Source organism: Hypanus sabinus, chromosome 25 (assembly GCF_030144855.1).
Source record: "Hypanus sabinus isolate sHypSab1 chromosome 25, sHypSab1.hap1, whole genome shotgun sequence".
Taxonomy (NCBI): Eukaryota; Metazoa; Chordata; class Chondrichthyes; order Myliobatiformes; family Dasyatidae; genus Hypanus; species Hypanus sabinus.
In genome coordinates, this window is record NC_082730.1 from 39,761,721 (window position 1) to 39,905,899 (window position 144,179).

The 144,179-nt window shown below is 41.9% G+C and overlaps 4 long non-coding RNA genes across 9 annotated transcripts; 1 reads left to right on the top strand and 3 right to left on the bottom strand.

The window, feature by feature from the left end:
- Window positions 1-9,816: 9,816 nt before the first annotated feature.
- On the top strand, window positions 9,817-28,774 carry LOC132381193 (uncharacterized). Of its 4 annotated transcripts, none has more exons than XR_009507973.1 (4): window positions 9,817-9,909; window positions 21,544-21,650; window positions 21,736-27,349; window positions 27,669-28,774. It is a non-coding gene; the product is annotated as an uncharacterized LOC132381193 (long non-coding RNA). The 4 variants fall into 4 exon arrangements; XR_009507975.1 differs by lacking the exon at window positions 9,817-9,909 and having other exon boundaries at window positions 21,137-21,650; window positions 21,736-24,780; window positions 27,276-27,349; XR_009507972.1 differs by lacking the exon at window positions 9,817-9,909 and having other exon boundaries at window positions 21,137-21,650.
- Window positions 15,646-56,232, bottom strand: LOC132381194 (uncharacterized). The gene is made up of 3 exons (XR_009507976.1): window positions 56,119-56,232; window positions 20,063-20,233; window positions 15,646-16,201 (listed from the first exon to the last, which is right to left on the bottom strand). It is a non-coding gene; the product is annotated as an uncharacterized LOC132381194 (long non-coding RNA).
- Window positions 56,233-57,256: 1,024 nt separating this feature from the next.
- Window positions 57,257-73,496, bottom strand: LOC132381190 (uncharacterized). Of its 3 annotated transcripts, XR_009507970.1 has the most exons (4): window positions 73,445-73,496; window positions 70,120-70,277; window positions 60,068-60,175; window positions 57,257-59,533 (listed from the first exon to the last, which is right to left on the bottom strand). It is a non-coding gene; the product is annotated as an uncharacterized LOC132381190 (long non-coding RNA). The 3 variants fall into 3 exon arrangements; XR_009507969.1 differs by lacking the exons at window positions 70,120-70,277; window positions 73,445-73,496 and adding an exon at window positions 67,682-67,942; XR_009507968.1 differs by lacking the exons at window positions 70,120-70,277; window positions 73,445-73,496 and adding an exon at window positions 60,850-64,074.
- A 43,074-nt stretch (window positions 73,497-116,570) lies between these two features.
- LOC132381300 (uncharacterized) lies at window positions 116,571-118,121 on the bottom strand. The gene is made up of 3 exons (XR_009508000.1): window positions 117,684-118,121; window positions 117,145-117,200; window positions 116,571-116,906 (listed from the first exon to the last, which is right to left on the bottom strand). It is a non-coding gene; the product is annotated as an uncharacterized LOC132381300 (long non-coding RNA).
- Between the last annotated feature and the right edge of the window lie 26,058 nt (window positions 118,122-144,179).

Below are 144,179 nucleotides of genomic sequence, written 5' to 3' on the forward strand. Positions count from 1 at the left end.
GTACCTACTTCCAAGCACCCCAATACTGTGCCCTCTCATGTTAGCCATTTCAGCCCAGGGAAAAAGCCTCTGACTATTCTCATGATCAATGCCTCTCATCATCTTATACATCTCTATCAGGACACCTCTCATCCTCCACTGCACCAAGGAAAAAAGGCTGAGTTCACTAAACCTATTCTCATAAGGCATGCTCCCCAATCCAGGCAACATCATTGTAAATCTCCTCTGCACCCTTTCTGTAGTTCCCACATCCTTCCTGTAGTGAGATGACCAGAAATGAGCACAGTACTCCAAGTGGGGTCTGACCAGGGTCCTATATAGCTACAACATTACCTATTGGCTCTTAAACTCAATCCCACGATTGATGAAGGTCAATGCACTGTATGTCTTCTTAACCACAGAGTCAACCTGCACAGCAGCTTTGAGTGTTCAATGAACTCAGATCCCAAGATCCCTCTGATCCTCCACGCCAAGAGTCTTACCATTAATACAGTATTCTGTCATCATATTTGACCTACAAAAACGAATCACCTCACACTTATCTGGGTTGAAATCCATCTGCCACTTCTCAGCCCAGTTTTGCATCCTATCAATATCCCATTGTAAGATCTGACAGCCCTCCACACCATCCATAACACCACCAATCTTTGTGTCATCAGCAAATTTACTAAACCATCCCTCCACTTCTTCATCCAGGTCATTTATAAAACTCACAAAGAGTAGAGGTCCCAGAACAGATCCCCGAGGAACACCACTGGTCACCGACCTTCATGCAGACTATGACCCGTCTATAGCCACTCTTTGCCTTCAGTGAGCAAGCCAGTTCTGGATCCACAAACCAATGTTCCCTTGGATCCCATGCCTCCTTACTTTCTCAATAAGCCTACATGGGGTGCCTTGTCAAATGCCTTGCTGAAATCCATGCACACTACATCTACGGCTCATCAGTGGGTAGTCACATCTTCAAAATATTCAATCAGGCTCCTAAGTTACAACCTGCCTTTAACAAAGCCATGCTGACTATTCCTAATCATATTATGCCTCTCCAAATGTTCATAAATCCTGCCTCTTAGGATCTTCTCCATCAACTTACCAACCACTGAAGTAAGACTCACTGGTCTATAATTTCCTGGGCTATCTCCCTTTCTTGAATAAGGGAACAACATCCGCAGCCCTTCAATCCTCTGGAACCTCTCCCATCCTCATTGATGAAGCAAAGATCATTGCCAGAGGCACAGCAATCTCCTCCCTCACTTCCCACAATGGCCTGGGGTATATCTCCTCCTGTCCTGGTTACTTATCCAACTTAATGCTTTCTAAAAACTCCAACACATCCTCTTCCTTAATATCTACATGCTCAAGCTTTTCATCCCTACAATTGCCAAGATCCTTTTCCATAGTGAATACTAAAGTAAAGTACCCATTAAGTACCTCTGCTACCTCCTCCGGTTCCATACACATTTCTACTGCACACTAGATTGCTCCTATTCTTTCATGTCTTATCCTTTTGCTCTCCAAATACTTGTAGAATGTCTTGTGGTTCTCCTTAATCCTGTCCGCCAAGGCTTTCTCATGGCCCCTTTTGGCTCTCTGAATTTCTTTCTTAAGCTCCTTCCTGCTTGCCTTATAATCCTCGTGATTTCTAACATTACCTAGCTCTCTGAACCTTTTGTAAGATTTTCTTTTTTTCTTGACTAGATTTATTACACCCTTTGTACACAATGATTCCTGTACCCTTCCATAACTTCCCTGTAATATTGGAAAGTACCTATACAGAACTCTACACAAAAATTCCCTGAATATTTGCATCATTTCATCCATACTTTTCCCTGAGAACATCTGTTTCCAATTTAAGCTTCCAATTTCCTGCCTGATAGCCTCATAATTCCCCTTACTCCAATTAAACTCTTACCTAAATTGTGATCACTATCTCCAAAATGCTCTCCCCCTGGGAGGTCTGACATCTGACCAGGTTCATTTCCCAATACCAGATCAAGTACAGCCTCTTCTTTTATAGGCTTATCTACATATTCTATCAAGAAACCTTCTTGAATGCACCTAACAAACTCTACCCCATCTAAACCCCTTGCTCTAGGGAGATCCAATCGACAATTAAAATCTCCCACCATGACAACCCTGTTATTAATACACCTTTCCAGAATCTGCCTCCCTATCTGTCCTTGATATCCCTGTTACTATTGGGTGGTCTATAAAAAACACCCAGTACAGTTGTTGACCCCTTCCTGTTTCTAACTTTCACTCACAGAGACTCTGTAGACAATCCCTCCATGTCTTCCTCGTTTTCTGCAGCCATGACACTATCTCTGATCAACAGTGCCATGCCCCCACCTCTTTTGCCTCCCTCCCTGTCCTTTCTGAAACATATAAAGCCTGTACTCGAAGTAACTATTCCTGCCCCTGAGCCATCCAAGTCTCTGTAATGGCCAGAAATAGCTCATGTCTTCCAGTTGGGTTAAATCTTTGAATAGAGTATGGTGGATTAGTGACGTGGCTCATACTTGTCTCTTTTCCTTATTTAAAGCATTGACTGTAGCTAGCATAGACTCTAGAATCAAAGCTATTACCAGACCACAAGAACAACATCTCACTGAACGTCAGCAAACCCAAAGCGCTGATTATTGACTACTGCAGAAGGAAATCAGAGGTTCTTGAGCCAGCACTCATCAGTGGATTGGAGATGGAGAGGGGCAGTAACTTAAAATTCCTTGGCATTAGCATTTCAGAGAATCTGTCCTGGGATCAGCACGAAGAAGGCACAACAATGCCTCCACTTTCTTGGAAGTTTGCGTAGACTCAACATGTCATCAAAAACTCTGACGACCTTCTACAGATGCACAGTGGAGAGTTTACTGACCGGTATGGAAACGCTCGTGCCCATAACTGGAAAGGGCTACAAAAAGTAGTGGATATGGTCCAGTCCATCATAGAAAAAGCCCTCCCCACTATTGAGAACATCCACAAGGAGCGCTACCACAAGAAAGTAGAATCCATCATTAAGGACCCCCACCATCCAGGCCATGCTCTCTTCTCACTGCTACCATCTGGAAGAGGATACTGGAACTTAAGTCACATGCTATCAGGTTGAGTAACAGCAGATACTCTTCAACCAGCAGGTTCCCTAACCAAACTCATCTCAACACTGGAATTATTCCAAACCTATGGTTTCACTTTCAAGGACTCTACAACTCATGTTTTACTATTAATTCATTATGTATGTTCTGGGTAGATGGCCCTTGTCAGCCTGGGAATTCAATCCATCTAAGAGAGGGAAAACTCTGATTTCAAACCTTCGCTGCCTTGCGGCCTTACCTGCTCATGGGAAAGGCTTCGGGAGTAAACCCTGAGGACAAATCCAGAGCTGGAGTCCCGAAGGCGGTCCAATGTTGCCTTCAATCTCGCTCTGGCGACTCCTGCGATGTTACTGGTGCCAAGTTGTATCGGTCCTTGCCCTTACTTTGGACAACATCAGTAACATGGAGAGGTGAGACTTGCTGCATGGTCATCTGCTGGTTTTCCATACAAACTTGCCCAGGCCTGCGCCGTGGAGAAGATACTCCAGGCGCAGATCCATGGTCTTGCGAGACTAACGGATCCCATCATCATCATTATGTATGTATTTATTTAGTTAATTATTATTTATCTTCTTTTGCACATTAGTTGTCTGCCTATCTTTCTTTGTGTATAGTCTTTCATTGATTATTGCATTTCTCTGTATCTGTTGTGAATGCCCACCAGAAAATGTCCTTGGACAATAAATTTACTTTGATCATTGAACTTGGAATTACTTTCACTGACATATGTCACTGTCAGATATGTCAGTTTTCTGGATCAATGGAATCTCCTCTGGGGAAAGTATGAGCTGTACAAAAGGTTATACCCGAACCTAACAGGAAGCAGTATCTTTGCGGCAGGTTTGCTAGTGCTACTCGAGAGGGTGTAAATTAATTTAGCAGGGGAATGGGAACTGGAGTCATAGGACTGAGGATGAGGTTGTTGGTTTACAGAGGCAGTGGATCGTGAGACTGCTAGAAAGGAGACGTTGATGATAGGGCAAAATTGTAGTCAATGGAATGAGTTGCAATGTAAAAGGGAGACAAAGTCAAAAAGAGTAATAAGTACAGGACTGATGGTGTTATACTTGAATGCACACAATATACTGAATAAGATAGATGAACTTGTAGCACTGTTAAAGGATCTTCTTTCAGCCATGATTCAGAGATGGTCACAACGTCAGATACAAAAAGAGTACAAGAAAAGTGAGAGTAGATGGAAAATGATGCTGGAGAAATAATAATGAAAGACAAGGAAATGGCAGATGGACTAAATAAATATTTAGCATCAGTCCACTGTGGAAGACACAAGCAGTATGCTGGAAGATAGGGAGTGTCGGGGGCAGAAGTTCTTAGGAAACTGAAAGAGCTGAAGGTAGATAAGTCATCTGATCTTCACCTCAGGGTTCTGAAAGAGGTGGCTGAGGAGATTGTGCAGGAATTAATAATGATCTTTCAAGAATCAATTGATTCTGGAATGGTTCAGGAGGATTGGGAAAATGCAAGTGTCATGCCACTCTTCAAGAATTGAGAGAAGGAGAAGGAAGGAAATTATAGGCCAGTTAATCTGATCCCAGTGGTTGCTAAGATGTTGGAATCGATTGTTAAGGATGTGGTTTCGGGATACTTGGAGGCACATGATAAAATAGGCTGAAGTCATCATGGTTTCCCTAAGGGAAAATCTTGCCAGACAAATCTGTTGGAATTCTTTGAAGAAATAACAAGCAAGATAGACAAAGGTGAATCAGTGATATTGTGAAGTTAGATTTTCAGAAGGCCTTTGACAAGGTGCCACACATGAGGCTGCTTAACAAGTTAAGAGCCTATGGTACTATAGAAAAGATACTAGCATAGATAAAGCATTGGTTAATTGGCAGGAGGCAAAGAGTTGGAATAAAGGAAACCTTTTCTGGTTGCCTGCTAGTGACTAGTGGTGTTCCACAGGGATCTGTGTTGGGACTACTTTGTTTTGCATTGAATATCAATGATTTGGATGATGGAATTGATGGTTTTGTGGCCAAGTTTTCGGATGATACAAAGATAGGTGGAGGGGCAGGTAGTTTTGAGGAAGCAGTGAGGCTACAGAAGGATTTTGACAGATTAGGAGAATGGGCAAAGAAATAGCAGATGGAATACAGTGATGGGAAGTGTTTGGTCATGCACTTTGGTAGAAAAAATATTTCTAAATGGGGAGAAATTTCAAAAGATATGAGGCATACAGGGTCTTGGAAGACCTCATTGAGGATTCCCTAAAGGTTGAGTCCATGATGAGGAAGGCTAAAGCAATATTAGCTTTCATTTTGAGAGGACTAGATTTTAAAGCAAGGATGTAATTTTGAGACTGTAGAAGACACTGCTGAGGTCTCATTTGGAATATTATGAGTAGCTTTGGGTCCCTTTTCTAAGAAAGGATGTGATAGCATTGGAGAGGTTCAAAGGTTGTTCATGAAAATGATTCCAGAATTGAAAGGCACATCAAATAAGAAGTGTTTGGTGGCTGTGGGCCTGTACCCACAGGAATTCAGAAGAATGAAAGAGAATCTAATGAACCTTATTGAATGTTGAATAGCCCCAGTAGAGTTGATGTGGAGAGGATGTTTCCTATGTTGAGGGAGTCTAAAACCAGAGGACACAACCTCAGAGTAGACGGATGTCCGTTTAGAGCAGAGATGTGGGAGGAATTTCCTTAGCCAGAGAGTGATGAACCTATGGAATTTGTTACTACAGGTGGCTCTAAGCCTAACTCATTGGATATATTTAAGTCAGAGGTTGATAGATACTTGATAGTCAGGGCATGAAGGGATATGAGGAGAAGGCAGGAGAGGGCAATGGAGCAATGAATGGTGGAGCTGACTCAATAGCCTAATTCTGCTCCTATATTTTATGGTCTTACCATACATGTTGTGAAAGTTCTTAGGTGTGAATATCACTGAAAATTTCCACATGGATGCTATGGCCAAGAAAACACACAAACGCCTCTACTCCCTCGGATGGCTGCAGAAATTCAGCATGTCCTTGCTGAATCTCACCAGCTTTTACAGACGCACCATAGCTGGATGCCGGGCAGTTTGGTATTGCAAATGCTCTGCCGAAAACCACAAGAAATTGCAGAGATGTGAACACAGAAACCAGTCTCGCTTCTATTGACTCTGTCTACATACCCGTTGCCTCAGGAAAGTAGGCAACATAATTAAGGATCCTTTGCAAACTGGTCATTCCCTCTTCTCCCCCCTCGCCTATGGTAGAAGACACAATACATCTGGAACTCCTACCACCAAGGACAGCTTTCATCCTGCTGTTATAAGGCTTTTGTCATGCCCAAGCACCTTATTTGTTTCCCTGTTCTGCACTTCCCTGGAAAAAGCAACACCACGTTCTGCATTCTGTGATGTTTATTTTTTTGTACTACCTTGGTGCCTTCTGTGTGGTTTGTTCTGTCTGAATAACATGCAGTCAAAAGCTTTTCACTGTAAATGCAACCGTAGTGAACCATTAACTGAATGTGTGTATTTTGTGAAGTAACTGTTTTTCATGAATAGGATTCACCTGGGCACTTTTCCACATTTCCAGATAAATACCAGTTTTGTAAATATACTGGAACAATTTGTTGGAAGATGGGCCAAGGCGTGGAGGACAAGTCTTCAGTGCTATAGCTGGAAAGTTGCCTGGTCTATTGCTGTATCAATTTTTGATATCATACGGTGTAAATGAAGATGACTGAACACTGTGATGGTGCAGATTCCAGGTGGTAGCTGTGATGGGCCGTCTACTCAGCAGTTCTCTCTGAATGTGAATGCAAGCAGTTCAGCCTTACTATTGACACACACATGTTGAGTTCTCCATCACTGAGGTTGGGGGAGGAGTTTGTGGTTCTTGGCCTTTCCTTAGTTGTTGCATTACCTATTGTTATCCATGACTAGATATGGCAGGATTACAGAGTTTTCCTCTGATCCGTTATTAGAGGGAATGTGGAATTCTGTCTATTATATACTGTTTGTTCTGTTTGACAAACATTGGCAGCAGCGGAAGACAGGCAGAGCACCACCAAACAGGGAGAGTTCTTTCTCCTTGCGTGGGGATTTTTCTTATTTTCGAAACTATAACAGACTGATAGAGGCTAGCGGAGCAGCCATCATCGGAGTGGGGGCTAGAGTCGGAATGGGAACTCAGAGGCTTTGATGAGAAGAGGGCGCGGTCAAAGAAGCAGGTAAGAAGGGTAGGTTTTTTCCCCTCGATATTGCCGATTTGGTTTTGGTTGCGCATTGTACAGTGCAGACAGGATAGCAGACAAGGCAGCGGAATGCTCCTCCTGTAGGATGTGAGAATTCATGGAGCGTGATGGTCTTTCTGACGACTACGCTTGTGGGAAGTGTAGCCAACTCCAGCTCATGAAAGACCGCATTAAGGAGCTGGAGCTGGATTTGGATGAATTAAGGATCACCCAGGAAGCAGAGCAATTGATAGATAAGACCTTTGAGCAGGTGGTTACACCCAGAATGCAGAATTCAGGGAGTAGATGGGTGAACAGCAAGAGAGGTAAAGGAAGAACGAAATCTGTGCAGGGTACCCCTGTGGCCATTCCCCTCAGCTACAGATATACTCCTTTGGATACTGCTGAGGAGATGACCTATCTGGGCAAAGCAGCAGCAGCCAGACCAATGGCACTGTGGTTGACTCTGAGCCTCAGATGGGTAGTGTGAAGTCAGGTGGAGCAATAGTCAGAGGGGACTCAATATTTAGGGGGACAGATAGGAGATTTTGCAGCATCAAAAGAGGCACCACAATACTGTGTTGCCTCCTGGGTTTTAGGGTCCAGGATGTCTCTGAGTGTTGCAGAGTATTCTTGAAGGCGAGGGAGAGCAGCCAGAGGTCATGATACATAGTGGTACCAATGACATAGGCAGGAGAGGCATAGAGGTCCTGCACAGTAAGTTTAAGGAATTAGGAAGGAGACTGAAGAGCAGGGCCTCCAAGATGGTAATCTCCAGATTACTCTCGGTGCCGCGAGCTAGCGAAGGTCAGAACAGGAAGATACCACAGATGAATGAGTGGCTGAGGAGATGCTGCAGGGAGCAGGGTATCACATTCTTGGATCATTGGAACATTTCTAGGGAAGAGATGATCTGTTCAAGTGGGACAGGTTGCACCTGAACTGGAGGGGAAGCAATATACTGGGAGGGAGGTTTGCTAATGATGCTGGGGAGGGTTTAAACTAGGTTTTTGCAGGGGGGTGGGAACCAAAGTGAAGATGCAGAGGATGGGGTGGTTGGCACACAAGTAGAGACAGCTTGTAGGGAGTTTGTGAGGAAGGATAGGCAGATGATAAAACAAAACTGCACTCAGACAGATGGTTTGATATGTGTCTATTTTAATGCAATGAGTATCATAAACAAGGCAGATGAACTTAGAGTGTGGATCAATATGTGGAACTATGGTGTTGTGGCCATTACAGGGACTTGGATGTCTCAGGGGCAGGAATAGCTGCTGAATGTGCCAGGCTTTAGAAATGTCAAAAAGGACAGCAAGGGAGGCAAAAGAGGAAGGGGGTTTGGTATTGCTAATCAGGGATAGTATCACGGCTGCCGAAAAGGAGAAAGTCTACTGAGACTGTGTGGGTGGCGGTCAAAAACAGGAAGGGGCATTAACACTACTGGGTGTTTTTTAAAGCCCCCCCCCCCCAATAGTAACAGAGACATCGAAGAGCAACGAGGGAGGAATATTCTGGAACAATGCAATAATAACAGGGTTGTTATGATGGATGATTTTAACTTTCCTAATATTAACTGGCATCTCCTTAGAGCAATGGGTTTGGATGAGGTGGAGTTTGTTAGGTGTGTTCAGGAAGGTTTCCTGACACAAAATGTAAATAAACCAACTAGAGAAGAGGCTGTACTTGATCTGGTATTGGGAAGTTAACCTGGTCAGGTGTCAGATCTCTCAGTGGGAGAGTATTTTGGAGATAGTGATCACAACTCTTACCTCCTTCACCACAGAGCTGGAGAGGTATAGGAGCAGCCAATTTGGGAAAATATTTACTTGGGGTAGGGGGAAATATGATGCTGTTAGGCAGAAACTTGGGAGCATAAATTGGGAGCAGATGTCTCAGGGAAATGCATGGCAGGAATGTAGCAAATGTTCAGGGAACATTTGCTTGGCATTTTGTATAGGCATGTACCATTGAGGCAGGGAAAAGATGGTAGGTTAAAAGAACAATGGTGTACAAAGGATGGAGAAAATCTAGTTAAGGAGAAGAGAAAAGCTTATGAAAGCTTCAAGAAACAGAGCTCTTGAAAATTAAGAGGCTGCCAGGAAGAAGCTTAAGAATGAAATTAGGAGAGATCAAGGGGGCTATAATAAGTCCTTGGTGAGCAGGATTAAGGACAACTCCAAGGAATTCCAAGTATATGAAGAGCAAAGAGGATAAGACGTGAGAAAATAGGACCAATCAGGTGCATCGGTGGAAATGTTTACATAGAGTAAACAGGTAGCAGAGGTACTTAATGAATACTTTGCTTCAGTATTCACCAGTGAAAAGTACCTTGGCAATTGTGGAGGTGAGTTACAGTGGACTGAAATGCTTGAGTGTATAGTCATTAAGAAAGAGGATGTGCTGGAGCTTTTGAAAAACATTAAGCTAGATAAGTCACCAGGTTCAGACAAGATATATCCTGGGTTAATGTGGAAAGTGAGGGAGGAGATTGCTGAGCCTCTGGCAAAGATCATTACATCAGCAATAGGGACAGGGATTGGAGGGTTGCAAATGTTGTTCGCTTGTTCAAGAAATGGAGGAGAGATAACCCAGAAAATTATAGACCAGTGAGTCTTACCTCAGTGGTTGGTAAGTTGATGGACAAAATCCTTGTGAATAGGGTGGCGTGGTAATATTGCGGTTAGCATAACATTATCAAAGCACCAGCAAACAGGGTTCAATTCTCATAAGGTGCATTCTCCCCATGACCCCATGGCTTTCCTCCCCCTCTCCCAAGACTTTTAGATTAGTAGTTAATTGGTCATTTGGCTGTAATTGGACTGTGTGGGGTCATTGGTCCAGAAGAGCCTGTTACCGTGCTGTCTCTCTAAATAAAATAAAATACGTGATGTGACCCATGACTTCAGCCAAAAATGCTTACTGATGCAATTTACTCCAGTGATAGATTGTTTCAAAGCCATGAAATCCACTTTCGAGGCAGAGACTTTACATATTTTCTAATCTTATATCAATGCTGCTGATATATTCTCTTCAACAAATCCTTTAAAAGGTTGCTCCTTCATCTGAGATTATTTGGACTTTCCTCTTTTATACTTTCTGAGTGATATATAACAAACAAAATAACAATCTTTTCTCTTTGTAAAACCAAGAGTTAAACAGGGAGATGTCTCCCTATATTCCCAGCAATATTTCATCCCTTTAACTGCCAGGCATATCTGCTGTAAAAACATGTGTTTCTTTTTAAGTAATCTATTGGGTTTTACTTTGGTGATTTGTTTAACTACAGGAAGGAATGTAAGTTAATTAAATGGAACAGGATGTCAGAATGTCATGGGAAACTCTGTAGCAGGTCCAGAATGGTTGAATTCATGTAGTTTATGATCTCCTAGGTTATCAAGTGAACTAGAAATGTAAATTGAAAACGTAACTTATCATAATGCAATTCAAGCACAATATTCACTGTAGTCATTCAAATTGGAATTTGCTTGATCTCCTGATCAAGAGGCTAGTGTTTAAACCCCACCATGTTTGCTTGGGAGTCTAAATTCAGTTCATAAGTTATATAAATTCTTAAATTGAAATCAATTATGGATTTCAAAATATGGTAATAACCTTGAAAGATTTCAAGTAACACATGGGGGAAGTAAATCTCCTGCCTTTATCAGGTCTGACCAGTGTGTGACACCCGGCCCAGCAACACAACAGATTCCTAATAAGATGGGCTTTGTTTATCACATGTACGTGGAAGCCCACCGTGAAATGCGTTGTGTCAAATCAAATCAGCATGGATTGTGCTGAGCAGTCCACCAATGTCACCATGCTTCCAGCACCAACATAGCATGCTGGCAGCTTGTTAACCCCTAACCACACATACCTGGGGGCAAACAGTAGCACTCAGAGGGAACCCCTGTGATCACGGGGACAGCTCCTTATTTCAGCGGCAGGAATCGAACCCTGTGATCTTACAGCTGATGCGGCCAATGGTTCTTTATTGTCCCTTACAATTAAGAAGTTTCAAGATATTGAATATTTTCAACACAGAATGAGACACTTCAGCAATTAGCATAAAACCTATAACCTAATCCCATTTTCCAGTACTTAAATCCTAGTGCTGTGGCAGCCAGCTCTCAAATGCGTAACTAGGCACTGTGTAAAGGCTTCCTGCCATCACCTTTTCAGTAGTGATTTCACACCCCTATCATCGCCTCATATTTCTCTAATTCTTTGAACAATTACATTAATCTGATGCCCTCGGGCTAAGGAAATGAAGTCCTCCTTACTTATTTCACCGATGATCCTTACATTACACACTTCAATTAAATTTCTCCTCACCAAAACCAATCATCCTCTTTTTTTTCCTTAGCTAAACCAATCCAGCCCAGTCAACATTTTTGTTCACCTCTCCACAACTCTCTCCTCTGTGGTCACGTTTTTTCCTATAATGTGATGAGCTGAACCACATACAGTACACAAGGCAACACATTCTAAATACTGGAGGAATTCAGCAGGTCATGCAGCATCTATGGAAATGAAGAAGTAGGCATCGTTTTGGGCCAAGACTCTTCATTAGGACTGGAGAGGAAGGGGAAAGATGTCAGAGCAGAAAGGTGGGCTGAGGGTGCCCAAGGTGTGGCCAAGCAAACAAGGTACACACTTGGATCAACACGTGAGTTGTTGGAGGAAATCAGTGGGTCAAGTAGCACCCACAGACATAATGGATGGTCAGTGCTTTGGGTCAAGACCTTTCCACTGGACTCAGAGATAGAGAGGAGATAGCTAGTTTGAAAAGGCAGAGGGGAACGTGTGGAACAAGGGCTGACAGGGGATAGGTAGATCTGGTTGAGGAGCAGTGATGGGCACCGGGAAGAGGGAGAGTGAAAGTAGTGACAGGAGTTGAGAGATTACATGTGAAGTCAAACGATTAAAGATGGTAGAATCTGATAGGAAAGGATGGTGAAGCATAGAATCCAGTAAAGGAGAAGAGAGGGGCAGTGGAAGAGGTTTAGAACTCCATTAGAACACTGATCATAAAAGGAAACTGATCATGAAAGGACATTCTTCTGGAAAGTTCTTGAGTTTAGAATTTACATAGCTGCAATGGATTCTAAACTGAAGTCAGAAGACCACCAGTGGTGGAGTCAACATTATAGGCTCAGTCCACTTCATAGCCGAAGAGCAGTTAGGAATGAACTTCCCAGTGACGTCCATCTCCTGGATTCAGTCTTTATTAAATATGTGGTCATTTCAATTAAGAATCTTTCAGAGTGGATTGGTAACAGGTAGTGTAAGTAATTGTCCTCATCCATTTAATTGGACAACTGTCCATGGGTAGATCCAGGTCTTCGTGGTCTGAACCTGCCAAAGGGAATTGTCCTTAATGGTCCTTTCCTGTCTACATTTACCTGGTCTGGAGAGGTCACCTGCTCACTAGTGAAACCTGATTCTGATTATGTAGTTTCATGATCAGTTCCACTTTGTGAGTTGGAATAACCACATCAATAACCACAGGAACAGGTTTTCAAATATGTGGTATAGATGGGATAACAAGCACATTATATATAGCAATAGAGAAATCAAAACTGAGTGTTTTAATTGCATTTAAGCATGAACATGAGAAATAGAAGGGAATCTCACTTCATTGCAAGACCAAGACAACAGACATGGGCCACTTTGCCGCACAAGTATAGAGTATTGGACATCCTTGCAGAAAAGTATCTTGGTCATAAATTTTCAATATCCTGATCCAATTATTTTAAACTTCCAAGAATATTGATTATTGATGATGACAAGATTTCAGTTTGACTGTCAATAACATTGTTTGTTCACGGATAAATGAGAAAGATATGTAGCTAATGTTGCAAAAAAAGAAGCAAGGCCCAGTGGTTATAATCACAATACGTAAACCAAATTGTCATTTCTATATTCAGTAATTGTCATTCACATAATTACAGTGTTTAGATTTTCTCCAACAATAACACTTATTGTTCACAGGTTTTATGCCTGTTGGTGCTGTGAGAGTTGGTGAGATATCCCTTTTCTATTGGCAAACAATGTTGAATCCTGAGGCTTAATTTCTGTCAAGGATTTACTGGTAGGGTAGGGAGGAGAGATGCAGAGTAATATGAGAATGTGGAATATGACAGCCTTAGAAAAAATATCTAAAATTGAAAAGCTCCTTTAAGCTCATGTTTTGCTTCTCCCTGACTTGGGAATATTGAAGGAGATAGAAATGCAGAAATTTGACAGGGAACACATAATTTGGCAGGATGGTTGGGATACATCCCTGCATTTGTTTCATGCAAGTGATCCTCAATCCAGTCCCGAAAACCCTCCTATCCACCTCCACAGCAAAGAAACGAGAACATGCACAATCTTCCCTCCTCTCAGTTTCCCCCTGCTTATCAATCTTCAAAGTTCAAAGTAAATTCATTATCAAAGCACACATATGTCACCATATACAGCACTGGGATTAATTTTCTTGTGGGCATACTCAATAAATCCAATAACCATAGTAGCATCAATGAAAGACCACACACCAGTGTGCAAAAGACAACAAGCTGTGCAAATACAAAAAGAATGAAGTAAGAAATAATAATGATAATAAATGAATAAACAATAAATATTGAGAACATGCGATGAAGAGTCCTTGAATCTGAGTCCATTGTTTGTGGGTACAGTTCAGTGATGGGGTAGAGAAGTTGAATGAAATTCAAGACCCTAATGGTTGAGGGGTTCCTGAGCCTGGTGGTGGGAGTCCTGAGGCTCCTGTGCAGCAGTGAAAAGAGAACATGACCTGGGTGGTGGGGATCTCTGATGGTAGATGCTGCTTTTCTGGGACAATGCTTTTTGCGTGACTGGTTAAGATCTGAAAACAAGGTTGCAGCATTTCCTGAAACATTAAATAAGAGTAACATAAAATAGACAGAGAAGCTGACTTTACATCATTGAAAATTCTCAAATATCTATTCCAGTATCCATTTCTTCTCTCTCTTTCTTGTCTTTCTTTCTCTCCTGCACCCCTACCACGTGCTTCTCTCTGTCAGTCTTTTTTTTTCACCTTGCTCCCATCAACTCCAGATTTACTCAGGAACATGATGTTAGAAATACTACCTACCCAGTATGTTTGAAGATATTCTTAAACACTGTTTCCATTGCAGATAATCTCAAACCTGTTTTGAAGAAAGGTACTTTTTGTTGTTAAACCACCTACTGTTCACAAGCACTCCTACGCAAGTGACATGAACTGTCCAGAATGTGAACAAGATGATGTGTTTTAATAGGTGTGTAATTTGCAGAGAGTGTTCAGCAACTGTAATTTACATATATAACATTAAATGGGGTAACATCATTTTGATAACAGCCTCTTCTTCTTCAGTGGGAGGCTCATGGTCCCTCTTCCTCATAAGAAATGGGCACTTGAGGGTTGACATTGAGATACACAGCTGGATTATGCAAACATTTCTGAATTACAATGCCTGTGTAGGAGAGATTGTTTACAAATTTTATGACAATTGCAAGAAGGAATTAATCAAATATAATATCAAAAATAAATCCTTATAGTACTAGTTTGCAATCATGAGAACTTCTGTTAAGATCAGCGTGAGAAGAATGGATCTCTTCCACAAACTATCATAGGTTAATAGTTCACTTTACATCTGAAATGAACAGCCTTCTTTTAAGCCGTGATAAAATGTGCTCAGAGATGTGGAGAAAGATATGGAATGTCACAGATCAGCCATGATGTCATGCCGCAAAGTTTAAATAACTCGCTGACCTCTGCTCCTGGATTCTGAAGTTTTTATGATCCTTTTTTCCATTAATCTCAGCAAACTGTGAAGCTCTGAGAATGGGTCATAAAGGATTGAAATTAATCCTAGGAATTTTCCAGGTTAAAGCCTCTGTTCAAAGTTCAAAGTATATTTATTGTAATTGGTGGAAATGGACATAACTCACGATCACTGACATTGAACTGGGGTTCACTTTAAGAGGCTGTTCCGACGTGATGATATAGTACATGAAGTTCTGTTACCGTGCTTTTGAGTTCAGTGTTTGCACAACAATAAATGGGTTATCACAGCTTTTCTTAAACATAAAAATGCCTCATGCCATTTTATTAGTGAAAATCTACACTGGTGACCCCAATGCTGTAATTGCAGAGTTATTGAACAGGTCAGCCAATGCTGTCACTTTGAAACCGTCGGAGCATTGGGAGCAGACACCATTGCTTGGTTTGTACAAGTCGAGGTCGTATTTGCGCTGCAAGAAATCACAGCGGACCGCACAAAATTCATCCATGTGGTAGCGTTTCTCAGCAGTTCCACAGCATTGGGAGTGGTGACTCTACCAGAACATCCGGCTAAACATGATAAATACAGATCACTGAACACTCATTTTACAGACCTCTGGACTTTCGGAGTCTGAGTTTCTCTCCTTGCCTGGCCTTGGGGATGCTAAGCCTTCAGAGCTAATGGACCACATGCTGTTGTTCCTGGGAAATCACCGTCCTTGCTTTATTCTTAAAGAGCTTTCCATGCAACAAGTGCCTGATCAAGTCTGCATAGCACTCACTAATGCACCCATCAAGGACTATAGGGAGCTTTCTAAAATGGCTGATAGTCTACACTCAGCCATGCAGAGGTGCATCATTCCTCTTCCTTTCCCTGCCTCAATAAGCCCAGTCAGCAAGGCCTCCATCATAAGGACTCCTGCGAATGTGAAACGGACATAGCTGGGTCTGAGCTTTCACCATGCTTGCTTTGGTAGGAGCGTGAGGAAATGCTTACCACCTTGAAGCTTGAGCAGTGCCAGTGCATCAGAGGTCTGTGGGTTCCAGTTGTCAGGGATGTCATTACAGACACCCTTTCAGGGTGACATTTCCTGTGTGATACAGGCGCTCAAGTGAGTGTGCTGCCAGCATCATCTATTGAAGAGAAAGCAAAAAGTGATGTATTCTCGCTGCAGGATCCAGACTTAGGGCACACAACAGGTAACACTCTGCTTCAGAGGCTGACATTACACATGGGATTCCGTCCTGGCTAAAGTAGTTAAACCTCTACTTGGTGCAGATTTCCTATTAGTCTATCTGAAGAACTGCTGGCCTGTGAATGTCAAGGACTTTGGGTCATTGCCCTGCTCTCCTAATAAGTTCCCCACAACAACTCCATCAAGCACGTGCACCACTGAATGCTCAACTGCTGGGGGAGCCCCTAATCTTCACCAAGCCCACACTCTCCACTAAAGTCATAAAACATGGGGCTGAGCAGCCTCGCAGTCCATGGCTGCACCTGTAGACTGGACCCAGAAAAGCAGGCAACTGCAGAAGTTGTGTTTGCCAAGATGGAAAGTCTTGGGATTGTACTCAGGTCGAATAGCCCTGCGCTTTGCCCCCCCATGTGGTCCCCAAGTCCGATGGTATTTGTCACCTGTATGAAAATTACTGATGCTTTACTAAGGTCACAACCCCCGATCATTACCAGGTCCCACGTATCCAAAACTTTTCAGTACATTTAGTCAGAAAGTTAATTTTTTCCAAGATTGATCTAGTTAGAGACTACTAGATGCCTGTGTGCTCAGAGGACATTCCTAAAACAGCTGTGATAACCCCACTTGATCTCTCCGAGTTGCTGCACAAGCCATTTGGGCTGAAAAATGCAGCTCAGACTTTCCAATGGCTGATGGACTCTGTCTTAAAGGAATTAGATTTTCTTTTTGTTTACCTGGATAACGTACTTGACACCAATGTATCCAAATCTGAAAACGTATCCATTCCCCACACACTTCTCGTGTGCTTAAGCCAACATAGTTGATTACTAACCCTGCTAAATGCCAGTTTGGGTTGTCAACCGTTGATTTTCTTGGCCTTTGCATCTCCACAGTAAGTGTGAAATCCTTCCCATCAAAGGTAACTGCTATTATGGATTTCCCACTGCCCCGCACTGCTAAAATACTACAGGAGTTTCTAGGTATGGTAAACTTCTATCTCCGCATCATTCTGTGAGCTGCTGAACTTGTGTATTTGATGTTACCAAAAGAGCTCTTTCCAAAGTAATCCTACAGGTACACTGGCAGCCATTACCACTGACATTTCAGACTATGCTGTGGGTTCTGTGCACCAACAGTTGATCGGAGGTGTGTGGCAACCACTCACCTTCTTCAGCCAGCAGCTCCAACCCCCAAAAGGAAGCACTGCACTTTGACCGTGAGCTTCTCAGTCTCTATCTGGCTATCCGCCATTTTCATTTTCTCCTAGATATTCGCCATTTCACAGCAATGGCGAAAATGTCAGACCCTTGGTCTGCACAGCAGCAGTGCCACCTGGACTACATATCAGAGTTCGTAACTGATATACAATATATCAGGGGGAAAATAACGCTGTGGCTGATTGCCTCTCACGGCCAGCCATTAAGGCCAAACTCATAGGGGTTGACTATGGCAGCCGACCAAGCTACTCACCCAGAGGTTCATGCTCACTGAACAGCAATAACGGGCCTGCGGTTTGATCGGGGAAGCGGGGTTTTTTTCTTCTGTGCGATGTCTCTACCGGTCACCCCCGCCCCGTAGTGCCCGCAAACTGGAGACAGGCTGTTTTTAACTCCATGCATGACCTCTCACATCCAGGCCGGAAAGCCTCTTGGAAATTGTTTGCACTAAAGTCTGTGTGGCACTTAGAAAGGACCGTATGATTGGAGTGTAGCTTGTTTGGAGTGCCAATGGGAGAAGAATTAAGGGCCACGTCCAGACCTTTTGCAGCCCCTGAGCGAAAGTTTGACCATGTCAGTGTGGATCTTGTTGGTCCTCTTCCTCCCTCCTGCAGCTTCACACACGTCCTTATTATGGTGGACCGTGTCACCAGGTGGCTACAGGTCATCCCTCTAGCATCGACGATGGCCGCTGACGTGGCTGGGAGGTTCATCAGCACCAGGGTTGCTTGGTTTGCCACCCCATCTGATAAGTCCTCCGATTGCCATCCTCAATTCATATCAGACTTAGGCTACATCACACCAAGGTGCATCACCCACAATCCAATGGTTCCACTGGGCCTGAAAGGCTGCTCTGAGGGGCTTCTCTGACGGATGAGTGTCGACATGATCATCTCCCATGGGTCCTGCTGGGGCTCAGGATAGCTCCAAAAGAAGGCCTTATCTGCTGAGTTCATATACAGACAGCCATTACAAGTGCCAAGTGATTTTATTCCCAATGACACAACCACCTAGTCAGCCGCTCAACACTGTTCCACCCTCCTCAGTAAATTCAAATCCTTTGCACCTATTCCTATCTTCCATCATGGTGTACAGGGTTCCTATCTTCCATCATGGTGTACAGGGTTGGCCTACGTTCCTCTTCGTTTGTCTTTGTATGCAGTGATGCACATCAACCTCCCCCTCAGCCCCCTTACAAAGGCCTTTTTTGCTGAATTTTGGAATGAAAAGAGCAAGATTTCAGTAGATTGCCTTAAGCCGGCCCACCAACCCTTGGAGGATTGTGCTACCATGGCCCTGCTGTCACAACATGACCATGAGCATGCCAACACATCTCTGGATAAGCCAGTTGCACCTACTGTTCCTCCACCCATGGAACACAGGACCTGAGCCAGGTGACTCGTCCGAGCTCCAGACAGGCTTACGATGTGGGTTTTAGCGAATACTGGAGGGGTGTCCTGTGGAGGCTAATGTAATCGGTGGAAGCGTACATAATTCTCAATCACCAACGCTAAGTTGGGTTTCACTTTAAGAGGCTGGTCTGACATGATGATGTAATTACATGAAATACTGTTATGGCACTTTTGTGTTTAGTACTTGGATTACAATAAATGAGTCATTACTGGTTTTCTTAAACATAAAGCACCTCATGCCATTTTATTTGGGAAAACCTTCATTTATTATCAAAATATGTATACATTATACAGCCATGAGCTTGGTCTCTTTACTGGCAGCCACAAAACAAAGAAATCAAGTAGAACCGATTAAAAGAAGACTGTTAAACACCCAATGTGCAGACAAAAAACACATGGTGCAAACAATAAAAGTAAGCAAATAACATTCAAAACTGAAGTTCATGAAAGTGAGTCCACAGCCACAAAGTCGGTTGTCCCCACAGCCGATCAAGGAGTCTGTCAGTTGCAGACCACGGCCTCAGTTCGGCTCAGAGACGAGTAAAGCACATGGAGTAGCAAGCTGAACACTGGCCTGTCACTCTCCTCTGCTCCTGATACCCTGACCTTTTTGATCTGGCCCACAGTTTAAATCAGCGAAGCTTCAGGCTGTGGTGCTTCAATACGGCTAAACATTGGCTCGTTTCCCACTCTCGGGACCAGGCCCCACCACCTCGATTCGGCCCAAGTCACAACCATCTTGCAACTTTGAGACTTCAGTTCACACCACAAAACTACCAGGTCATTCAGGCGGTTCAAAAGTGCAACTCCGAAAGAGAAATTATAGGCTATTGATTGCAGTGATCGCTTCCAAGATACAGTCTGATTAATAAAGTAGTTAATAGTTCTGGTGCGCTATTATCAGTTTCTGAAGTCTGTAGAGTCTTACTTTGCATTTAAAACATCTTTTCGACTAGATTAGCCTGAAGGCATTTAACTTGGCAAGACTTTGTTTCATAGAATAATGAACTGAAGCGGCATGTTTCATTTTTTTTTGTTTTAAGTTGATCAAAGAGCCAGTTCATGAGTTTGGTCATTCCAACCTGTTCCGCTTTATGGGATTGAAATATTACTAGATAGTGGGAGGTAATGGATACAAAAATCCAAGAATTAGTGTGCAACGGTACTTACCTTTCCTGATATTGAGCAATTCCTGACCTGCATCCACCGCGATGGCCCGTGATGTGCTGTTGCCTTGCTGCTTCCATCTCCTGTCACGTCAGCTTTAGGACCAGATCAGGTCTTCTCTTACAGCAGAGGAGAACAGGGCCTCAGAAACTACGTCACATCTTCACGTCACACCTTCAAAGTTCAAAGTAAATTTATTATCAAAGTTCGTTTAGAGTAGTGGTCACCAACCTTTTTAAGCCCAAGAACCCCTACCTCAGCCTTAGTGAAAGGCGAGATCGACCCCAGATCAATTAGTTACACACATGCGCACTGGGGCAAGAAAGACCAGAAGTAAAACCCCGCAACCCGGCAGTAGAAATAATGTATAAACGCCAGGGGTACCCACCCTTTTTTGCACCGTGGACCAGTTTAACATTGACAATATTCTTGCGGACCGGCCGACGGTGGGGGGGGGGGGGGGGGGGGGGTGGGTGTTAAACATGACCGTAATATAGCGATACTCGAAGCAGGTTTCTTAAGTCCAGTCTATTCTGCAATTTAGTTTTCATGGCTCTCGGCACTTGACTTCTGTCCCGCTTGCTCACGTTTTTTCCGCTGAGAAATTTCAACGCGTTTGTCTTTAAGTGCAGGGTGCTTGAACTCAAGGTGCCGAAGCAGTTCTGAGGGCTTCATTGCCTCATCAGACAGCCTCCAGGCCCAAACTGCAGCCTCCCGCCCACCCGCCACCAGACGCCTTGGCCAGGTGCGGCTGGTCGCGGGTGGGGTGAGAGGACAAGGTCAGGGCTGGTGGTCCCCGTACCGGGGCTGCGGCGGTCCCAGTCTGGAGAGACTGAGCGAGCGAGGAGTGCAACAGGGTGCCGGCCCACCACCCCCCCCGTAGATTCTATTGGTCGACAAAAGTTTTGTTTAGTGGATCGCAGCGAGGTAGCTGCTCTGCTACTTACAAAATGCTGAGCCTGAATTAGTTCATCTGCGAATATTTTAGCACCGGGTTCCCCACAAGCATTTGGTGTGGTGAACAGGTTTAGAGGTGGCGTCCATCTGTCCGCGCTCCGGGCCGGTAGCAACGGCACTTCCCGCCGACCACGCAAGGCCAACCAGTGATCCCTGTCGTGAGGGTATCACCACGTTTAGGTGACTGATGACCTCGCGTGTGTTCAAGTTCAACAGTGGGCGTGACGGAATGAGGAAAGGTGCAGCTGACTCGTATTGTTTCCTCACAGCCCGGTGGTTGGGGACCACTGAAGTACACTGTGTAGTGTGGGGGAGCTACATGCATGCACAGCGAACAGAAAGAACGGAACTAAAACCCCGTAACCCGGAAACAATCTCGCAACAGTATTTGTATATTTATTTTTCTTTTTTTTTGGGATCAACTGGGAAAGTCTCAAAGATTGACCAGTTGATCGCGACTGACGGGTTGGTGACCACTAATATACAGCATGCCACCATATACTGTTCTGAGATTCATTTTCTTGCAGGCAATCACAGAAAAACATTGAAATGCAATAGAGTCAATAGAACAGAGTGAAATGATACACCAACAAAAGACTGACTAGCAACCGATGTTCAAATGAAAACAACATGTGTAAGTACAAAAAGAAACAAATAATTAATTAAATAATAATAATAAGCATTTTATTGATCCCAGTTTGGAAATTCTTTCATTACAGCAGCAACTAATAATAAGAAGATAAGAACATAAGAAATAGGAGCAGGAGTTGGCCATCTGGCCCGTCGAGCCTGCTCAGCCATTCAATAAGATCATGGTTGATTTGACCATGGACTCATCTCCACCTACCTGCCTTTCCCCCATAACCCTTAATTCCCCTACTATGCAAAAATCTACCTAACCTTGTCTTAAATATGTTTACTGTGTAGCCTCCACTGCTTCATTGGGCAGAGAATTCCACAGATTCACCACTCTCTGGGAAAAGCCTCCTCATCTCCATCCTAAATCTGGTGATTTCCCAGGAGAGACAGTATGTGGTCCATTAGTTCTGAGGGCCCAGCATTTCTGAAGTCAGGTAAGGACGGCAACTTTCTGGCACACTCAGACGCCAATAGACCAAAAGCTCGTGAAAGGTGAGTTTCCAGCAATCAGTATTTATCTCATTCAGATGGATATTCAAGCAGATTCACTACTCTTGCGGCCGAGGAATTTTATTTTGTTTTAAGTTGGCCAGTAGAAAAATTTGGTGTCGTCGACGGAGGTTTCTCGAAGTGCGAATTGAGCCTCGACCTGTACAACCAAGCAATAGCATTTTGCTCCCAAAGCTCAGCCAATTGCAAAGCAACTGCGTTGGCCAACATGTTCTATTACTCTGCAACCGTCCTCGAGCATTTGGGTCTCCAATATAGGTTTTCACCAATAAAACGGTGGAGACGTTTTATGCTTAGAAAAAGACATAGCAAGTCATTTATTGAACATCAAAAACTGAATTCAAAGCATGCTAAAACAAAACTCTTTATGTGAATACATCGTCACTTCAGACTAGCCTCTTAACGTGAACCTCCAAATCAATGTCACTGGTTATGAATTATGTACATTCCCACCAATCGCATTACACTACAAATTCAACAATGTCTCTGTTCATCAACATCCCATAACACACCACTGTTTAATGAATATGTCCCTGGAAAACAGGGGATGCCAAAAATATTCATTTCAAACAACATTCGTTGTGCTGTCTTAATCTTTGCAGCATTTCTGACCATCTATTAAAAAATCACTTGCACCAACTCAGTAGGGTATTGCAGAATAATTCCTGCTGATACTGGAGTTCAGCTTCCATATACAGGATTTACGAAATGCAGGACAGTGTACTGGTGACTTACTACAACAAGAAGCAACCTGCTAGAGGAGGTTCACAAGGATGATTCCAGGAATGAAAGGGTTATCATGTGAGGAACGTTTGATAGCTCTGGGTCCGTACTCGTTGGAATTTAGAAGGATGGGGGAGAATTTGATTGACACCTTTTAAATGTTGAAAGGCCTAGACAAAGTAGATGTGGAATTGATTTTTCCATGGTGGGGAGTCTGGGACAAGAGGGCACAGCCTCAGGATAGAGGGGCATCCATTTAAAACAGAGATGTAGAGAAATTTCTTTAGCCAGAGGCTGGTGAATTTGTGGAATTTATTACCACAGGCAGCTGTGGAGGCGAGGTTGTTGGGTGTATTTAAGGCAGAGCTTGATAGGTTCTTGATTGGACACGACATCAAGGGTTATGGGGAGAAGGCTGGGATGTGGGGTTCAGGAGGGGGGAAAAAGGATCAGCCATGATTGAATGGCTGACCAGACTCAACAGGACAAATTCCCTAATTCTGCTCTTATACCTCATGGTTTTAACTCAGCAGGTCGAGCAACATCTGTGGAGGCAAAGAGATAGGAGATGTTTCAGGATGCTACTCTGCATCAAGACTGAGAGTGCAGAGGGAAGACAGTCAATATGAACAAATGAGAGGTGAGACATGGGTTAGTAGGTCAAGAAAGTTGAGATTAGGGTTGATAGGAAGGGGCAGAGAGAGTTTAGAGACAGAGGCTAGTTGATTATAGGGTCAAAGTCCAGATGCAATCTGGGATTTGATTCTGAGTGATGGAACGGGAGTCAGAGTCAGGACACAATCAAGGGCAGAGCTGACAGATTGGTCTGGCATATGAAGATGTTAGGGATGAAATTCGGTGAAAGTGGAAGTTGAGTGTAAGGTAAGGGAAGTTATGTCTGTGGCAAGAGCACAGATTTAAAATGTCCTTCAACTCCTTTCTCCCTTGTGCATTTATTTAACTTTTTCTCAAACTCCTGTACACTTGCCACTTTTGGTTGATGTATTTAGCAGCCTACCTGTCCTCTGGGTAAGCAAGCTTCCCCTGCGTTTCCCACTGCATTTGAGGGAGACTTTTATACTGATGGCCCTGAGTTTAGATCTTTGCAACAGAGGAATCACTCCCCTACACAGAGAGGGATCTTTAATTATCCTGTCAGCCTCCTGCTCAGCCTTCCTTTTTATAGTGAAGAGCGCAGCAGCCTGTTCAATCATCCCTGACAGTTACGTCCTGTCAGTCCCTGTATTGTTCTGATAAATCATTTTTGCATTTTCTCAACTCAACCATCTACATTTTTCATATTATGCAGAACAAACTCTTCACAATCCTTCTACAGAAATCTAAAATAATTTCCGATGTTTTCAGTTTCTCTTTCTCATGAAGTCATTTTCTCTCCCTCGTGAAATGAGCTTCAACAGTTTGCTTGCATTATGTAGATTTATTAATCTGAATTTTCACTGTGAGGGATTTGTCCAACAAACTCTCTTCCAAGACAGAAGACCACCACTCCCAGCTCCCACCAATTCTTTAATGCCATTTACACCTATCTTCTACAATGAACATAGCCTCATCTTTCTTTACTATTCCACCTTGCTGTCTTTACAGTGAATGTCCATACAGAAGTGAATCTCAGGGTAGTGTATGTGGCATATATGTACTCGGATAATAAATTTACTTTGAAATTTGAACGTTCATAGCTGATGTTCTCAGCAGATTAATTTTCCCATTTCACAAATATTAAGTCAGGGCAGATGAAAAAGCTGATCAGAGTTCATGTGTTCTTTTATTTCTTTTTCTCGATGTCTCACACTTTAGAGTCCATATCGGAGAGAGCATTCTGATGATGATTGCTCGCCCCGCCTTCGGTTGCTCGTAACAGACCTGGGTGTCTAGTAAGTCATTCAAATCAATAATATTTTCATATTGAAGGTTTCCAGTTGTCACGGTAACAATCACACAATATATGCATGCTGAGACACAGTGCGCAGTGAATTAATACAAAAAGAATCTGGGTAAAATCAGGGGCTTGATGCAAGTTGCACGTTCAGCAATCACCCTGCCACTACCTGTGTATGCTTGACATGCTAATCCACAGAGAAGGCTAGACACAAATCCAGACAATGGATGCCTGGCCCACGGGCTGTCAAGTCGTCTGTAGCATTTAAAGGTGATTCCTACTCATGAAAACCAACAGCTGGAACTCAAGCCCTGTGTTTCCTCTTTAAGGAATATGTTTATTCCTTCCAATTAGTCCCTCCATAATCCCACCAACACCCTTATCTTTTGATCAACCCCTGCTCAATCCAGAGAGAGCCCTTCATCTATCCATCTACTTAGCAGTCCTTCCTCCCTCAAGGCCTTACTGATTATGGCCCATTTTGCACTGCCAGGCTGCCAACCCTGCACCCAACCCCCACCACCAAAATCATGGCCAGAGCACACATCTTCCCTCTGTAATCCTTCCTCATCGGTCTTCATAGCCTTCTCCACTGATCAATGGACTGGCCTATTCCCATCAGAATTTTTGATTCCAATGAAGGGCCTCAACCTGAAACTGTCCAGTGCTGCATGAACCTTTGGGTTCCTCCACCATTTACATTCCAACATCTGCTGGCACTTCAGTCCTTTAAGAATTCCTTTGCTTAGACCTGCAAGTGACTCTTCCTTTTCCTGTCCTCAAATGACATTCAGTTACTTAAACATTTTAATAACCTTGACTGTTATTAATGGAAACATTCCTTCCTCTTTTTACTTAATCGCTATAATGAGTGCCAGGGCGTTGACTTTGTGTGAAATTTGCAAGAAGAAATGGATCACGAAGGGATTAAATGCAACTGTTGTTTTGCCACGTTACCACCACACTAATTATCAGGTTCACTGGAACTAATCCTGTGCCTCTAAGTATTACTCAGACAAACATCTGTTCATTAAGGGGAGGAAGGAATTCAACTGCCTATGTCAGCATTATCAAAATCCCGTGAACAGTACTGTTCACTGTCCTTTTAATAACAATATATACTGTGGATTATTTTGTTACAGACTAGTTTTGTGCAGTCATAAATTTATGTAGAGAGGAGGAAGGAAGTCTTGAGCATGGTATTTTAGAACATAGAACATAGAATACCTTCGGTCCACAATGTTGTGCCAACCCTCAAACCCTGTTTTAATGTATAAAACCCTTACCCATAGGTATAGTAAACACTTTCACCTTTTAAATTGTTCAGGCATTCCCTAATTGTCTTTATAAATGTGATGATAACAATTAATTAGAATCAAAATCTGGTTTATTATCACATATATTGTGAAATTTGTTTTTTTTTCCAGCAGCAATACAGTGTAATACATAAAAAACTAATATAAACTATAACAGGAATATAACAAATAAATAGTGCAAAACAAGAACAAGGTAGTGAGGTAGTATTCATGGGTTCATGGACCATTCCAAAACCAGATGGTGGAATGAAATAAATGTCATCTATTCTCTGGAGGCTTGGATGCACCTATTAAATGTGCAGGAAGGCTCTATTTCAAGACTATTACTTGGTTCACTAACCCAATGATTCATCACAGTGAATTGAAATGGCTTTTTCTTGCAAGGAGGGCCACAAAATCAAATAAACTTTAGTGAAGAATGTGTTGTGTCTTGAAGCAGCCATTTATCGCCCATCGTTAATTGTCCTTGAGGAAGTAGAGATGAGCATTCCTCTTAAACTGCTACAGTCCATTGGGTAGCAGAGCTGCGAGAGGGGAGCTCAGACTGAGCAATTGCAATGTGTTTCTTAATCAGTCTGACTTGGGGTAGGTGGTGACATTACTAAGTAGGTGCTGTTTTTGTTCCGTCTGTTTAGGGGGTGCTATTAAAGAAGTACATTAGATTTTGTAGATGGCCTATACTGCAGCCAACAGTGCCAGGAATAAAGGGATTGAATGTTATGGTGTTTGAATGTCAGTCAAGAAAATTGTTGGTCCTGTATGATGTTGAGCCCACTGTGTTACTGAGGCTGTACACATTAACCCACTAGATTTCAAAACCAGATAACTGCATTTCACAAACCAAATCTCTACAAAATCTGGTGTTTTGTTTTGTATTAGATGATGCTATTGGTAGTGATGAGATATTCTATTAAACAAAAGACAGAGTACAAGTTAATTTTAACAATTCAAAATTAAATCCATTTCAGTACTCCAAAGTTAATATAATAAAGCCCGCAAAAAAAAAATGTTTTGAACATATTCTCAGTCAAGGAGCAAGCTGTTAAAAATGAATATCTCTGAAGAAAGAAAATCATTGAAGGAATAGTCTGGTTTGGATTCACACACTAAATCCCGTGGTCAAGATCTTGTTTGACACAAATCCCTTTTCACTTAGTCATTACTTTCTTTGCAGAAACAAGTATAACCATACGCTCTTCTACATGGGAATTTCGTCCATAATAATGAAATGCTTCAGGTGCTTCACAAGTATGTGGGAAATGTATTTTAGACATTTTATAAATGCAAATTCACCATGGGCAAGACAAATAGAAATTATTCATTAGCTTTTGCCACACATGTTCATTTGGAAATATCTTTTCTCTTACTCTGTGCTATGAAAAATGTTATTGAATGCATTTGAAGTTGCTGAAATTCAAGTATTTCTCAGAGTGCTGCAAGTGCATGACACAGAATCAGACATCTCTTCCCAAATGATTTATACCAACACAAATACACATTAGCACTTTCACAGCTGCCTTAATTATTTTAAACTTATCACTAATAATTCCTAATCTTTTCCCCTCAGGTGTCAATCAAACCTCCCCCATGAATTAAATCGTGTTACTCGCCTCAACTAATTCGCGATTGACATTTACTGTTTATTCCTAATTGCTCCAGCTTGAGAAGCAGGTCATTAGCTTTGGCAGGGAGGAGATGGTAACAGAATTCCTTCTCTGAAGGGTAATGGGAAACCATTTACTGAACATTGTGTGGCTAAACACAGATATAATACCATATTCAATTTTCCTGGATGACTCTCCCGTTGTAGACCAAACCAAAGGTGGTGATGAATCAGTGTGCAGGAGGGAGAACGAAAATCTGGCTGAGTGGTGCCACAACAACAACCTCTCACTCAATGTCAGCAAGACCAAGGAGATGACTATTGTCTTCAGGAGGAGAAAACCAGAGGATCATCAAACAGTCCTCATCGGGGATCAGAGGTGGAGAACGCCAGTGTTATCATTTTGGAGGACATATCTTGGGCCCAGTGTACACATGCAAATGCAAGTAAAGCACAGCAGCATCTCTACTTCCTTAGAAGTTTGTGAAGCTTCAGCAGGATTTCTAAAACTTTGACAAACTTCTATCGATGTGTGGTGGAGAGTATACTGACTGGCTGCATCACAGTCTGGTTTGGAAGCAGTCTGGTTTCTTGAGCAAGAAAACCCTACAAAAAGTCATGGATATGGTCTAGTCCATCACAATTAAAGCCATCCCCACCATTGAGCACATCCACATGAATCGTTGTCACAGGAAACCAGCTTACATCATCAGGAGCTGCCACCACAAAGTTCATGCCTTCTTCTCACTCTGCCCTCAGCAAGAAGGTACAGGAGCCTCAAGACTCACACCACAGGTTCAAGGACAGTTGTTACCCCTCAACCATCAGGCCCTTGAACTAAAGAGATACCTTCTCTCAACTTTACTTGGCCCATCATTGAAATGTTCTCACAACGTATGGACTCACTTTCAAGGACTAGACATTTCATGTTCTTGATATTTATTGCTTATTTATTTATTATTATTTTTATTGTATTTGCAGTGTTTGTTTTCTTTTACACACTGGATGCTGGATGAAAGATCTTTCATTGATTCGATTATGGTTATTATTCTATTGCAGATTTATCAAGAATGCCCACAAGAAAATGATTCTCAGGGTTGTATATGTACTTTGATAAAAAATTTACTTTGAACTTTTCGAACTTTTAACATCACTGCCTGCCGCAAAGTCAATTTGGCGCTTAATCCATGTTCCTAATGTCTGTGTTCTTCATTGCTGGATGAAGAAGTTTCTCCTGAATTCAACAATTTTTTTAGGACAATGAACTCTAGTATTGAGTTGCCTCACAAGTCACAGATTCATAGAGCTACAGTATCATACAGCATGTGAATAAGGGCCTTCAGCCCAACTTATCCACAAAGAACAAAAATCCCATCTAATCTAACCCCATATTCCTGTGTTTGAAACACTTCCCTCTAAATCTTGCCTATCCATGTACCTGTTCATGTACCTTTTAAATATTATTAATGCACATGCCTCAAACAGTTCTTCTACATACTGATCACACTTTGGTTGAAAAGTGACCCTTCACGTTCCTATTAAATATCTCCACTTTCATCTTAAATCTGTGCTCTCTAGTTCTTCCATTCCCCAACCCTGAAAAAAAAATTGTCTGCATTCACCCTGTCTACACCTCTCATAATTTTATACACCTCCATAAGATTGTCTTTCATTCTATGCTGCAAAGAATAAGGTTCCAACTTGTTCAACCTCTCTGCATAACAGAGTCCATTGAGCGTCTCGGCAACATCCTTGTTCATCTCCTCTGAACTTCTTCCAGCTAACCGTGTCTTTCCTACGTATTGTGACCAAAACTGATTTCGTAATTCCAAATGTGGCCTCACCAACATCTTGAACAACTGTAACATAACATCCCAACTTCCATACTCAACTCCCTGACTGGTGAGAACCAGCATGCCAAAAGCCTTCCTAACCATCCGGCCTGCCCATGAGACCAGAGCATAAAATCTATTCCGGCATTCCAGTGCCATCCTCAGGAAGCAAATCCAAAACAACTAAAAACATTCAACTTTTACCTTTTTTAGGAGTGTGCATCTGCTGGAATCTGGAGCTATAATTTGCCGGAGGAACTCAGGAGGTCAGGCAATATATGTAGGCGGAAGGATAGTTTCCTCCCAAGAATTTGCGAAGTATCCACAACAAAGGAGGGAAGTGTAGCGGTTAGTGTGACCCTGTCACAGCCCAGTGCAGTCCAGAGTTCAGAGTTCAATTCTGGTGCCATTCTGTAAGGAATCTTTATGTGTTCTCCTTGTGGAATGTGCAGGTTTTCTCCAGGTTCTCCGGCTTCCTCCCACAGTGTGGTGAACTACATATACCTGTCTGGACATGCCCCCTGCTGATTGCTCCTGTGGCTCCTCCCACAGAGCCCGGTATAAAGGCGATTGAGGCCTGAGCCCAGCCCTCATTCTCCAGGATGTAGTATGGTGGTCAACTACTGCTTGTTCTTTCTTCCAGTCAATAAAAGCCGATATCTCGACTTCACGTCTCGGAGAGAGTTATTGATGGTGCATCAATTTTATTGACTGAAAGTTTTAAAACATGGAAAGCGTTTTACGTCCAGAAAGATTGGATTTTGACCCCCAAGCCCCAGAAGCAGCTCTTGCCTTTGAACTCTGGCTTGCATGCTTCCAATCATACTTGGAGGAGGTTAATGCAACTGAACCCGCTGTTATGTACAGAATTCTCCTCTCGAGAGTCACCTCGAAAGTTTACTCACTTATCAGAGGCCTGCCGACCTATGAAGGGGCACTGGACGCCCTCAAAAGACAGTACCTGTGGCCGGTGAACACCGTCTATGCAAGACATTGCTTAGCTACGCGACGACAGCGGCCTGCAGAGTCGAGCGCTGAGTTTCTCCGAGCCCTACAGACACTCGTGCGGACTTGCAATTGCAAAACACTCACAGCGGAACAGCATGAATCAGGTCAGTGTATGCGCGCCAGCGGCTGCTGGAAAATGCCGATCTTACCTTTCGCTTGGCAATCGAGACGGCCAACACGCTGGAGGCTGCTCTGCACAATGCTGACGCTGTCCAGCTGCGCGATCCACCGCTGGTTCTGTGGACACCTCAGACCCCGCCGCCGCCAGTTCCCACGAGCGAATTCGCCAACACCGCTGCCAGTCGCGATTCCACGAACTCCCTGAACCCAACCACAGCTGCTGCCAGTCGCAAGCCCGCACAGTGTTACCTCTGCGCACTCGAAAAGCACCCCCGAGAATGCTGCCCGGCCCGAGAAGCGACCTGCTCCAGCTGTGGGAAGAAGGGCCATTTTGCCAAGGTCTGTAAGTCTAAACCACGAGCGGGGTCGGGCAGCGCTGTGTGCGAGGCATGGGGGCCGCCATCTTGCCTGCCCGCCTCATGCAAGGTATAGGGGCTGCCATCTTGCATGCCCGGATGGGGACGGCCATCTTTGTCGGCGCCAACATGCCCCACCCCATACCCACCAGTGCTTACCGGGCACCAAGACGGCAGTTCAACTCTGGCCACCGTAACCCTTGACCAAAGCGCCCCACACCAGCTTGCAACATCAATGATGGACATCCTGGTGGAGGGGCACAGGACTAGCTGCCTGTTTGACACAGGCAGCACTGAGAGTTTTATTGACCCGGGCACAGTGCAACATTGTGGACTCGTGACACGGCCGGTAAGCCAGAGGCTTCTTGGCTTGGCTTCTGGATTGTATTCCACAGACATCTGGGTGGGTTGTGTAGCGACACTGGTGGTGCAGGGCACAGAATATCAGAACTTTGTGATACTGGTCATGCCTCAACTGTGCGCACCTGTGCTATTGGGGCTGGACTTCCAGAGCCACCTTGAAAGTGTGACTATGGCATATGATGGGCCCCTCTCACCACTCACTGTCAGGAATCCTCAGTTTTGTAGGACCTCACCATATACCCGTTACTGCACACACACACACACCAAACCACATGTCCCACCCAGCACCATGCCGACAGCTGCGCCACTGACACCACTTGCAGCCTCTCCACCCTCAAGATCCCTCCCCCACCGCTGTTCGCCAACCTGACCCCTGACTGTAAACCTGTGGCAACTAAAAGCAGGAGGTACAGCGCGGGGGACAGGGCCTTCATTCAGTCAGAGGTGCAGCGGCTGTTCAGGGAGGGGATCATTGAGCCAAGCTCAAGCCCTTGGAGGGCCCAGCTGGTTGTTGTTCAGACCGGGCAGAAAAATAGGATGGTCATGGACTATAGTCAAACCATCAATAGGTTCATTGCAGCTTGATGCGTACTCCCTACCCTGCATCGCGGATATGGTCAACCAGATAGCTTAGTACAAGGTGTACTCGACAATAGATCTGAAATCGGCTTATCACCAGCTCCCCATCCGCCCAAAGGACCACCCCTACACCACCTTCGAGGCGGGCAGCAGGCTCTATCACTTCCTGCGCGTCCCATTCGGTGTCACAAATGGTGTCTCGGTCTTCCAGAGGGAAATGGACCGGATGGTGGACCAGTGCCAACTGAAGGCCACATTTCCCTATCTGGATAACATCACCATCTGTGGTCGCGACTAGCCGGATCACAACGCCAACCTCCAACGATTTTTCCAAGTGGCCAAAGCTCTGAACCTTACTTATAACAGGGACAAGTGTGTGTTCGGAACTACCCGACTCGCTATCCTTGGGTATGTCGTGGAGAATGGGGTCATTGGCCCTGATCCCGACCATATGCACCCCCTGTTAGAGCTCCCTCTTCCCACCACTCTCAGACGGTGCCTGGGCTTCTTTTCCTATTACACCCAATGGATCCCCCATTACGCAGACAAGGCCCGTCCCCTGGTCAAGTCTACCACTTTTCCCCTCTCTGCCAAGGCCTGCGTGACCCTCAGCTGCATTAAAGGGGACATTGTCAAAGCAATGATGCATGCGGTGGACGAGACCATTCCCTTCCAAGTAGAGAGTGACGCCTCCGATTTTGCACTTGCTACTACCCTCAATCAGGCAGGCAGGCCAGTAGCATTCTTTTCTCGTACCCTTCAAGGCCCTGAAATTCGGCACTCCGTGGTGGAGAAAGAAGCCCAGGCCATAGTGGAAGCTATTAGGCACTGGAGGTACTATCTCGCGGGCAAAAGGTTCACCTTGCTGACCGACCAGCGCTCAGTTGCGTTCATGTTCAGCAACCAACAGCGGGGCAAAATCAAAAATGATAAAATTTTGCGGTGGAGAATAGAACTCTCCACCTACAACTATGATATCCTGTACCGGCCTGGAAGGCTCAATAAGCCCCCTGATGCCCTATCCCGGGGAGCGTGTGCCAGCGCACAGCTCGACCAGCTATACGCCCTCCATGCACATCTTTGCCATCCGGGGGTCACCCGATTTTACCATTTCGTGAAAGCCCGGAACCTGCCGTACTCCCTTGAGGACTTCAGGACGATGACCAGGGACTGCCAAGTCTGCGCTGAGTGCAAACCACACTTCTACCATCCTGAAAAGGAGCAACTTATCAAGGCCACCCGCCCCTTTGAGCGACTGAGTGTTGACTTTAAGGGCCCCCTTCCCTCCACCGATTGCAATGTCTACTTTCTCAATATTATCGACTAGCACTCGCGGTTCCCCTTTGCCATCCCCTGCCCCGACACCACTATCACATCCGTCATAAAAGCCCTGAGCCAGCTCTTCACTCTGTTCGGATATCCCTGCTATACCCACAGTGATAGAGGGTCCTCCTTTATGAGTGACGAGCTGCGCCAGTACCTGTTGGCTAGGGGCATTGCTACTAGTCGGACCACGAGTTATAATCCCCGGGGAAATGGACAGGTGGAGAGGGAGAATGCCACAGTGTGGAAGGCAGCACTTTTGGCCCTTAAATCAAAATGTTTGCTGGTCTCTCGATGGCAGGAGGTCCTCCCTGAGGCACTCTACTCTATCCGCTCCCTGTTATGTACGTCCACCAATGCCACCCCTCATGAGCGCCTATTCTCTTTTCCCAGGAAGTCTGCCACTGGGACCACCCCACCAGCTTGGCTGACGTCCCCAGGGCCAGTGCTGCTCCGAAAACATGTGAGGAGCAATAAATACTCCCCGCTGGTCGAGAGGGTTCACCTTCTACATGCGAACCCCCAATATGCTTACGTGGTCTTACCTGATGGGCGGGAAGACACGGTCTCCGTCCGCGACCTGGCGCCTGCAGGAGCAGCAGACCACTACCCCGAACACTCCACGGTAACTATGAACCCTGTACCCGAGGTGACACCGTGCACACTGAGCCCTACACAGACTCCTCACGAGACTCATATACCGGGCATCTCGCACACGCATGAGGGATCACTGACGCCTAGTGGGCTGACACCTCCAGTTAGGCCGGAACCAGCACAACCTCCGTCTCCGGTGCAATCACCACCGGCACCTGTGCAATCACAGCCGGTGCTACGTAGATCGCAACGACAGATTTGACCGCCTGATAGACTTAATCTGTAAATATACTTGTAAGAAACTTTGTCCCATGGGGAGTCTCTTTGAAAACAAAGGGGGGGGGGTGAATGTGGTGAACTACATATACCTGTCTGGACATGCCCCCTGCTGACTGCTCCTGTGGCCCCTCCCACAGACCCCGGTATAAAGGCGATTGAAGCCTGAGCCCAGCCCTCAGTCTCCAGGATGTAGTGTGGTGGTCTTTCTTCCAGTCAATAAAGACATACCGGGTAGGTAAACTGATCACTGTAAATTGTCCCCTGAGTAGATTATGGTCAATTGGGTTTGTCTGGGACTACTGGGGCAACGTGGCTCAAAGGGCCAGAAAGGCCTTCTCTGTGCTTTCTCAATAAATAAATACCCTTTCTTCCTATGGACATTGCTTGACCTTCTGAGTTCCTCCAGCTAATTGTTTGCTAATCCTATTTTAATCCTCATAATATTACAATTGAAATTGAACTCATTGGGTCCATGAATACCATGTGAGGTGCAATCTCACACAAAATCTGCGAGAAAATTCCCTGGCATAAGTGTTATGGAAACCCATCAGGCTCCTGTTCTCACGGTGAACTCCTTACCCAAAAATCACCGGCAAATTTTGCCTTTAGGTTTAGGATTTGTGCTGAATTTCCAAACTTGGGGGAATTAATGTGGACAAACGTCAGTAGTTTACAGTAGAGCTGCCACGTAGCCTGGTAAATAACAGGCCTGGATCTAGTCATTACCACCTCACTATTTGTTTGGGTTACTGCATTCGAACTTGAGTGGAACATTTTCTACGTTGCTGCCGTGACAACTTGTGTTAATAATTGCCGTTTATTTTCCCCTCAAGTTGTTTTCTTTCCCCCCTTGACAAAAGACTAAGGAGCTTTGAACACCTGGTACAGCATTTGTTACTTTATCTAGCTGAATTGTTCTCCAAAAGATCCCTCAGCAGTCATAATGGGAGGAAGATTGTTGGCTGTGTCTGCATTCGAGAGGGAGTGAAATTAGATACTTCTGCTAACGCAATGTATGATGTTACTGGTCAGGTCGTTCTGTCTCACAGATGCTTTTGATTCAAATTATTTGGCAGAGTACACAGAGCATAAACTTCTCTCTTACACTTACATGTAGGATATCATTATATGTTCGAAAGCATCAGTGGTCAAAATTTTAATGCCAGGCAGAATTTCAAGCCTTGTCTTGCCTCTAATTTTCCAATTCCACATCCTCAATTCATAAACTGTTCTGGTCACCTAAATTTTTCACAGCACTATTCATGGTGAAAGACATGTTAGTGACTGTTACTATTCCATTGACATAAGTATTTTAATAAAAGGCAGAACAGAATGCAAACATGGGTATATAGCTAAACATTTAAGCAGAAGTGTTAGTTTTGTAGTTGTAGGTATTTCACATACCTTGTGTTTATGCAGATGAATATGCTTAATTATTTGCCCTTTTAGGTTCACAAGTTTTATTTCCCTCCCTTCCTCTCTTCCTGCTCCAGTTCCTGCCAGATTGCCTCTCTATAAACGCTCAAGTGGCCATTCTTCACAGATGAATGGCAACCAGCCAGCTGAGTAAAAGCAACCTCCCACTCTTTGTGCTGACCACTGGACTGTGATTGGCTCTGGGTTTCTGGTTGCTTTAATCCTTATTCTACAGAGGGACTGGACTCTGAGATATATCCTCAGATGCACTAGGGCACGTCATCTGCGATATAACCTGGGGTCATCGGGTGTTTCAGTCCTTTCAACACCAGACACTCTTGCCCAGGCGACCCAGCCTGGCTTGTGTCCCAGCAGCACTGGTCCACAGGTCACACCCCTTGATCCACAGCCATCTGAAGGCTCGTTTGACAGCCTCTGTGGCAGTTCTGATGGCTATTTTCTTTGTAGCCCCTGTTCTGCACAGTGAACAGCCAGCAAAACCTCTACACGCCACCTCCATCCTGTCTCTGGCACTGCTACCAGCTCCTAGTATCGGGCTCTCTTATGCTTAAATGTCTCCTCAATCCAGTCTTCACAAGCAGCTATCAGTTCTACCATAACCACCTGCTTTGAGGTTTCTGACAGAATGACCATGTCAGGCCTCAGGGATTCAGAGTGATAAATCACTCTGAGTGTCAATCATTTCTGGGGTCATAGCCGACGTTAATTTTCCATTAAACCACCCATAAGACAATCTCTGTATAACAACAATGAAATGCATTTGACGAAACACCAACAACAGTCACCAACAAAATTAAAACTAATGGAATTAAATGGGCAGTAAATTGGTTGAGGGACAGAAAGCAGGAAACACAAGTAGCCTGAGTAGAACGATTCAACATTAAAGGGTCAGTGATTTACCCACTGACATGCTTTGGTAAGAGGCACCCTGATGGAAATACTGGGGCAGTGTTTCAAGAATTGCTTGGTCAGACATCAGGTTACCCACATATGTGATTTACCAGCACCTGTTAAGTCTAGTATTTGCCAGATAACCAGCTTTTACCATGTGCAGCCTTCCAAGTATAGGAAATGTAACTTTGATTTATCGCTTCATTTTAAATAAATGCAAGAATGTGATTCTTAATGGGAAGTTGCTTTATGAAGACCCTTTCACCGAGGTTTCCAAAAATTAAAAAAGATGATTTGAAAGACCTGCATATAGTTCAATCTGATTCCACCAACGTTCTCTCCAAATAAGACCATTTGAGATATCTGTTGGTTTAGTCGGGAGAGACATGATGATACTCTTAATTTTTTTTCGGCATCAGTGACAAATGTAACCACAAATGAAAACAGTCAACATCTTTTTCAGTTTTTCTTGCCAATTTTCATGGAATTTCTACAGAACTAATGCTAATAATAATACATGCATCTCTGGCCAACCCCAAAAAAACACCATTTTTTTTTGCTTTGATGTGGTTGCATGAGAGAAAAGAGAAACAAACAACAGACATCTCCTACAAGGCTAATAGCTTTCAAACAGTTGCCTCATAAACTGTTCCAAAGAACAATTTATTATACTAACGTTAATCCAATTTAGAATACAACAACCTAAAAGACATTGTAGATGTAGAGCTGAGTTGCAGAAATCACAAGTAATGAGATTTGATATTTCAGGTGTAAGGTTTCTGAAACCCATTGGGTCCCAATTTTCAGATTTTGCACACAATAGGTCAATACTACAACTATTATTAAGTGAAATAAATGATTCTGTATGTTTTTAAAGATGTAGCAACATTTTAACCACAGCTGTCAAGGATAATTTGAAAACAAGAAATCATTTAAACTGCAGCTAGAATGCCTTGTTCCCCATTTAATAATCACTGCAACCCCATACAGCACACTAACACTTAACATTATATTTTATCCAGAAAAAACTAGCCTTCATTTTGAAAATCTGGAATAATAAAACAAAGTAATAAATTCTGAACTGGTTGGGCCCCAGGCATTCGTTACTTCATAAATCTCTATTATAAACATAAGTAAGAAAATGCTGCCAAACACAAGAGCTAAATTATGGGGGGGGAAAAAATTCCATTTGCATTTCCATACACCAGCTAACAACTGGAAGCTCTCAGTCTTCAGGAGACTTGAGGAAATAATTTGATATGCTGCCTTCAACAGAGTAAAATATCCCAAACCTCCAGACACTGGAACAATTTCTGGCACCGAGCATTAATCTGACCAGAGGCAGAGGTCATATCACTGCAGCAAAGCTCGTGTAAACAGGCAAGTAACAACAGGATGTTATAACTCAAATATTTGTGAAAGAAAAACATTCATTTTTCCATCAGTCTGGTCAGCGGAGCTGGATTATGCTGACCACCGAGAAAAGTTGCTCAAATTCACCCTACTTTTTTCCTGGTACTTGACCAAAATAATGGTGGTACTTTACAAATGTGCAAACTGCTGGCTGTGCATACTTACACCACTTTTAAAAGAGCACAGACCAAAACATAGTTGATGAATTGTTTTATACCATGTACATAAGAACATAAGAACATAAGAGATAGGAGCAGGAGTAGGCCAATCGGCCCCTCAAGCCTGCTCCGCCATTCAACAAGATTATGGCTGATCCAGTCTGAACTCTAGTTTTCACCCAATCCCACAAGGCAACAGTGCCAACCAACAGGGCACCATGCCGCCCATTTTATTTTATTATTCATCCCGCCCAAACCCATGTGATCACCCGGGAAAAAAAACGATTTGCCAATTGAGGAGAAAAAATCTGGAAAATTCCCCTCCGACCCATCCAAGCTATCGAAAACTGGTCCAGGAGATCACATGGCTGATCTAAACCTAGCCTCATGTCCACTTACCTGCTCGCTCACCGTATCCCCTAATGCTGTTTTTATCCAGGAAAATGTCTATCTCCGTTTTGAATTTATTGAGTGTAGTAGCTTCCACAGCTCTCTGGGGCAGTAAATTCCACAGCCCCACTACCCTCTGAGTGAAGAAATTTCTCCTCATCTCTGTCCTGGAATGGCATCCCCTTATTTTAAGATTATGCCCCCTAGTCCTAGTTTCGCCCATCATTGGGAACATTCTCCCCGCATCCACCCGATCAAGCCCCTTCACAATCTTATATGTTTCAATAAGATCACCTCTCATTCTTCGGAACTCCAATGAGTAGAGTCCCAATCTACTCAACCTCTCATCATACATCAACCCACCCATCCCCGGAATTAACCTAGTGAACCTTCTCTGCACTGCCTCAAGAGCCAGTATGTCCTTTCTAAATATGGACACCAGAACTGCACGCAGTACTCCAGGTGCGGTCTCACCAATACCCGGTACAACTGCAGTAAGACCTCCCTGTTCTTATACTCCATCCCCATAGCAATAAAAGCCAGCATTCCATTGGCCTTCTTGACCACCTGCTGCACTTGCATACTAACTTTTTGTGTTTCTTGTACCAGGATCCCCAGATCCCTTTGCACAGAAGCACTTTCCAGTTTCTCTCCATTTAGATAATAACTTGCTCTATTATTTTTCCTGCCAAAGTGCAAGACCTCACACTTGCCAGTATTATATTTCATCTGCCCAATCACTCAGCCTATCTATGTCCCCCTGCAGGGTTTTAATGTCCTCCGCACTCATTACAGTCCCTCCCATCTTTGTGTCATCAGCAAACTTCGATACATTGCACTTAGTCCCTTTCTCCAAATCATTAATATAGATTGTAAAGAGTTGGGGTCCCAACACCGACCCCTGCGGAACACCACTAGTCACCAACTGAGAGTCTGAGAATAAACCATTTATCCCAACTCTCTGTTTTCTGTTAGAAAGCCAATCCCCCACCCATGCCAGAATATTATCCCCAATCCCATGATTTTTTACTTTAAGTAATAATCTTTGGTGTGGCACCTTGTCAAATGCCTTTTGGTAGTCCAAATACACCATATCCACTGGTTCCCCTTTATCTATCCTATATGTTATGTCCTCAAAGAACTCCAACAAATTTGTCAAACATGACTTCCCTTTTGTAAAGCCATGCTGACTTTGTCCTATTAAGCTATGTTTATCCAAATGCCCTGTTACTGCTTCCTTAATTATCAAATCCAACATTTTGCCAACCACAGATGTTAGGCTAACTGGCCTATAATTCCCAGCCTTCTGTCTATTGCCCTTTTTAAATAAAGGAGCTACATTAGCATTTTTCCAATCTGCCGGGACCATTGCCGAGTCCAGCGAGTTTTGAAAAATTATCACTAATGCATCCACTATCCCGACCACCACTTCCCTTAAGACCCTAGTATGCAAGCCATCCAGTCCAGGGGATTTATCCACCTTCAGTCCCATTAATTTATCAAATACCATTTCTTTGGTGATTTGAATCGTAGTTAGCTTCTCTCCCCCTAGAGCCCCCTGTTTATCCAGTGTTGGAATATTTTGAGTGTCCTCTACTGTAAAAACTGATACAAAATATTTGTTCAGCATTTCTGCCATCTCCATGTCCCCTACCATTAATTTCCCGGTCTCATCTTCTAGGGGACCAACACTTACTTTAACCAGCCTTTTTCTTTTTATGTAACTATAAAAACTCTTACTGTTTTTTGCCAATTTACTTTCATAATCTATCTTCCCCTTCTTAATCAATCTTTTTGTTATTTGCTGCTGATCTTTAATAGCTTCTCGATCTTCAATCTTCCCACTAGATTTAGCTAGCTTATATAACTTTCTTTTCAATCGTATACTTTGCTTTATTTCTTTACTTAGCCACGGTTAACTATTTTTCCTTTTACACCCTTTTTTCTTCAGTGGAATATATTTTTCTTGGTAGTTGTAAAATAACTCCTTAAATATACACCACTGATCAAGTACCGATCTACCCTTTAATCTATTTTCCCAATCCATCTTAAGCAATTCTGGAATTGCTGATGTGAATCAGGAATACTAATGTGAGTAACATCCCATAAGCAGGCCTGCATATCGTGCAAACAGAATGAATTATAAAATACAAGGAAAGAAAATGAAAGGTTTTGGAAAATATGTGTTGGGATCAAGCATCAAGAAGTCAAATGGTGCATGTAAAGGCACATAAACAGGACGCTGACAAAAGAGTCACAGAATGATTTATTCAAAGGCTGAAGCATGCAAGCCTAAGCCTTTCCCTTGCAGATCACACAAAAAGAGGCAGTTAAGTTGATGTCTGGGTTCAAGAAGCGAAGGTCTTCAATGTTGCTACATAGTAAGTTAGTCGTGTGTGAGAGAATAAGCTGTAGGGTTGCAGGGAAATAAGGATAAAAGGAATAGGACTTTCCTCTGAAAGCAAGAGTGAGGTGAATGGGATAAGTGTTCTCCTTCACTGGTATGTACATGTACACATAAACTGAACATAGGACAGTACAGTACAGCAAAGGCGCTTCAGCCCACAACGTTGTGCCGGCCTTTTAACCAAGATCCATCTAATCCTTCCCTCCTACGTAACCCTCCAAGACTTCCTGTCAGATCACAGGCAAGTGGTAAGAGTGGGCTCCCTCACCTCTGCTCCTCTGCCCCTCAGCAGAGGTGCCCCTCAGGGCTGAGTCCTAAGCCCCTCTCCTTTACTCTCTGTATACCCATGACTGTGTCGCCACCTGCAGCTCCATCTGCTAATTAAATTTTCTGACGATACTACATTGTTCGGACTAATCTCAAATAATAACGAGACAGCCTACAGAGAAGAAGTTATCACCCTGACACAGTGGTGTCAAGAAAACAACTGCTCCCTCATTGTCGTAAGAACAAAGGGGCTGGTTATGGACTATGGGAGGAATGGAGACAGGCTAACCCCTATTGAAATCAATGGATCTGGGGTTGAGAGGGTGAACAGTTTCAAGCTCCTTGGCACACACATCACTGAGGACCTCATGTTGTCCGTACCTATCGGCTGTGTGGTGAAAAAAGCACAACAGCGCCTCTCTCACCTCAGATGGTCAAATAAATTTGGTATGAGTCCCCAAATCCTAAAAACTTTCTACAGGGATACAATTGAGAGCATCTTCACTGGCTGCATCACTGCCTGGTATGGGAACTGTACTTCCCTCAATCACAGGACTCTGCAGAGAGAGTGGTGTGGGCAGCCCAGCGCATCTGTAGATGTGAGCTTCCCACTATTCAGGACACTTACAGTGACAGGCGCATAAAAAGGGCCTGAAGGATCATTGAGGACCGGAGTCAACCCAACCCCAAACTTTTCCAGCTGCTACCATCTGGGAAACAGCACCACAGCATAAAAGCCTGGATCAACAGGCTCTGGTACAGCTTCGTCCACCAAGCCATCAGACTGATTAATTCACGCTGATACAATTGTATTTCTATGCTATACTGACTGTCCTGTTATGCATACTGTTTATCACAAATTACTCTAAATTACACAGTGCACATTTAGGCCCAGACATAACGTAAAAAATTTTACTCTTCACATATCTGAAGGATATAAGTAATAAAGTCAATTCAATTCAGGTTTTTTTCATCCATTTGCCTTTCTAAGTGTTTCTTAAATATCCTGAATGTAGCTGCCTCTAACATGTACTCCATCCACTACAACTCTCTGTAAAACACCTATCTTTCCCATCTCTTTAAAATTATGCTCTCTCATATTAGCTTTCTGTCCTGGGAAAGATGTCAGCTGTCCACTATATCAGTGCCTCTTATCATCTTATACACTTCTATCAAGTTGCCTATCATTTTCAAATGGAGAAGCCATAGCTTACTCAATCTTTCCACATAAAACATAATCTCTAATCCAGGCAGCATCCTGTTAAATCTCTTCTGTGATCTCTTTAAAACTTCCACATTCTTCCTATAATGAGGTGACCAGAGGTGACAATACTCCAAATGTGGTCAGACTAGAGTTTTATAGAACTACAACATTACCTTGCAGCTCTCAAACTCAATCCCCGATTAATGAAGGACAGCACACCATATACCTGTTTAGCCACTCTATCAACTTACATAGCAACTTTGAGGTTTCTATGTGCATGGATCCCACTGATCCTCCACAATGCTAAGAATCCTGCCATTAATCTTGTACCCTGCCTTCAGGTTCAACCTTTCAAAGTGTACCACTTCATATTTGTCTAGGTTGTACTCCATCTGCCACTTCTCAACCCACCTCTGCATCCTGTCTGTGTCCTGTTGTAACCTGTGGCAACCTTCTACACTATCCACAACACCACCTACTTTCATGCCATCTGCAAATTTACTAACCCACCCTTCCACTCTTACTCATCTGAGTCATTTATAAAAATCACAAGAGTAGGAATTCCTGAACAGACCCCTGCAGACACTATTTGTCACCAACCTTCAGACAAAATATGCTGAAACTACTACTACCCTCTGCCTTCTGTGAGCTGGACAATTCCTGATCTATGCTGCCAAGTTTCCATGGATCCCATGCCTACTATTGGAACCTTATTGAATGCTTTACTAAAATCCATATACACAGCATCCAGTGCTTTACCTTCATCAATCTGTTTTTTTATTCCTGAAGAGGGGAATAGACATTGGTGGGGGGCAGGGTCCTAAAGGAGAAATCGATATTCATGCCATCAGGTTGGAGGCTACCCAGGCAGAATATAATGCGTTGCTCCTCCACCCCGAGGGCGGTCTCATTGAGGCACAAGAGGCAGCCATGGACTGACAAACAGAACGGGAATGGGAATTGAAATTAAAATGTTTGGGCACTCAGAACTTCTGTTTTTGGTGAATGGAGCAAAGGCTCCTTCGGGATTCCCTTGTCTGTTCAATCCTCCCTACTAGTCTCCCTCCTGGCACTTACCCATACAAGGGGCCAAAGTGCCACACCTGCCCATTCACCTCCTCCCTCACCTCCATTCAGGGCTCCAAACAGTCCTTCCAGGTGAGGCAACACTTTACCTGTAAATCTCCTATAGTTGTCTATTGTGTCCAGTGTTCCTGATGTGACCTCCTCTACATTGGCGAGATATGCCGTAAACTGGGAGAACGCATCATTAAGCGTGTCTGCTTCATCCATCAACAGTGGAACTTCCCAGTGGCCAAAGATTTTAATTTCCATTCTGATATGTCAATCCATGGCTGCCTCTTGTGCCATGATGAGCCCACCCTCAGGATAGAAGAGTAACATCTTATATTCTGTCTGGGTGGCCTCCAATCTGATAGCATGAATATTGATTTCTCTTTCTGGAAAGTCGCACCCCTCCTCTTCTCCACTTCAGCTTCTTGCCTCTTCTCACCTGCCTAACACCCCAGGATTCTAAAAGAGGTGGCTGAAGCAATTGTCGAGACATTAGTAAAGATCTTCCAAAAATCAATAGATTCTGCCATGGTTCTGGAGGACTATAAATTTGCAAATGTCACTCCAAGTAGGGAAGGAGGCAGAAGAATAGAAATTACTGGCCAGTTAGCCTGAACTCGGTGTTTGGGAAGATGGTGGCGTCGATCGCAAATGACGTGATTTTGGGGTACTTAGAGGCACGTGACAAAATAGGCCAAAGTCAGCATGGTTACATTAAGGGAAGATCTTGTCTGACAAATCTGTTGGGATTCTTTGAAGAAATAACAAGCAGGATAGACAAAGGAGATTCAGGAACATTGTGTATGTGGATTTTTAGAAGGCTTTTGACAAGATGCCACTCATAAGGTTGCTAAACAAGAGCTAAGGGTATTACAAGAAAGTTATTAGCATGGATGAAGGATTGGCTGATTGGCAGGAGACAAAGAGTGGGAATAAAGGGATCCTTTTTGGATTGACTGCCAGGGACTAGTGGTGTTCCACAGGGGCCTATGTTGCAACCACTTCTTTTTACAGAGTAAGTCAATGATTTTGATGATAAAATCGATGGCTCTGTGGCCAGGTTTGTGGACGATATGAAGACAGTTGGAAGATCAGATGGTGCTGAGGAAGCTAAGAAGCTGCAGAAGAACTTAGATAGATTAGGAGAAAGGGCAAAGAGGTGGCAGATGGAGTAAAGTGTCGGGAAGTGTATGGTCGTAGACTTTGGCGAAAGGAATAAAAGCATAGATTATTTTCTAAATGGGGAGAAAATTCAAAAAATCCAAGGTGCAAAGTGCTTTGAGAGTCCTCATGCAGGATTCCCCAAGGGCTGATTTGCAGATTGAATCAGTGGTGAAGAAGACAAATAGATTGTTAGCATTCATTTCAAGAGGACTAGAACATAAAAGCAAGGATGTAATGCTGAGGCTGTATAAGGCAGTGGTGAGGCCTCAATTGGAGTATTGTATGCAGTTTTGGGCCCCTTTTTTAGGAGAGGATGTCCTGACGATTGAGAGGATTCAGAGGAGGTTCACAAGAATGATTCTGGGAATGAAAGTGTTATAGGAACAGTGATTAAATGCTCTAGGTCTATACTCACTGGAATTCAGAAGAATGAGGAGGGATCTCACTGAAACCTATCGAATGTTGATAGAGTAGATGTAAAGATGTTTCCTTTGATGGTGGAGTTTAGGACCAGAGGGCATAGGCTCAAAATTGAGGGACGTTGATATAAAACAGAGGAGAAGGGAAATTTCTTTTACCAGAAGGTGGTGAATCTGTGGAATTCGTTGCCACAGACGGCTGTGCAGGCCAGATCACTAGGTGCATTTCAGGCAGAGTTTGATAGCTCTTGATTAGTCAGGGTATGAAAGGTCATGGCGAGAAGGCAGGAGAATGGGTCTGAGAAGGAAATGGATCAGCCATGATGAAATGGTGGAGCGAGTTCAGTGAATGTGTTTTGCAAAAAATCACTGTGGGTGCGGGGGTATGCAGTATAGTGATCCAGAAGCTTCTCAAGTTGTGAGGGGCAATGTCCTCATCCAAAGAGACCACAGGTTAGGTGAACTGGAGAAACTCCATGAAGTCTAGAACTTGCAGCTACTGGACACAGTTCTCACAGAGTTATCATGCATGACAAAAAATTTAAAGATAGTGGCCCAAACAGAAAGTGTCGCTTTGGAAGGGGAGACAGTTGGGTATCTCCATGGGAGCAGGTGAAAATGCACTAGAACTTTTAGAGAGTCCACGTCAATAGAGAAAAGTGCAAGAACAAGATTAAAAAGATAAAGCAGGTAAATGTGAGGACTTCCTGTGGGGAAACAAGCTCAAAAATTGGCACATTACATTCAATCACTGCTGATTAAAGAGTAGGAAAAGGATTGAGTGATAAAGAGCTGAGTGTTGGATTACACAATGGTGTACAGAAAGGTGATATTCCCAGAAGTCGTTTCATGGTGAAAGTTGTGAGTAGAGAGTGAAGTACTTAATTTTCAGGACATTACAAGAATACTGAGAATATTTTCAATACCCAGAGGCTCTTTGGATGTAGGTCAGTAAGAGTTATGGACCAGTTTACTTCACCGTTGGGTAGCAGGTACAGCAGAGGCACAGTGGTTAAGTTACTAGACTAGTAATGTAGACGTCTGGATGAATAATCCAGAGATTTAACGCCCAAACCTACCATAACAGCTGTAGAATTTAATTACAGTTCATTTTCCAGACTTCAAAAATAAATAACAACTAGTTTGCATAATGAGGAGCTCAAAAGTTACCAAGTTGCTGTAAAACTATATTTAGTTCCCCAGCACTTTTCAAAACAGAAAACGTGCCACTCTTACCCAATATGGACTACGTATGATCCCCTGTGGTTAATTCCTAAGGGCCTCTGAAATGGCCAGACAGGCCACTGAGTTGCTCCCAGCAGAGAAACCTTATAAAGACTCCTTACAGACATCTGGAGACTGCTGCTTAACTTAGAAGAGCTATTCTTGGAATGGTACCGTAACAGCAATGTTCCAGATTCTTTCATTATAATCCTTGATATGTCTGCCCTATGTGCAAGGCAGACACACCTGAAATGTTGGCACAGTGGGTGGGACCAGCTTTTTGAATTTTCAACATTGCCACCAGACCACATGAAGTCTCCTGATATCAAGTCAAATATGGGCAAGAAAATCTCATTCTAATTGTCATCCACAATGTTCCTTCACTGATGATTCAGTGGTTGCCCATGTTAGACAGAAAAAGGTATGTGTTCTGGGTGGGGAATTTCATTGTCTATCACTATGTGTGGCTTGATGATGTAGGTACTGACTGGGTTGGATAATTTGTGTAAAACAGGGCTGATAGGCAGAGTCTGAAATCAACTGAAATGTTAGCTTCACCAATCTAGTTGGTGCATCTGGAAGAGACCACTGCACATTCCTCGTGGAGATAAAATCTCATCTAAACTGCCGGGACGGCAACTTAATGCATTTTGTGGCACGACAATCATGATGAATGGAATAGACTCAGAACAGCAATGTACACCACAACAATCTGCTCCTCGTAACCATCAAGCCAAGCTTGCAGCAGCATTAGCTGTACCTATGATATGAAGTGCCAGCCAAGTGAACATGCATCACAGGATTCTCATTAGTGCTGAACAAATAGTGAAAAGTGATCTCAAAACCAAAGTGCCATCATCCCTTTACATCTAGCTATGAATGGTGTTTTCTAATTAAGCAGCTAGTAGAAGGAGTCTTCAAGATTATCCCCATCACCCAACATAGAGAATAGGATGAAACTGTCTTAACTATGATCAGCCAGAAGTCCAGTGTGAGGAACACTGTTCTGTTCGGCTGTGTTCATCTATGTTTGAATGATAATTAAACTTGAATGATCCATCTCAGCTTATAGATGAGATCCCCTGTATCTCAGAAGCCAACCTCCATTCAGTTCAATTCATTCAAGGAACAACTAACAGCAATGGAAACAGCAGAGGCCATGGGACCAGACAGCTACCCAGCCAAACTATTGCAGTTCAACTACAATACTGGCATTGAGTCAACAAATGTGGAAAATTGCTCCAGTGTGTTCTGTTCACAAAAGAAAAACAGGACAAATGTAGCCTGGCTAATTAGAACCAATCAATTTCTCTCAGCAAAGTGATCAGACGTGTTTTCGACTGAGCTAAGAGTAGCACCTTTTCATCAATGTCCTGATTGGTCTTCATTTGGACCATTCTGCTTCCAGCTTCTCAGAGCCTTGGTCCAACTATAGACCAAAGGCAACATGCGAGTGTCTGGGCTAGACACCAAAGAAGTATTGAAATGGGTATGACATTAAGGAGCCAGAGGAAAACCAAAGTCAATGCCTTTTAAGAGAATAGTACCCCAGTGGTTATAGTCATACCATGCACATAGAAGGATGGTCATGTTGGAAGTCAATCACCACAGGAGTATTTCCTCAGTAGGCACAACTATCTTCATAAATGATCTTCCTTCCACCATTAGGCTAGAGAGGATTCACTGGTGATAGAATATTCAAAATCACTTGTACCTCCTCAGCAAATGAAGGTGTCTATGCTTGCAAGTCCTATACAAAATTCAGGCAAGAGTTGATAAGTGACAAATAATGTTTGTATCCCAGAAGCAATACCATTCTCCAACAAGAGAGCCTACCATATTACCTTAACTTTCACTGGTATTTCCATCAGAGTCCCCACTATTAACATCCTGGAGCACACCATTAATCATGAGCTCAACAAGCCCAGTCACATAAGTATTGCTGCCACACAGTTAAGTCAAAAAGTGGACAGGTTATTGTGCGTGACAGAGTAAACATTCCTAGTTTGTCCAACATGTCCTTATCACTAATACACTCCAATTCAAGTAACATACTGTTGGACCTCTTCTGTATTCTCTCCAAAGCCTCCATGTCCTTGCTGTACACAATGCACCAAATTTGGCCAAAGCAAGTTTTATTCGGTTGCAATATGACTTACTGACTTTTATGCTCAGCTCTGCGATTGATAAAGACAAGCATGCCAAATGCTTTCTTTACCAACCACTCCAGTCATGTTGCCACTTTCAGAGAGCTGGGTGATGGACTTTAGGAAGACCAAGCCTGCACTGCTCCCTGATGGGGAGCATATGGATGTGGTAAGCACCTACCAGTACCTGGACGTGCACCTGGATGACAGACTTGAGTAGAAGTCTGAGGCTGTGTATAAGAAGGCCCAGAGTTGCCTTTACTTCCTGAGGATACTGAGGTCCTTTGGAGTAGGCAGGCCTCTCCTTCACCTGTTCTACCAGTCTGTTGTTGCCAGATCAATCTTCTGTGCAGTGGTATGTTGGGGCAATAGCATCAACATGGGTGACGCCAACAGGGTCAATAAACTGATCAGAAGGGTTGGCTCTGGTGACTGTGGTAGAACTAAGGACCTTATGGGAAATCCTGGCAACTCTGGACCATGTTTCTCACCCTCTGCATGCCACCTTGGCTGTACAGAGGAGCACTTTTAATAATAGACTAAGACAACTGTGCTGCTCCAAAGAGCACTATATGAAATCATTCTTATCCTCGGCCAACGCACTCTAAAATGAGTCAACCTATAGCCAGGGAAGTGATGACCCCCCCCCCCCCCCCGTTAGATTGTCTGAGGTAAATTATTTTTTATTCTTTCTACTTCTCTTCTAATATGTATATATCTGTGCACTGTAATGCTACTGTGACACTGTAATTTCCTTTGGGATCAATAAACTATCTATTTAAGGACTTGCATCTCAATTTCCCTGTACGCATCAATGCTCCAGTTGCTCCAACACTCCAGCATTTGACTCCCAGAATGCATCACCTTATATTTCTTTGGATTAAATAATATCTGCTATTTTGCTGCTCAAATATTAACATTCTGTTCTCTAATCTTACCATCATTAAGTACCTTTTCCTTGGTGAATCTGATATGGAGAACTCATTGATAAATTTACTCTGTCTTCTCGTGCATAAATATACTCCTTTGTCCTTAATTGGACTTACCCTCGTTCCAAGACCTAAGGCTAAATACCTCCTTGAGCAACTTGATCCTCAGTTTCTTCTCTTGTAGATTCCAGTCAGTTTGCAACAACATCTCCTCCATAACCTCCCTCAGCACAGGTGTACCACAAGGCTGTGTGCTTAGCCCCCTGGTCTACTCACTTCATGCATATGATTGTGAGGCTAAGCACAACTCCAATGCCATATTTAAGATTGCTATTGGCACCACTGTAGTTGGCCAAATCAAAGGTGGTGATGAATCAGCATACAGAAGGAAAACTGAAAATCTGGTTGAATGGTGCTACAGCAACAACCTCTCACTCAATGTCAGCAAAGTCTAAGAGCTGATTATTGAAATAGGCTGGGTTAACTGGAGGTCCTTAAGCCAGTCTTCATTAGGGGGTCAGAGATGGGATGGGGAGAGTTGCAACTTTAAATTCCTCAGTGTTATCATTTCAGAGGAGCTGTCCTAGTCCATCATGTAACTGCCTTTACAAAGAAGGCATGGCAGCATCTCTACTTTCTTCAAAGTTTGTGCAGATTTGGTATGCCATCGAAAACTTTGTCAAACTTTGATAGATGTATGGTGGATGCTGTTGTGTGAATGATGTCACCAGAAAAAAATACTGGTATAGAGCAGCTTCTTTATTTAACAAAACAAAGTACAGCAGGCATCACATGGAGACATGTTAGGTCGAAAGGTCTGCCTATGCCCTGCACTACACTTGTTTTATATGCTAAGGAACAAACAAAATTCAGGAGGATTCAAGCACATTCATATTTACAACCTTCCTGTAATATTTACAACCTGTAATGGATACACACTCAGGACTGGGACCTGCCAGCTCGAATCTGCCTCACCTCAGCTCGCCTCTCCTCAGTACTGCCACAGGAAATTGCCTCCAAATCCACTCCTGCGATGGTCAAACATTGGTTCATTTCCCACTCACTCTCGGGCTATGGCCCCACCATCTTGGTTTGGCCCATGCGTGCCACGCTACAAACATCCTGCACCTTCAAGCCTTCACACAACAAAAATGCCAGGTCCTACAGGCAGTTCAAAAACTCAGCTTCAAAAAGGAAGTTACAGGCTATTGATTGTAGTGATCGTGTCCAAGAAAAAGTATGAGTAATACAATCGTTTAACATTTTATTTGTTTCGTTTGCTATACATGTGCTTCAGCAGGGCCATCTAAACCCAGAAGTTTTCCCTGTATTCTGATATCCTCTCACAGTCAAAAGATGTACCAGGTAGGCTGATTGGTCATTGTAAAATGTCCCGAGATTAGTTCAGGGTTAATCAGGTTTGTCAGGCAGTTGTTGAGGCGGCATGGTTTGAAGGAATAAAATAAATATTCAGAGAATTAAAATCACCTGCAACAATAAAGCTGTTGCTTTTACACCTTTCCACGATTTGCCTAGATATCTGTTTCTCCAACTCCTTTTGGTTTTAGGAGGAATCTAGTATAGCCCCATCTTCGTGATTTATTTTGAGCTTTATCCATCTGGTTTGATGGGATGAGTTCTCAATGATGAATAATGCAATCTCCCCCTCTCTGTCGTGTCTAAAACACTGGTATGCCAGAACGTTGAGCTACCTGTCCTGCTCTTCCCTCAAACAATTTTTCTAACAACTCCTTTCAGTTGTTCAATGTTATGAAGGGCAAGTTCATGATAATCGTTGGGGATTTTAACATGACAGTGGATTGGGATAACCAGGTCAGGACTGGACCTCAAGAGAGAATTTGTAGAATGTCTAAGGGATGGCTTTTTAGAGCAGCTTGTTGTTGAGCCCACTAGGGGATCGGCTGTGCTGGATTGGGTGTTGTGCAATGATCCGGAGGTGATAAGACTCCAGAAGTGTCCCCCAAGGGCAAGGAAACCTTAGGGAACAGTGATCACAATATGATCGAGCTCATTTTGAAATTTGAGAAGGAGAAGCTAAATTCTAATGTGTCGGTATTTCAGTGGAATAAAGGGAATTATAATGGCAAGAGAGGGGAACTGGCCAAAGTTGACTGGAAAGGGACACTAGCAGGTAGGACAGCAGAACAGCAATGGCTGGAGTTTCTGCAAAAAATGAGGGAAGTGTAAGACAGATATATTCCAAACAAGAAGAATTTTTTGAATAGAAGAAGGACACTACTATGGCTGACAAGTGAAGTCAGAGCCAAAGTAAAAGCAAAAGAGGGAAGCCAAAGCTAGTGGGAACATAGAGGATTGGGTAGCTTTAAAAAACTTGCAAGAAGGTCATTAGTAAATTATGAAAGGAAGCTGGCAGCTAATATCCAAGAAGATACTAAAAGCTTTTTTCAAGTATATAAAGGGTAAAAGAGAGTTGAGGGTAGATGTAGGAACAATAGAAAATGTCACTGGAGATATTTTAATGAGAGACACAGAGATGGCAGAGGAACTGAATGCGTATTTTGCATCAATCTTCATAGTGGAAGATATCTGCATTATTCCGGACATTCAAGACTGTCAGGGAAATGAAATATGTGCAGTGAAAATTACGACTGAGAAGGAGCTCAGGAAGCTTAATGGTCTGAGGGTGGATAAATCTCCTGGACCTGATGGAATGCACCCTCGGGTTCTGAAGGAAGTAGCTGGAGAGATTGCAAAGGCCTTAACAATGATCTTTCAAGAATTGATAGATTCTGGCATTGTACTGGATGATTGGAAAATTGCATATGTTACTCCGCTATTTAAGAAGGGTAGGAGGCAGCAGAAAGGAAACTATAGACCTGTTAGCCTAAAGTCAGTGGTTGGGAAGTGTTGGAATCAATTGTTAGGGATGAGATTATGGTGTACCTGAAGGTACATGACAAGATAGGCCAAAGCCAGCATAGTTTCCTGAAAAGAAAATCCTGCCTGTCTAACATACTGCAATTTTTTTGAGGAAATTACAAGCAGGGTAGACAAAGGAAATTCAGCGAATGTGGTGTGCTTGGATTTTCAGAAGGCCATTGACACACATGAGGCTGCTTAGCAAGATAAAAGCCTGTGGAATTACAGGGAAGCTACTAGCATGGATGGAGCATTGGCTGATCAGCGGAAAATTAAGAGTGAGAATAAAGGGATCCTATTCTGGCAGGCTGCCGGCTGCCAGTGGAGTTCCACAGGGGTCAGTGTTGGGACCGTTACTTTTTACAATGAATGTCAATGAATTGGACTATGGTATTAATGGATTTGTGGCTAAATTTGCCAATGATACAAAGATAGGTGGAGGAGCGGATAGTGTTGAGGAAACAGAGAGCGTGAAGAGAGACTTAGATAGTTTAGGGGAATGGACAAAGAAGTGGCAAATGAAATACACTGTTGGAAAGTGTATGGTCATGCACTTTTGTGGAAGAAATAAATGGGCAGACTATTATTTAAATGGGGAGAGAATTCAAAATGCAGAGATACAAAGGAACTTGGGAGTCCTTGTGCAAGCTACCCTAAAGGTTAACCTCCAGGTTGAGTCAGTTGTGAAGAAGGCGAATGTGATGCTGGCATTCATTTCTAGAGGTATAGAGAGCAGGGATGTGATGTTAAAGTTCTATAAGGCACTCTTGCAACCGCACTTGGAGTATTGTGTGCAGTTTTGGGCTCCTTATTTTAGGAAGGTAATACTGACATTGGAGAGGGTTCAGAGAAGATTCAGAAGAATGAAAGGGTTACGATATGAGGAACGTCTGGCAGCTCTGGGGCTGTATTCCCTGAAGATCAGGAGAATGAGGGAGGATCTCATAGAAACATTCCAAATGTTAGGAGGCCTGAACAGATTAGATATGGCAGAGTTATTTCCCATAGTAGGGGAGTCTAGGACAAGAGGGCACAACTTCAGGATTGAAGGACGTCCATTTAGAACAGAGATGCAGAGAAATTACTTTAGTCAGAAGGTGGTAAATCTGTGGAATTTGTTGCCACGAGTGGCTGTGGAGGCCAAGTCATTGGGTGCATTTAAGGTACAGATAGATAGGTTCTTAATTAGCCTGGGCATCAAAGAGTATGGAGTGAAAGCAGGGGAGTAGGGATGACTGGAAGAATTGGATGAGTGAATGGTACAGCAGATTCGATGGGCCTAATGGCCTACTTCTGCTCCTATATCTTATGGTCTTATGGTTATTATATAGGCTCCAAGCTCATTTGCCTTTAATTCCTTGATTGATTTTTGTAATATTATAACATGCAAGAATCGCAAAGTTAAAAGAAGAGATTGCCATCATTCAAAGTCACAACAATAACATTAAATGTAAATTAAACAAATTCACATAGCTTCTTCATCTATAAAACATCTCTCACACACAATATAACTTTTTTATTATGTCTCAGTCAGCTATTGTGTAGGTGTAAAGGAAAGTGATTCATAATAGAATACCGGCTTGTCTTTACATGCCTACTTGACAAACATGATACAGACTGGTCCTTGGCTAATTAACATGTTGTAAAACCAAGATAAGATAAAGGAAAATTTCCTGTATAATATTCCAGATAAGTGTCAACTATTGATATGAAGGATTGTTATGGAGGGAAATTATGTTTAATGCTAGGTTTTGTATTATTAATCTTCTTTAAATGAATTACACAGAATGAAGTCACCTGTGAGTTAAAAGAGTTTGAAACGTTTCTGAAAAGCTATTAAATTGAGTTTCCATTTCTTAATTTATGTAGCCATTTAAAAACATAAGTAGTTTTACCACCGGTCATTGAGAGCAAGCTCCAAACAATATCATTATAGAGTCAGTGTCGTAGAGCATGGAAACAGGTCTCTCAGGCCAGGCAGTTCATTCCAAGCTTCAAGCACATTTTATTCGCCAACGTTCCCATTAACTCCTGCTCCAGACCCAGACCTTAGCACCTAGGAGTGATTTACAGTGGCTAATTAACCTACCAACCTGCACGTCTTTGCTATATGGGAGGAAAGTGTAACATGTGGAGGAATTGTGTTTTGAACATTATAATTTAGAAAATACATACATTCCTCTAATGCCTGAATTTTCAATTTTACTTGAGAATAGTCTTTTAATGGAAGCAACAGATCATTATTCCCAAGATCATACAGAACACTTCAGTAACTTGAGGAAATTGTTATTAGGTCCAGATCTATTATTCAGTGCGGAACACTGCACAGCAAGCAATAGGAGGCCTATAACTAATTACCAAATAATACCACGAACAAAGCCATCCAAAGCCCTGGGGTAGTGCTATTTAATGAAAAGCTTCTGAGAAAAACATCACTGAGAATGCAGGAGAAAACCTTCTAATGTTTTGTAAACTAATAACTTCCTGACATTCTACTGCATATTATGCTCCAAATGTTCCACAGAAAACTTGCGATATATGATTAGCACTTGCCAAGATAAACCTGAATTGAATACAGTACTCAAAATCGGTAAGTTTTTTTTGGAAAACGCATTCACAAGAGGCCTTGAAAAGCTCCAAAAAATTCAGAGAGCGGTTTGCCAATTTCAAAAGTATTGTCATAAAAGTTCCAAATCAAGAAACTTTCTGAATGCAAGAGAAGTTTTTAAAAAATGTTGTAAGTTATGAATAATGCAAGTTGTGCATGCTAAAGAATATTTGCTCTAAGGATGATGGATGGTAAGAAAGACTACTTTTTCATTGCATTAATTAATTCTGTTTGGAAGTGCCATTAATTGCAGACAGATTTAAACATGAAGATCCCTATATTCTAATGCTATGGGACATATGAGGAGAATGTCAGCACGTTCAATAATAAAGGAGATACTGTTTAGCTTAATTTTAACCTAAGTTTCCTAAGTGAGTATTTTCTGATCTACTGATGAGTTGCATCACTGACAGTACTCATTTCCCAAGTAAGTAATGTCAGTGATGCAAGAAATTTGCACAATTATGGAAGGAATTACTTCATTGGGCAAAATAAGCTAATTGTTATGTCGTTGATGAAATACATTTGGAAAGGATTAAATGATTAAACAGAGGAAGAAGCCTAGCTCAGATTTCAATTGATACAAAAAGTATTTCTTCAAATAATGCTTTATGGCTTTATCATTCGCTCACTGTGTATAAGGTTAACAGGATCAATTCAAATTTAAGCTAAGAAGTTTGGTTTTTACAAGCTGACCATTACAGGTAGTGGAAATCAACTGGAACATTTAAACCTCTGATCTTTGGACTTTCAGGAATAATTGATAAAAAGAATTTCATTACATTTTACTACCTTCCACCTAAACATTTACAGAATGTTTGTCTTTTGCTGTAATAAATTATCCTATTTCTCGTATTGGGTATAAGGTTGCCATACTTCTGCAAAGTGTATTGAGAATTACCCAAGGGCCTTTACACCAATTTTTCGCTATGTTGCTGCATAATTCATGGTCTTTGAGCATCCATGGCAAGGCCATCAATAACTGTCTTATGAACTGAGTGGTTTAATGGCTACTTCAAGTGGTAGTTGAGTGAAACTATAAGCCAGACCAAATAAGGCAGGCAATTTTAAACTTGAAGGACATTGGAGAATCAGTTGAGTTCTTACTTAACAGTCTGATATTTCATGATCATCATAAATGATATAAGCTTTCTATTCTATTACATTTTCAATTATTTGAATTTATTTTTCCCAGATTAAGGAGTTGTGACACATTCAACTCATATCACTGATTAAACTACCTCCCAGGGTATTAACTAATTCATTTAATAACTAATACCACACGACAAATGCAAATGTCAAAGGACAAAAACAACACTCCACCTACCATGTTAAATATCAACTTGTTCCACCACAGGTATGCTATGGTTCCTTTATACATGAATCACTGTAGAAACTTACTGAGGTTTCTTACACAGCACCTCCCAAACTTGCATTCTCCATCACCAGTTCACAATGTATACCTGATGTAATGTATCAAGCCTGCTTTGTTGTCTCTGGTTCAAAGAATCTATGCAATAGTACTCTGTTGAATACCCTACTCCTCCTAAAAACTAATTATAAAGGGCCATGATTAATGTACTGAAACAGATCACTTCCTTCTGTTTTCAGAGTTTAACAAGATGATGGAAATGGCACATGTTCAAAAAAAAGACTTGTTTTATGCATGCTGCTGTTACTAATCCAGCTGATAATGGTTCATGATAGTAGCCATTTCAACTTGAAGCAGTCTTGATGTGTGCTTATAAAAAGTGTGATGTACTCATTTAAAGAATTGAAAAGAACAAAAATACATTATTTGTATTGGAGGAAAGGAACTAACTGTACTACTAAAACATAATTGCATTGATTCATTTATACTTGAGGATATCACTGCCATTCTATTCAAGCTTTAGCTCTTTAGCCCCACCCTAAATGCCTCTTAACAAAACTCACTTATTCTTGAGCTAAATGTTATTTGAGAAAGCAGGATCTCCTAGTGGCCACACATCTTAATTCCATGTCCCATTCCCATTCTGATATGTCTATCCATGGCCTCCTCTACTGTTAAGATGAAACCACACTCAGGTTGGAGGAACAACACCTTATATACCGGCTGGGTAGCCTCCAACCTGATCGCATGAACATTGATTTCTCTAACTTCAGTTGATGCCCCTCCTCCCCTTCTTACCCTACCCCTAATATATTTAGTTTTTTCCCCCTCCTCCTTTCTTTTCTCTCTCTTTCTGCCCATCACTGTCTGTTCTCCGTCTCCCTCTATTGCTCCCCTCCCCCTTTTTTTCTCCCTCGGCCTCCCATCCCATGATCCTTTCCCTTCTCCAGCTCTGTATCCCTTTTGCCAATCACCTTTCCAGCTCTCAGCTTCACCCCACCCCCTCCAGTCTTCTCCTATCATTTTGCATTTTACCCTCCCCCTCCTACTTTCAAATCTCTACTAACTTTCCTTTCAGTTAGTCCTGGCAAAGGGTCTTGGCGCAAAACATTGACAGTGTTTCTCCCTATAAATGCTGCCTGACCAGCTGCGTTCCACCAGCATTTTGTGTGTGTTGCTTGAACTTCCAGCATCTGCAGATTTCCTCGTGTATGTTATTTGAAATTTCTGAATCCGTAGTCAAATGTGTCACAGCTGCACTCATGGGTTAAAGAAAAGTGATAATCAGAATCAGGTTTATTATCACTGGCATGTGACATGAAATTTATTAACTTAGCAGCAGTTCAATGCAATATATAATATAGAAGAAAAAATAAAATAATAATAATAAATAAGTAACTAAATCAATTACAGTATATGTATATTCAATAGGTTAAAATCATGCAAAACACAGAAATATTATATATTAAAAAAGTTGAGGTAGTGTCCAAGGGTACAATGTCCATTTAGGAATCGGATGGCAGAGGGGAAGAAGCTGTTCCTGAATCGCTGAGTGTGTGCCTTCAGGCTTCTGTACCTCCTATTTGTTGGTAACAGTGAGAAAAGGGCATGCCCTGGGTGCTGGAGGTCCTTAATAATGGACGCTGCCTTTCTGAGACGCCGCTCCCTGAAGATGTCCAGGGTGCTTTGTAGGCCAGTACCCAAGATGGAGCTGACTAGACTTACAGTCATCTGCAGCTTCTTTCAGTCCTGTGTAGTAGGCCCCCACCCCATATCAGACAGTGATGCAGCCTGTCAGAATATTCTCCATGATGCATCTATAGAAGTTTTTGAAGATATTTGTTGACATGCCAAATCTCTTCAAACTCCTAATAAAGTATAGCTGCTATCCTGCCTTTTTATAACTGCATCAATATGTTGGGGCCAGCTCAGATCCTCAGAGATCTGGACATCCAGAAGCTTGAAACTGCTCACTCCCTCCACTTCTGATCCCTCTATGAGTATAGGTATGTGTTCCTCCATCTTACTCTTCCTGAAGTCCACCATCAGCTCTTTAGTCATACTGACGTTGAGTGCCATGTTGTTGCTGTGGCACCACTCTACTAGTTGGCATATCTCAGTCCTGTACACCCTCTCATCACCACCTGAGATTCTACCAAAAATGGTTGTATCATCAGCAAGTTTATAGATGGTATTTAAGCTATACCTAGCCACACAGTCATGTGTATATACAGAGTAGAGCAGCGACACCTGAGGGATATGCTGTCAATGCAGTAAATGGATTACATGAAAATTGAGAATTCTGGCATTCTTTCCTCCATCAGTCAAGGACCTTCACCATCCAGGCCATGCTCTCTTTTCCCTGCTATCACCAGGAAGAGGGTCCCACACCACCAGCTTCAGGAACAGTAATTATCCTTCCACCATTAGGCTCCTGAACCAGTGTGGACATCGTTCCTCACCACAGCACTCAACTGATCACTGAAATCACTTTCAAAGACTCTATATCTCATGTTCCCAGTATTTATTTACTTATTTATTTCTTACTATTACTTGTTTCTTTTAGTACGCGCATAGTTTGTCAATCTTTGTGTGTGTGCAGATTTGCATTGATTTTATTGTACTTCTTTGTTCTGCTGTGAATGCCTGTGAGAAAATGAATCTAATGGTCATATTCAGTGACATATATGTACGTTCATATTAGATTGAACTTTGAAAAATGGGAAAAACATGGAGTCGTTTTCCAGTTTAAGTAGTGTATAAACTAAACCAGTCTTTATCCATGAGATTCAAAGGTTATCCAATTTATAACATCTTCAAAAAATATTTGTAAGGATATAAATAGATTAAACCTACTTCACCTAGATGTGTTTTGACCTGAAATAGTCACGATAAAAGTAGAAAGATATTAAAATTGATCCATGGTTTTCTTTAACTGGCAGGCGGATGGAACAATTTTAGATGGCATCTTGGTCAGAATACAGGTTGAGCCAAAGGACTTGTTTCCATTCTGAATGAACCCTGTGTCTGTGAATAATCTCACTTTAATGAATCTTGTATTCAATTTTTTTCAGTGACATTGACCCAGGTTCTCAATCATTACAGGATAGGTGTAAACAAGTTTTTGTTGCTGAGATACACCCTAGCATGTGCTGGGACACATCATCAGTGATGTAACCTGGGGTCATCAGGTGTTCCGGGTCTTTCAACATCAGACATCCTCGCCCAGACGACCCAGCGTGGGTTGGTCAGGCCCTGGCTTGTGTCCCAGCAGCAGAGATCCAAGGGTCACACCTCTTGATCCATAACCGTCTTGAGGCTCATTCAGCAGCCTTCTTGATGGTCCTGATGGCTATTTTTCTTGCAGTCTCTGTAAAGCCAAGGAGAGAGTCGTTTGTGCACAGTGAATAGCCAACAAACTCTCTGCACTCCACCTTTATAAGCTCACACCCTGCCTTCCACCTATGTCTCCTGCACTGCTCTATTGGCTTGTAAGCAGTTTTGCAAGGATGGAATTATTCTTATTATTCTTACCTCATAATGCACCTAATCAGCCTTGCTACACCTGAGAGTGAAAATCAATTAACATAATAGATATGGTGCTAAAATGCACACACCTACATTAAAGGACATCTTTCAGTGCAAAGGAAGAGAAAGCAGGCAACAACATTAAAAGGTTGAGGGTGTGAATATATTTGGAGAAATAACATTTTTTGTACCTAATAAGTTGAAAGCATTTTCAATACATCAAAAATTATTTTGTTCAGTTTTCATCATTGGCTATAGGGATCTTAGAATATATCCTTGTCACAGACTCTGAGTTAAGGCAATAAGCCTTTGATCTACAAGCCCTTATCAGTGTACTATCAATCTCAAATTTTCAGTCCATTAAGATAGCACTTACGGATACATTTTAAGCCCGCTCCACCTTGTAAAACGTTCTGCAATGTTACCAATAGCTTTTTTCGACGTGAAACTTTTCCAATTTGTTCTATTCTTTAGAACGTTCATGCTGCAAAAGCAAAACAAAGTCACTATTTTTCCTTCAGTTAAACAATGAAAAAGAATCTGTGGACTCTCAGGAATTCCACAGCTCATGTTCTGATCTTTACTGCTTATAATTTTTGAATTATTATTATTCTTTTTACTTTTTCTTTTTGTATTAGTATAATTCATCGTCTTTTGCATGTTAGTAGTTTGTCCATCTTTGTTGTGTGTTGGTTTTCATTTATTCTATTGTATTTCTTTGTATTAACTGTGAATGTCAGCAAGAATATGATTGTCAGTATAGTATATGGTGACATATATATTGATGATAAATTTACTTAAAACTTGTTGATCTTTGAACACTGAAATATCAAGCAATCAAAACTTTAGCTTATGCTACTTAGCTTACTTAACCGCATCACCATTTGCAGGAGTCCATTGCAGAGATATTGCCAATCATTTCCAACTTGAATGCATCAACATTAATGCAAATTTTATGTTATGCCTTATCATTAGCAGAAGTTGTTGGAAGTGAATTAGGGAGAATACAGATTTTGTGAACATTTGGAGTCTTTGACATATAGTATCACAGAGTCATTATAAATGTACGACAGAAAGATGTTGTTTGGTCCATTATGCTTGTTGTGGTGGGAAAAGGGCTCTTAACCTAATTCCACTTTCAAATACTCAGCCCATTACCCTGTAGGTCACAGCTTTTTCAATACACGGGCAAGTTTTCAAGTGTCCAGCTTTTTCAGAAATGAATTCCAGACATCCACCTTTCTGTGAAACAAAAGGGATTCCTCTTCTCTAATGCTTCCTCCAATTGTGCTTTGATTTTGACCTTTGAAAGCGGGGAAAGGTAAGAGAGTGACTGAAATGAAAATGTATCATTCTTGCATGTGAGAGCCGAGACATAAGAAAGCTTGCACCAAGAGCTTTGTTTTTACAGTTGAAAAGTTAGAAAATTAATATTTCAAAGTATACTTTTGGAACTGCAGATACTTAAGATACTTAAGGGGCTGATTGTGATACCTCATTAGAGAAAACTTTGAAAGTGAAACATAAGACATAGAAGCAGAACAAGGCAATTCGGCCCATCAAGTCTGTCCCACCATGCCTGATCCATTTCCCTCTCCACCTGATTCTCTTGCCTTCTCCCTGTAACCTTTCAAGCGCCAAACAAGAGAAAATCTGCAGATGCTAGATACCTGAACAACACACACAAAATGCTGGAGGAACACAGCAGACAGGACAGCATCTAGGAAAAGAGTACAGTCGACATTTTGGACCAAAAACCTTTTGCAGGACTGAACCTCTGTCTTAAATACTCCAAATGACCTGACCTCCACAGCCACCTTTAGCAATGAATTCCACAGAGTCATCACCCTCTGGCAAAAAAAAATTCCTCATCTCTGTTTTAAATTAATGTCTCTCTATTTTGAGTCTGTGCCCTCTGGTCCTAAACTCCCCCACCAAAGGAAACATCCTCTTCACATCCACTCTATCTGGGCCCTTCAACATTCAATAGATTTCAATCAGATCCCCACTCATTCTTCTAAATTCCAGCAAATACAGGCCCAGAGACTTCAGTCACTGCTTATAAGATAACCCTTTAATTCCCAGAATCATTCTTGTAAACCTCCTCTCAACTCTCACCAATGTCAGCACATCCTTTCTTAAATAAGGAGACCAAAACTGTTCACTATATTCCAAGTGAGGCCTCACTAGTCTCAGCATTACATCCTTGCTTTTATATTCTAGTCCTCTTGAAATAAACGCTAACATTGCATTCACTTTCCTCACCGCCGATTCAACCTGCAAATTAACCTTTAGAAAATGCTGCACAAGGACTCACAAATTCCTTTGCACCTTAGATTTTTGAATTTTCTTCCTGTTTAGGAAATTGTCTATGCATTTATTCCTTCTACTGAAGTCCATGACAATACATTTCCCAACACTGTATTCCATCTGCCACTTCTTTTGTCATAGTTCCGGTTGGCTGCTCCCCTTTAATGCTCCTTTATCCCTGATTATGCCCTAATTTCAGTCATCAGATTTTCAATTGCTGCTGGTTTACTCAATTACAGTACACCTGGTTTTCATCAGAGACTGTGAAATAAGTACAATGGTATCGCTATCACCAGTCACCAGTTTGTTGGTCTATTCCCAAGTGATAACTTCGTTTCCCGACTGCTTAGAACCGTTATTTCTAAGTTCAGCTCCAGTTTCAAGATATTCCATGAAAACCCCATCTCCGTGTCAAGGTTCCTCCTGTTTGCTGTTCAAGGTTCACATCTGTGCCAGCAACCCCAACTCAATCTCTGTGCCTGTGTCCTGCATTTGGCTTCTGCTCAGATGCTCTGTGCAACATCTTTGCCCATTCACCAAATCTGTCTAAGTCCCACAGCAGCCTCCCTGCTTCTAAAACACTACCTGCCCCACTACATATCTTTGTATCATCTGAAAACCTGGCCACAAAGCCATCAGTTCCATCATACAAATCATTAACATACAACGTAAAGGGTGGTCCCAACATCAACCCCTACAGACAACGACTAATCACCGACAGCCAATCAGCAAAGGTCCCCATTATTCCAAATCTTTGCCAGAACCTAGTAACTCTTGAAAGACCATTAATAGTGCCTCCACAATATCTTCAGCTACCTTTTTCAGAACACTGGGGTGCAGTCCATCTGCTCCAGGTGACTTATCTATTTTCAGAATTTTCACTTTCCCAAGCAACTTCTCCCTAGCAATAGCAACTGCAGTCACATCTGCCTACTGACATCCTCGAATGTTCAGCATACTGCTAGTGACTTCTGCAGTGAAGACTGATGCAAAATACTTAATCAGTTTGTCTGCCATTTCCTTGTCCCCTATTACGAACTCCCCAGCCTCTCTTTTTCCAGAGGTCCAATATCTACTCTTGCCTCTCTTTATATATCTGATAAGCCTTCTGGTATCCTCCTTGATATTATTAGAGAGCTTACCTTTATATTTAAACTTTTCCCTCCCCTTCTGCTGCTTTCTTTTGGTTTTTAAAAGTTTCCCAATCCTCTAACTTCCCACTAGTTTTTGCTCTATTAAACTCCCTCTCATCGTTTTATGTTGGCTTCACTTCCCTTGTCAAGCACAGCCACATCATTCTTCCTTTAGAATACTTCTTTGCTGGGATGTATCTATCCTGTGTCTTCCAAACCCCGGCTATCACTGCCCTGCTGTCATCCTTGCCAGTGTCCTTTTCCAATCAGCTTCGGCCATCTCCTCCCTCATGCTGCCCTAATTCCTTTTTCCTCCACTGTAACACTGAAACTACTGACCCTTCTCAAACTGCAGGATGAATTCTACCATATTATGCCTACTGTCTCCTAAGAGTTCCACTACCTCAAGCTCCCTAATCAAATCCTGGTCATTACACAACACCCAGTCCAGGACAGCAGATTCCCTGGTGGGCTCAACCACAAGCTGATCTAAAACATTCTACAAATTCTCTCCCTTGTGGTCCAGCATCAACCTGATTTTCCCAAACATCTGGAAGTCCCCAATGACTATCCTACAATTGCACTTTGGCATGTCTTTTCTAACTTCCTTTGTAATTTGTAGCCCACATCCTGGCTACTGCTTGGAGGCCTGTATAGAACACTCATCGGGTTCTTTACGCCCTTGCGGTTTCTGAACTCTACCAACAAGGATTCTACATCTTCTGGTTCTGAAAACAGAATACAGGGAGCTAGGAAGGGAGCTGCAAAGCAGAACCTCAAGGATAGTAATCTCGGGATTACTGCCTGTGCCACGCTGAAGTGAGGATAGGAATAGAATGAAGTGGCGGATAAATGTGTGGCTGAAGAATTGGAGCAGGGGGCAGGGATTCAGATTTCTGGATAATTGGAACCTCTTCTGGGGCAGGTGAGACCCATACAAAAGGGATGGGTTGCACTTGAATCCAAGGGGGAGCAATATCCTTGAAGGCAGTTTTGCTGGAGCTGTTGGGAGTGGTTTAAACTGACAGGGCAGGAGGATGGGAACCTATGAAAGAGCTGAGAATGAGCCAGCAGGTTAAAGTAGATTATGTAATATGTAATATGAATGAAAGGAAGGACAAGCCAATGATTGGGTACAAATACAGACAGAGCAAAGACTTAAGTTGTACCACTGAGGCAAAATTCATAAGAGTGAAAAATGCAGGACATAGGTGGTGGTGTGGCTCTATTGGTAAGAGATTCAATTACATCTTTAGAAGGAGGTGACATAGGGCAAGAGAATGTCAAATCTTTGTGGGTGGAGTTAAAAAACTGCAAGGGTGAAAAAACCATTATGGGAATCATATACAGGCCTTCAAATATTAGCCAAGACGTGGAGTTGAGATTGCAAAGGGGGCTGGGAAAGGCATGTAATAAGTGTAATGACACAACTGTAATGGGGGACTTCAATATGCTAGGGGATTGGGAAAATCAGGTTGGTGTCAGATCGCAAGAGGGAATTTGTTGAATGCCTACAAGATGGCTTTTTAGAGCAGCTTGAGCTTGAGCCCTCTTGGGGAAAGTTTATCTTAGATTGGGTGTTGTGAAATAACCCAGATTTTATTCATCAGTTAACAGAAAAGAACCCTTGGGAGGCAGTGATCATAATATGATTGAGTTCATATTGCAATTTTAGCGGGAGAAGCATAAATTACATGTATCAGTATCACAATGGAATAAAGGGAATTACAGAAGCATGAGAGAGGAGCTTGCCCAGGTGGATTGGAGGAAGATATTTGTGGGGATGACTGCAGAGCAGAAGTGGCTGAAGTTTCTCAGAATAATTCACAAGGTGCAGGATAGATACGTCCCACAGAGGAAGACGTTCTCAAATGGTAGGGCTAGGTAACCGTGCCTGACAAAAGAAGTTAAGGACTGCTTCAAGCCAAGGAAAGATCATATAAGGTAGCAAAAGTGAGTAGGAAGTTGGATATGGGAGTGGGAATTGGGAAGTTTTCAAATACCAACAAAAGGCAACTGAAGAAGCAAAATGAAGTGAAAGTCTGCAATATGAGGGCAAACTAGCTGATAATATAAAGCAGGATACTAAAGGTTTTTTCAGTTATGTAGAGAATAAAAGGGAGTTGGGAGTTGATATTGAACCACTGGAAAATGATGCTGGTAAGGTAGTAATGGGAGACAAAGAAATGGCAGATGAACTTCATGGGAACTTTGCAACGCTCTTCACTGTAGAAGATACCAACAGTATGCCAGAGTTTTGTGAATGTTAGGGAGTAGGAGTGAGTGACTTTGCTATTACAAAGGAAAAAGTGCTAGGCAGACTCAAAGGTCTTAAGGTGGATAAATCACTTGTACCAGATGGACTACATCCAAGAGTCTTGAGAGAGGTTACTGAAGAGATAATGGATGCATTTGTCATGATCTATCAAGTATCACTTGATTTTGGCATAGTTCCGGAGGACTGGAAAATTGCAAATGTCACTCCACTCTTTAAGAAGGGAGGAAGACAAAAGACAGGAAATTATAGGCCAGTTAGCCTAACCTCAGTGGCTGGGTAAGTGTCATTATTAAGGATGAGGTTTCAGGGTAGTTGAGACTAATGATAATGTAAGTCAAAGTCTACATGATTTCTGTGAAGGGAAGTCTTGCCTGATAAACCTATTAGAATTCTTCAAGGAAGTAACAAGCAGGGTGGACAAAGGCGAAGTAGTGGATGTCACTTACCTAAATTGCCAGAAGGCATTTGATAAGGTGCCATAAATGAGCCTGCTTAACAAGATAAAATCCGATGGCATTACGGGAAAGATACTGGAATGAATAGAAGAATGGCTGACAGGCAGGACAGAGGGGGTTCACAAGGATGATTCCAGGAATGAAGTGGTTAACATATGAGGAGTGTTTGACAGCTTTGGGCCTGTACTCACTGGAATCTAGAAGAATATATGGGGATCTCATTGAAACCTACCAGATGTTGAAAGGTCTAGATAAGGTGGATGTGGAGAGGATGTTTCCTCTGGTGGGGGTATCCAGCACTAAAGGACACAGCCTCAAATTTGAGGGGTGATATTTTAGAAGAGAAGTAAGGAGAAATTTTTTTAGCCAAAGAGTAGTGAATCTGTGGAATGCTGTGCCGAAGACTTCAGTGGAGGCCAAACCCATGGGTATATTCAAAGCAAAAGTTGATAGATTCCTGATTGGTCGGGGCGTCAAGGGATATGGAGAGAAGGCAGGTGTATGAGGTTGAATGGGATCTGGGATCAGAAATCATGAAATGGTGAAGTGGACTGGGAAAGGCCTAATCTTGCTGTGCTTTATGGTCTTATAGACTCAGTGAGGTTCACAACATCATTCCTGCCAATTTCTAACTGTGCCACAAGATCATCGACCTTATTCCATCTACTGTGCGCATTCAAATTTAATACCTTCAGCCTGTATTCATCACCCTTTTTAATTTTGTTCCCGTGTTAACCGACTGAATGCAATTTTCCCCTATCATCTGCCTGTCATTCCCGGCATTCTCACTACATATGGTCCCTGCTTGTAAACCAAGAACCCTATCATTCCAGTTCCTATCTCCTTGCCAAATTAGTTTAAACCATCCTCAACAGCTCGAGCGAACCTGCCTGTAATGTACCCCTCAGGTTCAGGAGTAACCCATCCCTTTTGTACAGGTCATAACTTTCCCAGAAGAAATCCCAATGATCCAAAGATAGGAAACCTTGCCCCTGCAGCAGTTCCTCAGCCAAACGTTCATCTGCCAGATCGTTATATTCTGACCCTCACTGGCATGGGGCACAGGCAGAGATCTAGAGATTGCTATGCGGGAGGTCCTGCTGTTCAGCATTCTACCTGACTCCCTGAATACTCTCTTCAGGATCTCCTCCTTTTCCTACCTCTGGCATTGGCGTCAATATGTACCAAAACTTCTGTGTGCTCACCCTCCTCTTTAGAATATCATGGACCCAATTCGAGATGTCCCTGATCTGGCAGCTGGGCGGCTGCATACAATCTAGGTGTCTCACAGGATCTCCTTTCTATTCCTCTAACTATGGAATCCCTCACTACTGCAGTCCTCCTCTCCTTTCTAAGCACAGCATCAGACTCAGTGCTAGAGATGCAGTCATTGTGCCCTCCTCCCCTCCGCAGTAGGTTGTCCCCCCTTCAAGAGTATCCAAAATGATATAATTGAAGGGAACAGCCATAGAGGTACTATGAACTGGCTGTCCATTTCACCTCTCTCTCCTGTAACTTACGGGTGACTATTTCCTTGTAACTCCTGTCTAACATCCCCCTCAGCATCCCATATGAGCCAAAGGTCATCAAGCTACAGCTCCAGTTCCTTAACATGGTGTCCGAGAAGCTGCAGCTCCGCGCACCTAGTGCAGATCTGCTTATCTGGGAGGCTGCTGTTGTCCCAGAATTCCCACATCTCACACAAAAAACACAACACAGCCTGAGGAACCAGTTCTAACTACTAACTACTATATGTTCTAACTACTATATGTACTAACAGATGAAGAATGAAGAAAGAAATAGAAGACACTCACCAGATACTTACCTTGCCCAGGCCCATTCTCGCCAAAGCTTCCCCACTCTACCCTGGTCCTCTCACGCAATAACCACTCTAAAAAATAGCCATCTGCTTGTCACTGCCTTATTAGTAATTGCCCTTAATAATAAATCGCGAAAGCTGCTTTTTAACGTTTTTCTCTCTCCCAGACCTGCGTGAAGCCTCCTCCACCAACTTGACTGTGACTGCGCCCCTGAAAAAACAGCTGCTATTTCCCCTTGCATCAATAGTCCATTTGGACCAAGATTGTGACGTGTGTTTGGAGGAAGCAGACTGGACAGCTGGCCAATGGCTTATGAGCTGTTTATTAAGAACAGCTGAACATTTGTGAGTCATTGGGAACAATGAGAGGTGGGGAGAGAACTGCTTAACAGGACGGAAATACATAGGCCTGCAAGGGCTACATTGCTGCCTTATTTTTTCTATATTGAAAAGGTCAATTGTTGACTCAAATCAGAGATTTGATCTGTTTGCAGGAATGAGTCTTTGATTTTTTTTTCAAGGAAATAGTTTTGGTTATTGGGAAAGCATATGATGAACAAAACTGAGACAGGGTTTTTTGTGTGTGTTCGTTTTGTTTTCCCTTAACGACACAACTTTCCAAATACCCAAGGATTTTTTTTTTGAGAATCAAATTAACTTTAGAGTTTGAAAGGTTTTTTCTATTTGAGATTTTTCTCCTTATTGTTATTCCTTTATGTAGTGTATTTAATATTTCAGTAATATTGTAAATATATTGTTTGATTAAGTATTATTTGTTTGCATAATGCATTATGGGTTATATGTAAGAAATACATGAATGGAATATGTCATTACACCACCATGTCATAAGTGTAATGTAATATAAGAATATAAGAAGGGAATATAAGAATATAATATAATTCCTCAGTAAAGAAAAACTAAGTAGACAAGTCATCCTGGTTCCCATGTTTTTCTTTAACTTAATTTGTGAAACTACAAAGCATAAGTGTACTCTCAAGGTAGTTTTAAAATGAACCCAAGACAACTACCTATCTGTTGAAGAGCAGCACATGTTTCTTTGGAAGGGGAAAGAGATGATTGAGTTAAAAAAAAGGCAGAAAATCAATTAAATGAACAAGCAACATGTACAGCCATGGGTCCATAAAACAGTGAGTACTGGATAATAATAGTAATAAATTAAAAGAAGCAGAAATTGTTGGCTACTTTGTAAAGATAGATGCATTTGATTCCACAACAGATCACTGGATGTTGTAGCCAAACAAATTGAGCAGTATCTTAAAGCAAATGGAATAGCCAGTTAGAACGGAGTGCCAGTGTTGCTGAGTGTAATAGGCAGAAAAACATACAGTTTGCTGAGAAGTTTGACTAGTCCAAGCAGACCAGCTGACATTAACTTTGCTGATATCATGAACACAATAGAAGAGCATTTAGAATCAAAACTAATGCTGATTGCAGAACACTATTGTTTCATAAACAGAATCAAGGGAAGGGGAGTACATTTCAGCTTACATGGCTGAATTAAGAAATTGCTCGAGCATTGTCAATCCAGTGATGAGCTTAATGATGGATTGAGGGATTGCTTAGTTTGTGGAATGTCACAAGAAAGCATTCAAAAATGGCTCCTAATTGAAGCAAAACTCACATTTAAGAGAGGGGTTGAAATCGCAGTTTCAATGGAAACGGCAGCCAGAGATGCAATTGAGTTGCAGCCAGGAATGGGACCGGGCGCGAGCAAAATTGCAACATCGAAACAGAAACCTGCCCGGACAAACAAATTGAGTTACCATTATGGCAGGGGCTCATATACACCAGACCAATGCAGATTTAAAGGCAAAAATGGAAGAAAATGCAGCAAAGTAGGACACTCACAAAGAGCATTATGACAGATGAAAATAAATGGACTTCACAGGGAAGAGGTAAAGATAAAAAGTCAAGTTTCAATTTTAAAAAGACCATTAAACTGCATGCAGTTGATAAAAAATCTGATATTGATGAGAGTGACATAGGACTCAGTAGCCCTGAGATTTATAATGTGAAAACTAACAATAGACAAGGAATATGGTTACACCAGAAATGAATGACAAATTAAGTAAAATGAAATTGGACACTGGCTCAGCTGTTTTAGTCATTCCACAAAATGAATTTGAATGACATTTCAAAGATACTGAACTGAAGCCTGCAGATATCCAAATAAGAATGTATACTGCAAAAAATATAACTCATGTGGGAATGATATTCATAACAGTGAAGTACAAAAAACAAACAAGCCACATTGCACTTGCATGTGGGAAAAACTGTGGGGCTAGAATTGTGGAGCCATGATTGGCTGAATCAACGACAACTTGATTGGAGAACCATTTGCCATTTGGATGCCACATCCCCTGCAATAGAGTCAACAGAAAGCAGGCTAAGAAAGGTACTGTCAACACTTACAAACAAGCTGAAGGAACTCAGCAGGTTGTGCAGCATCTGTGGGAATGAGCAGTCAATGCTTCAGGCCGAGATCCTTCGTCAGGGTAAGAAAGGTACTGGATGGTGCCACAAAAATGGCTGGATCTTGCAGATCAGAATGTGCTGTGGATAGATGTTATCTGTAGGCCAGAGATGTAGAGTATTAAGCCTTTATCAGCTTCTCATAGCAGTTTTTTTTTAAATGAGGCTCTCCCTGAAAGTCAAAATATAATATTTAATGCAGCTTAAAAATGAGGGATGTATTTACAGGGGTCATGCTAGTAGACAAGTACATCCCTTGGATAAGTGTAAAGGTTTGAATCAGAGGATGCCTCTTGTTATCTTAGTGTTTCAGTGATACAGGATACCTATGTGCAGCATGAGAACTGGGAGCACAAGTAGATTCCTTAAGCCTGCTCCACATTACAATAAGTCTTGGTCTTGAACCTCCAATGCGCTGTCTCCCCCCCCCCCCCCCAACTCACTTATGATTTAAATACCTGTCAACTTTCATCTTGAAAATATTCAATATACTGTACATTCTTCAACCATTCTTTCAGGCAGCTCTTTCCACGTACCACAGTCTGAATGGAAAAATTGTTCCTCGGGCTCCTTTTAAATCTTTTCCTGCACACCCTAAACCTAGGCCCCCTAGTCTTGGACTCCCCTACCTTGGGAAAAAAATAGCAACTGTTTCATTTATGTTTGCCTCTCATAATTTTAAATACTTCTGTGAGCTCACCCCGCATTCTCCTACGTTCCAATAGATAAAGATCTACCCTGACCAACCTCTCCCTGTAACTCAAGCTCTCTAGTGGTGACAACATCCCCAAATCTTTTGAGAGTCAGAATCAGGTTTAATATTACAGGTATATGTCATGAAATTTGTTAATGGCACACTTTCTAGTTTAACCATATGCTTCCTATAACACAGTGACCAAAACTGTACACAGTACACCAAGTGCAGCCTCAGCAGTGATTTATACAACAGAACATATTGTCTATTGTCCAAGTTTCTATACTGTTCTCAGTGCCCCGAATGAGGAAGTCAGGCATGCTAAATGCCATTTTCATTATGCTATCTAACTGTGACCCTTCAAAAAATTATATGCTTGTTCCATTACACTCTTTAGTGCTCTACTATTCATAATGTAAGTCGGCATTGGTTTGACTTTCCAAAATGCCTTACCTTACTCTTTTCTATGTTGATATCCATTTGCCTTTCCTCACCCACTGCCCTAATTGATCAAGATTTCTCTGTAATCTACTACATTATCAGCAACACCTCCAAAAATCCATGTCATTGGCAAACTTGCTGATTAAGCCTTGTGCATCTGCATACAAATTGTTTATTTAAATAGCAAATAACAAGGGTCCCAACACCAATCCTGTGGCTCATCTTTAGTCTCCAGCCTCCATTCCAAGAAACAACCTTCAGCCATCACCCTCTGCTTCCTAACTCTGAACCAATTTTCAATCCACCTAATCGTTCTTCCTGCTTCCGCGGGAGCAAAGCTTCCAGACCAGCCTGTCCAGCAGGACCTTGTCAAAGTCCAAATAGGCAACATCCATTGGTCTACCTTCATCTACCGTTTTGGTTGCTCTTTCAAAAAACTGTAAAAAGATTCAGCAAGCATAATTTTTGATACACAAAACCGAACTGACTCTTCCTAATCTACCTATCCAAATGCGGGTTGATTCTTTCCCTTGGAGTCCCGTCCAGTAACTTCCTCACCACCAATGTCGGGCTGTTCAGCCTGTCATTCCCTGGGGTTTCCTTGCTATCCCTAAACAACAGGACAACAATAGCCACCTTACTGTCTTTGGAAACTTCATCAGTGACTAACAAGGAAGCAAATATCACTGCAAGGGCTTCCATAATTTCCTTTCTAGCCTCTGATTAAGTCCGAAGCTCACGGTCAGGCCTAGGAGATTTATCCACATTAATGCACTAGAAGGCTGTAAATATCATTTCCCCTGGTTATACTAATGCCCTCCAAAACACCTTCACTTGTTTCCCTTATCAACTGACCAAACTTGAATATCTCCATAGTAAATACCAAGGAGAAATTTGTGTCAATAATTCCGCCCATCTCCTGCCCCTCAAGACATAAGTGGAGCTGCTGATATCTAAGGGAAGTACTCACCTTCTGGCCTTCCTTTTACACGGGGGATTGGTTTTGGGACCCCCCCCCCCCGCGGATACCAAAAAACACAAATGCCCAAGTCCCTTATTTAATCTGTCTCAGTGCGGTGGACTTTAGGACCTGGTGGAGCTCGGGACCCGCCACCTGTGGCTGCTGCTGAATCCACAGTGTTTCTGTTCCATTGACGGAAAATAAAGTAGAAATAATAAAGTGATCGGAAAGAGGTGAAATGCCATCGGTCAATGGAAAAGCATTGGACTACAGTCAGTCAATGATCAGAACCATTTTAAAGGATAAAGTGAGAATAATGGAGCATGTGAAAGGCACTGTCCTGATGAAAGCTACAATTATTACTAAGCAACACAGTGGTTTAATTATTGAAATACATACATTTCTTAAGTGTCTTATAGGCATAGAACAGTAAAATATATATCATATACTAAGACAAACGTTTTACTAACTGACACTAAATAATACCGGATGTACCTGTTCCGACTTACTTATAATACCTAATACAAAGTAAATGCTATGTAAACAGTTGTTATACTGTAATGTTTAGAGAATAATGACAAGAAAAAAAAGTCTGTACATGCTCAAATAACGAGTGCTGGAGAGAAAACTTCCGGGTTTACCTGATCCGCGGTTGGTTGAATCCGCGCATGCGGAACCCACGGATAAGGAACGCCGACTGTACTCTTAATATTGCAATGAAACCTCTTGGGATTTCCGTAACCTTACCTGCTGATCCATCTCATACCTCTTTGCCCCCCTGATTTCCCTCAAGGACATTTTAGTTTTCTTTTATAGTTATCAAGGGATTTACTAAATCCTGACCTCCTGAACCCAAGGTATGTTTTAACACATTTCACAAATCTCATCCTGTCCAGTTCTTAACTCTCTGGGTGGCCAGGACAAGACTGGGGGATATTAAAATCTCCCACTAATACAACTTTATTATTCTTATAACTATGAGCAATTTCTCTGCACACTTGCTCCTCAATTTTCTGTTGACTATTAGGGGGTCTATAGTACAGACCTTGCTTTATTGTTACTGTGATCTACACATTGGACAATCCCCCACTACCACAGAATATCATCTCTAAATACTGCTGGTATGCCCTCCCTTTTCAAATAAACTACAGTACAACTGCTCGTCACACCTGCGGCATCTGTATTTGGGAATGTTGAGTGCCAGTCTTGTCCTCCTCTCAGCCATGTTTCCATTATGGCTTTAATACCCCAGTCGTCAGAGCTAATCCATGCTCTGAATTAATCTGGTTTTCCTGTTAAACTTTGAGCTCTGAAATAAATGTTAAAATAGGGACTTGCCTTTTCTCAGCCTCGTCCACTGCTATGGTGACACCAAAAGAAAACGAGAGGAATGGCATCTTGCATTCCAATCGTGTAGTCTGCAACCCAGTCGCATGAACATTGATATCTCCAATTTCAGGTAAATTGCTCCCCCTCTGTCCGTTTTCTCTCTCATCCTGACTCACACTCAATGTTTTTGGATCAGCTTCTTTCACTCTGCTGTCAGATTTGTGAACGGTACACAAACTCATGAACACTACTTCTCTATTCTTCTTCCGCACTTGTGACTGATTATTGCAACTAATATTAATTGTTATGCTTTGCACTATACTGCTGCCACTATTGAGTAAAGATGTCTTTGGCAACAAAGTACATCTCTGTAAAGCCAATGCCAATGCTGAGTTTAATTCAGCATAGGTACCATTATATATAGTTTGAGATTTCAGCACATGGGGGTGGTAGATGGGGTTGAAGTTTGCCTGCTGCTCTAGCTTAATGAGTTTCCGCAGCTAAGGCCAATTGTGACATAATGAAAAGCTGATTTGAAGCCAATGTTACAAAGTAGGCCATAATAGTTCTGCTAAATGTCATCTATTAACCATGCACAGAGAATCCAGTGTTCAGTGCTGGGAAATACCTCAGCACAATGCCAGTTAAAGGAACTAACAATTGTCCGTTGCTGCTTTATTAATAGAAAGTTACAGTACTTCAAGTAAGGAGTGGATTAGTCAGCTTCTCAGGGGTATCTGATAGTCAAACAGCGCAGAAGCTGGACCTTCAGCCCCACCATCACCATACTAGCCATCACATACCTATAAAAGCTATTCTCATTCACTAGCAATTGCTCCGTAGCCTTCAATGACTTGGTGATTTAAGTGGCTATCTTAATGAAGGGATAAAAGTAACATTAGCAAATTTGCTGATGACACAAAGCTGGGTGGCACTGTGAAATGTCAGGAAGATGTTAAGAGAATGCAGGGTGACTTGGATAGGTTGGGTGAGTAGGCAAATGTATGGCAGATGCAGTTTAATGTGGTTAAATGTGAGGTTATCCACTTTGGTGGCAAGAACAGGAAGGCAGATTATTATCTAAATGGAGTCAAGTTAGGAAAAGGGGAAGTACAACGAGATCTAGGTGTTCTTGTACATCAGTCAATGAAAGCAAGCATGCAGGTACAGCAGGCAGTGAAGAAAGCTAATGGCATGCTGGCTTTTATAACAAGAGGAATTGAGTATAGGAATAAAGAGGTCCTGCAGCTGTACAGGGCCCTGGTGAGACCCCACCTGGAGTATTGTGTGCAGTTTTGGTCTCCAAATTTGAGGAAGGCCATTCTTGCTATTGAGGGAGTATAGCGTAGGTTCACAAGGTTAATTTCTGGAATGGCAGGACTGTCATATGTTGAAAGATTGGAGCGACTGGGCTTGCATACACTGGAATTTAGAAGGATGAGAGGGGATCTGATTGATACATATAAGATTATTAAGGGATTGGACACGCTGGAGGCAGGAACCATGTTCCCGCTGATGGGTGAGTCCAGAACTAGAGGCCACAGTTTAAGAATAAGGGGTAGGCCATTTAGATCAGAGATGTGGAAAAACTTTTTCACCCAGAGAGTGGTGGATATGTGAAATGCTTTGCCCCAGAAGGCAGTGGAGGCCAAGTCTCTGGATGCATTCAAGAGAGAGTTAGATAGAGCTCTTATAGATAGCAGGGTCAAGGGATATGGGGAGAGGGCAGGAATGGGGTACTGATTGTGTATGATCAACCATGATCACAGTGAATGGCGGTGCTGGCTAGAAGGGCCGAATGGCCTACTCCTGCACCTACTGTCTATTGTCTATTGTCTATCTAGCTGCTTCTTAAATGTGAAGTGAATCTCTGCTTCTCTCACCTTCCCAGCACATTTCAAATTCTACCTGCTCCATAAGCAGAGATGAACATAGAGAATACAACACAGGAGCTAGTTTTCCAGCCCACAACGTCCATGCTGAACAAAATGCAGATTAAACTAAATTTCTTTTGCCTGTATGCAATCCATTTCTTGCACGTTCATCTGTCTGTCCAAAATTAACCCTGAGGATTTCCATGTCTTGTTATTAATGTCTCTGCCTTTTTAGTAGTCCTCTGTGATCTCGTTCTTTGATTTGCCCTGCGGATAGTCACTGCGAGGTCTGTTGTATTATCATTTCACCTGTGCATTGATTCTGTGCGAGCCTTGCACATAATAGCACAGTCTTTGTAGAACATGTCAGTTGGGCCACCAGCAACCTCATCACACAGACTGTTGCCATTCTTAAACAATGCTACTTCTGGCTGGAAAATGCACTGGAGATTATGCACCTCAAGGTGGAACATCAAGGAGAACAGAAACAGTCTTTCTGTCAACAGTCTGCACTGACTATCAAGCATCCATTGACACAAGTCCCACATTAATCAATTTCTTCTCCCCACAAACCTAACAAATTTCTTCTGCTGATGATCAGCACAAGAGAAGGCTGAAGTGGATTGACTGAGAAAATGAATCTGAGGAAAATCTACAGTGCTCCATGAACCATGTGGTCTTCTCTTTCTGACCTTTATTTTCTTGAAGCCTACTATAATGCTGAAAGGTCACTGAGTTTCAACCCCAAATAGCCCAACAGGGTATCCCTGAACAGACCAGCTTCAGACAATCTGAAAAAGGATCTAGTGCTTTCCCAGCTCGTGACAGATAAACTCTTCTCAGGCTTCCAGTGGGTCCAAGTGTCGATTTTTACCAATGTTTTGATGACAAACTCTGCCATCTACATCAGGGATGATGCCTTGGAATGTCTAGTATATACTCAGCTCCCATTGTCGGTTCCTCATGATTGGTTAGTCCTCTACCAATCAGGTTTCCGCCGTCCCATTTTGTATAAAATCATATTCCAGTTCTTACTTCGAGTGAGACCTTCCCCTTTGTTGAAATTCTTATTCAATGGCTTCCTTCACCAGCTGGTCCCAAAAGCTACTGGTGCAACAGAGTTGTTTTGTGCTTTCAAAGTCAATCCTATAGCCATTGTGAATGCAATGTTTTACTACTGCCGATTTCCCTGATAACCCAAACAGATACACTTCCTGTGCTCCTTGTTGAGGGTTTCCAGCATACCTGGCTGATAAACACTGCTCCACATTCACGGGTTTGATTTTGAAGATGACCTCCGCTTTACTGATGAAATCCAGACTGCCAACAGACATATGTAAGAAATTTCTACCTCAGTCCTTGGTACCACCAGGACTTTATGGGCTCCCTAAGATACACAAGGAGATTTCTCCCCCCGAGACCCAACATCAGTGCGATAAGTTCTCCAACTTACTACCTTGATAAGTATTTAAGAAGTATTTATTCATTGGGGGCTGTGAGCATCACATCACGAATTCAGCCGACTTAAGAAAAAACGATAACCAACATCTAGTTGACCCCGGAGGATATAATAGTTAGTTTCAACATGGTGTCTCTGTTCACAAGAGTTCCCATTAGGGTCATCTCCTGTAGTCAAGGTTTGATAAGGGCATCATTGACCTATTTGTACTCATTCTGACCTCAATGTACTTCCTCTATGAAGGGGACTACTATGAACAAACAGGCGGAGTGGCCATGGGTTGCCCGTGTCCTGGGTATTGCTAATTTCTACATAGAGGACTTTCAGGAGAGGACACTCTCATTGCCCTTATGCCGCAAATACTTCTTCAGATACATCGATGACACCTTCGTAGTGTGGCATCATGGACTCCAGGCACTCCAACAGTTCCACGATCATCTGAACAGCATACATCAACATTTTCAGTTTACAAATAGAGATGGAGAAGAATAGTCACCTTCCATTCCTGGACATTCTAAAATGAAAGAAACCAGATGGTAGCCTCAGTCATGTCATCTGACAGAAGCCTGCTCACCCAGACGTACGCCTCAACAATAACAGCCTCCATCATGCCTCCCCAACATGGACAGCTCCGTTCTTCTTTGATTAACTGTGCAAAAACTATTTTGGAGCCGAAGAGTCTCCGTGAGGAAATAAATTGATTAGCTACTGTGTTCCTACAGAATGGCTACAAGATGAAGGAAATCAATTGGGCCCTATAAAGGACTGACAGAAAAATCAAGAAACTTAACAATGAGGCAGAGCCAGTCACTACTGCCTGTCTTCCCCATGTTTCCAGTGTTTCTGAAAGGATTGCCAAGATCTTGAAGGAATTCCAGATTAACACTATCCAAAAACCTGTAACAAAGCTCAAATCCTAGTTTATCCAGGTCAAAGCTAACCTGGCACTCAGGACGTCTGGCATTTACAGGATATCCTGTTAACATAGTGTATTGGCCAGATGGAGCAACCATATCAAGGAGCATAGGAGTGTCCATTTGGGTTACCCAGACAAATCGGCAGTAGCACAACATTGTATACACAATGACCACAGGATTGACTTCGACAGCGCAGAAGTACTCTGTCACGTCCATGGCTTTTGGGACCACCTGGTGGAGGAAACCATTGAAATAAGACTATAGAATAAGAATTTCAACAAAATTGAAGGTCTCTGAGTAAGAACTAGAATATAATTTTAAACAAGATGGGAGAGCAGAAACCTGAATGGTTGAAGTCTGACCAGTCAGGAGGGCCGGACAACGGAAGTTAAGCTGGACTAGACATGCCTATGCATCATCCCTGATGAAGATGGCAGAGTTTGTCATTAAAAGCATTAGTAAAAATGGATACCTGTACCCATACAAACCTGTCGGGGGAACACAGTGTGCTCTGTCACAGTGTCAGGCTTCTTCATAAAGCCAGAGAAGAGTTTATGCTTCATACGTATTCATGATCTGAGTGGCTTTAATTTGGACCAGCTGACCAGTAGTGAGGATGCTGCCAATGATGATTGGAGAGAAGATGAGAGACTCATACTCTGGGGCCGACTGCCAACTCTCTAAGGTTGGAGGATAAAACAATCCAATAATCTGCTGGAGAACAGAATGGAAAAGCAACCTATTGCGCTCAAAACCCATATGATCACTGGAATCCAGAGCCATGATTCTGTGCTCAGAACTTGTGCACTTGTAAAGTGATTTGACAAAGATCAAAGTACATACTGTAAATACAATAGAGAAAAAGATAATAATGATAAATAAATAAGAATAAATATAAAGAGCATGAGATAAAGAGTCCTTGAAAGTGAGTCCATAGGTTGTGGGAACAGTTCAATGATGGGGCAAGTTAGTGGTTATCGCCACTGGTTCAAGAGATTGGTGGTGAGGGGATAATAAATTTTCCTTAGCCTGGTGGTGTGGGTTCTGGGGCTCCTGTACCTTCTTCCTGAATAGGGTTTTCTACTCAAGGGCACTAGTGTTCCCATACCAGGCTGTGATGCAACCAGTTAATATACTCTCCACTACACATCTCTAGAAATTTGTCAAAGTTTTAGATGTTACGCCGAATTTATGCAAACTTCTAAGGAAGTAGGGGGCTGCCATACGTCCTTCGCAATTGCACTTACGTGCTGAGTCCAGGACAGATCCTTTGAAATGAGGAATTTAAAGTTGCCGGCCCTCTTCGCCTCTGATCCCATGATGAAGACTAGCTCATGGACCTCCTGATTTCCAGAGAGGCTCACAGACCTAAAACTGAGTCACATGGAAGCTGCTTTTGGGAAATATGAAAGTCTTTACTCAGACAGCAAATCCTCAGGAGAGAGAGCCCAAGAGAATCTCAGTCTCCTGTCACAACGTTTTATACTTCTTCAACTCATAGATCATAATAAACGATTAACACAACCAAAATGCTGGAGGAACTCAACAGGTCAAACAACATCTCTGAAAAGGAATAGAGAATAAAGGAATAAAATGATTAACTAGAGTTTCAATTGCTATAATCAGCTACTGGACTTTAACATTTTGAATATAGTCAGGTAAATTTAGAGTTACATATTTACAATGGAAGCACATCCCAACTAGCAAAACCTCCTTAAGTACTCATTATTGGTGTCTGTTCTAAAAGTCAGACACTCAAAATATACCTGTTTTGTTGCAGCGTTGAAGGATGGCTCCATCAATATACAACTTACCAGAAGGTTAGGAGACAGAACAGATCTGTCCTGCACTGTGCATAAAGTGGCAGGTCTCCACCTTTAACAATGTGCTAACAGCAGGAATATTCATCTATCGTCTTCACCTATGTAGTTTCATAAAACAGAACCAGAATGTCACTTTAAATTGTGCATCGGTCCTATGGCTTAAATACTTGTTCTTATTTTATTTTATCTATGATTATGATATCCATAATGTCATAACTCCACAATGATCAGAATGAGAAACAGGTTTAATATCAGCAGCACATTGTGAAATTTGTTAACTTAACGGCAGCAGTACAATGCAATACATGATAAATATAGAAAAAATAAATAAGTAAATCAATTACAGCAAGTGTGTGTTTGTATATATATAATGTGTGTGTGTATTAAATAGTTAAATTTAAAATAGTGCAACAACAGAGATAATAAAATACGTGAGGTAATGTTCATGGATTCAATGTCCATTTAGAAATCAAATGGCAGATGGGAAGAAGCTGTTCCTGAGCTACTGAGTCTGCACCTTCAGGTTTCTGTACCTCCTTCCTAATAGTAACAAAGAGGAGAGGGCATGTCTTGGATATTGGGGGTCCTTAATAATGCACGCCGCCTTTCAGAGGCACCGCTCCTTGAAGCTGTCCTGGATACTGCAGAGGAATGATCTATAACAGTGTGACTCCAAGTTGCATGGCTTCAGGTGACATGCTCTTGTTCCAAGCACCTGCTTTTAGGTGACCAGCAGTGATTGTACCGCCAGAGTGGTAGCAGTGAGATGATAAGTGCCATCATCGTGAGAGGGAATGGTCACTCTATTTTTTCTTATGGAGCTTGCATTAAAGTTTTTATTTTGCATTTTCACTTCAACTCTCAGATATTGCCTGTCCCCTGCTTTGCTGCATTGGAACTTTAATCAAAACTCACCGGTTTCTTCCTCAATAAAAGCAGTATCTTTGGACAGAAAAACAAAAGTACTGTCTGAGATTGATGACCTTTCATTAGTTCCCGTGTCCAAATGTGGGTAGAGCTCACGATAGAAACAAAGAGGCAGAATAACACATACAAAATGCTGCAGGGACTCAGCAGGCCAGGCAGCATCTACAGAAAGGAAAAAAGATGTGACGTTTCACACCAAGGCCATTCATCAGGACATAGTGCATGGTGTGTTGCACAGAGTAGTGCTGTAGGCTGTCGTACTTGAGTACAGAGACTGCATTCAGATGCTAACAAAAGGCGACAAATGCCAACAAGTTTTGCAATTCATCGTATTGTATAAAGGTATTCTTTAAAATACTTTAAGTGCAAGCTTCAATTATTGTTTTTTTAGTATTTATTCAACCAAGCTGTTTAAATATTTTAGTGCAATAGATAAATATAATTACAACTGCAATTTGAATGTAATGGTTACAAAATGCAGGATTTGTTGCCTTTAGATGCCAGTAGAAGAATGATTGATTGACATTTCAAAGGATTATCTTCTAATTTTGGCTTAATTATAAGGCTTCTGGCACATGTTTGCAATGTCGCACAATTTCAGCTCCCTGCTGACATCTGATTATCAAATGGTTTAATGATCCTGAAAGCAAGTTTAAACTGTAATGGATACTTCCAATGCCGTTTAGTAAGAGGAAGCTTGCACCTAATTTTTAACCTCGAACCGCAGCCCTGCATTTCAACACCATTAACACTGCCGCCCAATTTTCTTTTGGAGTTCTGCAGAGTTTACTCTGAAAGTAAGTTGCAGAATGAGACTAGCTCTTTGGAAATGCCTGGCTGTTACCTAAAGCAACCAATACCAGCCGTGGAATGTTACTCAGGTGTCATCAAACACAGAGGTCCAAGATGAGCAGTTCAGATATGCCTGACTTCCAGATCCACCAGTGGACTCGTCATTACGTTCAACAGCAAATTACTAATGTGTTGAACAAAGGGATTTGTTCTTCATTTTAAGGTTTTTTTTTCATAACTTATTATTGTGTAAAATCAGGTTTGTGAGTTTGGTGGGTGGGGACAGGTAGGTAGGTTAATTATTTATTTACAGGACAAAGAAGAAGAAGAATAGCCCTTAACTCGGCTGTGGAGTTATTGGGGCACCGTCATGATGGTGTTTCTGTAGCAAGCTATTCTTGTTTTTACGAGGCCGAGTGGCTAGCTCGATGCTCAACCTGACTTCGATTTGAACTCGGGAACCTTTGCTCCGGAGTCCGGCGCTGATATTATTGTGTCACCAAGCGGGTTTACAGGACAAGACATACACTAAACATTCAGTAAAACCTTTAAGTTACACTCAGTTACAAATACTTATCTAAACTGAGCACTCAAAGTGGCAGGACAAGACAGACTCTGAGCATTAGAAATGTGGCAAAATCTGCAGATGCTGGAAATCCAAAGCAGCTCACACAAAATTCTGGAAGGTCAGGCAGCATCTATGGAAAAGAGCAAACAGCTGATGTTTCGGGCCAGAACCCTTCATCAGATCCTGAAGCATAAATATTTATCTACTGGAACACCTCTCCACTGTTCACTGTTTCCAAGGCTCAGGTCGTGACATGGTCCACAACTTGTGGTGACCCAGGGAGTGGAAAGAGAGTGAGTGCTTTTAGTGTGCTGCATTTAATCTCTACCTGCGCTGTGATGTCACCAGCCAAAGTGAAGCCTGTCTGAAGGCTGCAGTGCTCCTTAGATGGGACAATCTCTGGCTAGCACAGGGGAGCAGCTTTCAAAAAACAGCTAAGATGGAGATTAACTGTAACATTGTACCCCTCGAAAGACACAACACTATGAAACCAGTCCACAGGCGAGTATAATTCCCATAGATGCTCCACTATGCCACATCCAAAATATAACCCTATGATATCTTGAATTATCAACCCACCAGTTTCTGCCCAGAGTACCACAATAGTCTTAACTTTTGGCCAAAGCACATGTGAACATCACAATTTTGCGAAGATGCACTTTTTACCTCAATTTACTGCTTGCATTTTATGATCTGCATTGTGAACTGAAGACAGGTTCCTGCTTGAATTGATATTTCCTATATTCAGTCCCTAACATACCCTCCCCTTGGCCCCTGGACAGAAATCTGTCCCAGGAAGGCCAAATTTTGCACAATATCTGATTAAGCAAGGCAGTAGACATGCCCTTCACTTCAGATCCCTTCCCCAATAACTAACCTAACATGCCCCTATGAGTTCCTACTTCTGTACTATCTATCATCCCTAATTGGCTATCTACGAGACTGCACAAAGATGGCAATAAAACGTTCTGGAAATTTGACCACATCTTCTTCGCCCCTTCAATCTCTGATAGCTAAAACTATCAGTATTGGTTGTCAGTAGTTACTCTGTGGGCAGTGTCACAGAATGATAACTTCACTTCAGGTCAAGATGCAAGTATACACATACCATGCCATGGCAGAAGATTATTAGAATGATCTTCATAAGCAGTCCCTTTGATTGATCCATAGGAGGGTTTGGGGTGGTCTCTATTTAAATACCTGTAAGGAATTTGCCCCGGTGCATTCCCCTCCCAGACTGTCCTTTCAATTGATGAAAGAGCCCAGCTGTTTTCTGTTCACTCTCCCTTCAGGTTGGGTGACTGCCTTCAGGCATTGTGTGGAGCTCCTTCTCTTTCTCAGTCTGCCATGCCGTCAAGGTTGTGGAACGAACGAGGGGTGGAGCATGACTTCTCTGCCCTAACTCAGATCACTCACATCTATTTTTCACAACTTCTTCCTTTTCTGATCTATATAACTAATCATCTACATTCAAGAATCAGCCTTCATTACAGAATACCATTCCCATTATACCTAACACATTATTTATGGCTTTCTGTCATGCCTCCTCTGTATCTTCAGCATTCGTGTTCCCATTTCTTTAGTCATATGGTTAATAGCCGTTAATTAAGTTTCCTGTAATGAGATTGTTAGTAGACTGACTCACTTCACCTGCCTTCTCCCTCTGGTTCTCTCCAGTCAGCAATGGTGCACTCTCATTTGCAATTTACCCCAACATATGCTGGACTTCAGGCATGTTCTACATTTACATTTACATGCCAACCAATATTAGGAAAGTTAAAATCTGCCATCACAATAACCCTATATCATTACATTTTATATTATTTTATATTACATTTACGTTGACCATAATGACTTGAATCCTAGGTACTCATTTGCTTTTTATGAGATGCATGCTGTGACTATGTCGCAGCTTTACTAATTTCTTTCCAAAAGAATTATAACTCAATCAGTGCATTGATAACACCCAATACACTTGGTGTATATATTAACCTTATTGAATATCTGTGTTTAGTAAAGCAATGGTTCAGTTTACTCTCCAAGTATTCCAGTCTCCGTCTGGAAAAAAAATTCAAATTTCCAATTTGATTATACACAAATCACCAATTTCCCAAAAAGTCTATCTCTTCCTAAAATGTGGGAATCTCATATTTGGAATAGTGACACTCACATTTCCATCACCTTAACCTGGATTCCACAGGCCAGTATGGTATTTGTATCTATCTCCAAAATCCATTCCAAAACAAAGAAACAAACATACACAAACTTAAAACACAGACAAGACTAAAGAAAGATCAACAATTGCACTTTTCTTCCTTCTGAAGCTTCATGAATAAACTGAAAAATACTTGGAACAAAAACTTAATGTATAATACACACATTCAAAATAACAAAGGTAATTAAAAATAGCTGGGTGGGGCTCCCACACATGCACATTCACACAATTTCTTTGAGATTTCTTCATAAGGTTTGCTAATGCTCTTGGGGAGTGTCGAAACTAAATTTGCAGGGAGTTGGGAACTGAAGTGAAGAGGCAGAAGATAGGGAGGTTGGAGCGCAAGTGGAGCCAGCATGTAGCGAGTTTGTGAGGAAGGATAGGCTGATGTTAGAACAAAGCTGCACTCAGCCTGATGATTTGAGATATGTCTATTCTAATTCAAGGATTATTATAAACAAGGCAGATGAACTTAGAGTGTGGATCAATACATGGAACTATGACGTTGCGATCATTACAGAGACTAGGATGTCTCAGGAGCAGGAATGGCTGCTGAATATGCCAGGCTTCAGATGTTACAAAAAGAACGGAGAGAGATGGACGTGTTGTATTGCTAAATAGGAATACAGTCACGATCATATAAAAGGAAGAAGTCATGGACTGATAGTCTGCTGAGTCAGTGTGGGTGGAAGTCAGAAACAGGAAAGGTACACTAACTCTATTGAGTGTTTTTTATAAACCACCCAATAGTAACAGGGATATCAAGGAGCAGGTAGGGAGGGAGATTCTGGAATAGTGTAATAATATGGGGTTATTGTGATGGCAGATTTTAACTTTCCTAATATTGTTTGGCATCTCCTTCATGCAAGGGGGTTAGATGGGGTAGAGTTTATTAACTGTGTTCAGAAAGGTTCCCTGATGCAATTTGTAGATAAGCCAACTAGAGAAGAGGCTGTACTTGATATGGTATTTAGAAATGAACCTGGTCAGGTGTCAGATCTCTCAGTGGGAGAGCATTTTGGAGGTAGTGACCACAAACTCTCGCTCCTTCAGCATAGTTCTGGCAGGGGATAGGAGCAGATAATTTGGGAAAACATTTAATTGGGGTAGGGGGAAATATGATGCTATTAGGCAGGAGCATAAATTGGGAGCAGATGTTCTCATGGAAATGCATGGCAGAAATGTGGCAAATGTTCAGGGAACATTTGCATGGAGTTCTGCATAGGTATGTTCCATTGAGGCAGGGAAAGGATGGTAGGGTAAAAGAACCATGGTGTCCAAAGTACGTAGAAAATCTAGTTAAGAAGAAAAGAAAAGCTTACAAAATGTTCAGGAAACTAGGTACTGTTAGAGCTCTAGAAAATTACAAGGTTGCTATCCACCACTACTCTCTGGCATCTCCCATCCAGCCACTGTTTAATCCATTTTACTACTTCAATATTAATACCTAACGATTGAACCTTCCTAACTAATCTTCCGTGCGGAACCTTGTCAAAGGCCTTACTGAAGTCCATATTGACAACATCCACTGCTTTACCCTTGTCAACTTCCCTCGTAACCTCTTCAAAAAATTCAATAAGATTTGTCAAACATGACCTTCCACGCACAAATCCATGTTGACTGTTCCTAATCAGACCCTGTCTATCCAAATAATTATATATATATATATCATCTCTAAGAATACTTTCCATTAATTTACCCACCACTGACATCAAACTGACAGGCCTATAATTGCTAGGTTTACTCTTAGAACCCTTTTTAAACAATGGAACCTCATGAGCAATATGCCAATCCTCCGACACCATCCCTGTTTGTAATGACTATTGAAATATTTCTGTCAGAGCCCCTGCTATTTCTACACTAACCTCCCTCAAGGTCAAGGGAATATCCTGTCAGGATCCGGAGATTTATCCACTTTTATATTCCTTAAAAGCGCCAGTACTTCTCCTCTTAAATCATCATAGTTTCCATAACTTCTGTACTTGCTTCCCTTACCTTACACAATTCAATATCCTTCTCCTTAGTGAATACCGAAGAAAAGAAATTGTTCAAAATCTCCCCCATCTCTTGTGGCTCCACATATAGCTGTCCACTCTGATACCCTAAGGGATCAATTTTATCCCTCACTATCCTTTTGCTATTAATATAACTGTAGAAACCCTTAGGGTTTATTTTCACCTTACTTGTCAAAGCAACCTCATATCTTCTTTTAGCTTTTCTAATTTCTTTCTTAAGATTCTTCTTACATTCTTCATATTCCTCGAGCACCTCATTTACTCCATGCTGCCTATATTTATTGTAGATCTCTCTCTTTTTCCTAACCAAGTTTCCAATATCCCTTGAAAACCATGGCTCTCTCAAACTTTTAACCTTTCCTTTCAACATAACAGGAACATAAAGATTCTATACTCTCAAAATTACACCTTTAAATGACCGCCATTTCTCTATTACATCCTTCCCATAAAACAAACTGTCCCAATCCACTCCTTCTAAATCCTTTCGCATCGCCTCAAAGTTAGCCTTTCTCCAATCAAAGATCTCAATCCCGGTTCCAGTCCTATCCTTCTCCATAATTATATTGAAACTAATGGCATTGTGATCACTGGACCCACAGTGCTCTCCAACACATACCTCTGTCACCTGACCTATTTCATTCCCCAACAGAAGATCCAACACTGCCCCTTCTCTAGTTGGTATCTCTATGTATTGCTGCAAAAAAACTATCCTGCACACATTTTACAAACTCCAAACCATCCATCCCTTTTACAGTATGGGCTTCCCAGTCTATGTGTGGAAAATTAAAATCTCCCACAATCACAACCCTGTGCTTACTACAAATATCTTCAATCTCCTTGCAAATTTGCTCCTCCAATTCTCGCTCCCCATTAGGTGGTCTATAATACACCCTTATAAGTGTTACTACACCTTTCCCATTCCTCAATTCCACCCAAATAGTCTCCCTATACAAGCCCTCTAATCTATCCTGCCAGAGCACCGCTGTAATATTTTCTCTGACAAGCAACACAACATCTCCCCCTCTTGTCCCTCTGATTCTATCATACCTGAAGCAACAAAATCCAGGAATATTTAGTTGCCAATCACTCCCCTCCTGCAACCATGTTTCACTAATAGCTACAACATCATATTTCCAGTTATCAATCCATGCTCTAAGCTCATCCACCTTTCTCACAATGGTCCTAGAATTAAAATAAATGCATTTAACAAATTCTCCACCTCTTCCTCTCTGTTTATCACTAACAGTAGAAAGAACTTTACTGTCTTCTTTTTCTTCCTTCTCCCATACATCTGTTCCTACACTCTACTTCCCCTCCCCCCTCATATCTAGTTTAAATCTACTGAAGCCTCTCTAGCAAACCTACCTGCAAGAATATTTGTCCCCCTCCAGTTCAGATGTAAACCGTCCCACCAGAACAGGTCCCCCCTTCCCTGGAAAACTGCCCAATTATCTATAAATCCGAAGCCCTCCATCCTGCACCATGTCTTCAGCCACGTGTTGATCTGTGCTATCTTACTATTTCTAAACCCACCTGCACGTGGCACTGGTAGCAATCCTGAGATTGCTATCCTGGAGGTCCTGTCCTTTGCACCTAGCTCCCTAAACTCACCTTTCAGCACCTCTTCACTCTTCCTATCCACGTCACTGGTCCCTACATGGACCAAGGCATCTGGCTGCTCACCCTCCCTCTTGAGAATACTGAGAAATCGATCCGAGATATCTCGGACCCTGGCACCAGGGAGGCAACAGACCATCTGGGATTCTCGATCTCTTCGACAGAATCTCCTATCTGTCCCCCTAACTATCAAATCCCCTATCACTACTGCTCTCCTCTTTTCCCTCCTTCCCTTCTGAGCTGAGGGTGCAGTCTCGGTGCCAAAGATGCAACCACAGCAACTTGTCCCTGGTAGATTGTCCCCACCAACAGTATCCAAAACGGTATACTTATTGTTGATGGGAATGGCCACAGGGGTGCTCTGCTCTTCCTGTCTATTCCCCTTCCCTCTCCTGACAGTCACCCAACTACCTGTCTCCTGACTCCTAGGGGTGACTATCTCCCTGAAACTCCTGTCTATTTCTGCCTCTGCCTTCCGAACGATCCGAAGTTCATCCAGCTCCAGCTCCAGTTCCCTAACACGGTTTGTTAGACAATGTTACAGCTATATAAGACCTTGGTCAGACCCCACTTTGAGTACTGTGTTCAGTTCTGGTCACCTCACTACAGGATGTGGATACTATAGAGAGAGTGCAGAGGAGATTTTCAAAGTTATTGCCTAGATTGGAGGATGTACCTTATGAGAATAGATTGATTGAACTTGGGCTTTTCTCCTTGGAGTGACTGGGGATGAGAGGTGGCCTTATAGATGTGTATAAGATGATGAGGGGCATTGATCATGTGGATAGCCAGAGGCTTTTTCCCAGAGCTGAAATGGTTAACACAAGGTGGTGTAATTTTAAGGTGCTTGGAAATAGGTATGGAGGGGATGTCAGGGGTAAGCTTTTCACACAGAGAGTGTTGGGTGCATGGAATGCACTGCTGCTGCTGGTGGTGGAAGTGGATACAATAGGGTCCTTTAAGAGCCTCTTAGATAGGTAACATGGAGCTTAGAAAAGTAGAGAGCTATGTGCTAGGGAAATTCTAAGCAGTTTCTAGAGCAGGTTACATGGTTGGCACTACTTTGTGGGCCAAAGAGCCTGTAACATGCTGTCGATTTCTAAGGAAACTCTAGGGAATAGGACATCATACAAATTTATTTCTCAGCAAGTTATAAAATCTTTCTCTGGACTGAATCCAAAAACCCTTCCAATACAGATTTAACAAATGCGTGACAGACTTTGCACTCAGTCACTCATGCATACTCTCCCACTCGCTCTCTCAAGAGAACACACATGTGGCCACACCTCACCAACATTCTTCAAACCTCAGACCATTCAGACTCTATCATAAGGGGGATGGAGAGTAGTGTGAATGAACTCCCTCCCTACGGGGGAATGGGCAGGAAGGCGCCTGACCCCTCCTGCCATTGTAGGTCCACCGGTGCCTTTTGCAGAAGCTCCAGTGAGCCCTGAGCAGAATGCAAGGAATCCTACAGAGGACAGAAGGAACTCTCATCAGGGGAGGGTTTGAAGAATGATCCTTCTCCCTCAATGGGATCCTTGCTTCTCTTCCCCAGCAGTGCTCTTCCCCAGATCATTCCTTTTGCTTCAAGATTTTACCATCACTATTCACCTATAGGTAATTTATATCACTACCATTCCAATTTCCCATTGAAATTTAGAGAAAAATATATGAAATAATAAAATATTTCTTGTACATTTATTGAAGTACAATGTTGTAAAATTATGAACTCTGATCTTGAAACTGGCTCCGTTAATTTCAGAAGCTGAGATAAATGTACAAACATTATACGATGTTTTCAAAGAAGCACAAAATTCTTCACACCACACTGTGATATGATTATGAAAATCAAAACAGCCTCTTCAATATGCGTGTTGAGCATTGATTCAAACAGGCTGTTTCCAAAGACAGATGGTATCATTTTACAGGTCATCAGCTTCCACAGCTGGCTATCATTCCCCGTCAAGACATTTATAAAATGAGGTCAGTGAAGACCTAGCAGCTATTTCCCTGAAAAATTGAAATGTATTCAAAATAACCAAAATAATCGTAACTCTTCATTGACTTTTATTGTTTCCTTCACATATATTCTCTTAATAGTTAGAGCTGAACTCATTACTGAAATTTCCTTGCCCTAGGAACAAAATTTAAATGATACAATTTGATTTAACAAAGGTTTTGTAGCATTACCTAGTACTTAATTGCATTTGAAAATGGAAACTGGCCAACTGGATCCAAGACATTGATGCTGAGTGACACCCTCCTCCAACCTCATCTCCTCCTACTACACAGCATCCGAATAATTTTTAATGTCTAGATATTTCATATATGATACTTATTTTATGATAAATCATGGATAGATTTTTAATATTAGTTTATATTTTAATATAACTACCGTACCACGAAACGTATCCTTACCGCCCTCTCCACTTACAGCAGGGATCGCTCCCTCTATGAATCCCTTGTCCATTCATCTCTCCCCACTCAGCTCCCCCCCGACACCTATCCCTGCTAGTGGCCAAAGTGCTACACCGGCCCATTCACCTCCTCCCTCACCTCCGTTCAGGGCCCCAAACAGTCCTTCTAGATGAGGCAACACTTCATCTCTGAATCTGCTGGGGTCATCCATTGTGTCAGGTGTTTCCAATGTGGCCTCCTCTATATATGATAAGACCCTTCATAAATTGGGGGTAAAAATAATTTCCTTCACCTTCCCCACTCTGGTCTCTTATTCTCTTATGTCTTATCACTTCCCCTGGGTTCCCCCCCCCCCTTCCCTTTCACTTAACAGATTCCTTTCTCTCAAGCCCTTTATCATTCTATCCCACCTGGATTCACCTAACAGCTTCTAACTATCATTCCTCCCCTCAACACCCCCCCCCCCACCTTTTTATTCTGGTGTCTCCTCCCTTCCTTTTCAGTCCTGAAGAAGGGTCTCGGCCTGAAACATCAACTGTTTATTATTCATTTCCATGGATGCTGCCTGACCTGCTGAGTTTCTCCAGCATTTTGTGTACATTGACAAATATTTAGTAATATTTTACATTAACACAGTAGCAACAAATGAACACTGCTCATAGTTTCCATTTAATTTGCATGTACTGTATTATCAGAGCGAAAGGGGATGGTGGTAAATTTTCCAGGGGCTCACAGAATCAGGACAGGTAACAGATGATTTAGTCATAGAAGTGTTTTTAAAGAGGATCTTAAAAGATAAGACAGTTAAATTAATGAATACATTTTGAGAAGGGTTTCCGGATGTTCTGACACTATGCACTACTGATAATAAGGAAAGTGATTGGGAAATGATGAACACACAGACTTGGAACAACTTCAGATTTTTGGAGTGCTGAAGGTTAAAGACAAGACTAAGACCACCGAAGAAGTTAAGCACAATGAGAACATTAAAAGTGTGACATTGGGAAACTCGAAGTCAGTGAACACAGCATTGCTCAGTCACCGGGGTGATACAAGTCAGGATAAAGGCTGCTGAGTTTTGCGTACACACAGTCATAGAGAAGTACAGCACAGAAACAGGCCCTTCAGCCCAGCTAGCTAGTTAGAATGAAGCCATTTAAACTGCCTGCTCCCTTTGCACTGCACCCACACCTGGAGCCCTCTATACCCCTGCCACCCATGTACCTATCCAAACTTCTCCGAAACGTTGAAGTTGATCTGTCATGCCACCTTGTGCTTGACAGCTCACTTCACACTTCCACGACGCTCTGTGCGGAGAAGTTTTCCCTCATGTTCCCCTCAAGCTTGTCACCTTTCACCCTTAACCCATGACCCCAATGTCAGTGAAAGAAGCCTGTTTGCATCTACCCTATCTATATCTTTGCTGATAACTTTGTATACCTCTATCAAATTTTCCTCCTAATCGCCTACAATTGAAGAAATGAAATCCTAACCTAATCAATCTTTCCTTATAACTCAGGTCCTCCAGTTCTGGCAAAATCCTTGTAAATTTTCTCTGTACTCTTCCAATCTTATTTACATATTTCTTGTAGGTAGGTGACCAAGACTGTACACAATACTCCAAGTTAGGCCTCACTAACATGTTATATTATTTCAACATAACATCCAATCACTTATACTCAATATTTTGATATATGAATTCCAAATTGACAAAAACTTTCTTTATGACTCTATCTACCTGTGAAACCACTTTCAATTAATTATGGACCTCTGTTCTACCGCACAACTCAGTGCCCGACAATTCACTGTGTAAGACCTACCCTGGTTGGTCCTACCAAAATGCAATACCTTGAACCTATCTGCATTAAATTCTGTCTTCCATGTTTCAGCCCATTTTTACAGATCCAGCTGCAAATTCTAATAGTTTTCTTCGATGTCCACTCCACTGCCAATCTTGGTGTCATCCGCAAATTTGCTGATTCACTTAAACACACTGCCATCCAGATTGTTGATATAGATGACAAACAACAACAGACCCAACACCGATCCTTATAGCACACCACTAGTCACAGGCCTCTAGTCAGAGAGGCAACCATCTACTACCACTTTATGGCTTCTTGCACAAAGCCAGGTTCAGATTGGTAAGATACAACGTACCACACACATATCTGATAATCCCTAATCAGTCCGTGTCTATCTAAATAATTATACAGCCAGTCCCTTAGGATACCTTCCAATAACTTTCCCACTACCAATATCAGGCTCACTGGCCTATAATTCCCTGGTCTATTTTTAGAAACTTTCTTAAATAATGAAGCAACATTAGCTATCCTCCAATACTCCAGTACCTCACCCGTCACAAAGGATGATTTAAATATCTCTGCTAGGGCCCCTGCAATTTCTGCACTTGCCTCCACAGGGTTCACAGGAATATCTTGTCAGGCTCTGGGGATTTACCCACCCTGATTTGCCTCAAGACAGCAAACTCCTCCTGCTCTTTTACCTGTATAGGGTCCGTGACTTTGCTGCTGTTTTGCCTCACTTCTATAGATTCTGTGCCCATCTCCCAAGTAAATACAGATGCAAAAAGTCAATTTAAAATCTCCCCCATTTTTTCTGGCTCCACATATAGGTTAACATTCTGATCTTCCAAAGGACTAATTTTGTCCATTGCAATCTTTTTGCTTTTATCATATCTATAGAATCTCTTCAGATTCTTCCTCACCTTGTCTGCTAGAGCAACCTCATGTCTTCTCTTAGCCCTCCTGATTTCTTTCTCAAGTATTCTTTTGCATTTCCTAATCTCTGTAAGTATTTGATTTGTTCTTGTCTGCTTATATCTCTTGAAAACCAAGATCTTTTATCTTATCTTTATCTTTAATCTTTTATTCTGACAAGCACATACATTCTTTGTACTCTCAGGTTTTATCTCATCTTTTATCTTTATCTTTTATTCTGACAAGCACATACATTCTTTGTACTCTCAGATTTTCATCTTTGAAGGTCTCCCACGCACCATCCACCTTTGCGGGAAAACAGCCTGTCCCAGTCCACATTTTCCAGATCCTTTCTGGTACCATCAGAACTGACCTTTCTCCAACTTAGAATCTCAACCCATGGACTAGACCTATTTTTCTGCATAATTACTTTAATCACTATATGTAAAATGATCCCCTTCACAAACTTCTGTCATCTGCTATGTCTCATTCCCTAATAGGAGATCTAGTATCGCAAACTCTCTCATTAGGACTTGTACGTACTGATTAAGGAAACTTTCCTGAACACATTTGACAAACTCTATCCCATCTAGTCCTTTTACAGTATGGGACTCCCAGTCAATATGTGGAAAGTTAAAATCAGCTACTATAGCAACCTTCTGTTTCTTGCAACAGTGTGTGATCTCTCTACAAATTTGTTCTAAATCCTGTGGACTTCTGGGTGGTCTATAATATAGCCCCATTAAAGTGGTCATGCCTTGCTTATTCCTCAGTTGCACCCATAAAGCCTCACTAGATGAGTTCTCCAGTCTGTCCTGACTGAGCACTGCCGTGACATTTTCACTGACTAGTAATGCCATCCCCTTCACTCTATCACGGCTAAAGCAGCAGAACCCTGGAATATTGTGCTGCCAGTCTTGCCCTTTGTGCAATCAAGTATCACTAATGGCACAGTATCATACTTCCTTGTGTTGATCCATTCCCTGAGCCATTACTACAATATTTCTTGCATTGAAATATATGCTGCTCAGGACGTTAGCTCAACCTTTTTTTTCTGATTTTGCCTAAGGTCTTAACAACATCTGTCTCCACAACCTCTTCACTATCTGTTCTGGCACTCTGGTTCCCATCCTGCTGCAACTGTAATTTAAACTTCACCCACCCCAGTCACACCCAACCCTGTGCAGCAGCAGCAAACTTTCCCACTAGGATTTTAGATACCCTCCAGTTCAGGAAAGGTCCAGAACTGTCTCTTCTGTACAGGTCCCACCTTCCCTGGAAGAGAGCCCAATGATCCAAATATCGAATGCTCTCTCTCCTACACCATCTCCTTAGCCATGTGTTAAACTGTATGATCTTCCAATTTCTGCACTCTCTAGCATGTGGCACAGATAGTAATCCTGAGATCACCACCCTGGAGGTCCTGCCCTTTAACTTAGAACCTAAATCCCTGAACTCACTTTGCAGAACCTCATCACTCTTCCTACCTATGTCATTGGTACCTATATGGGCTATGACCTTTGGCTGCTCACCTTCCCACTTTAGAATGCTCAGGACTCAATCTAGGATGTCCTGGACCCTGGCAGCCAGCAGAGAACAAACCATCCAGGAATCTTGTTCTCATCCACAGATATAGTTTGTGGAGCAGGGAGATGCAAAAGCACCAAAAGGGTAATGGATAGGTGGCAGGAGAGTTTCTTCAGAAAAGGTAAACTGAGGAAGTGTGATAACTAGCAATGCAGCTACAGTGGGTGATAAGATGAGAAAGGTCAGATTGGGTTAGAGCTAGATTCACATTTACATTCACAATGCATCCAATACTTTGCAACATCATAGTTCCTCTTCAGACACTCGAAGCCCTCAAGGTGACCTTGTGCTATGATTTCAGAAGGGGTTTTTGTACTAATTACCACTCCATTACCCTCTTCCCACACTAGCCCCAATGCTTTACCTATAAAGTAAGGGATGCATTTTCTATTGTCACTGTCTTACGAAAGAACTCTGATTAAAGGTAAATTCAAACAAAGGGGTCTAAAACAATGCAGCCTCATAATTATAAATAGCATCCTTTCAAGATTCAACTATGAACATCCATGGCCATGAAGTTCTATTGAAGAACGACCATTATTGAGAAGCAGAAAGAAACAGAGGGGTTGAACTTGCTCCCTTATGAACAGAAGAACAGAAGTGAATTAATGCTTCAGAGAATAAATGCATTATTTTCAGGTCAGTTCCTTTTCAAATGTATGACCCATCCAAGTTCTGTCACCAGACTCTCTTATACCGTATGTTAAAGGATCTTTTTAGATTGTATGTTGCTTAAACAGAAAAACATACAAAAAGTGATGGAGATAGCCCAGTCCATCACAGTCTGAGCCCTCGGCAGCAGTGAGCTCACATAACCAGGTTCAGGAACAGTTATTACCCTTCAACCATCGGGCTCCTGAACCAGCATGAAAAGCTTCACTCACCTCAACTCTGAAATGATCCCACAACCTATGGACTCACTTTCTAGAACTCGGCAATCTATTTATTTATTTGTTTGTTTATTTTTTTTTACCTATTTATCTATCTATTTATTTGTTCTTGTGCAGTTTGTCTTCTTTTATATGTTGCTTATTGGTCAGCTTTTGGGTGTAGTTTTTCATTCATGTTATTGTTTTTCTCTGTTCTATTGTGAATGCCAGAGAGAAAACAAATCTCCAGGTACTCTATGGTTCCATATGTGTACGTTGATAATACATTTCAATGTTCAAAGTTTAAAGTAAATTTATTATCAAAGTAAATATATGTCACCATATACAACCCTGAGATTCATTTCCTTGCAAACAGTCTTAGAGGATACAAGGAACACAATTGCATCAATGAAAGACCACACCCAAGAGGATGGACAAACAAACAATGTGCAATAAACAACAAACTGTTCAAAAACAAAAAGAAAGAAAAAGTAAATAACAATAATAATAACAACAATAAAATAATCAACAGATATCGAGAATGTGAGGTGAAGAGTCCTTGAAAGTGATTCCATAGATTGTGGGAACAGTTCAGTGATTGGGTGAGTGAAATTGAGTGAAGTTATTCTCTCTGGTTCAAGAGCCTGGTGGTTGAGGTGAAACTGGCAGTGTGTGTCCAGTGGTTCCTCCACCTTCTTCTTAATGGCAGCCATGAGAAGAGACCATGGTCTGGATGGTGAGGGTCCTTGATGGTGGATATTGCTTTCCTGTGACCATTCTGTGTGGATATGATGTCCAGTGGCTGGGAGGTTTTTACCAATGATGAACTGGGCTGTATCTACTACTTTTTGTAGGCTTTTCTGTACAAGGGCATTGACGTTTCCAAGCCAGGCCATGTTACAACCAGTCAGTTTACTCTCCACCATACATCTATAGAAGTTTGTCAAAGCTTTGGATGATATGCCAAAACTTTGTAAACTTCTAAAAAAGTAGTGGCACTGCCATGCTTTCTTCAATATAGCACTTATGTCCAGGACTCGGGAGGGGTCCTATGAAATGATAACTCCAAGGAAAGTTTACTTTGAAATTTGAACAACTGTAAGCTCAAATGTTGATTCTTTATCTGCACTTCCAGAAAGTTGCTTATTTCCTAAACTGTGAGACTAATACACTTGTTTATGGACAAGGATATAAACACAAAATGACACAACCAAACAACAGCACTCATCATTTGGTTATATTTAGTTTGCCTTGCTCTACTTTGTAGCCTCTCGACTAAAGTAGTTAGCATCTTCTCCTGTACTGTCTTGAAGAAATTACAGCGGACTCCTGCAGCCCTGCTGCTCCAGGCTTTTATAAATAAGGCAAGGATTGATGCCAAAACGTGCAGATAATACCAGGAATTGCAAGCTTAATGACAATGGACATTGTGAATGATTGTCTGGGTTCGATCCGAAAGCATACTTAATCTCTGGATGTTGGCAGGGAAGGGGAAGGTGGGGGTAATAAGTAGCAATGAAAAATGTAATTGGAGGAAGTCGATCATCTTGTCGTACGTATGGAAGATCCAAATCAAAACACACATAACTGACTACAATAGAGCACATTAAAATCTATTGTCATTTCTGCCATTTCATTGTGTCAAATTCCATCCCTGTCCCAGGGAATATTCATTCATAATGACAGCATGACAGCATGAAGTTCATTAGGACTTCTGAAGGCAAGTCAAATTGAGCTTATTGTCGCGTGCACAATATTTTAAGTTACAGGTACAATGAAAACCCTACGCGCAGCATCATCACAGGCACGTAGGTGGTACAGACAACACAGAGAATATAAATTATAGATAAATGAATTAAACAAGGTAGTGAAGAGTGAGGGAGAGAGAACATAAGACTGCATAAAAACAAGATCTGAGTGCAAACAGAAGGGCAGTTAGAGACAACTCCTTGGTAGTGGAATGGGTGCTCTCCAGTGTACCATTGATGAGGAAAGATTAGGTTAGCGCAGGCCAGTTCAAGAACCTGATGGTTTATGAACCTAGTGGTGTCATTCTTCAGGCTTCTCTACATCTTCCCTGATGGTAGCAGCAAGAAGATGGCTGAAAACATTATAGTAATCAATACACACTGTGCCAATGTCAGATTTAGTTATTGGGGAAAAGGTCAGGGGCTGTTAATGAGTGTGTAAAAGCAGGTTACAGGGAAATAAGTGGGGAATTATATTGACATAACTGATTCATTCAGCTGGCCCAGTGCGGGTTTGGATCACTCTGGGTTTCAAGCTGATTTGAAGAGCCTGAGAGCGGCTCTGGGCTGGGCGACTGAATCTGGGCCTGGAGAGAGTCGCTGGGTGGCGTGGTCTAGGACTCGAGTCCTTTACAGTAGCCACAGCAATGAAAACTGCTGTGCTCCGTGCCCGCTAATATGATGAACTGATTAGTGAGGCTTTGGGCCTGCTCCAGACTGCTCTGGGGTTCAGATCTCAGGATTCAATTTTAGTTCAAACTGCTGTTGTTGTTCACTTAAATTATTTGTATGATTTTTATTTATTTTTTTCATTCTCATGAACATTGAGTGTTAGTCTTTTAATTTTATTCTTTTTTTCCTTTTAATTGGGTTCTTTGTTGTTTCTTGCTTTGTGGCTACCTGTGAGCAAGCAAATCTCAAGTTTGTATAATTCATACATGCTTTGATCAGAAAAGAATCTTGAATCTTGAGAACTGGCTGACAAAATAGTTCCAATTGTCTCCTCCTACTTCAGTATAAAATGTGAGTATGCAAATATACGGTCTGTAATCACAAATTTCTGAAGCCACCGAGGTCCAGGGTCTGGGCGCAGCTGGATACGACTGCTCTGTTTCATCTTCACAATCACCATTGCAGAACATCGGAAGGAAATTATATGGGGCTAGGCCTGGTCTTGCAATAGAGCTTGGGGGATGGTAGAAGAGGTAATTGAGCTAAGACCTCATGGGGTAGGTTTAATTAGGAATCATATATAAGTCCTAACCTCACCATCAAATCCACAGGTAAGGGAGGTGCTGTAGTAGTCAGGCGGACTGACCTCTTCCTCGCTGAGGCCTAGTGATGACTCTCAGATGCCCTCTTTTACTTACCCCTTGAACAGGACCCCACTAAGGAGCACCAGACCATTGTCACCCACACAATGATTGACCTTATTAGCTTTGGGGATCTCCCATCCATTGCCACCAACCTCATATCTCCTGCGCCCCAAACCTCCCGTTTCTACCTGCCACCCAAAATCCACACTCTTGCTTTTCAAGGTAAACCCATTGTTTCAGCTTGTTCCTGCCCCAGTGAACTCATATATGTATATCTCGACTCTGTTTTATCTCCACAAGTTCAGTCCCTTCCTACCTAGACACCTCACACGCTAAACATCTCTTCAATGATTTCAAGTTCCCTGGCCCCCATCAACTTATTTTCAATATGGATGTCCAGTCCCTATACACCAACATCCTCCACCAGGAAGGCCTTAAAGCTCTTCTTTTCTTTCTGGACACCAGACCCGACCACCATTCTCCCCCATCTAGCAGAACCTAAATCACTCTTACTAATTTCTCCTTTGGCTCCTCCCATTCCCTTCAAACAAAAGGTCACTCACATGGGTCCCAGCTATGCCTGTCTTTTTGTCAGATACGTGGAACAATCTATGTTACAAGCTTACACTTTTCCTATGCTACTTCAACAACTCCTTTCTCGATCTCTCTGTCTCTGTCTCTGGAGACAGCTTATCTACTGTTGTCTATCATAAACTCATGGACTCTCATTGCTACCTGGACTATAGCTCTTCCCACCTTTTCTTTATTCCGTGGCCCTCTGTCCTCTCCTCTTAGATTCCCCTTCCCCAGTCATGTATCTCTTTTTGCAATCAACTTCCCAGCTCGTTACTTCACCCCTCCACCTCCCAGTTTCACCTATATCCTTGAATTTCTCCTTCCCCTCCTCTTAAATCTGCTCTGCATCTTTTTCTCTCCAGTCCTGCTGAAGGGTCTCGGCCTGAAACGTCAACAACACTCTTCTCTAAAGGTGCTGCCTGGCCTGCTGAGTTCTTCCAGCATTTTGTGTGTATTGCTTGGATTTCCTGAATCTACGAATTTCCTCTTGTATATAAGTCACATTCGGTTTGAGCCACATTTGGATCATGTTGAGATTTCGGTCTGGGATTAGGGATGAGTTGACCCCTCAGTCAATGGAAAGAGGAAGAAGTAGGCCAGGGTCATAGGAAGATTGGGGAGTTGAGGACACTTGTCATGACCAGCCTGGCACAAGTAATAAATGCTAATTAAGTGCTTGGAGACTGAGGAGGGAGTCAGAGGCAGTGAGTTCGAGTCAAAAGGTGAAATCATTGGGTTGGAAAGTGGTACCATGAGGGATAATGTTTAAAATCAAGGTCAAGATACTGTCTTCTGCACAATTCATATACGTACAGTTGCAATGAAAAGTTTACTTGTGGCAGCATCACAGGCATGTAGCATCAGATAAACACCGTTCACAAGAACAACACAAATTAAACAAATGCACAATCTTTACAAGAAAGAACAATAGTAGAAAAGAAAACAAACTCCATTTTAGTGCAAAGTGACCGAAGTGGTCACGGTATTGCTCTACTGCAGTGATTAGGGTTGTGCCGAATGAATGAAGGGAAGAAACTATTCTTGAACTTGGTGGACTTCAAGCTTCTGTACCTCCTGTCTGTGAGAAGATGGCTTGGCCCAGATGGTGAGGACCTTTGATGATGAATCCTGCCTTCCTGAGGCAATTCCTTGTGTAGATGCTACTGATGTGGGGAGGGATGTGGCCGTAATGTAATGAGCTGAGTCCATTACTCTCCGCAGCTTCTTATGTTCTTGCACATTCCAACTGACAACGAAGCAACCAGCCAGGATACTTTCAACAGTAGATCTGTAGGTGCATGCTAAGTGTCCGCTGTCAAGCTGAACCTCTATAACCACCTAAGAAAGTTAAAGCCAAAGGTGTGCCATTTAGTCCAGGTAGAGAGGAGCTATGTATTGGAATGCCCAAAGATCACTGAATTTATTTTGAACTTTGAACACCATAAAAATACGATGAGCATGACACATACTGGCCTTCCCCATCACTGATGCCAAACTTTGTCTTTTTCCTAAGCCTCTCTCTCATCTGTCATCCCTGGGACCGTTTCTGCTAGTTATTCACAGCAGTTCAAACATGCTCAAATTTCCCACGTTTGCCCAATGATTATGGCTTCATTCCTCTGCTCACACTGCAGCAAGGGTATAATTATTCAAGCCTGTGAAATGGACAAAGAGAAAGGGGGACATCTGTTCGCAACAGATCCCAAAGTACTGAAAATCCATGATAAACAGTCTCAATCTGAAACAACAGCTGTTTATTCCTCTCCATAGATGTTGCCTGAACTGCTGAGTTCTGCCAGCATTGTGTGTATCTAACTGAAAATGTGATGCGAGGTTTATAAGCACAGATTTTGGTGCTGTATAATGGCTGACTTTCTGGCAACTAAATAGGATAGGCAGCAGAGAAACAAACCAGACTAATGAGTCATAACAACATTTGTGCCCTGTTCAATCATTTCTCATCCTTTCTCATCTCTCTCTCTATCACTTTCCCTCTTCTCCAAAATGTTTATCAGTCTCCCATTAAATGCTTCTGCATTATTTGCCTCAGATAGTTCCTCAACCCCACAACTCTTTGGCTAAGGGAGTCTCTTATGAATTTCCTGTTGCTCGGTGCCTGTCTTGCATTAATGACCTCATGTATTGCTGCAGACAAAAGGTTTCCCTGAATAAATTATTCATATTTCCCAATTTGAGCAACAGACCTTCATTTGTTCAAGTTTCCACCTTAGTTCACTTTGAAAAATAGGCACAACCAATAAATGTGTTCTCACAGTTCTGTATCATCCTTATCAACCATTGTTATACCATCTAGGTGCTATCTTATGCCTTTATCAATGTATTGCCCAAAGTGTTCCAGATATGGTCAACTAGATGATCAAACTTACTTCTAACACATTAAACAGGTTATTGACTCTGCTATTAAAAAGTTTCATCATTTGCCAAATACAACAGAATATAATAGTCATTATTCTGAACTAACCTCATATTTTATTATATAGGTGTGTTAAACAAACATTCTAAGTTTTTTTTTAGCCACTGTAACTTGTATCAGGCTCAAAATACATTAGCTCATACAGGTAAGATTCAAGTCTTCTTTTCCTTTTGAATGGACAGGAAATTGCCCCTATGCAAATATACTTTTTAAAAAATATTACAAAGAATGCTATTCTTAATTCAATTTAGCACAACAGCTTGTTATGTTCCATGTATGAGGATGGTCTATTAATTATAAAGGTATTTGCTTACAGGTGGCAACGATGTTGGTCTGACACCTGTCACATCAAAAGGATTCCTTCATCTTAATAATGTGTTTACTTAGCAGCTTTATTTGCATTTGAGAGATACACTCTGAGATAGGTGCTCCCTGTTCAAACTTCAAAGCGTATGGAGCTAGAGCTTGCACAATACACTCCCAATTCATCATTTTTCTCTCGAAAGTAGTTGGAGAACGCCGGATGTGACTGCATGAAAATTAAGATTACCCACCAGTGTCCATTTCATTTGCGTGACTGAAACGTGATTGTAGCCATTTCCAAGTCATTTTGTGTTATTCCAGATCATTCAGTCGGTCTTTCCCAATTGTGTTGTGTTTGTGAGTTTGACTCGGGATTCAAGACAGTTGCTCATGAAGTAGCTGAGTGCATTGTAATGAATGTTTATTCATCTGAAATCTAGCTTTGTTTCACCCTCCACAGATGCTGGCTGGTCAGCTAACCACCTTCAACATTTGCTGGTTTATTTCAGACTTACAGCTTCTCGAGAAGTTTACTTTTAAATTACATTACTCTTGATGGTAAATTCTTTCTGGAAAATTTTCATGGAGGGAATGCACAGATTGTTTTACTATAGACCTTTGATGGATGCTCACGGCTCAGCCAGATCCCTACAACACACCACCCAGACTGAATGACAACTTGGGAAAGTCCCATTGTTTGAATTTTATCCTTTGGGTCACCCTCACTGCAATACTGACCCCTTTCACCACCTTCCCACCTTCAGCCCCAAATGCCCCTGGTCTCAACATTCAAACTTCTGGCGCTAAACCCTAATATATTTGGCCTGCCACCCTCATTCTAACTCATTTGTCACAACCTCACACCACCCATTAACCCTGCCCCAAACCACCGCCCCTCCAATCTCTCCCTGCAAATCCTCACTTGCCCCACTAACCCTCAGTTGACTGAACAACCAGGTTTTGATGCCCCAAAGCCCTTGAAGGAAGCTCCAGTCTTCACACATTCTTCACGTATACCTACCTGATGTCTTCAATTCTACTACATGACTATCCATCAACCCTAGCCACTGTTCCTTTGTCCACTTGACCAACTGTCCACACTCTGGTCCTGATTCAATCCTTGACTGCCAGTGCCCTCTCCACCTTTCAGGGATCACAGGAAGTTCTGGATAATGAATGCAGATGCAGGGCATCAGCCACTAGGTTAGCAAAGTTTACACATATTTCTTTTTGTCTGCAGTGGAAAAAATGATTAACTTCTGTAAATAAAATAATACAGTCCTTTTATTGGCTTGGTTTTAATAAATATTTTACATAACTTACAGCTGAAACCGGCAGAACACATTTTCTTACAATTTATAATCTAATGGAGAAAGTAAGAGTGTTTGTGACATGTACAAAGTTAAAGATTTTGTTTTTATTTTTTGGACTGTTACTGAGTTTGTAAGAATAAATTCCAGTCTATAAGGAATGAGAGCTCGCTTCAGGAGTGCCATTGATCCTGAGCATGCGTGAAACCAACTCTTCTCAGAGAAGGATAAATTAAGGTTCTGTGTCACATTCAATCATTCCAACCCTTTCATTTCCCAGATGCCTACCAAGTTTTAGTTATTATTTACCATCACAAGCAAGGTCTTTCCACTCTTCTGCACCTTTTTTGTTTACTTCATAATCTTGTAATCTTCTGCCATTCAGTCTTCTTCCTTTTACTTCTGCTCTTCCCATCTTTTCCAGTTGGCCTCTGTCGCATTCCCCTCCGTCCCAATACAATCCCTGCCCTGAAAATCTGCCCTGAACATCTGGGCAACATACATGCGCAATATCTTCGAAGATCAAAAGAAATAATTCGCTATTAAAACACAGTTATGTTATTGTTAAAAATTATTTTTAAAAAGTAGAAACAATAAATAATGTACTTTGTGTTGCAATTGACCATTTTAAATTCCCTTTATGTTTTATGCACAATCAACTTATTAAACATACAAACCTATAAAAATGACCTTACTTGGTTGGAGGAGTATACTCAAGATTAGCATAGAGAATTATTGCTTCTTCCAGGTGTCCATGAGAAAACTGGCCCTGAGGAAGCTGCTGCTAATATCTGCTTAGTTTATGTCCTTGAAGCTATCAAATAATGATAATTCATCAGTTTATTGCTATTTCAATTTACTCCATTTGTAGTCAGTGCTGCAGGCCAGAAGAATGTTTGCTTCTGAGTAAGCAATAATAAAAGAAAATTTGTTTCTCCTCCTCATAGATGGCAAGCAAAGAGGTTTATAGTCAACAGGGTGAAGGAAAAATCCCCATGGGTAAGGATTTTACAAAAATAAGCCTTCTTAGGACCATAATTAAGGAAGACAACTTCTTTATTTCATTCTGAATCCCAAACCGCTAAACTCACTGATGTGAGCTGCTATTACCTTACAGATGTTTTGTATAAAAGATAAGAAGCCAAGTCAGGATGATAAATTACAAGGTCTGAGAAGAAGCGTGTTATTCTTTGCATTGTGTAAACAAGCTGGAAAAGACGATGCTTCCCAGACTGCCTAGTTTTAGATTTCTGCACAAACATGATCCTTCAGGCACAGGTTGCTAATTGTATTTTGGAACGCAATGTTTTCTTACTTGGGAAACGCCTTATTTTTCATCATGAATAAAAAATGCTCTGAACATATATATATAGTTTTAGTTGCTGTTCCGTCAACATATAATTTAAAATGCTATTTATCATGTTCTTTCATACAAATGGTACTTCCACATTTCGGTTTTGTTGCTTTATGCTTTTCTTTACTTAGCACCTTACGTCCGTGCAACATCAGATTCACAGATTAACCTGAATGCAAACAAAACTACTGCAGTTCATGGACTGTTCATAAATATGATAGCAGAGGGGAAGGATCTGTTTCTAAAACATTGAGTGTGTGTCTTCAGTTTCCTGCACCTCCTCCCTAATGGTTTGTTAGAAGGAAGAGGTTCCTTCGTGATGGATGCTCCCTTCTTGATTTGTTGCCTTCTGTCAATGTGCTCAATAGTGGGAAGGCTAGCCGACCGAGTCCACAAACCACCACAGCTTTTTCTGATCCTGACTATTGGTGCCTCAATACCAGATGGTGATGCAACCAGTTAGAATGCTCTCCACGGTAGGTCTTCAGAAATCTGCTAGTCTCTGGTGAAATAGGGCTGCTGTTGTGCCTTCATTGTGTTTGCATCAGTAATCACTATTCTCAACCCTTTGACTAGATTGTCCTAGCAATGTTCCTATAATACAAGGTGTACAAGATGATAAGAGGCATAGAAGGAGTGGATAGTCAGCAACTTTTTCCAGGGTGGAAATACTAGAGGGCATATCTTTAAGGTGACTGGAGGGAAGTATACAGGGGGTGTTACTAGGTTTGGATATGGCCCAAGTGCAGTGTGCGAGACACTGAAATAGCTCAAATGGAAAACAAAGCCTAAACTGTGGCTGAAAAGAACATCTAAACATTAAACGAATACCACTAATCTTCAGAGTCAGTTGACAGTCCCATCTCTCAGGGAAGGCCAAAAGCAAACAGGCAGCAAAGCGTTGCTATGCTCTGTCCAAGTCTCGACCAGTACTACACTGACAAGTATGGCATTAAATACTTTCACGATTAAATAATAATTAGCAGACGTATGTAAATTCACAAGTGCAATTGCCGTATCTACTGAGTTGCTGAATCCGTGGTTGTGGCGTGGGGATGCCAGAGTTATGTTTACTGCTCAAAGAGTGGCAGGTGTGTGGAACAACCTACTAGGTTGGTGGTAGAGGCAGATACATTAGGGGAATTTAAGAAACTCTTAGATGGGTATATGGATCATAGAAAAACAGATATTAAATATACCTCACTGAATCTTCCACCTATGAAGCCTTCACTAGCTGTGTCAATATTCACGTTGTCTTGATTTTTAAACTTTGATTTTAAAATTGACTGGGGTTTAACATATTGAATTTCTCATCCACCTCAATGCTAATTGAACCTGTTTTCTGTGGTTTTCCAAAGGAATTGTTTCCTTCTGTTGGGATACAGTTGTCTGACACACTTTGGCTTGCTACTCTCTGTCATTTCTGCAAATAGACACTATGTATTCTTGTCTTCTACAAACAAAACAGCTTGGTACTCTGAAATGACATACATGCGCTAAATATTTTTTTCTACTGCAGTGGTAATAAAGTTTCCATCAAGACCCCTTTTTCATCTTTTTTTGTGTCACTTGCAAAGCTCTACCATCCATTTATCTTTGAGTTCAGAGAGATTATACTGAGGCATTTTTCCACCAGGCCCCCTCTGTGTGCCTGATTGTGCGACCGTTTACCTTGTTTGTACTGACATTCCAAATTGCCTGAAATTCCCTCACAATTCTGAAGGCAACTTCCATTAGTGCAACTATTTTACATATCCTTCTGAATGTTAGAACAAACACTTTCATTGACTTGGACCAGATTTGTTCATCAATTAGTCTACACTCAAACCTAGTTCATGATGTGCTGTCCAAAACTACAGCAAAGTTTTAACAATTTTTTTAATAATAACATGTAGCAGGTAATCAGTTCTCCCAACCCATGATAAAAGGTTACAAGTGTTTAACAGTCAACAATTTCCAGTGTTGGATTGAATAGATTTGCAGGTTTCCTGATTTTTGGTTAAACAAAGCAATTTTGTCAATAATACAATGGTATTTGGCCCCATTGCCATTCTCCATGAACGCAGCCTCTTGCATTCATCTATGGGTTCAGCTGATCATTTTCAGCATCATCATCTATTTTGATTTTCCTGAAATAATCTTGATTTATTTGGCCTAAATAACGAAAGGTTCCCATGCACTGTTGTAATACCAAGATTTCTAATCTAACCAGATTGGGATTGGACAACCATGTGGCAGTTAGGTGGTATTGCCTTGTGTATAAGTATTCATTTCAGAATTGTATCAAACAATGATGATGTCTTAAAAGTTCACCCAGTACAGAATAGATAAGAGAGGGAAAATATCTGTTCCTGCTTCAGTTTATGATCTCAAATTCATTCCATCAACATAGTCATGCAGTCATTCAGCATCCTTGATAGTATTCATCATAATGGTTATGATTGCTCACCATCATCAGCACCAATGTATTAACCTCCCACAAAGTCTATTGTAGAGTATATAGACAGATACACATGCAACACAAGAAGCTCAAACAAGATGACCAGAGATTATTCAAGGGCTGTTTATAGAATGTCCTGTGAATTTGAAGGAGCCAGACAGAAACAGGAGATACACTGTGGATATAACAGCACAATCAGGCACACAGAGGGGACCTGGTGGAAAAATACCTCCGTATAATCTCCCTGAACTCAAAGTCAATCAAATTCTTGTGCTCTTAATGTACATATGTAGTAACAGGTTAGTAAATGCTATCTTAATAGTTAAAAATTATATAGTTTGTTTCCATATTTTGGATGTGGACAAATGGATTCATGCACAATGGGAACACACTTATATTGGACAAAATATGTGTGTCCATGTCACAGGAGCACAGAATTATATGTAGTACCATATGGAACATTTTGAAGGTCATGTTATCCAATTAACGGTTGCTTGCAGAAATCAGTGAGGCAGCTTATCCTGTGCTTAGAGAATGTTGAAAATGAACTAACTAGTTCCTTTACTGAGGCATCAAATATTCTATTAGAACATTGGACAATACAGCAAAAGAACAAGCCTTTCAGCCCATATACATCCACAATCCTCAGAGGCACATCATCTTCTGTAACTTCCATCATCTACAACAGGATCCTGCCACTAAGAACATCTTACAAACCCTCTGCCCATTGGACATCTAAGGAGAAGAGAATGAGTGAGAGGAGAACCAGAATGTGAAAAACAGAGAAGGAAGGGGAGGGAAAGATTACCGTAAATTAGAGAAATCAATTTTCATACCATCAGGTTGCAGGTTACACAGACAGAATGTGAGGGGCTGATCCTGAGTATGGCCTCATCATGGCAGTAGAGGAAGGCATGGACTGGCATGTCAGAATGGGAATGGGAAGTTGAATTGAAATGCATGGGCACTGGAAAATCCTGCCTTTTATGATGAGATTGGCAGAGTGAAGGTGCTCAATTACACAGTCCCTCAATCCACATCAGGTCTCACCAATATAGAGGAGGCCACAGGACACAGTAAATGAACTTGAAATACTTTCAGATGAAGTGCCTGGAAGGACTGTTGGGGACCCTGAATGGATATGGGTGAAGAGGTTAGGGCAGGTGTCGCACTTGTTCTGCTTGCAGGAGTAAGTGCCAGGAGGGAGATGAGTGGAGAAAAATGAATGAACAAGGGAGTCATGGAGAGAGTGATCCCTGTGGAAAGAGGAGAGAGTCAAAGTGGTTATGCAGGTAACTTTTATGTGTGAAGAGGATCTCTGCCTTCACGATTCTTGCAGGTAATTAATTATTTACATAAATAGTTGCTTCACAACTCCCTTTGAGTTATTCCACATATTAAACTAAGAAAGATGTATCAGATTCTCCAGTCTATATTGGGCCTGCAATGTTATAAATATCACTTCAATTAGTAAAGGTGTTCAATGCTGTAGAATTAATCCATGTTTTTGTTTGGTTTAACAGCTCAATCCATTTGTGTGAAATAACATTTGTATTAGTATTTTTATAGATTTAAAAAAAATAATTAGGCAGGCATTTCTAAGTGTAATGCCCCCATTAACCATTTTCTTCAACAGTAGTACAGAAGGAAATGAAAATTAATGATCTTATCAGAGGTTTTCCACTGAAAGCCTTCCTGCAGAAATAGTGCCTAACATAATTCCTACACTTGCTGCAGTTTGAATAATAATTTTTAAGTAAATTAATGGCTAGAAAAATATGCATTTAAATTAAATCATTCTTTCAATAACAGATTCCTATATACATTTCCTTCTGTCATACTTCAAGGCAGGGTGTAATATATTTTCTTAACAATTAACTTCCTTTCTTATCGAGTTATAAATTAATAATGATTAGATTTTAAAGCATTGATTACCAATATGCAAGCATGATCATGGGATTCATTATTCTTTATCTGGAAACAACAGCTGATAAAAATATGGTTTATATGGAAATGAATTGGATTTTATTTGCATAACCATTTTGTCACTGCAATCCCTGCTCATCATCTAAGTAATGGGATTGTTCTTGTTTTGTTTATTCAGAATGCTCTGTGATCACCTGTTTAGATTAAATGTGGGATCTCTATATCTTTATGCTTCTTAATAGGGGCTGGATAACAATAGTTTTGAAATATAAATATATCTAATCCTAATGTGCAATTAAATAGATGGGTAGCAGTGATTCGAAGATAGTAGCATAATACCAATTCTTGATTGATATGTACAAATTGTACCAGCTTTTATAATGTCATCTGAATTCACCATCATTGTAATTCTTTCTCTCATCCATTCTAAACATTGGCTTTTGCAATAGGCTGGCACATCTACAGTGAACTAATTCATGACATGCTTTATTTGTCACGTTGCTTGTTACACTCCGCATCCTGCTCCCTGTACAGCTGCAGTACTGATTCCTGGTAATGAGTACCAGGTAGGAATGATGCCAAATAGCTTCCTTATGGAGAACAAAGCTGAAATAGATGTGAAATGCATACAATTAGAACTCGTAAACTAGGAAATGTTGTTCTCTAAATAATGAACATTGGCCAAATGGTTCACTTTTCTGTCTATTTTGGTAATAGCTGTATTGCAACTTGCTATTCTCTGCTGTATTAATGCTACAAAACCTAAATATTTATAGTAGAAATATTTAGCAAACTGTATGTGACTAATTTATACTCTAAACTTGGATTACATCATTTCTTAAGTTTTTGCCCTTTCTTCTAAATGAAAAGATGCAGGCAATCAATCAGGTTTCCTTTCCTTCTGAAACAATAGGTATTGCTTTCTCTGCTGAAGAAGCAGCTAAGAGATGACCTGATAATGCACACAAAGTTATTCAGGAGATAGAGAAGACAGATGCCAAGAATCATATTCCCATCTAAAACAGGGGGGCAAGGTATATGGTGACATTAAAAGGTTTAGTAGGAATCTGAGGGGGATTTTTTTCACGCAAATAATGGCGAGAAACTGAACCATACTGTCTGAGGAGCTGGTGGAAACAGGAACTCTCACTTTTAAATAACAAATAGAATGAGCATTTGAATTGTCATTGGAACTAGTATTGGAATCAAGTTTAATATCACTGGCATACGTCATGAAAATTGTTGTTATGCAGCAGCAGTACATTGCACTACATAATAATACAAACTGTGAATTACAGTAAGAAGTATATATATATATATAAAAAATAAATAAGTAATGAGAAAAAGTAGTGAGGTACTGTCCATGGGTTCGACATCCATTCAGAAATCGAAAGGCAGTGGGAAAAAAAGCTGTTCCTGAATCACTGAGTGTGTGACTTTAGGCTCCTGTACCTCCTCCATGATGGTAGCAAAGAGGAGGGGGCATATCCTGGGTGATGGGGGTCCTTAATGATAGATGCTACCTTTTTGAGTCATCTCTCCATGAAGATATCCTAGATGCTGGGGATGATAATACCCATAATGGAGCTAACTGAGTTTACAACTTTTTGCAGCTTATTTTGAACCTGCACAGTGGCCTCCACCATACCAGAGAGTGATGCAGCCCATTAGAATGCTCTCCACGGAACATCTGTAGACATTTGTGAGTGTCTTTGGTGGCATACGACCTAAGTCCATAAGATACAGGTCCATAAGATGCTTGGCCGATTGAGTCTGCTCCGCCATTTCATCACGGCTGATCCAATTTTCTGTTCAGCCCCAATCTCCTACCTTGTCCCCATATTCCTCTATGCCCTGCCCAATCACAAGTCTATCAAACTCTACATTAAATATACACAAAGACTTGGCCAAGAAGTCCAAGATTCACCACTCTCTGGTTAAAGAAATTCTTCTTCACCTCCATTCTAAAAGGATGCCCATCTATTCCGAGAATGTGTCCTCTGGTCTTAGATTCTCCCACCAAAGGAAATATTGTCACCACATCCACTCTACCAAGGCCTTTCACCATTCAATGAGGTCACCCATCATTCTTCTGAATCTAGTGAATTCAGGCTTAGAGCCATCAAACGCTCTTCATATGACAAGCCATTCAATCCTGGAATCACTTTCATGAAACTCCTTTGAACCCCCTCCAGTTTCAGCACATCCTTTTTAAGAGAAGGGACCCAAACCAGCTCTTTATACTCCAACTGAGACCTCACCCATACTTCATATAGTTGCAACATTATATCCTTGCTTTTATATTCTAGTCCTCTTGAAATGAATGCTAACATTGCACTTGCATTCCTCACCACAGACCCAACCTGCAAATTAACCTTCAGGGAACCCTGCACAAGGACTCCCAAGTCCTTCTGCACCTCAGTTTTTAGTGTTTTCTCTCCACTTAGAAAATAGTCAACCCTTTCATTTCTTCTGCAACACTGCATGACCATACACTTCCCAACACTGTATTCCATCTGTCATTTCTTTGTCCATTCTCCTAATCTGCCTAAGTCCTTCTGTAGCCTCTCTACTTCCTCAAAACTAGCTGCCTCTCTACCTATCTTAATTTCATCTGCAAACTTTTCAACAAAGCCATCAATACCATCGTCCAAATCATTGACAAATAACGTAAAAAGAATCAGTTCCAGCACAGACCCTCATGGAACATCGGTTGTGACTGGCAGCCAGTCAGAAAAATCTCCCTTAATTCCCATTCTCTGCTTCCTGCCAATCAGCCATGCTTTATCCATGCTAGAAACTTTCCTGTAATACCATGAGCTCGTAGATTGTTAAGCGCCTCAAGTGTGACAACTTGTCAAAAGCCTTCTGAAAATCGAAGAACACAACATCAGCTGATTCTCCATTGTCTATCCTGCTTGCTATATCTTCAAAGAATTCCAACAGATTGGTCAGACAAGACTTTCCCTTGAGGAAACCATGCTGACTACAGCCTATTTTATCATGTACCTCCAAGTACCCTGAGCCCTCATCCTTAATAATTGATTCCAACACTGAGGACAGACTAATTGGCCTATAATTTCCTTTCTTCTGCCTCTCTTCCTTCTTGAAGAGTGGAGTGCCATATGCAATTTTCCAGTCTTCTGGAACCATTCCAGAATCTAGTGATCCTTGAAAGGTAATTATTAATACCTCCACAATCTCTTCCGCCACCTCTTTTAGAAACCTGGGGTGTACACCATCTGGTCCAGGTGATTGATCTACCTTCAGACCTTTCAGTTTCCCAAGAACCTTCTCTCAATTTATGATAACTTCATACACTTCATGTCCCTGACATCGGGAACTTCCACTACAGGTGTCTTCCACAGTGAAGACTGATGCAAAATATTTATTCAGTTTGTCCAACATTTCCTTGTCTCCCATTACTACCCTCCAACATTGTTTTCCTGCAGCCTCTCTTTTACACTTTATATACCTGAAGATATTTCTGGTATCTTCTAAGTATTACTGGCTAGCTTACTTTTGCATTCCATTTTTACCTTCTTAATGACTTTCTTAGTTGCCTTCTGTCAGTATTTGAAAGGTTTCCCATCCTCTAATTTCCCATTAAATTTTGCTGTATGCCGGGTTTGTGGCTTAAGGTAGAACAAGTCAATTTTAGAAAACCTAGCAGAGTTATTTTTCAACATAGTCCCCTCCTACATTTACACACTTAGTCCAGCAGTCGTGGAGCATACAGAACTTGGACCTCCAGAAAGTGTCCACAGCAGGGGTGATTGATAAGTTTGTGGCCTAAGGTAGAAGGAGATGTGTTATCAACTTCAATTTCTGGCACTGTAAAGCATTACTCTAATTGCTACATTACCATGCTGTATAGGAGTTGGCCACTTACTGCCTTCCCTGATCTCATCCTGAAGATTTCAATGATCTCCAAGTAACATGAACATTCATCTATTATCTTTGCTAGAATAGTTTCATTGGGATAGAATCAGAATGTCCCATGACCAATGTTTAGTTTCAATAGTCTAGGCATATCAATTGAATTTAAATTGTGAACAGATTTTATTTCCTGAGGACGGGTTGTGCAGATGTTTGTGTCGTCATTTTAATCAATATCTGCTATCCATAATCTCTTAACTCCACAAAAATTGAATGCATGAATTAATCTCTAACACCGTCCTGTGCCAAGAATGAAACTTTGTCAAATTATTATCTAATCTGTCATATTGAAAGTCCCTTCCCCTCATTTACTGCATCTGATGATTTCTCAGTGTAAAACCCAGCTTTTGGTCATGTTCTTAGTCATACCTGCAAGTGTTGTGGGGCACACTTCCAAGTTAATAACATTTACATTTGATTTCATGTGGAGTTTAGAAAGAAAAAAAACTTCTAATAGAAAAGTTCATCTTGAAACTGATGAACGTTGATTACTTAAATATTTTCAAGCTTTTCTATTGTCTGCTTTTCTATTACATAACCCAAAGATTTTCCAAAAAAAACATTTATCTAATTTTGTGATAATGCTACAATGATTACTTTGATGAAAACTCTCTGTTGATCTTCAGTATTTTAGTTAATTAATTTGCATTTGTCAACTTGTCAGCCATTGGAATTCGACACTGACAGTCAACAGTTTGATGTAAATGTTCACCTGTCTGCATGGAAAATTGAAAATCATTCTTTTTCCTAATTTTGCATTTGGTTGCCTCTTCAGAATCCAACAAAGCCTTTGATCTAAGAGATAAAACACCATTGTGGACAAGAATCCCCATTACAGCCTTGCCAACTGAAAGATTCATAGCAGAAGAGTTCCACCCAGAAGTTAGAGCATTCCGTCTTCAGAAAGAATCTTGTTCATGCCATCAGGTAGGAAATCCTAAAGTGGGTGCCTGCTGCTTCCAGGAACCTCAACATTTGGGAAAAGTATTCCAGTGTAAGATGGTACGTGATTCATTCAATAATAGCAACAAGAGAAAATATGTGAGGCCTTTGGTAATGTCATCAACAAAGCAACTTTTGAGAGCTAAGTTGGAAAAAAAAGCCACGAATGAAAGAAATGAAAGAAACTTGTCCAATACTTATTATTGTCAACTGCAGGAATGGAAGTAATGAACTTAATTCATTCCAGAAGCTCATTACTGTAATTATAATAGGTCTGACCTTGACTAGGCTATAACCTACAGAGTTTGTGATTAGACTCAGAAATTCACGGCATCACATGCACAATTAACTGCGAGAAGTCACTAAATTGAACATTAGACCTAAGTAACAAGTAGCTCTTTATTTTGTTTCAAGACTACAAGACATAAGACATAAGAGCAGAATTAGGCTCCTATCTCTGCTCTTGTAATTGTGGAATTCCCTGTCACTACTGCACTCTTCTTCTCCCTGCTTCCCTCCTGAGCCACAGAGCCAGATTCAGTGCCAGAGTCCTGATCGCTGGAGCTTTCTGCTGGAAGGTCATCTGACCCCCAGCAGTATCCAAAGCAGTATACTTATTATTGAGGGGAACAGCCACAGAGGCCATTTATTCCCTTTCCTTCATTTGACATTCAAACAGCTATCTGCTTCTTGCAACTGAGGGGTGACTAACTCCCTGTAGCTCCTATCAATCACCTCCTCATTTTCCCATATGAGCTGAAAGTCATCCAGCTGTTTTCATACCACATCTGTGTTATTTGTAGGCAATTGTATTTTTATAATAATGGTCCTTAAATATATTTGCACTTCACATTCCACAGAACCTTCTTTTACTTACTATTTTCCTTTCTAACGCTTGTTGATTGTCACATGACACAATGACACCTGTCCCCTCACAGCATCTCACTTCATCACCCACCTTCCACCTCACCGAGCCTCATATCATCTACACACAAGGACTTCTGCAGATGCTGGAAATCTCAAGCAACATTCATGCACAAAATGCTGGAGGAACTGAGCAAGTCAGGCAGCAGCTATGGAGGGAGTAAATAATTGAAGTTTTGAGCCAAGACTCTTCTTCGAGACTACCAGCTTGTACTCCTTTCTCTCCCCCCACTTTCTTATTCTGGTTTCTGCCCACTTCTTCTCCAGAGCTGATGAAGAGTACCAGCCCAAAACATTGACTATTTATCCCCCTGCATTGATGCTACCTGACTTGCCAAGTTCCTCCATAATTTTGTGACACAATTGTTTGCATTCACAGTATTTATACTGCATTAAATGCAAATATTTTAGCTTCTGCTTTTATGTTCATCTGAGGGTTAGGTTTGCAAACTGTTGAATCTGCTCACAATGTATAGTTGTCCCTCTCTTTTCATTTTATTGTACTTTATGAATGGCTACACCTCATTAAATTGATAGTATTTGTTTACAGTTGATGCGTCATCTGCTAAATGGTGAGATTACTGGACATAGTGGCATGACGCACGTCATTTACAAAATCTGGGTAAGTGGTAGGCGGGAAGCTAATATAATTTAGATTAACATTCTTATTTTATTTCTGTTTGGATACCCCTTCCATGCAGTTCCCGTTACTGAATCAGGATCAGAATCAATCAGAAACAAGTTTATTGTCACTGTCAATAGTCAAAAATTGTTGTTTTGTGACAGCAGTATAGTGCAGACAGAAGTTACAATAAAATCAATAAATAGTGAAAACAAGGAATAGTGAGGTAGTATCAGAATCAGAATCAGGTTTATTATCACCAGCATGTGTCATGAAATTTGTTCACTTAGCAGCAGCAGTTCAATGCAATGCAATGTCAATGGGTTCATGGACTGTTCAGAATTCTGAAAGCAGAAGAGAAGAAGCTGTTCCTAAAATATTGAGTTTAGGGCTTCAGGCTGAGACATCGAATGGGAAAGACATACATTCTCCTGATGATGCGATACCGAATGTAAACCCTGATGGGGTAACTCTGAACATCTTGTATGACAAATGACCGTCAAGAATATGAGAAATTAGAAATATTTATAACAGTGTAAATTGCATCAGACAGAATTTCAATGTTCAAAGAAAATTTATTATCAAAGTACCATGCAAAAGTCTTACCATGCCTAAGACTTCTGCATCGTACTGTATTTGCCAACATGGAACACAGAGCGAGTTTGTAAATCTGGTGGGAGCAAATGATGTTGGGAGTGGAGAGGGTTGAGTGCCATGGGAAGGGTGTGGGAGAGCTGGCAGAAAAGGAGTGCCAGGGGCAGGGGTGGCTTGAGTGCAAACACATCTAGTCCTGAGACACCAGGCAAGGTCGTTTGATTCCAAACAATTGGCTAACTGACCGTTACAGAATGTCTCTCTGGTGCTTCCCGCTCCCTCCCCTCTCCCTCCCCCTTTTCCTAATTATGATTCTGCACTCCCCGACCCATTCCCACTCTCAGTCCACAACAGAGACCCATATTAGAATCAGGATTTCGACTTCCACACGTGTTATGAATTTGTTTTTTTGCGGCATCAGTACAGTGCAATGCATAAAATTAGTACAGTAATGTGCAAACATCTTAGGCCCCCCCAGTTACATGTATCTGCCTAAGACTTTTGCACAGTACTGTTCATGTCCATGTATACTGTACTACGCTGAGATGTATTTTCTTGTAGGCATTCACCATAGAATGCAGGAACACAAGAGAATCAATGAAAAACTATAACAAAAGAAAGACTGACAAACAACCAATGTGCAAAAGAAGTCAATTTGTACAGATGCATTAATAAATAAATAAGTAGCTAGATAAATAATGAGAACATAAGTTGTAGAGTCCTTAAAAGTGAGTCCAGTTGTTGAGTCAGTTCAGAGTTGAGATGAGTGAAGTTACCCACTCCAGGGAGTCTAATGAATGAAGGGTGACAGCTCTCCCTGAAGCTGGTGGTATGGAGCCCGAGGCTCCTGTACCTCCTTTCTGATGGCAGCAGCGAGAAGAGAGCACGGGGTCTGGATGCTGGGGATCCTTGATGATGGATGGTGGCTCTTGTAGCTGTGCTCAATGGTGGGGAGGGATTTGCCTGTGGATTAGGCTGTGTCCACCATTTTTCACAGGCCTCTCCATTCCTGGGCATTAGTGTTTCCATACCAGGCTCTGATGCAACCGGTCCGGGTACTCTCCCCTGTGCACCTATAGAAGTTTGTGAAAGTTTTAAGTGACATGCTGAACCTGTATAAACTTCTAAGACAGTAGAAGAGAAAACCTTTATAATTCCCTACTTTGTTTGAATTGTTGCATGGCTTACGTTCAACATTCCATTTGGTTAATAGATTCTGTGTTTTTCATCAGATAGTGGTGATTAGAGCCAACAGAAAGACAGGAAATTATCTAGAATTGGAACGAGGATATTTTTATAAATCACACTCACTTCGTAGTAATCATGGAGATTTTACATCTGACTCTCATTATGCTGTGGCCCGACTCCTAAAAGATTAATTTACAGAGGTGATCCTATGAGTAAAATCAATTCTTAGAAACAAGGTAGAGAATCATCAACAACACTTGTCTGCTATAGTCTTTGTTACAACTCAGCCTTCCAAAGTTTACCTTTTTTAATTGTCTTGTACCTAATGCAGTTAGTCATCATAATCAAAGTATGGTTCGCATATTTGAAAACAGTCAATAGTATAGTTGAAAACCAGTTCAAATGCTGCAGCCCTAAACAGACATTCCTAAGGAATTACAGCAGTTCCTTTGGATTGTTGCTTATCTATCCAACACACATTCAGCTGTCCACTTAGTTTTCTGCTCTTGTTATTCATCTCTCCCATCCCCCAACACTCACCAACCACCCCCCTTCACTAGTTCCACCCACCCTTCATCCCCTCCCCACATCTATTACCACATGTCACTTGACACAAAAGATGCTGCAGATGCTGGAAATCTTGAGTAATGCTCAACAAATACCTGCTGTAGGAACTTGTCTTGAAAGGTCAGCTGTTTGTTTCCCTCCGTAGATGCTGCCCAACTTGCTGAGTGTGTGTTCCACCTTCTGTTACCAGTTTCCACACCAAAATGAGACTTACTCCTCTTCCCTTTCAGTCATAATGAAGAGCTTCAACTGAAGCATTTTACTTTAATCTCCAAGAATGTCACTTGATACAGAGTGTGCAAATTAAATCCAAAGTTCAAAGTTTAATGTAAATTTATTATCAAAGTATGCATTTGTCACTAAATATGGTCCTGAGATTCATTTTCTTGCAAAGAAATACAACAGAATCAATGAAAAACTACACACAAAGACTGACAACCAATGTTCAGAAGAAGGCAATCTGTATAAATGCAAAAAAAATTGTGATTAAATAAATACCTAGATACATACATAATACTGAGAACATGAGTGAAAGAGTCCTAAAACATGAGTCCATAGGTTATGGAATCAGTTCAGAGTTAATCTGAGTGAAGTTATCCACGCAGGTTCAGGAGCCTGAAGTTTGAAGGGTAATAGCTGTTCCTGAACCTGGTGGGTCAGGGCCTGTACTTCTTTCCCTCTGGAAAAATATTCGGCAAGATATTCCATATTCCAGGATCCACAGTCTCTTTTGTCCTCAGTGATAAAAAAATATAATACGTTTAAGTTAGTGCAGTTAAGTCAAGAAAGGTGAAAAGTCCAGAAGCTTACCTTTCTCTGGTCGTTAAGGACTGTCACTGCTTCCCCAACAACAAACCAGTGATCTAAAGGCTCTTATCAATCACATAAAGAGAGCCTTCAGATCAGGAGGCAGGGAGGAATTGAAACATGTGCAGAGGGAGCTAAAGGAGGAGATCAAAGTGGTTCAAGAGGAATAAAGGAGAGAGCTGGAGAACAAGTTTGGACAGAGTAGTACATGGGATGTGTGGGTAGGCATGAAGAACGTCACTGGCTTCAATCAGCCTAGCTGTAGACCCTTGGAATGCAGCCGTGAAACAGGCTAATGAGTAAAACCAATTCTTTAATAGGTTTGACAACCCCCCTTAGCACTCTGGCACAGGTGGTGAAGCACCCACTATTCCCTCAGCACCAATGCCTCCCCTCCTCACTCCTACCCCCTCCAGTTCAACAGGTGGATGAACAACACAGCCTACCACTATCTACATTCCCTCCCTGCCCTGCACCTACCATCCACACCTCCACATACCAACTGCTATCATACCGATCTTCATGTTCCCCAAGCCCCCAACTTTCACCAACTCCCCAGTCATCACTGCTGAGCAGGTGAGAAGAGCTCAGTGGAAACTTAGACAGGGCAAAGCAGTGGGACTGGATTGTGTGAACCCCAGGGTTGCGAAGGAATTTGGCGAGCAGCTGTGTGGAGTTCTCCAGTACATTTTCAATCTGAGTCTCAGCCTGGAAAGGGTCCTGACTGGAGAAAACATCATCTCAGTATCCACGAAGAGCCAACCAAGGGTTTTGAATGACTATTGTCCAATGGCCCTGACCTCACACATCATGTAGATCCTAGAGAGGCTGGTCTGGTCCTGGTCAAATTAGCCCTCAACCCCCTGCAACTTGTCTACAGGAGCACATTGGAGTCAACGATGCTGTCACCTACCTGCTGAACAGAGCCTACTGGCAGTTGGATAATCAGGGCAGCTCGGTGAGGTACATGCTTTTGATTTCTCAAGTGCCTTCAATACCATACAGCACTCATTGCTTTCATGCAGATTGGCACTTCCATTGTATCCTGGATAATGGACTACATACTGGCAGGCTGTGTGAAAGACACGGCTATAAGCAGCACTGAGGCCCCATGGGGGATAATATTGGCTCCCTCCCTGTTTGCCTTGTTAACTTCGGACTTTAGGTACAACACGGAGTAATGTCATCAGCAGGAATTCTCTGACAACTCAGCAATATTTGGGTGTGTAAAGGGAGGACAGGAGGATGAATACAGGGCCCTGGTGGAGGACTTTCTCAAATGGTGCAAGCTGAATCATCTGCAGCTCAATATCAGTAAGACAAAGGAGATGGTGATGGACTTTAGGAAGACTAAACCTGCACTGCTCTCTGTTACTATTCATGGTGAAAATGTAGATGTGGTGAAGACCTACAAGCACCTGGGGGTGCACCTAGATGACAGACTTGAGTGGAGCACCAATACAGAGACTGTGAAAAAGAAGGGCCACAGTCACCTCTAGTTCCGGAGGCGTGTGCAGGCCTCTCCTTCACATGTTCTACAAGTCTGCTGTTGCCAGCGGTGGTGTACTGGGGCAATGGCATCAACACGGGTGATGCCAACAGGCTCAATAAACTGATTAGAAAGGCTGGCTCTGTTATGGGAGTCAAACTGGACACACTGGAGGCTGCGGTAGAACAAAGGACCCTACAGAAAATCCTGGCAATTCTAGACAATGTTTCTCACCCTCTGCATGCCACCTTGGCTGAACAGAGGAGCACTTTTAATAACAGACTAAGACAACTGCACTGCTCCAAAGAGCAATACATGAGATCACTCTTACCCACTGCCATTAGGCTCTATAATGAGTCAACTTATAGCTGAGGAAATGATTACGCCCTCCTGTTAGACTCTTTGAGATAATTTATTTTTTTATTCTTTCTTACTTCTCTTCTAATATTTGTAAATCTGTGCACTTGTAATGCTACAGGTGTACCAAAATTTCCTCTGGGATCAATAAAGTATCTATCTTTCTCCCTCAGGGACGTACATCTCCATTGAAACGAATGGAGTCACTGAACCAGTTCCACATCCATTCTGGTACAGGTTCAATGGACAGATTTCTCAACCTAACTACTACAAATCTGCAGAAATACTCACTCTTTCACTTCTCTCCACCAAGAATCCAGCAACAGAGTGTAAAGGATTTCCAAATGATATTTCAGGGCGTGAAGGATTTCAAAAATCATTAGTTTTTTTTTTGAAGCAACACACACAAAAAATGCTGAACGAACTCAATGGGTCAGACAGCATCTGTGGAGAAGAGTACAAAGTCAGCTTCAGGACTGAGAGGGAAGAGGTGAGATGCCTGAATTAAATGGTGGGGCAGAGGGGAAAGAGGCTGGCTGGAATGTGAGAGCTGAAGCCAGGTGAGTAGGAAAGGTCAAGGGCTGGAGAAGAAAGAATCTGATAAGAGAGGATAGCAGATAATAGGTGAAAGGGAAGGAGGAGGGGTCCAGGGGGAAGTAATGGGCAGGTGAGAAGAAGTAAAAGGTCAGAGTGGGGAATAGATGAGGGGGAGAGAGCAATATTGTTTGCCAGAAATACAAACATTTGTAGAAATCAATATTCATATCAACATGTTGGAGGGTACCAAGACAGAATATAAGAAGTTGATCCTTCATTCTGAGGGTGGCCTCATCTTGACACAAGAGGAGACCATGGATTGACACGTCAAAACAGGAATGGAAATTGGAATTAAAATGTTTGGTCACCAGGAAGTCCCACCGATAGCAGATGGTGTGGAGGTGCTTGACGAAGCGGTTGCCCACAGGTTTCACCAATGTAGAAGAAGCCACATCAGGAGTACCATACACAATGGACAACCCTGGCAGATTCGCTGGTGAAGTGTCGCCTCATCTGGAAGGACTGTTGGGGGCCCTGAGTTGGGGTTAGGGTGGAGCTGTAGCGTCTGGTGTAGCACTTAGGCTGCTCTCAGAGATAAGGGCTTGGAGGGAGATTACTGGGGACAGATGAATGGACAAGGGAGTCACAGAGGGAGCAATCACTGTGTAAAGTGGAGGGTTGGGAGGGTTGGACAAGGGAGTCACAGAGGGAGCAGTCACTGGAAAGCGGAGGGTTGGGAGGGTTGAACAAGGGAGTCACAGAGGGAGCAGTCACTGTGGAAAGTGGAGGGTTGAGAGGTAAAGATATGTTTGGTGGTAAGACCCCTTTGAAGATGGCAGAAGTTGCAGGGGATGAAGTGTTGGAGATGGAGGCTGTTGGGGCAGAATGTAAGGACAGGAGGGACTCTGTTGCTTTTATGATAGTGGGAAGATGGTTTGAGCACCAATGTACAGGAAATGGAGGATGAGGTGAGGGCATCATTAATAGTAGAAACCCCATTCTTTAAAAACGGAGGACATCTCTGATGTCCTGGAATGGAAAGCCACATCCTGAGAACAGTTTTTGGTGGAAATATGCAAGGATTATATTCTACATATTTGACCAAATTAAAATAGTTCAGGACATACTCCCCATAAAATTAAATCTAAAAGGAGGATGAATTTCAAAGAATGGTGGAGGTTTCCTTTCTCCATCATTGATACTGCCCTCACCTGCATCTCCTCCACTTCTCATACATGCACACCCCATCTTCCCACCAGCTTAATAGGTGTAGAGTTTTTCTTGTCTTGCCTAACACCCCATGGCCCCCCACATACAACACATTGTTTTCTGCAATTTCCACCATGTTCGATGGAATCAAACATGTCTCTACCTCACCCTCTTCCCTCCCTTTTTCCACTTTCCACAGGAATCACTGTCTGAGATTCTCTTGTCCATTCGTCCCTCTCCCTCCTGGCACTTTGCCCTGCAAGGACTGCATCTTCCCAGTAACATCTTCCCTTATTTCCATTTGGGGCCTCAAACAGGCGAGGCAACACTTCACCATTGAGTCTGTTGGTTTCGTCTACTCTATCTGCACCAGTGAGACCTGACATAGACTGGGGGACCACTTTGTCGAGCACCTTCTCTCCATTCACAATAAACAGGATTTCCCAGTGGGCAACCATTTTAATTTGAATTCCCATTCCTATTCTGACATGTCAATGTCATGTCCACCTCTACTGCCATTACTGCCAGTATGGAAGAGCTACACCCAATATTCCATTTGTGCAGCCTCCAACTTGACAGCATGAACACTGATTTCACTAACATGTGGTTATTTCTCCTCCCTCTCCCTCCCTTTTTTCCATTCCCCATTCTGGCTCTCCTCCCACCTGTTCTTCTCTTCTCATCTGCCTATCCACTCCCTTCTTTCCTTCTATCTCTACTTTCTCCTCCTATAAGATTGTTCTTTCTCAGCCTTTTACCTTTTCCACCTATCACCTTTCAACTTTGCACTTCATCTCCCCTCCCCCACCAACCTTCCCTCTCAACACACACTAAATGCTGGGGGACGTCAGCAGGCCAGGCAGCATCAATGGGAAAAAGTATGGTCAATGTTTTGGGCTGAAATGCTGACTGTACTTTTTTCCATAGATGCTGCCTTGCCCGCTGAGTTCCTTCAGTATTTTGCATGTGTTGCTCAGATTTCCAACATCTGCAGATTTTCTGCTGTTTCTGCCTTCCCCCACATTCGACTATACCTGTCAACTTCTGGCTTGTACTCCTTCCCCCCCACCCACCTTCTTACTCTGGCTTCTTATCCCTTCCTTTCCAGTCCTCGAGGAAAAAAAGCAGGGTCTCAGCCCAAAACGTTGGCTGTTTATTCCTTTCCACAGATGCTGCCTGACCTGCTGAGTTCCTCCAGATTTTGTGCATGTTTCTCTGGATTTACAGCACCTACAGAATATCATGTTAAAAAGAACATTTTTCCTCTGATGTATCCTGGCTGCCAAATCCTGAGGTAACCCATTGAAATTCATTCAACTTGCAATGCCAAATGTTTACAGACATTTTTAATCTCTCCCTCTCCCAGTGTAAAATGCACATCTGCTTCAAAACATCCACCATTGTCCCTGTACCTAAACAGACCAAGGTAACATCCCTGAATGACTGGCATCCCGTCGCACACACCTCAGTAACAAGCAATCGCTTTGAGAGGCTGGTCAAGGATTACATCTGCAGCTTGCTACCACCCACACTGGACCCCCTACAATTCACCTACCAACACAACTAGTCGACAGACGATGCAATAGCCACAGCTCTACACACCGTCCTTACAAGTCTGGAGAACAAGGATGCTTTTGTGAGAATTATGTTCTTGGAATACAGTTCAGCATTCAACAACATAATTCCTTCCAGGCTTGACAAGAAGCTCAGAGACCTCAGCCTTCACCCTGCTTTGCCCAGCTGAATCCTGGACTTCCTGTCAGATCGCTGGCAGCTGTTAAGAGTGGGTTCCCTCACCTCTGCTCCTCTGACCCTCAATGCAGTTGCCCCTCAGAGTTGTGTCTGAAGCCCCCTCCTTTACTCTCTGTATACCCATGACTGTGTTGCCACCTGCAGCTCCAATCTGCTAATTAAATTTGCTGACAATACTAAATTGATTGAGCTAATCTCAAATAATAATGAGGCAGCCTGCTGAGAAGTCATCACCTTGACACAGTGGTGTCAAGAAAACAACCTCTCCCTCAATGTCACAAAAACAAGGGAGCTGGTTGTGGACTACAGGAGGAATGGAGACGGGCTAACCCCTATAGACATCAGTGGATCGAGGGTTGAGAGGGTGAACAGCTTTAAGTTCCTCAGCATAAATATCATCATTGAGGATCTTGCATGGACCGTAGATACCAGCTGTGTGGTGAAAAAAGCACAATAATGCCTCTTTCAACTGAGACGGTTGAAGAAGTTTGGTATGGATCCCCAGATCCTAAGGACTTCTACAGGGGTACAGTTGAGAGCATCCTGACGGGCTGCATCACTGCCTGGTATGGGAACTGTACTTCCTTCAATCGCAGGATTCTGCAGAGAGTGGTGCGGACAGCCCAGTGCATCTGTAGATGTGAACTTCCCATGATTCAGGACATTTACAAATACAGGTGTGTAAAAAGGGCCCAAAGAATCATTGGGGACCCGAGTCACCCCAACCACAAACTGTTCCAGCTGCTACCATCTGGGACATGGTACCACAACATAAAGGCCAAGACCAACAGGCTCCAGGAAATCTTCTTCCACCAGGCCATCAGACTGATTAATTCATGCTGACACAACTGCATTTCTATGTCATAGTGACTGTCATGTTGTACATATTTATTACAAATTACTGTAAAATACACATTGCACATTTAGACAGAGATGTGATGTAAAGATTTTTACTCCTCATGTATATGAAGGATGTAAATAATAAATTCAATTCAATTCATGTTCCAATTTTATTAAAGATCAGTGGCACTATTTTTGATATCTCTTTGGTCTCTCTCATGATCATGATCCCTCCTGATAAGAAGAGACACCTTAAATTCAATGTGCACGTATTTCACCGGGGATCGTTGGATAATCAGAAATGTGGACAGAATGAGTATCTTTCCAATAGTGGGAGAATCTAGGACCAGAGCACAGCCTCAGGATAAAAGTCCTTTTGGAACCGATATCAGGAGGATTTTCTTTAGCCAGAGGGTGGTGGATTGGTGAAGTTTATTGGCTCTATACACAGCAGACTAAGGCATATTTAAAGAGGAGGTTGTGGTGTCATGATTAGTAAGGGTGTCAAAGCATACAAGGAGAAAGCAGGAGAATGGGGTTGACAGAGAAAATAAATGAGCCATGATCAAATGGTGGAGCATATTTGATGGACTGAATGGTGTAATTTTGCTCTCATGTCTTAAAGTGCTATGGTCTGTTGTCTAACTTGAACAGGTGTTGCAGCAGGTTTAACATCATGACAATCACATCCTGTGCAGAAAGTGAGCCATGGAAGTGCACAGCCTAATTTCTGAAATCGCATTTTTTCCCAAAGCAAAGCTGTGCGATTGTTTTTCTCTATGGAATGCATGGTTTTTCCGATGCATAGTGCCAAAAAGCCAATACTTACAAAAGAACTTCTATCTGTATTTCAGATCAGCAAAATGGAGTTGCCAGGTTTAGTGCAGCGGTTAGTGCAATGTTTTACAGTACTCGGCGACCTGGGTTCAATTCCTGCTGCTGCCTGTAGGAGTTTGTATCTTTTCCTTGTGCGTTTCCTCCAGGTGCTTCAGTTTCCTTCCACAGACCAAAGACCTACTGGCTGGTAGGTTAATTGGGCATTGTAAATTGTCCGGAGATTAGGCTAGGATGAAATTGGGGGATTGCTGGGTGGCGCGACTCGAAAGGCTTAATCCACGCAGTCTCAATAAATAAATAAACCAGAGAAGCACAGAAGGGCATTTGAAGAGTTAACCCTCACCTTCAGACTGAAAATATGAGCAGTTGTTCAACACAAGAAGTAAATACTGGACATCAATCAGCTTTTATATGCATGGTTACACAGAGCAACATTGGCAATGCAAGCCCTATATCAATATAAAAGACTCACTTCCTCTCTTAGCTGGAGGCATGTAACCTGGGATAGAGTGGTACTGAAAAATAAGTGAAAAGGCTGACTTCTTTAGAATAGAGTGAAGAGGTAATATAACTCACTGCTTCTATCAATAAAGGTTAAAACATTAAAGAATGTCAGCTTTTATAATCAAGATAATTGAGGCACATGGATTTCAAACAATAACAGAAAATTCAGCCTCCTTGTGTGTGTTGTTAATGTTATTATTGCAACATTGTGTGGATCACATTAGTCATCCTGTTTCCATGGAAATCTTTCCCTTATGCTCATACTTCATTTGTCCTTCGAGAAAATTATGCACACATCAAAAACAAGTGAGTAAACTGTGCTCAACAATTTCCATTCACCCACATAAGTCTCCTTTATGCAATATGGGTCTGCATTTCATTAAAGTGGCATTGTTAAAACATTGCGTAGAATCAAGATTGCAAAACTGTGAACTAAGTTCAACTGTAATTTGATGCTGTGTCCCTCTGCACTAGCTGAGCTCAGGAAAAACAGCAGCTAACAAGAGATGACTCAAAATGATCAGAATATATGTGAAAAACTGCTCAAGGTTTTTCCAAGGCCTTTTCAGAAATATAGAACTGAAGGCATATTATTGTTAGGGATAACAATAAAATATCAAGCAGACTCGATGGGCTGAATGGCCTAATTTTGACCCTGGGTCTTATAAGTTTCTTTCCTTCAAACTGACTGTAGATTATAGGACCATATGAAATAGGAGTAGAATTAGGCTATTTCCCCATCGAGTCTGCTCCACCATTCGAATATGGCTGATCTCTTTTTCCTCTCTACCCAATTCACCAGCTTTCTCCCATAACCTTTGACACCTTTACCAATCAAGAACCTACCAACTTCTGCCTTAAATATACCCAATGACCTGGCCTCCACAGCCATCTGTTGCAATGAATTCCATAGATTCACTGCACTCTGGCAAAAATAATTCCTCTATTGTGAGGCTGTGCCCTCTAGCCTTAGACTCTTCCACCACTCAAAACATCCTCTGCATGCCTACTCTGTCCAGACCTTCCAATATTTGGTAGGTTTTGGTGAGATCATCCCTCATTCTTCTCAGCTTCAGTGAGTACAGGACGAGAGCCTCAATCACTCCTCAAACATTAAGTATTTCATTCTCATAAACCTCCTCTGAATGGTCTCCAATGGCAGTATACCCTTTCATAGATATGTGGCCAAAAACTCCTTTCAATACTCTAAATGTGTCTGACCAATACATTATAAAGCCTCAGAATTACACACTTGCTTTAATATTCAAGTGCTCTTGAAAAGAATGCTAATGTTGCATTTGCTTTCCTTACTACTGACTCAACCTGCAAGTTAATCTTTTGGGAATCCTGCAATAGGACTCCCAAGTCCCTTTGCACTTCCAATTTGTGAAGTTTTCCCTGTTTAGAAAATAGTCTCTGCCTTTATTCCTTCTACCAAAATGCTTGGCGACACGCTTCTCTGCACTTTATTCCATCTGCAACTCTCTGCTTCCTTAACATGATCTGCCCCTTCACCTATCTTTGTATCATCCACAAGCTTAGATAAAAAGCCATCAATTCATCATCATACAACATGTTAAGTAGCAGAGCCAACACTGACCCTTGTGGAACACCTTGAATTCCAGCATTCAAGCAGAAAAGACCCCCTTTATACACACTCTTTTCTTTCTGCCAGTCTGCCAATTTTCTTTCATATAACAGGCTCTTATCTTGTTCTGCAGCCTTACATGTAGCACCTCTGAAAGCCCTCTGAAAATTCATGTAAATATCATCCACTGATTCTCTTGAGTCTATCCTGTCTGTTATTTCCTTGAAGAATTCCGACAGACTTATCAAGCAAGATTTCCCCTTAAAGTAACCATGCTGAATTCAGCCTAGTTTATTATGTTCCTCCAAGTACACTGAAACTTTATCCTCATCTGCTGAATTGTTGAATATTAAACCATTTCAAACTTGTTTAATATTGAGACTCTTTAACAAATTGACATTATTTAAAATATGTACATAGTTAAAATGGGTCTTCTACAGTAGGTCCTCTCCTTTCTCTATGTTAAGCAGAACAGTTTGTTCAAATGGTCATTAAGGAGTTTATATGATCTCTTATCTCTCTGAGGATGTCTCTCAAAGACCTCATTGTGGTCTCCAAGTCCTTGATAACATTGACTGCTTTCTTAATGGAATCAAAATGCGCCTCAATAAGAGATGAGGCAGTGCTTATTAGTTCTTCATCCATCTTGTGGGATTACGTCTTCAGCTCTTATCAATGTTCTAACAGCTCTGCCCTTTGTGACGTTAGCCGCAGGGTACCTCCTGTGTCAATCTTTTCATGATGTTCGTTAGCATTCTTCTGAAATTACATGCTGACATACATGAAATTACATAGATGAATAACATTTAGCGTACTTCATAGCAATGTATGTGTTACTCTTTAAACCAGTATCAGCAGGACCTTGTTAGTTTGAGATTGATTCCTCATTCTCATTGCTCTTCTTGGTTTGGCTCTCTACTTCCACCACACCCTGACTGCATCAGCTTCCTCATCCCCAAGCCATCATTTATAGCTTCCAAAAATATGAGCTTTCAATCTATAAGCCCAGCTGGTTCTATTCCATGGGGTAGTACCGTGTATTTACCAGCCATCCAGGAATGAAGTGGATTTGCCAGGAAATAAAGGTTTATCTCCAGATACAGCCTCAAGAAATCTAATAGTAAACTCTTTCAAATGATTTTACAATTATTTATGGACCCCTGTTATTAAGCTAGGGTGGCCAGAAGCGAATCCTGCAGTGAATTCTTCAATATTCCATTCAACCAAAATTGGGAACTCCAAGCCATCATCACAGAAGGGAAGGAGATGAGTTATAAATAGGGAATGAAGCAGAAAGGGTAAAGAAAGTGAACAAAGTAGAAATGAGAGTGGGAAGAGACAAGTGAGTAATGTTAAAAAGAAGTGGGAGGAAGCGTAAGGAAATGTAGAGGAATTTTGACCCAAAGGCAGAGAAGCAGAAATGATTTAATGATGAATGACAACTTTAATAGTAGACCACAAAATAACAAGACACTCAGAGCCACAAAACAAGAGAGAATAGAAGCTAAACACTTCAGGCAACAAGGTGAAAGCCAGGAGCAGCTGAATGAGGCTGACTGATTCAATGAGTGAACAAGGACTGTGGATGCGAACTGGGGTTAAATAGGCTGCAGGTGATGAGCCTGGAACAAGTGACAAAAGTTCAAAGTAAATCTATTAATAAAATATATATATGTCATGATATAAAACCCTGAGATTCATTTTCTTGCAGGCATTCACAGCAAATACAAGAAGCACAATAAAATCAATGAAAAACTGCCTCCAATAGGATGGGCAACAACCAATGTGCAAAAGACAACAAACAGCACAAATATAAACTGAGAAAGAAAGCAAGATAATAAATAGATGGATAGATAGATAAACAATAAATATTGAGTCCCTGAAAGTGAGTGCATTGGTTGTGGGAATAGTTCAGTGATGGGGCAAGTGAAGTTGATCAAAGTTATCCCCTCTGGTTCAAGAGCCTGATAGCTGAGGGGTAATAACTGTTCCTGAACCTGATGGTGTGGGTCCTAAGGCTCCTGTGTCTTCTTCCTGATGGCAGCAGTGAGGAGAGAGCATGGCCTGGATGGTGGGGGTCCTTGATAATGATGGCAGGTGAATCCTAGTCTCTGGGTGGAGAATGAGAGGTGCCTGCTGGTGTAGGCTGGTAGGGATCTATGGGAGCAGGCCTGACAGGACCATCTCCCTATGGCCAGCTCATGATGACCCAGGATGATCCTGATAGGCTCTGTGGAACTCATCGATGAGCAATGGATCCAAAATATAACTGGATAACACCCAAGAACTCTCCTCTGGTCCATGCCTTTCCCAGTTAACCAGGTACTGCACACACACATCCATGGTGAGATGAATTCATCAACCAGTGAACCATGGACACTGGACCACCTTCCACTATCCTAGGTTCCAGAGCTGTAGGTTCTGGCGGGTTGAGAGATCAGTAGACGTTAGGCTAGAGGTAGGACACACATAAGGTAGGTGTGATCCTGAGGGATGGTAACAGCTAGAGATGGTAAATGGAAAGATTAATTTTCTGGGTGATCTTGAAAGGATCAATGAACCAGGGTGAGAGTTTGTGAGAGTCCGTGCACAGGTCTGATCCTGGGTGAACAGCCAGACATGCTCCCAAGTCTGGAGCAGTCTGGTTGGGTGCCAAAGGCTGTTACCCTGGTAGATCTGGTTCTCAAGGTCCCAGATGATCAAGACAAGGATCTGAGAAGACGGGACAATGACTAAAAGTCAGTCTTCAATTCAGCTGGGTCAAACTGTCTTGGCAGGGCATCCGCCTTCGTCTTCTTGAAGCCAGGTCAGCAGAAGATGATGAAGTTGATATCATCTATAAATTTATTGATGATACAACTATTGTTGGTAGACGAGAGGGCATACATAAGTGAGATATGCCGATTAGTGGAATGGTGCCGCAGCAATAACCTGGCACTCAACGTCAGTAAGATGAAAGAGCTGGTTGTGGACTTCAAGAAGGGTAAGATGAAGGAACACATACCAATCCTCATAGAGAGATCAGAATTGGAGAGAGTGAGCAGTTTCAAGTTCCTGGGTGTCAAGATCTCTGAGGACCTAACCTGGTCCCAACATATTGATGCAGCTATAAAGAAGGCAAGACAGTAACTATACTTCATGGAATTAGAAGAGATTTGGCATATCAACAAAAACACTCAAAAACTTTTATAGATGTACCATGGAGAACATTCTGACAGGGTGCACCAATGTCTGGTATGGACGGGCTACTGCACAGGTCTGAAAGAAGCTGCACAAGGTTGTAAATCTAGTCAGCTCCATCTTGGGCATGAGCCTACAAAGTACCCAGGACATCTTTAGGGAGAGGTGTCTCAAAAAGGCAGCGTCCATTATTAAGGGCCTCCAGCCCCCAGGGCATGTCCTTTTCTCACTGTTACCATCAGGTAGGAGGTACAGAAGCCTGAAGGCACACACTCAGCGATTCAGGAACAGCTTCTTCCCCTCTGCCATCCAATTCCTAAATGGACATTGAATCTTTGGACACTACCTCACTTTTTTTTTAATATACAGTATTTCTGTTTTGTACTTTTTAAAATCTATTCAATATATGTATACTATAATTGATTCACTTTTTATTTTTTATTATTGTTATAATTTTCACTTTTTTTTCTCTGCAGAATTATGCATTGCATTGAACTGCTGCTACTGAGTTAAAAACTTTCACGTCATATGCCAACGATAATAAACCTGATTCTGATTCAACAAAGAGGGCCCAGTGAGCCTGGTGTGGGTTGAGTTGCTGGGTCTGTTGTATGGATATGAGGCTCTAGTCAGTCCCGATCGGTAAGGGTTCAGTGTTTCCCAAAGACCAAAATCTCCATTCCTCCACAGCTCACTTGATGCTAAATAGCTCCCTGTCTCCTGCTCTATAAAGGCACTGTGTCTGGCTGAACCTGTGTGAGAAGAAGGCACAAGGGTGTCTTCCCATCCACTCACTGGGAGAGAATACCCTGGCACCACTTCAGATGCGTCCACCTCTACCATAAAAGATCTGGCGAGGTTCAGATTATGGAGAATGCTGGGCATGGTGAAGCATCTCCTGAGCTCCCTGAAAGTGTGGTCCATGGCAGCAAACCAGGTTATCTAGAAGATAAGTAATATGGTGAGGGGGATGAGAGGAGCAGCAATTCGTTTATAGTTTCTGATGACATGGTGGTAGAAGTTGGAGAATCCCAAAAAGTACTGTAGCTGTTTGAGGATGTGCACTCGGCACCATTCAACAACAGTGAGCAATTTCCAGGGGTCCATGGTTATGCCCTGTCTTGAAAGGACATAACCCAGGAACAAAATGACTTGGGTGTGTACCTGGCATTTTTCTAACTTCCAGTAGATATGGTTTTTGAGGAGATGCTGAAGGACTGAACAGATATGACATCCATGCTCCTGGGTATTCTTAGAGAAGATGAGGATATTGTCAAGGTAGATGAACACATCCGTCTTTAGCATGTCTTGGATGATCTTGTTAATGAAGGCTTGGAACATGGTTGGACTGTTGGAAAGTTCAAAAGGCATCACCAAGCATTCATAGTGGAAGTTGACCTGAGGAAAGGTAGCCATGCTTCCTGCTGCAGGGGACCCACAGACTAAAAGAAGAAATCTGGAATAGAGAAGATTAGCTGGATCTATTTAATACTAAGGATTGTGAACACATGTATTAAACTACTTTAACTCATGTATACACAAATTCCAGAAGGATAAATAATGAGTATAAGAGGTGACATTGAAGCATAAAATATTATTGAAGCTTCTCTTTTCAGAATCAATGAAGTCATTAGGTGGAGCCTAATGGTCTTAAAATTTTCTATGTTGCTTTGTAATATTCATAGCGATAAATATTGGAGCAAATTATTTAATTTTCAATATGCAGTTTCAGTGTCTTCTCTTCATTAGATAGTCAAAGAAGTTGCCCTAAGGATATTCAGAAGTTTACACCTCTCTGTCAATTTTTATTTCTCTGCTATGTTGAGACATTTTCTCTTTTAGAATACAATGTGTGTTTAATATTGTGTACTATTCTAGTCATGTCCGGTATATCGGGTGTGGTCATGAAGAAAGCAGTTATTATTCTACATTGTGCAACAACCTGTTTGACTAATTAGTCTCATATATCAAAGACCTGTCGATCATGGGTTGAATCACTCAGTTTGGAAGTGTCTAATTGTCCTTTGTCTCTCTATCAGTGACCCAGCCCAGATCCATTGCACACTGCGTATAAAACCTCAGGGACAACTATTGTTGAAGCAGTGCTTTTTTTTAATCCTTGGATGATAGGACATATTTTCCAAGCTGGTTTTGGATCTATCAAATATATGACAAGGTTTAATCCTTGATTGTGTTTCATGTTGAAATTCATTAATAACCAATCTAATACTTACTGACACCATACATTGATTCTCTAAGGAAATGTAGAGGAGGCTTGATCCAAACACAGAGAGCAGTGGAGATGATTTAGTGGTGAGCAAACACTTTAATGATAAACTACAAAATAACAAGCCATGAGAGGTCACAAAACAAGACAGAATGGATACTTAACATGACAAGGCAACAAGGTAACTGAAGGCTAGGAGCAACTAGTTCAGGCTGACTGGTTCATATAAATGAACAAGAACAAATGAAACAAGAGCTGGGTTTAAATAGGCTGCAGGTGATGAGTTGTAAACAAATGACTTTTAGCTGGGTGGTGACTGGGAGGAGCCTACATTTGCAGACCTGACAGAACACCCCCTTCCTACAGCCAGCACCCGACAGTCCAGGATGATCTGTGTAAGTCTGGTGGAACTTCTCAATGAGGAATGGATCCAAGATGTAACTGGATGACAATCCCAAGATCTCTCCACTAGGCTGAATCTTTCTCAGTCGATCAGGTATTGCACACCTCATCTATGTTGACATGAATCTAGTGAAGATGGTGCCTGAGTACAATGCTGATTAGGTCAATATCTTCTGAATGGATCATGAAACGATATATTTCTCTTCTTTTATATCTTTTATGTTTGTTTTTTTTTATCTTGGATGAGATTCTGAAATGGTGGAGCCTGTTATTTACTGTTTGAAGATCATTTGGGTGTTCCAGTACTATGCAGTCTCTGAGATGGTTTTGAGAGGCAGAGGCAGCCTATATGAACCTAAAGGCAGGCAGGCTATGGGACAGCTGTACGGCGCAATCCAATGCTCGGCTCCATTTCACCAAATAAAGCTTCCATAGTTTTACAATTAAAGCGAAGAGGGAGATTGAAGCATTGAGGTAAGTGCACAGGGTGAGAACTGGCTGCCTGTCCCTTGATCATTGAGGATCGCACTGCTACACTGCCAGAGAGGGGAGAGGCTGCCGCTGTGCCTGGAGGACGTTGCCCAGGTTTTCTGTGTTTTGGTTGTGGACTTGGACTATAGACTTTTTTCAGTCTTATGGGTTTTTTTAATTCTGTTTTTCCTCCAATCTTTATCATTTTTTTTGCATGGGGGTGGGATTTGGGGGTTAATGATCATGCTGCCTCCCTTTTCTTTCCTGGTTTCATGGCTACCCAGAGAAGAAGAATTTCGGAGTTGTATACTTTGACAATAATTGAACCTTTGAATCCATCAACTGGCAAAATGTGTAAACCGGACTACCTCCTACCTTCCTTGATCCCAGAGGTGGCAGGCTCAGGTGGAGTCAGTGGTCTATGTACAATGAGCTTGAGGCAGGACACGTGGAAGGTAGATGTCATCCTGATGGCAGCTTGAGATGTTAAATGACTAGGTTGATGCGATGGGTTACTTTAAAGGGACAACTGAACTGGGGCAAGCACTTGCAGGTTGGTGTGTAGGGGCAGATCTTGGGTGGACAGCCAAACACAGTCCCCTGGTTGCAGTAGGTGCAGTTGACAGCTAGGATGGGCCTCCCTGCCTTTTTCCAAGCATTCTAGGATTTTAAAACCTGGACTCCGACAGACAGGACCTCTACCATTGACTCCTTCCTCTGTGGTGAACAATTGGGGTTGGTAGCCATGGTAACATACCCATGAGAGAGTATGTGTGAGGATTGTGGGATAGCTCAGCCCAGAGCAGATACATCTTCATTGTGGAAGGGTTAGAGGTGGTGAAGCATCACAGAAACTTCTCACTTGCTGATTGGCTCTTCCTGCCTCTCCATTGGTCTGTGGATGATAGCCAGAAAACAAACTCACGAGGTAGGGAGCAGTGAGTAGAAGGGCTGCCAGAAGCGGGAGACCAATTGTTGGCCCTGGTCCAACACCAAGTCCCGAGGGAAGCCGGGGAGGTGGATTATGTGTTGGAGAGCCAGGTCCGCCATCTCAGCAGCTAGGAAGAGAAATGAACCGGTCCACCACTGTCATGAGCAGTGTGGCCCCAGCAGAAGTTTCAAACCTCTGATGATGTGGGATGATGGGTGTTGAGGAACTGACAGAGGCTTGAGGAGCCCAGACAGCCACTGCTTGCAGGAATCAGACTGAATACACTGGGGGTAGGCAGTGACATAGTGGTGTACATCTGCGATCCTGATGGGCCAGCAGAACCAGGGTTGCAGAAAATCCAGGGATGTTGTACACCTGGATGGCCACAAATGGGTCAGGAATGGGCTCACTGGAGTTTCTTAGAGTGTATGCCCGCTGGCACATGCATGCAGTCATCAGGTGTGTCAGTCTGATGAGACTGTTGCAGGAGGACCTTGTGTATCTAGTTCTCCATGTTCCAGGTGATTGGAATGAAGATTTAAGAAGATGGAATGATGGGCTGAGGGTCAGACTCTGTTACAGCTGGGTCAAACAGTCCAGAAAGGGCATCCATCTTAGTGTCCTTGGAACCACATCAGTAGGATATGGTGAATCCGAATTTTTCAAAGAAAAAGAGTCCAGTGAGTCTCACATGGGTTGTGTTTCTGGGTCTATTGAATAGATATGAGGTTCTGGTGGCCAGTCAAGGTCAGGAAGGGCTGAGTTTTTCCAATTAGGCAATGCCTCTATTGCTCTGAGGCCCATTGGATGGTGAGTAGCTCCCTGTCTCCTACTCCATTATGGCACTGTGTAGAGTTGAACTTGCACAAGAATGCACAATGTTGTTTTCCTATCTGGTTCTAGCAGGGAGAAGGTGGCCCCAACACCCACGTCAGAGGCGTCAACCCCCCCCCCACCACAAACGGTCTAGAGGGGTTCAGGTGGCAGAGAATGGGTGTGGTGGAAGAGGAGTCTCGAGCTCTATGAAAGCGTGGTCTGTGACAGCATCTATCCGTGAGGTAGATGATTTGGTGAGGGAGATGAGATCAGAATCAGAATCAGAATCAGACTTTAATCGCCAAGTACCTGTGCACATACAAGGAATTTACTTCCGGCAGATGTTGTCTCTCTGCTCACAACAATAATAATGATAAATATAAATGGAAATAAGTGGTGATTTGGCTGTAGTTCCTGATGAAACAGTGGTAAAAGTAGGAGGAGCCCTACGAAGAACTCTAGCTGCTTGAGGGTGTGTAGTTGGCACCATTCAATGACAGTGTGCACTCTCTCGGGGTCCATGGGGTGAAAGGATGTAACACAGGAAGGGGCGTGGATTTGGCATTTCTCTAACTTGCAAGAGAGTTAGATATAGAGGTGGTGCTGAAGAACTGAATGGACATGACAGCCGTGGTTGTTGAGGTTCTTAGAAAAGATGAGAATATCATCGAGGCAGATGAACACATCCCTGTGTAGTAGGTATTGTTGCTGAAGGCTCGGAAAATGGCCGGACTGTTGGAAAGTCTGAAAGGCATGACCATGAATTCATAGTGGCCCCTGGACTTTATGAACACCATCTTCCACTCAACTCCTGACAAGTATTCGATCAGCTTGTACATGCTCCATCGATCCAGTTTGTGAAGACCTGAGTGCACAGTGCTTCAAATGTGCTATCCATCAAGGGGAGAGGACAGTGGTTCCTGAAGGTGATTTTGTTGAGTCCACTGTAGTCCTGGCAGGGATGAAGACCCCATCTTTCTTTTTGACAAAGAAGAATCCTGCACAGGCGGGGGACAGGGATGGTCGAATGTAGACATGCTGTAGCACTTTGGAGATGCACTCATTCATGGCTTAGTTCTCAGACAGGCAGAGGGAGCACAGACAACCTTAAGATGGGCTGGTGCTGGAGGCGGCTGTCGTGTGGCTTGTGAAGTGGCAGGGTGTTGGCTTCCTTTTCATTGAATGCGATAGCCAAGTTGTCGTATTCTTGTGGGAGTCTAGTGAAGTCGAGAGTTTCTACTTCTTCACGGATTTACGGGGTAAAGCTAGCTGAGGATCAGGTAGGTGGATCCCCAACTCAGCAGAGAACTGGATAACCAGGTTCTAGGTGGAGAGACAGGGGTAACCTAGGATGATAGGAGTTTTGGGTGACTCAATAAGGAGGTACTGGTAGACTCCCAGTGCTCTCCGATGTTCCTGTGCACAGTCTGCGTGCACACTCAGACTTTCAAAGACTCCAAGGAACTTGCGGCAATGACTGCAATATAGAAAGAGTGAGAGATAGGCTCAGCAGGGAGTCCAGGCTACACATTCAGAATCAGGTCCAGAAAGTTGCCTCCTGCACTGGATCTCCCAGAATCTCTTGTGTCCATAGAGCCATTGGGGTGTGGAGGAGAAGGGGGGAGGGAGGGAGGGAGGGAGGGGGAGAGAGAGAGAGAGAGAGAGAGAGAGAGAGAGAGAGAGAGAGAGAGAGAGAGAGAGAGAGAGAGAGAGAGAGAGAGAGAGAGAGAGAGAGAACGCGAGAGCTGGGCTATAGTGCTGGAACAAAAGGCCAGGAGGAGCCTACTAGATAAAAGAAAACAGCTGCCTCTGCCAGTCTCTATCTGCGGTGCCATTTTCCAGGACCAGTTGGCATTGACGTGTGGATGATCAGCGGCTCTGTCACTCAAGTTTTTCCCCCACTGATTCTCATGCTCTTTGGAGGTTAAGGAAGCCCTTCATAACTGCATGGGTTCTGGAGGCATTGATGATGAAGGTCTTGAGGCCTGAGAATTGAATTGGGGTTCTGGCTGGTGATCTGGAGGGTCATCCCTATAGAAGTTAGTCAATTCAGATGGCCAAAGTAATGAGGCTATCGAGGTCGGTGGGCATCTCCCAGTTAGACAGCTCATCTTTCATGTCCCCTAAAGGCCGTGATGGCAATGGGCCAGCAGCACTTCCACAATCCAGATGGGCTCCACTGAATTCGACAGTGTAATCCAATACTGAGCGTGAGCCTTGGCACATGCAAAGTTTCCGATCCACTGGCCCCTTTCCACAATCCAGATGATCAATAACATGGTGCATCTCAGTGGTAAAATCCTCATATTGGTTGCAAATGCTGGTTTTATTGTCTCAGTTAGTGATGGCCCAGGTCAGACCTCACCAAATCATGAGAGAAATGACAAAGGCAATCTTGGCTCGTTATGTAACGCACAGAGATGGCTGGAGCCTGAAGTGCAAGATGCGCTGGGACAAGAAGTTGTGGCGTTTGGTTGCGAATCTGTTCAGGCAGCAGAATCTCAGTCTCAGAGAGAGGAAGTTGACTGTTGCAATGCTGTCGTATCAAGATAGAGAGTTGGAAGAGACTGGCAACCAGATGGTCAGAGGTTTTTTGCTACCTCTGGATTGAGTGCTCAGGTCGATGGATGACTTAGTTTAGGTGAACATACTCTGCTCGGTTAAATGTTGGTTCACTTATCCTGTCAGGAAATGCAGAGCAGGTCTGACCTGAAAGCAGAGCAATGGAAACGATCACTTTAATAATAAACTGCAAAATAACAAGCAACGTGCAGCCACAAGACAAGAGAGAATGGATACTTAACATGACAAGGCAACAAGTTAACTGCAGACTAGGAGCAACTGTTTGAGGCTGACTGGTTCGATGGGTGAACCAGGACTGTGGTGAAGGCTGGGTTTAAATAGGCTGCAGGTGATGAATTGGAAACAAATGGCTGATGATTCCTGTTTGTTGGATGGAGACAGTGAGGAGCTGAGAGGTTCTGATGTTAGGCAAATTTGGATTTTTTTTGTAATTTATTTTTTATTGAAGTTCATTATCAAACAAACATTTCCATGAGATGTATTTCGGACATTGTACATATATATCATATAATCATATATATCACAAATCTCCACAAAGTATTTATCTGAGGTATACACTTATAGAAAAGGGCGGAAAGAAAAAACAAGCAAAAGGAAAGAACTATGTACAAGTAGGGAGTGATCTTTTTTTTACAACATATTCATTGATTTGTGAAAATAAAATCAGGCCTATGAGGCATTATGTAGTTAAACTATTTTTCCCAGTATGAATCAAATCGTTCCAGTGTATGATTAATAGATGCTGTTACCTTCTCCATTTTGTAAATGTCCGTTGTAATTTCCATCCATGCATTTAAAGTTGGGCTCTCCTGTGATAACCATTTCCTAGTAAGAGTCTTTTTACCAGCCACCAACAGTATATTCATTAAATATTTATCTCTTTTCAACCATTCTTGAGGTATATATCCAGAATATATTGTCTTACTTTCTAAGGGTAATTCACATTTAAAGGTGTCTTGTAGGGCATTGTGTATCCCCCTCCAATAGTTTTTGATAACAGGGAAGTCCCAAATAATATAATGATTTGCATTTTGATTTCCACAATTTCTCCAGCAAACCGGGAGGATACTATCATAATGGGATTTCTGAGAGGGCATAATAAAATATCTTATCAAATTTTTCCATCCAAACTCCCTCCATTTCTGTGAACTGGTACACTTCCATTGATACCTCCATATTATTGTCCATTCTTCCTCAGATATAATTAACCCTCCTTCCTTCTCCCATTTTGTTTTAATGTATGAAGTCGAATGTGTTTTAAGATTTGACATGCTTGAAATTATTCTACTACCGTTATCTGAATTATATGCTTTTCTAAATAGCTCTATCAAGCATGTACTTGCCTTGGTTACATTCTTAAACGTCTTATTAACTTGTTGTCGCATCTGTAAATACCGATAAAAATCTTGTTTTTCTAATAAGTCTTTCTCTTTAAGCATTTCAAAACTGAACAGTGTTTCTTCTTTCATTATGTTGCAAAGAACTGTTAGTCCTTTAGCTGTCCAGTCCTTAAATCTAGCATCCAATTTATTTAGTGTAAAATCTGAGTCATATGCACACCATTTAAGAATTGCAATATCTCCCTCTAGATCATATTCTTTTATAGTAGTTTTCCATATTTTAAGAGTCTATTTCACCCATGGGTTATCAATAGTATTTATGTTCCTTTACAGGTTGTTATCAGCCAAAATTGCTTGTATGGGAATGGGAAGAATCCGCTCCTCAATGTTTTTCCATTGAGTGTCATATGATGGGTTGCACCAAAATATCACAGCTCTCAACTGTGCTGCAAAATAATAATCTCTAAGAGAAGGTAGGCCCCCATGCCCCCTTTTCCTTTGCTAATTGCAAAGTTTTGAGACAAACTCTAGGCCTTTTACCCTGCCAAATATACCTTGATAACATCTTGTTCCATTCATTGAATTGATTTTGATTAACCTCTATTGGTAGGGTCTGAAAGAGATATAACAGTCTGGGCAGTGTATTTATTTTAATAAACTCAATCCTTGAACTGAGACTGAAAAAAGGAATCAGGTTCCATCTTGCCATATCTTCCTTACTTTTTTTATATAAAGGCTGATAATTACATTCTGATAATTTTGCCAAAACTTTTGACATGATGATGTCCAAATATTTGAAAGACTTTGTATGCCATGCCCAGGGATATCTACTTTCAATTTCTCTTGGTGGGCTATAGTAATATGAGAGTAATTGGGTTTTATCTATGTTGATCTTGTATCCTGATAATTGACCATATTGTTCAAAGGATTGCATCAATTTAGGTAAAGAGTATGTTGGTTGCCCTAGATAGATCAAAATGTCATCCGCATAACAAGCCAATTTATGCATTGTTCCTTTAATAGTAATTCCCATGATACCTTCATTTTGTCTGATGTATTGAGCTAATGGATCCAGACATAATGCGAAGAGTAGTGGTGACCATGCATAACTCTGTCTTGTGCTCCTTTCTAGGGTAAGACTATTTGATAAGTATCCATTGATTTTAATCCTAGCAGTAGGGTTGTCATATAGTGTCTGTATAGTTTTAATAATTGTGTCTTGGAAACCAAATCTATGTAAAACTCTGTAAAGAAAATTCCAATTAACCGAATCAAATGCCTTTTCAGCGTCCACTCTTATCACTTTTGCTTCGATTTTTTTTTGTGTATATAATCCATAATGTGAAGTGTCCTTTGTATATTGTCTTGAGTCTGGCGTTGTTGTATAAAACCTGTCTGATCATTACGTATCAGTATAGGTAGAAGCTCCTCTAATCGTTTGGCCATGATGGAGGTAAATAATCTATAATCTACATTAAGAACGGATATTGGTCTAAATGACCCGCATTCCATTTTATCCTTGCCTTCTTTCGGTATAGCTGAGATTATCGCTTCCTTCCAATTGGTAGCATTTGTGCCTTTTTTAGAGCCCAGTTCAGTGTGGGGAGTAAAACAGGAATTAACTCATTTTTAAATTCTTTGTACCACTCTGCCATATACCCATCTGATCCTGGTGACTTGCTTAATTTAAGCCTACTACTTGCAGCTTTTAATTCAACTTCAGTTATGTCAGCAGTCATCCTTCTATTTTATTCTTTGCTTAAAGTGGGTAACTCTAGAGAATTCAAGAAGGTGTCAATTTGGGTTATGCTTCCCTCTGGAACTTTGGAATATAGAGTTTTGTAAAATACTTCAAAAGCTTCTTGAATTTCACTTAGCTTATTTTTTTTATCATTTTCGTTCTTGGGTCCCTAATTCTATGAATTGTATTTTCTGCTATCTTTTTTTTCAGATTCCATGCCAGTATTTTCATAGATTTTGATCCACTTTCATAACGTCTCTGTTTCAGAAACATTAAATTTTTCCTGATTTCTTGCGTAGCCAAACTATTAATTTCATTCCTAATTCTTTAAATTTCCCCTAATGTATCCTGTGCCAAATTCAACTTGTGCTTTTTCTCTAGTTCCTTCAGCCTATTTTGTAATTCCACTAATGTTTTATTCCTTATTTTTTTTCTTATATGAAGATATCGCTATAATTTTCCCTCTTAAGACAGCCTTTAAAGTATCCCAAAAAATGGGAGGTGAAACCTCGCCATTATCATTAAATTCTAAGTAGAGACCAATTTATTTTTTTTAATTTGTTCCTTAAAGTACGGATCATTGAATAGACTTGAATTTAGTTTCCAAATAGTGTTCTTTGGTTGTAGGTCAAAATCAACAGATAAGTATATAGGTGCATGGTCACTTACACCTATTGTCCCAATTCCACAGGTGTTTATTTTGTCTTTCTCTTTTCAAAATGTTATGAAATAGTCTATTCTTGTATATACAGGATGGGAAGCAGAATAATGAGTGTAATCCCTTCTGTCGGGGAAAAGGCCCCTCCATATATCAATCAAACCAACATCTTCAAAAAGTGTTTTATCTTTCTTATGTAAGGATTTTGTTTCATAGGTTTTTCTATTTAAAGAGTCTAAATTTGTTTGTAATTGTAAATTTAAGTCTCCTCCACATATCAGGAGACCAGTTTCTACTACCATAATATCAGTAATTTTCTGAAAGAAACCAATATCACTTCCCAGGGGTGCATATATATTCAATAGAGTAACTGAATTTCTGTCTATATTCCCCTTTACCAGAATATGTCTGCCCTCTTTATCTCCCATTTTGAATACTTCTTCAAAATTTAGCTTACTTGAGATAAGAATAGCAACTCCCCTCCTATGTCCTGATTTATATGAGAAAAACAGATTAGTGAAGCCCATTCTCTTTAGTTTTTTGTGCTCATTATCACTTAAGTGAGTTTCCTGTAAATATACTGCATGGGCTTGTTCTTTTTTAATTTTGGATAAAATTCTACTACGTTTGATTGGATTTAATAGCCCATTGACATTAAAAGAAATTAATTTTACCTTGTCCTTAGCCATCTGTATTTATCTGTCAATGTATCATTGAAATTAGCAGAATAAAACTTAATCGATCTACTCCCTGAACAAATAAGAACCAAGAAACGCAAATAATAACAAAAATTGCAATGATCGTGTGATTCCAAGGCTGATGTCTCTAGTAGATGACCCTGCGTTGAGCTAGAGGAAATGTCTAGCTGTGGGGGATAACCCCTCCTACTTGTGAGTTGAGGGCCCCCATTGCGGTATTCATAAAAGTCAGTGAACAAATCCATTACACAGAAAAGATTTCCCTGTGTATTCCTATACACACACACACATACACACACATATATATACACATATATATGTATATATATATATATATTCTCATTTTGATTGGGGAAAAAGGAATAAGTGAGTGAATAAAGAATAATAACTAAGTAATATAAAATCTACATTATAAGTATTTCTCGAGATACATATATCACTGTCTACTTTTGCTTCCATTTAGCTTCTCAACATTTTTAAAGTTAGCCAAAACTTATGGCTCTTCTGGAGGGGGTGAGGACTGTCTTTGGAAAACTCCCGGTCTCTTCCTGATATATTTCTCTCAGCCTCCTCCTGTCTCCTGCCTTCTCGATTCTCGCACTATTTCCCAAGCGGAGCGGGATAATTCCTCAGTCAGGCTTTCCTTCGTTTTGGTCGTGCTGATGGGCAACCCTCTGGCCTTCATATCTGTAGTCGCCTCTTCCACTGTCTGGTACAACCACGTCCCGTCTTCATAAATCACTCGAAGTTTAGCAGAGTATGGAGTTTGAAATCTAATCCTTTCTTGCTTTAGTACTTGCTTTACTTCAGAGTATTCTTTATGTTTCTGCAGGACCGTGGGGGGGGTAATCTTGGTCAAAATATATTAATTTATCATCTAAAAACACCCTCTTCTTACCCCAGGCCCTTCGTAGAATCTCCACCTTGGTACTGTACCGAAGGAATTTAATTATTATTGAGCGTGGCTTATCTGCTATATCTCGGGTAGGCTTCGGGATGATCATGCGATGCGCTCTCCCGATTTCCAGCTCCATAGTCAAGGGAAGCTCCATTGCATCCCGCAGCAACTTTCCGACAAACTCCGTCATAGTCGAGCCCTCCGCTCCTTCGGGAACGTTGTAGATTCTGATATTTTTCCACCATGATCTTCCCTCCAGGACAAATAGGTTACCTTCTTGGTGATGTAATACTTTTATCATATTACTCAGTATCCATTCCGTTTTGAATGCGATCTTCCACCTTCTCAATTCGAGTCTCTGCCACTGCTATTTTTTGATTGACGTTGGCGAACTCTGACTTAATATCATGTAGCTGCTGCTTTATATCTTTCTGGAACTCCCTTATCTCTTTCAAAATTTTGATCATATTCGCCACTTTGCCTGAGTGAGGCCAGTGTCCACCCCGCAAGCATGCGGTCGGGTAGGAGAGACGTTCGCTGCACTCCTCTTGGCCGCAGGCTCCGCAATGTCACTTTTTTTATTTTCATTCTTTTCCCCCATTCTTGACCCTCTTTTCAGTTCAAATATTTTTCGAAAAATACTATATTTGATGGGCTAACAGGGCTTAATACGCGTTTTTCCGGAGGAGCTAGTGACTTAAGCTGCCATTCTCAACAATGACGTCA